The sequence below is a fragment of the Lutjanus erythropterus genome, chromosome 3 (assembly GCF_056507025.1).
Source record: "Lutjanus erythropterus isolate fLutEry1 chromosome 3, fLutEry1.hap2, whole genome shotgun sequence".
Taxonomy (NCBI): domain Eukaryota; kingdom Metazoa; phylum Chordata; class Actinopteri; order Lutjaniformes; family Lutjanidae; genus Lutjanus; species Lutjanus erythropterus.
In genome coordinates, this window is record NC_139319.1 from 3288862 (window position 1) to 3433040 (window position 144179).

Here is a 144179-nt window from a genome sequence, read left to right on the forward strand (position 1 = left end):
TTGACATTTGAAGGCAATGTACTACAATAGATTTTTGAGCTTTGAGCCCAACTTAAACTCATATTTTTGAAATAAACTTTAAAAGGTTTTGCTGAGTCGAGATAATTTACCTTTCTTCTTTAGATTAACTTAAATATTTGAGTTTTAGAAAAAACAAAAAACAAAAACAGATTTCATCCAAAGAAGAAAAGTAAAATTTCTCAACAAAAGATAGTTGGTAAAAGTCTTTTCCAAACTTAAGAATTTGAGTTGAGCTAAAAATTCAAAAATCTATTACAGTCTATTGCCTTCAATTTTTGAGTTTTCTCAACTTAATCATTTTTACAGTGTAACAACATCACGGTGACATCACTGGATGCAGGAAGAAGAACAGATTTTGCAGGAGATCTCATCCTTCTCTTTAAATATATTAACACAGACAAATTTATTGCTTTAAACTGACCACATTTTCCATCAGCGCTGACTGGATATGCACATGAAAAGTGGTGAATTTTCCCTTTAGGAGCAGAGAAAGACCTGAGAAACGTCTTGTAGCGACAGATAACGTTGTATCATCAAGTGTTACTTTATTGGACTGCATATTTATGTTTTTGCCTTGGCATCGGTGAAGTCAAAGCTGTTGAGCCTGACAGATTTTCCTCTTCTTAAAGTCGGAACCACACACACATCCCACATGTTGAACTGGTATCAGATTCATTAGAAAAAAACAAACAAACAAATAAAGACGAGAAAACATTAAAATGACTCTGCACGACACAAAACGCAAAGCCAGACGCTGCCCGGGCGTTTTTCTACAGACACTTTATGAAACCAAAACGTGAAGACATTTGAATTTTCTCTCTGTAATCATCTACTTCAATCTGTAACCAATTTTTATTCTCATTAGGTGTAATTCAGCTGTTATATACACACACAGTATTCATCAGTTTCAGTGCTGCGTTAACCATTTGTAATCCAATATGATCCTCTCCTCACCTGTGCACGTGTGCGATCATACAAAATAAATTACAAATCTGTTTCCAGGCATGCACACTCACACACCTCACTCATTAAAATCAACTTGTACTAATTTCACATCATTTGTTTTTATAATCCGTTTTCACTTTAATGAACACCAACCGTAGTTTTAAACAAAAAAAGAAAAAAAAAGAAAGAAAAAAGAAAAACAAAACAGAAAAAAAAAACCAACAACAAATGTTCCGGGGAGGGGGAGAAGAGTCTCGACAACAGGGTGGATGACTTGATCGGTATGTTTTCAAAAAACCACATCAAATTGTAAATTCTATATAGATATACTCGTTCAACAAGTCTGCATAATCTGTCACATTAGATACATTTGACGTTATGTGGAAGTCACCTATTATCACTTCAGTGTTAAATATTTACTGCAAACCAGTCGACCAATTTAAGGCTTCCGAGTTTGACAGCGGAGTCAAGTCGATCTGTCGTGTCCACAAAGTCCGGACCCGGGCCTCGCCGGACTCTCAACCCTATCAAGAGGCGTTTCCTGATGTTACTGAAGAATGAAAAGGCCCCGAAAAGTAGTGTTGTGATCTTTTTTTTTTTTCCTTCCTCTCTTTCCTCTCCTCAGAATATAAGATTATCTGAACATTTAAATAAATCACTGCATCTGATGTCTTATAAAACACGCCAATATCTTCATTTCATCGAGGGTGGCAGATAAAGAAACGGAGGCAGGGGGAGGAGTTTAAATATGTCTGCTGATGATTCAAACTATACAAACTCTGACTGGACAGAGCCTGAGGGAGTTTTCAAGAGGTGGGAGGTGGGGTGGAAACAGGTATAACCGTGAACTTTTCCATTGAATTCTTTTAAAAGGAACATTGTCCGCAAAAAAAAAAAATAAAAAAAAAAATGCTTGCATTATACAGTTTACAATGTAGTACCATGCTAGCGCTGCTCGCCTCGTCCTAACCATTTATTAGCAATGGAGAAATCAGTGCTGTTGGAAACTACAACACACACTACTGTTATTAACCCCATTCTGCCCAGGCGCCTTCTGCTTTCACCCAATCACAACGCCCGAAAGAGAAGGAGGGAGAAGGTGTGTGTGTGTGTGAACACTAACCATTTTGGAGGAGGGGGAAGAAAATGAATCAAAATAACAAATAATTTGTTTGTACAGAAAACAAACGGAAGTAAACAAAGCAGCAAATGCAGAAAATCACACTTCATGCATTCAAAATGAGTGGCAGCAGGAAAAAAAGGGGGGGAAGGGGGGATTCACAGTATTCTCAGCTACGACGCAGAGATGGATGAGGGTGTGCATACGGGGCAGGTGATGCAGAGTGCGTTAGCAGGGTTAGCGATCGTTTTCGGGGGGACTGCGACTTCACTGAGCACCGGTTCGATAACGTAACTCGTCGTCTGGCGGATGTGTCGTCTGCTCGTGGACAGAATGGGGGTAAAACTACATTCCTGGTCTGACTAAAATGGATTTGCTTTGTTAACGTAGAAAGAGTCTCTTTGTGTTTCCAACACGTTGTTAAATTCTTGGCTTTGCCTTCTTGTTTCATACAGTTTCTTTAGAGAAATGAAGCCTGCTGTAAGTACGCTCTGGTCTCCCGCTCCGGTCTGTACTGAGGGGGGGCCGAGGCAGCTATGATGCTGGGAGGTCCGCGCTGGAGGGAGGGGGGAAGGGGGCTCGGAGGAGGCGGCGTGGGCGGCGGCTCAGACGGGGGGCGCTTTGCGCTGCAGTAGATACTGGTGGATGTCGTCTGCGTCACGCTTCAGCCAGGCGGCGTTAAGGAGGATGTTCTCGCAGCACTGCTGCACCGTGCGCTCTGCCGCCGGCGCCGGGTGACTCTCAAAGAAACTCTGCAGGGACAGAAACACCCAGAGACACCAGAGTAAGACAGGCGGTCCATCCTTCACCCAGTGGTGATGAAACTGACAAAAGGTCCTTTAAAGTAGGGCTAAACGACAGATAAAATCAAATTAACAGACTATGAAAGTTGTAGCCCTGAAAGTACGGATGACTATTAGTGAGGTTTAATTATCAGTAATGTGGACATAATGACTAAATGAGTAAAGGCAAATAATAGAACGGTGACATCAGTCTGTAATGCAGCCATTAAAACCAAGAAAAGATAGCAATTAAGCCATATTACAATATCCAAAATTGAATTATTATATCACAGAATCAATATAATATAGATATATTGCCCAGCCCTAATTTAAAGTTCTCAGTAACGAAAAATTGATCTACTCCCAATTCGCTGACAGCTGGACAAACTCCAGCTGCTGATGAACAGTGTGTGCTCTGATTGGAAGCTCCAGAACAGCTGCTGCAACGGAGCTTAATGTGAAACTGTCTGTCAACTGCGGCTTCCGAGGTCAAAAGTAAACTTTCAATCTCGACAAAAAGTGTTTGGAAAAAAAAATGTCACAGAAATTATTCTTTTTCAAAGAGATGTAAGTCACCAAAGGTGCTGTATGAGGGTTGTTTTTCTAAATAAATCACAAAGAAATAATGTCACAAACTCTGCATGAAAAGTGTTTTTTTCTTCTTCTTCTTTTTTTTTCAAAAATCAGGTAATTTTTCCAGAAGAAGTCATGTACATGTGGAGATTCTGAAAGAATGATAAAACCATGATTTATTTTATCACTTAAATCTGTGTACAGCAACCCCCCAAAAAAACTCCAAAACATGGATCCACAATAAGGTTTGTAAAGATATTTTCATGTGGTGCTGCTGGTAAAATGAATCAAACTCTGCTCTGAAAGAAAAAAAATGGGTTTCATACAAATAGTTACGATAAACTTGCATTCAGTGACGTGTAAACAGAACATACAGTAATGATGTGAATAACAGCTTTCATTCTGGGGTCATGCTGCCCCCTGCTGGTGAAAATATTTGTAAATAAAGTTGTTCTTTCTAACTAAGGCTGCACAATGTGGTATGAAAGTCATACTGTGATTATTTTTGACAAAAATTGTCATTGCAATTTGCAGTATGATTAGTGGGATTGAACATTTGTGCATTAAAATTTGTATTTTTACTGAAAAATCCTCCCAAAGACTATCAAATCATAATTAACTAATGATTATTTTCATTATTGATTAACCTGTCGATTATTTTCTGGATTAATTGATTAGTTGCTTGGTCCATAAAATGTCTGAGTAAAATGTTATGTTATGTTATGATTAGCATTAGTTTCCCTTTCAAAGACAAAAGAAACTACAGAATAAGAAGTTAATTCTGTGAAGCTCTCACCTTCACTTCAGCAGCCATTTTGTCAATAGCGAATCCATCGACTGTGAGCTGCAGAGAAAAGTGAACAAGAAACAAACGTGAAAAAACAACCACCAAACCAGAAATGAATAACATTAACGCAGAATAAATGAGTCGGTTTCTGTAGTAAATAAATCCGAATTAACACATGACCTCCAGCTACGACACTTTAACTCACATCACAATCTGGAGCACTGATGAGAGCAACACATCCAGGTGCTTTTCACCCAAAAAGAGGCAGTGGCATGAAGCAGGGGCAAACAACTGCTTTAATTTAACTGGTGGTGAATAGAAATTCCCAGGTCTTTGCCAGATTTAACACATAAAAGAAGAAAAACGTATTGCTGTTTAGCTTTTAGGAGACCAGATCCTGTGGCCTGTCAGGTGAGCAGCTGTGTTGAGTCTTTGCTGCTCAACAATAGGGGTTGTTATATATTTTTTAAAAAGTTAAAGAAATAGTGGTTTTAGTACTTAACTGAATGTTTAGGTCATGTATTTCATGGTTATCTGTGACTTTTTTTACTGTTACGAAACTTTATTTTGCTGTTTTGGTGCCGCTGAACCAAACCAAGCAGGTGTTTTATGGTTGGTCCATATTTTTTGACAGTAAAACTTTAGTCCCACCATCACTGAGACTCTTTTGATTCACTTTAATCTACAGACACAATCAGCACACGTCATTTACTCAGTAACGTCACTAACTAACCTGTGATGAAGAGTCTGACACAGACACAGGCTGCTTTTACAGTGCATGTTTGGGACGTGACGTATGGCTGCTCTCTTAGAGCCAGAGAGCGTCACGCTCTGCTCTGTCTGGGTTGTAAATTAAAGACAAATATTGTTGGGAAAAAAACAGACTTGAAGTGTAAATAAATGCGTCAGATTGTGGTGATTACACCCTTGAGACACAGCAGAGGGAGCCTGAACTAATGCAGACAGCTGCATTGATTTAAATCAGAGCGCATCTGTCCGCAGGTAAAAAATGTATCTGACACATTTATGGTCTACACAAGGGGTGGGCAGAACTGCAGAAGGAGCAGGAGTTTTTTTTTACCTTGATAAGCCGTGATATGAGGAAGCCGCCCTGGTAGCGGTTGTAAAGCTCCTCCCAGTTGTCTTTAACAAACTTCCAGGCAGCTTTCCGGCCTTGTTTACTGCTTCCAGCCACACCTCCGATTACTGACACAGTGTCTTGGGGACGAACCTCTTCCTGTCGGGGGGGAAGAACCAGAGAAGTGAGCTGTGGTCAGCATCTTGCAGACTGATGGGAAATCCCTCCTGTCAAAGAACTTGGAGACTGAACCAAAAACCAACCAGCTACATCTACTGATGAGTATTTTAAAGCATTTAACTCACTGCATTCATTTTTCAGCACATTATACACCAAAACCTACAATAGTCATTAACAGCAGTGAAAAATAAATCAACTCAAGGTTCAAATGAATAAATTATCAACAGAAACTGGGTCAGACTTTCGTCTAAAACACATGATTATGAGCATGCAGGCTAACAACAGAACTGAAGGACAAATGGCACGTCTTTCATTTCCTCTGTTACCCGGAGAAACAAAACCAACTTTTGAAGACATGCGGTAAACGTGGTCATGTGTACCGAGAGGGCGAAGGTGAGGACTTTCTGGATGAGGTCGGGGGCGGAGATGGCGCCCAGCACTCGCTCGATACGGTTCTTCTCCTCCTGCATGTCCGCTTGTTTGTGGAGCTGAAAGGTTGAGGGACAAACAGATGTGCAAAAAAAGAGAGGAAAAAAGGGTGAAGAGGGAACAAAATTAAACACAAAAATGTGAGAGAACAAAAATGATATTGATGGGTCTATACTGATGGTCAATATTAATCACTGAGATTAATGTAATTTGTAAATATAATTGTCCCTGAAGATCTTTATGACACGAGCTGCAGTCTTACCTTCAGCATCGTGTCCAGTGTGGTACTGTCTCCATGCTTCAGCACTGTTAAATACACCTGGAAAAACAAAAAAACAAAATCAAAAATACACATTTAAAATTACTCAAACTTGATCCCTTTAAGAACACGTTAAAATAAAATAATAAATATAAATTGGATATTGTATGACGAGCGACTTTGATGTAACCAATATAAACACTGCAGTGGTAAAGACGTGTGCTGCTGATGTTTGTACAGAATTATTTTTTGTTAAATGACATCAGGTGTACTTCAGGTATCAGACAACTCCCCACATGCAGCTGATAACTTCTCATATATACTCCAATAAAAACCTGGCAGCACATGTTCTGAAATACAGAATTATCGCCTTGTTGTACGTCTCCACACCTGTCCATATTCATATACGTTCTTAAGACTAAATAAATTTGATAAAATAAAAGGCAAAATAGAAGTCATCACTTTATTAACCTGTATGACACGCTGCTTTCACTTAGAGACTATTTTTACAGAAGACTGAGGCCACATTCACACAGGGTTGCGCGGCAGTGTGAGGGGTGTGGAAGATGTGTGTATGTGATGGTTTACGTGGGATAAGAAACAATCAGAAAATATCGGGCCTCATGTAAGAACATTTTCATATTCTTGTCTTAAATTTCTCTCACTTTTTTCTTATGGTGGGCTCATACAAACATGACACATCAGATTCAGCAAACCCTCTTGACGGCACATGCACGAGACTTGGAAATTAGCATAATTAACACCCCAATAATGCCATATAAGGCTGCGCTTCCTGCTCCTTATGTCAGGAAGTGTTCATTCATCAAAATGGCATCAAAGTGCAAAAAGAACTTTACAAGTTTGAAGATGGAGACGTCCTGTTTTCAGAGATCCATGAAGGAAAATCTGTCATTTTATCAGTGTCAGCAGTGGAATTAAAAGAGCTGCTAAAGCAAAGAAACGGGAAGAAACAAGCACCGTTAATGCTGTGTCACCGGAGGGTTGGACTGTCACAGAGGAAAAAAAAAAAAAGACTCGCCACAGCCACAGCAAGAGGTGATCGATGACTGCAGCTGGAGGACGGGTGAAGGAGAAGTTTTCATCACAGGGACAGAGGACAGAATAAGTGAGGATGTTGCGTGAGGATGAACAGCAACTTCATAAACCTGCATGTGCAGATATACGGCCAACACCTGACAACATCATTAAATTAATGATCACCTGAACCTCGACATCGGCAAAGCCCAAGAAGCAAGACATTCTGCAGTATAAGAGTAATGCTACCACTTCAATATCTGACCAAATATGAAACATGGTCACCTTTGAACTTTGACCACAAAAATCTAATCAGTTCATCCTTCAGCCCAAGTGGATGTTTTTGCTAAATTTGAAGGAATTTCTTCAAGGCCCTCCTGAAATATCACTTTCATGAGAATGGGATGGACAGATGGATAGACACCCTGAAAATGAAATGCCTCTGGCTGTGGCTGTCGCTTTTATGGAGGCACAAAAACAGAACTACAGTTTTTGTTTTTCCATTAAAAACAAACACATTTATTGTATTTTATCTATGTCTCCTGTTTATTGCTGCTCTGCATGTATCAATAGGTAGCTGCAGGCAGTATTGCTTGGCTGCGTTTCTGACTAAATGTGCAGAATGGTGTTTGTTGTTGCCTTATTACTGTTCTGATGTTTCGCTGTCTCTTGTTGCTCTGCACGGCTTGTGATTTGTTTTGTAGAATTCTTGTTTTGTTGACGTCTCTATGGTGTCTTGTTCTCTTTGTTTCATTACTCAAAACATTTCTGGCTAACACTGGCACATTTACAGAAATGCTGATTGATGTGTTGTACTTATAAATAAATAAATGAAATGTCAGCTGTTCAGAAAATATGTGCTTCAGAAAAATGGTTGTACACCACAGCCTTTTTTTCTTTAATCACCTCACGACACAGGCTGTGTTTTATCTCGCTTACCGGGCTTCTGAGATCAGCAGGCAGGACCTGTTTGCCCTCCACGTGGTCCCTGAATCTCCGTCTGGCCTCCTCCAGCGTGGGTTTGTGTCCTGCCTTCCCGAGCTTCCCCAGAACCAGACCTCTCAACAGGGCGTCCAGGTGACCTGCGGGACAAAACCATCAAGTTATCGTCTTTGTCGCACCACAGCTTTGCAAACTTCAAGAGGATATTCAGGTCAGTCTGGAGTCCGAAACCTCATTCAGATGAATTCAGGTTACCAGGTAGAGTCACTTTGACTGCTTTAGTTAATCTAGAGATAATAGTGCATCTACTGACTGATTGGTTGAGGAATGGGTAGAATTTTAGTCAACCAAGACTTTCTTTGGTTTAATTATATATTATACTACTGAACTATTTGCACAGCCTGAAGAAAGTACATAAAATATGACAAAAAATATGACTTTTCATTTCTATGCAACTTGACAGGAAGCTGGTCAGTTTCTAGAATTTAAAATAAACATATGTACTTCAAAAATGAGGATGTGCATGGAGAGAAACATCTTAAATGTTAATAAAGAGGAAATGAATCTATTTGTGACTAAATAAGAGTCTGAGCTCCCTGACAGTTGGTTCCTGTCCAGCTCGTCCTCACCTTCCCCTGGTTTGCTGTCCCAGCCGAGCTCCAGGCCGATGGGGGTGAACAGGTCCCGGATGAACTCCTGGATCTCCTCGTGGAAGTCGGTGTGGGACAGCAGCGAGGACAACACTCCCAGGTTGCAGCTGAGGTCGCTCCACACTGTGTAGTTGGGCTCGTTGACAAACGCCTCCATCAGCTTCAGCACCTCCACCGTGCTGATCATCCCTGCACGAGACTGAAGAAGCCACGAAACAACGTTCAGAAATGCCTCGCTGATCCTGATTCTGTTAAATGAATAAAGTCCTGCAGAATAAAAGTACCGTGCTTCAAGGAAGAACAGAACAAGGGTCAAGACTGGATGTACTGAGCTGCCTCTCATGTCACATTTAAAGCCTCAAATTGCAGGTTTTATACAGCAAGAGCCGTCTTAGGGAGTGTGGCTGCATAATTATTCGACAAGCAATTCACTTGCTCCTGTTCCCCTGTGCATAAACATCATAATGCTGCATGTGTTGACTTATCTGCTTCAGAACAAACCCAGTTGCTATATCAATCTCACCTACACAACGTTAAGCAAAACATGCCATCAATTTGACATTCATAGACACAACTCAATCAGTGTTCTCTCATTTCTCCTCCTCATTCACAATGCTCCACTGTCGGTCCCTGTTACTATAGCAACCTGAAACGGCACGTGTCAAACAAAAAAAGCAGGAGGCAGTGATAAACAGATCAGCCAGCGTACTCAGAGGAGTCAGAGCCAGAATGTTTTCAAGCGATAGAGGAAAAGAAAAAAGCGCATCAGAGAGGAAAATCCCAGTGGAGTTTCATGTTTTGCAGTATTTCAGTTTTCACTTTGATGAAGTGTTCGAAAATAAGAGAGGAAAAAAGACTTAAGGGTTTTTTTTGTTACTTTTAAGGTAAAGTCCAGCAGATTAATTTATGTTATGTTGTCTGTTTACAGCTCTGTCTAAACAGCAAACATCTCAGGCGAGTTTTTTATTTGAGCGTCTAAGAATGAAATAAATGTTTTGTTGAAAAAATAAGTACTGTATGAGGGAAATTGTGATCTCTATCCTTAGAAAGCTAGATTTCACATTTTAGCAAGAATTGAGCAGCCCTGTAAGAGAGTAACTAGTTAAATGTAACTGAATTACAAAAACACACATACCTATTATGAGTAGGGCTGAACAAGTGATCAAAATTTTATCTACAAAAAAAATACCTATGCCTATATTCTCAAACTGTGGCACGTGTCCCACCGGTGGTACGTGAACTCCCTCTAGTGGTACGTGAAGGAATGTCAGAAATATTTTTTCTGCTACGGTTTCTAACTTAAATGTAAAATATAATAAGTTTTGTTACCTGTTTGTACCTGAAGAGGGTTAGGGCGAGTAGGGTTGGCATACTCTACTGTATTTTAACGATAACAATAACGACAATATTTGTTAAAGGTGAAATGTTTTAAATTAAATATTGTGGAACTGCAGAGGCGTCCTGACCAACGCGTCGTTCTCTAGACTTCAGAAAACACATTTGTTCAGTATAGATCCTGAAAAAAATAACACACTGTAATCATTTTCATGTGTTTTTCAGTGAAAATGAGAACAATGATGTAAAAATGATCCTTTCCTCGAATATTACAAGTCATATCACAATTGCAATATTAGTCAAAATAATTGCAATTCACTATTTCTTCAAAATTGTTCAGCCCTAATAATCAGTTACAGTTACTGAGAAAAAAAATGTAATCAAATTGCAGTTTCTACTGAAAATGTTGAAAATTACAACCAAATATATATATTTTTTTGTGTGTGTGTGTGTGTGTGTGCAGAATATAACATTCATTCTGTTCTGTCCGGGATGCCTGTTTTGAGATATTTACAGACAACGAGGGTCAGCAAAGCAGAGACAAAATACAGTGAAACATCACGAAGGACAGGATGGCTCACGATCGCTCTCTACACAGACCGGCTTCAGTCAAAGAGCAGGATGTGCTCAAATTATGGACATTGTTTTCGATCAGTTCTCTTATTTGAATATGTATCGCCTCTCGTCTGCCAATCAAATTAGAGTGCACTTTACTCTTGGCAACCCAAGTACACCATGCCAGCGACCAGCTGTCTTGTCGAACAAGGAAATTTAACAATAAAATGGATTTAACATTAATGTAGAGAGTAAAACTTGTTTGTTTGAAATGATCGATGTCAAACCTGAGAAACATCTGCAGGTAAATGAATCTATCAATCAGTCACATGTTGGTGGGTTTAAACTGCTTGGTTTTAATTTATGTTTTAGGACTTTAGTGACCTTATTAAAACATTTGTTGGAAGAGTAACACAAAAGTTACTATTTACATTGTTAACAGGGCATTTTCCTGCAGAGAATAATATGAATCAATTTGCCCTAAAATAAGAACAATGCCCGTATTTTGATATGATAATGAACTCCCTGTGAAGTGAGCGTGTCACTGAAAGTCTGACACACCGAGAAACATCATAATGGTGTTGGTCTTAGTTTGAGGTCAGGGTGACAAAATGTTTTCTGAGGTGGATAAAGCAAAAACTGAAGCACCAAATTTCTTACCACCCAATATCTGAGCGTTAACACTTCCCCCAAGAACATTTTAGTCTAATTTTAATATGAGCCGCTGCTCTTCATCAACCAGTAAACGTCCATTCGAGGACAGCATACAGCATCTGGTTTGAGTTTAATGTGGTGACAACAAATGAATCCTGCTGTTCTGTTTAAAACCATCAGAACGTCTGACTCAATAAAAAAAAAAAAAAGAGTTACGATGAGATGTTATCTGATCCTGCTCTTTGTCAGAGCTCACCATCTAATCTTAAACCGTCCTCAATGGGAATTCCTGTCATTTCATCTTAAACAGACACTGAATAAGAAGAAACAGAAGAGCAAAAATCCTAAAACCTCCTCACCGTGCTGACTCATGACAGCAGCTGAAGGGAGGAGGGAAGAGTCAGTCACCGTTTCATTAGCATTTAGTTTCCAAACACCCAAAACAGAAGGAGAACTTGACCTTTTCCTGCCCTTTTCAAAAACTACTTTTTATTTTTTATCCATTATCATTTCCTTTTTTGAGTCCTCACTAGAATATGTCATGATTATTTAGACATATTGTGACTGCAAAACGACTGATGATTAGTGTGATTGATTGTTTTTACATCAAAATTTTCAGTTTCAGTTTTCAGTCAACTCACAAAAAGCAACTAAATTATGATTCAACAATTTTCTGACTGAACTCTTCCAGACATCTGTGACACAGATGTGCTATAGAAATTTCAAAATGAGGGCGAATCTTAAACACAATGAGTTTTTTTCCAATCGCATTAATAATCCAGACAGATGCATCGTCACAGCCCTACATGTCTGAGTAAAGAAACCAAACAATATTCACATATAAGAAGCTGGAATTAACAGGAATCCATTTTTTCCCTGAACAGGGAACCAAACCATTAATGTCAGGAACCTTCTTCTATCATCAAAATCAGTGACGTAAGATGAATTTTCATTTGTTTTACTTTCTTCCTTTCACCACATCAGACTCCATCCCTCACTTTTGTATCTGTCTGTTGTGTCTTAGTATGTTTTTGTGATGTAATCTGTCCTCAGCTGTTCTTTTATATGAAACCTTTTTATTTTATTTTGCTGCCCATCTTGACCGGGACACTCTGACAGAGGAGATATTTTATCTCGAAGGGATCTGTCCAGTTAAATAAAGGATAAATAAAACTTTCCCTTTTCAGTCTTCCTGTCCTGTTCTGCATCATGTACTTGTTTATGCATGAATCCTTTTAATCTTGACAAGCAATTAGCCTTTTCTGAGATGCCTAAATACTTGAAGCTGATTGCATTTTGCCACAGAGAAGGAAAAAGGATGTTTGTTATTGTTTCTCTGCCCTGCAGTAGGGCTGTGTTTGCGGATGTGTGTGAGAGAGAGATTCACCAGGGAGAAGAGGTCATTCTGTAGGCCGAGTCGGTCCACAGGCTGCAGGCTGAGGTCCCGGACGCCCGGCAGCAGACTCTCCAGCATGGACGAGCTGTACTGGATGCGATAGAAGCCCACAGTGCCGGGGTTGATCTGTAAACAGCAGGGACACAACTGGGTCAGACTGTGGGAAAAAATGCATTTTTTTTGTTTTTTTACCATTTTTGCCTCTCAGACTGAGTGCTTTTATTCAGCATGGCTTAAAGTGAGTCAAACAGCATCATCCTAATGCTAATGCTCGAGGATTTAGTCAACAATGGGCTTGTTGTGGTGGAAAAATGTCTCCAAACACTGGTAATTCTGACTTCTAACTGAACAAACTTTAGGAGAGAAAGAACCTTAGTGTTTTAAAATCATTTTTCTTGCAGATCTGAAGCTCTAAACTGTAGCTGGGAGCCTCGTAAGTATGGATCATTGTTTAACTGTAAACAGGACCTTGAACAAGTCGATCCAAGAGGAGATTCAAGGCATTATTTATAGATCAGTATCAGCTGTTTAACGCCCAATCCATTCTCAGTCCTTTGTTTACACTGTTGATTTCCTTCTTCACACAGACAGCAACATCATAAACAGCTGCACTAATTTTCAAGTTACACCCCAGAGAGACTGAACAAGTCTATTCACATTCTCGCCACACTCGACAAAAGCCAAATTTACACTCCGAAATTACCAGAACAGACATGGTTCTTTAAATTTTCCGTGGCCCTCAAGAAGCTGCCTGCAAATCAGGCTGACATGTGGGTGATGTGATAAATAAAACCAAGATAAATACCTCTGAGCTACTTTGAGACATCTGAACCTGAATGATCAGAGCCAATACGGTATTGGTTACGTCTTTTAAAAGCACCTATGTGTTTTGATTGGCTGCAGCAGGATTACACCTGCTCCACACCTGCCATTCACTCAGTCAAGCCTCACGTTGCACTCTGGACTGGCAAAGCAGAAGAACAAGCTTCAAAATGTCTCTCTCAAAACTAAAGAGGCGTAAAATGACTGACAAGTATTTATTTACTTGGCCAGCTGCAACCAGTAATAAAGGTGTGTTGATTGTGCAACGGGTGCATTGCTGTGATGAAAGAATACAACACGAAGATAAATTACAGCTCATTCTCTGCCAGTTTTCCTGCAGGCTCAAGAGGAACAGAGAAGGAAAGTACAGAACCTGCTAACATCTTTTCAACAGAGTCAAACGGCCCCTGGCTATAATGACACTAGAGCTGCAACTAAGACTGATTTTTTTAATTTGTCGAGTATTTTCTTGATTAATCGATTAGTTCTTTGGTCCATAAAATGTCAGAAAATGGTGAAAAATGTTGATCAGTGTTTCCCAAAGCACAAGATGACATCCTCAAATGTCTTGTTTTGTCCACAACTAAAAGATATTCAGTCAGTTTATTGTCATGAAGGAGTAAAGAAACCAGAAAATATTCACATTTAAGAAGCTGGAATTTCAAAATAGTTGGCGATTAATTTAACAGTCATTTAATAATGAATGAATCCTTTCAGCTCCAAATTATACCACTAAAGTGAAGGACAATGGATCCCCATGACTAGTTTATTCCATGAAGTAATATGTCTAATAAATCAACCACAAGGAGTTTTTACCTGGTTATGAAACAGTCTCAATTTATTACTGCTGGCTCTATGTGACCTACATAAGTTAACGAGACCATCCGCAAGAAGATCGGCTATTTCTGTACAGTTATTCTCGACGCCTGCTGCCAGGTCGGATTCTAATAGAAATCAGATGAAACAAGCCTGTGTTTAGGCAAAGTTACAGTGTGAAGCACATCAGCCAGTTAAAAAAAGGAACCAGGAGGAGATTTTTATTTAGAGTTTTATTTTTGACTCCTGCTTTTGTCCACAGGGGCCTCCAAATTCAACAAAACAGGAAAGTTCCTAATAGCAGCTTTAATGTTATACTGTTCAAGTTATTTGTGAAGCACAAAGCCCCAGCTGAACAGCTCTGCGCCAAACTGTCCCTATGTGAGCAGACTGAGGTGAACATCTGTATAAACTGTCTGGTTGATGGAGGAAGTGTGTGTGTGTGTGTGTGTGTGTGTGTGTGTGTGTGTGTGTGTGTGTGTGTGTGAGAGAGTGAGTCTGTGATGACCACATCCTCTCCTGCTGTTCCTCCCAACTGACACCCAGGAACTCCAGTCTTAAACTCTGTTTGAACTTTGATGTTTCATGTTTTCATGAAAACAGACTGATCCATCCTTTCTTATGACTCACTCATTCAGTGCCAGACTCTCCTGTTCTGTATTTTCTCTCTATCTGAAACATGACTGTCATGATGTTTTTCACAAACACAGCCACATGTAAAGAAAGACTGTTAGATCCAGGTTATTATGGCGCAGTGACTTCATACTGCATAATGCAAAGATGTTGTATAATTAAAAGTAAGAAATACATGATCACATGAATATTACATCTAGAAAACCAACTGAGAGACAACTGAGCTACGTTACAAACCCACTCTGTGGAAATTGTTCAAAACACACTCCCACATCTAACTAGGGCTGCCCTGAAAACCATTTTTGGGCCTTCGAAACTTCAGTGAGAATTCCCAGCCAATATAATATATACTTTCCCCACACTGGAAACTTGTGGTCATTGTAGATTCATCTGTTAATTATTTTCTTGATTAATCAATTAGTTGTTTGGTCTATGAAATGTCAAAAAAAATAAAAATAAATAATGGCGACCAGTGTTTCACAAAGCTCAAGATGACGTCCTCAATTTTTTTGTTTTGCCCACAACCCAAATGTATTCAGTTTACTGTCATAAAGGAGCAAAGGAACCAGCAAATATTTACATTTCAGAAGCTGAAATTAGAGAATTTTTTTTACCTTTTTCTGATCAAGAAAATATTCAAACCAATTAATCATTGCAGCTCCACAAATATTATTTACTTATATACTTTGCTGTTATTGTAATTATGAGTGTGATGGGACTTAAAAGTCTTACAAGTTAACTGGACAAGCGGCTGTGCTCCCAGGACTGCCTTTGTGCATCTACCTGCCTGTGGATACTCTTCTGTGTGCACGTTTGATTTTTATCTGCGCAGGTTTTGAGACTAATTAAACACCACAGAAGAGGTTAATTTCTCTCTCTTTATCAGTCCTCTGACTGTTTTTCGGTGGTCGGAGGTCTCCTCCAACACTAAACAGACAAAGGATTTCATGTTTACTTGTATTAGACACTAAGGATGAGCATGAAATTACTGTCACACCATTGTTATCAGCAGATAAAGGCTTTAAAATAAAACATCTGCATCAGGTCAAAATGCCAATATTTTATGTCTGCATCTGCCAGTGGGTCATCCCAATAAGACCAGTTGTAATAATATGTAATTCCACTACAGGAGAGACTTTATGTTCTCAGACATTAACTGGACAAAAACATGCAACACGTATAAATATTGGACAAAATGAGTCGCAAAATATCAACACTGGCAACAATCCAATACATCATCATCACTCTGGATGAAGTAAAAGTAAAGTGAAACACTGTGACTCGACTGTACCTTGACCCACTGGTCAGGACTGACGCTGCTCAGGGTGATGGTCGTCTCGGGTCTGTCCAGCAGAACCTTGAGCTTGGTGCATTTGGGGTCCTCGCTGGTGCAAATACTAATGGGGACCATCCAGCTGGGGCAATCCTCACCTGTCCAACAGACAAGTCAGGGAATCAATGAGAAGCTGCTTCCACATTAACCCTGCGTCTGTGTGTGAGTCACGTAAAAACCACGGTTATTGTGCCGGGCCACTGGACTGGAAGATTTTAATGTCCTGTACAAATGGATGAAATTCCTGTCAAATAATATCACTGTTTACCGAGCTTAAAAGCAACTGATAGACTATATAAAGAATGAGACCGTCAAGGCATGTAGACAAAAGCGGGCTGCTTCAACATTATATTCCAGATAAAATAAGTCCCATCTATAGACTATAGAAAATTACCATAACTTATAGACCCTTAAAGACAATGTCAGTGACAACCTGCACAGAAGTAGCGGTCTCCTCCAGTCATCGAAATGAGAATAAGAATAAGAATCTATATTCCACCGGTTGACTTAAGTTGAAGAGAATTACGACAGGATCACGACCATTTTAGAGCAATCAGCGGCGTCTATGGCTGCAAGCTGTTAAACGCAGTGACTGGACTGAGGACGCGATCAAAACTGCTCATGTTTGCAGCGTCCACTGACAGGCTGTGGTGGTCCGCCATACTTCCGTTGTCAAACAGTGCACGCAGCTTGTTCATTGTTTACAAACTGTAAAAGGGTTTACTGCTGGTTCATATCATTTTCTTTTTGCAGCTGTCAACTTAAAATCAAAGTTGCCAAGCGTCTTTCCAGTACTTCTAATGAACAGAAGCCTTATACAGAATTATTTTGACCAAATATTACGACAAGAACTATGTCAGACTTCATTAGATTTCCTGGTTAAAAAACAACTGAATTAAAAAACACTCAATGTACATAAACACTCACCATTATGTGGTCCACTGGCACAGAACTTCTTCTGGGATATCTTGAGGATGCGGTCGTCACCTTGCTATAAATAACATCTTGGTCAGTGTGTTTACGAGAATCAACAAAACAGGGTGCAAAATTAGAAAAAGTCACCAGACAAACACTTTTTCACTTCTGCTGGTGAATTCCACTGTTGAGTCACTCTTCAGAGTATGAACCAAGTAAAGTTGTTAGGTAATATACTTCTGAACGGACTCTGTAGTCGTCTGTTAAACTTCAATGAACACAATGTCGATATCGATTTAAAGCACTTAATCTTGTGGCTGATTAAACAACAGTGAAACTCACCTGTTCCTGGTCCACTACTATAATCGGGAAGCCCATCTGCTTGGTCCACGAGCCCATCACTGCAGCGATGGGTTTTCCACTGGCCTGTTCCAGACAGTCCCATAGATCCTCTGTGAAGACAGCCGGGAGTCAGACGGTCCATGAAATCGATTTAAACGGCTCTTTCATCTCCAGGAAACTATTTCCTGCCTGCTCTTATCTTACCTGTCGAAGCATTTTTATGTTGGAACTTCAAAAGATAGGCGTTCATTCCTTTCCTAAAGTCCTGCAGTGACAGAGTTAGAGGTAAAACTTAATGAACAAAAGATAAAAATGGAAACTACGCTGCGAGCGACTCAATATGCGGCAGACAGCCAACCTCGTCTCCTATGTAGTTGTGCAACATGCGGATCACAGACGCTCCTTTGCTGTAGGAGATGGCGTCGAAGATTTCATCTACCTCTGACGGATGACCCACGTTCACCTGGAGCACATAACACACAAGCCACGTGTTAAGAGTGATAGAAACATTTATAACTTATTAAACACTGAACCAGCATTTGTCCGTTGCACACTCCATAAATAAACAAATTACTTCCAAAATAATCTGTAATGAGTGGAATTATATCTCTGAGCTTTGTGAGCAACAGCTGTAAAAATCTGACTGTGTATTCTGATGGAGTGATCATAATCACAGTGGTCACAAGTTAAAACATTCTTACCTCTATGGGATGGCTGCTGTCCAGTGCGTCCAGGTCCAGAGCGCGGGTGTAGTCTGCTGAGACAAACTGGGTCCAGATGTCGTACTCTGGGAAGCAGTGGTCCACACACAGATACTCGATCCAGGATGCGAAGCCTTCATTAAGCCACAGATGGGTCCACCATTCCTGCACGCAGACACACACACACACGCAGCTGACAAAGTGTCCTCCAAGTCCTTCAAAACTGTTGCCTTAGAAAATATGATCTCTTCTCCTTCATTACAGATACTAACTCTGATTGAATATGAGAACACAATCAAACAGATTACTACTTTCTGAAGGATAAAAAGTAAGATTAAGAAACATTTATGTTCAACAACAGATAAAAAAAGAAGCCCTTCTTGGATCAGACAATGATGTGACACAAAACAGCTGCTCCTGGTGCATCAATGTCCACAAAAAAGCTTTTTAACCTAAAAAAAAAGTGCTTTTTTGGAAGTTCAATCTCCTATTTTAAAGATATTTATGTACTACATTTTATTGCACCATTTTGGTGTGGCTCTAAAATTGGTGGCTTATTGTAATATAAATTTAATTTAAAACTAGGATATGCAAATTAAGACAACTACTCATCAGCATGCAAGGTTATTAATTAATACCATGCTGTAAAGTGTGCGAGCAGCTGAGAAAGTTGGTACATGCAGTTTTTTTTTTATCAGTTGTGAATTCTGTTACGATAAATCTAATTTTTAAATCTCCTCACAAACTGTCCACAGATGTAAGGCTGTCTGTAGTTATTTTAAGCCAGAAGAAGCTGATGGAGGGTTATGACTGGTTACCATGGTGACCAAGTTTCCGAACCACTGGTGGGCGAGTTCGTGTCCGACCACCAGCGCCACCCACTGCCTGGAGGACGAGCAGGAGTTCTTCGGGTCGATTAGCAGTGCCGTCTCCCTAGAAAACGACAGAGACTGGAAGTTAAAACGGAGAGACGCGGCTGAAGGTCGACACTTCCTCTTCCTCTCTCAACACCGGCAGGTTTTTCTCCTCCATCAACCATCCAGAGGCCACAGCAGCTGCTGGGCTTTAAGAAAACCTGCATGCAGGTGGCTGCGGATGGTAGATGAATGAAGGCTGCTGCCGTATGATAATTACACGCCATCCGAACAGCCAACAGGTGGCAGCACGTCCAAATAACAACAAAGTAATTAAAAAACCATCAACCATTTTTATTTTATACAATGACTGCTACTGACGCTGCATTTCAATTGTATATACATAATTCAAGCATTCGTTGCCAAAGATAATTCATGCCATTTTGTTGCACTTTTATTTATCGCTTTTTCTTGTTAAAGAAAGAAAGCAGGAGCCCTTTAGAAAGAAGTAAGAAAAAACAAATTTTATATGAATAAAAAATGCTGTACACATCAGATTTATTATTTAATAAAATGATATTTTTCAAGGCATATTTTTTCTTTTCTTTTTTATAATAATGTAATAAATAATAGAAATCATACTGTGGAACTTTTCTCATACTATAATTGTATCTTGAACTTTTGGTATCATTACATTCCAACAAACATTTTCAAATGGCTTGACGAGTCACTATTACATGATAATTCAAACTAAAATCACATTAAGTAATAGTAACTAAGTAATTTAAGTTCAAGAGCAGCTAAACTTACCTGTAGGTAACAAGGCCCCAGTTTTCCATGGCACCTGAATGGGAGGAAGTAGTATGTGTTTCATTTCAACATTTTCAGCAGAAAGGTCTAAAATTATTTAATGTAAAAAGTGACGACTACTCACCAGCAGCAAAATCAGCAATCGCTATGAGATCAATTTTAGGCAAAGGATAAGGAACACTGAAGTAGTCTTTGTAGAAAGGTAAGGTCTTAGTCGCAACCTGCAAAAAAAGAAAAAAAACCCATAAATCATTAGAAAATATGGAACAAGATATTTAAAATACACAGACTAAAAAGATGTCTGTTTTCTGTGCATCTGTCTTTGTCTCAAACCAAACAGTGTTTTATTGTCTGTAAATGTAAAAAAAGTGTTTCAATAACATTCTCACCTCCAGTGCAAATTTCCCTTGTTCTGCCTTCCCGACAGGTGTGTAGACCCGTACCGTTACACCGTCTGATGATTGGCTCTCCACATAGTCATATTCACCGATGACAAAAGCTACAAGGTATGTGGACATGATGGGTGTGGTCGCAAACTTCACTTCCACGAGGTTTTCATCATCTGGATATGGCTTTCGATCAATGACATTCTGGAAAAGGGAAAGATGGGAGTTGAAAATCATATGGAAGAAGGTTACAGACTGCCAAAGTGGATTCAACAACGCTGGAGCTTTTATTTATCTAAAATACAACCTTCTGTAGCAGATCAGCACTCAAGAGCAAAAGCTTCTGATTCCATTCGCTTATAATTTGTTTCTTTTGGGGCCAAGAGTGATGTTGTATAATGTAAACAGACTCAGAGCCTGAAGCCTCACCAGCAGCTGTTAAAGGACGAAATATTTATTTCACACACACGCACACACACATATACACACATACACACACACACACACATATACACACATACAACTGTGGTGTTTGGAAGAACAAACAATGTGCAGAGGATTTTGACAGTTTAAGAGCCAGTGGGGCTAAAACTTCAATTCGTCTTAAGGGTGATGTTAGAGGAAAGATCGTAGGGTCATTAAAATCATAGTTCATCCTCTCCATAGAACGAATCTGCTTTGTAAAATGAACAGCATCGTTCACATTAGCTCATGATGTTTCTTTTGTACAAGTGGAAACTTGGTGGCGCAACAACAAAGATCAGCGGGTTACAACTCGTCTCATGAAGAATCATTTTTAGGGATCTGTGATCATCAGTTAAAGGTGGGGCAACACAGTTAATCTTGAAATACCAGAATACCAGGAAAAATGTGCCAGAAAAACAGCAATATGATGAAGTATGGCAGAGATGACCTGGCCTAAAAATCTTGTTCTCAAGATGAAAGAAAACATGTTTGTTTGGAAAATACCCCAACAAATGTCACATCGTCATGATTTTATTTTTTATTTTCCTGTAAAAATGAAAATTATGATGCAAAAATTATCCTTACCTCTAATCGTACTGCATATCATAATATCAGTAGAAATAATCACAATGTGACTTTTTTTTTACCATATGGTGCAGCTCTAATTAAAGGATATTTTTCTTATTGACAACAAATCTCATGAAAAGACCAAAGCCAACAATGTGTTAGCCCCCCGTCTAAATACTGTGGGTTCGGGTTAGGATCTTCTAATCCCTTAAATTCACCTCAAGGAGGGGAGGTGAGAGGAGACTTCTGGAGGAGATAAAAGTGAGGAAACACAGGTGTATCCTTTGTGGGAATTTTCAATCAAATGGCATGATGTATAATTGCATCTAAGTAGAACCTAAGCTTAAAGCACCAAAGTAACTGTCTTCCCTTTATGACCAAAACACGACACGTCACGTCATGCAACCTAGACTCCATCTTTGCAGCATGTGGTTGTGTGCCTGCCATTGGAGATTTAAAATAGAATAGATGATGGATGATCAGCTTCACTGTATTATTGAATATTGAGTTTTGCAAAGAGATCATGTAGTTGGTTATACAGGATTTTGAAGCGCTGCTTTATTAATTGGTGTTATTCCATGTATTAAGGCTGCAAGACTGACGCTATGGAACTAAGGATTTCTCCCTTGGCGGCTTCAGCTCCTCTGTCCTCTCTTTCTCGCTAAAGATGTGAGGAAGAGACGTGAATAAGGCAAGCGAGGAGGCATGTTAACATCATGCAGCACCATGGCTCTCAGCAACAAGCGCACTGGTTTCTACTGAAGACGTAATTCTTTAAAAACACGCTACAAAAATTCAGGTTTATTTCTAAAACAGGCCTCTTTATGTTCTAAAACAGCCGGACACTTCAATAAGAGGAAATAATGTATTTGTTGGGGATTATTTTCAGTGGTGATTAATCTATATTTGGTGCTCTAGTGAGTATTTGGGGCATCAGGGCAGGGTGTGTGAAATAAACTAAACTACAGCGTGTGTTCATGGTAATGAAGGCACACATCTTTGCATTATTGATGTGTTTTTAAACGTTTCTGGGCAACAATGGAGCTTCATGACACAGAGGAAAAAGACACACCAGGCTTTAATACAAGACCTGTTGGTGGATGCATCGGTTTTGGTGTTTTATGGGATCTGTTGGCAAAAAGAAAAACTCAGAATATCATCAGACTTTAGTATCATCAGTCTGTGCAGTCGTAGTAGATATCTTTCACCATCTGTAAACACTCATGTTAACACAAGGCGTCCACTGAAAAGCATCTGTACGCATGCAGAGACCAGCTTTAATGCTGTATTGTGTTGCGCTGGACTTTAAAGGTCAGAGCAGACTTGCTGAGAAAATAAATTTCAGCAGGTATGTGGACATAAAAGGTCAAGAGCTGGACTGGCATCAATCTGTGGAGGGCTTAGTCCTGCTGGGCAAATTAATCACTTTCTTCACTCTAGCCCTGAGCATAACGGTCTGAAATAATTCTCATTTGTCTATATTAATTCATACTAGTTAATATCATTATCTAGGGTTAATTGTCCATAATATTCTTGGTCATTTGTCTTCCATAATCAAATTTTGTTGTCCCGTCTCTTGTGGAAAAAAGTCTGCTTGGATTCAACAACAGACACAACAGGACTGTACATTAAAATACACAAATTATTAGAGAGAGACTGACGGACTGCATTCAAGTCATTCATATTTAGTCAGCCATCAGAAAGACCCAAATTTAGCTTCGTCGTCACCACCCAGATGAACTGTGTTTGGCCTGGAGGGGTGTTGTTGTCGGAAATAATCTAAGCCAGATGATGTTTTCTGATGCAATTTAGCTGCAAACACCTTCAGCTGAAATCACTGAAGACAGAGTCAGTATGACAAACACAATGACAAACCTCATTCTATGTGTACAGTAGTTACATTTCACATGTGGTTAAACATAACATTAGCCAGGGGTAGAATACGCAGTGACTGTCTGCCCTCTGTTATGTAAGCCACAGAGAGAAAAGAGAGGGAAGAGAGAGGAGGGGAAACACACACACACACACACACACACACACACACACACACACACACACACACACACACACACACACACACACACACACACACACACACACACACACACACACACACACACACACACACACACAAAAGAAACTTGGCAGCTCAAAGTGACTCAGGCAGTCTCGGGGTCTGGAGGATCTTAGAGGGACGAGTGAACGTATGACACGTACCATATTTGACAAGGCTACTCGGTCCTTGGGAACTATCAGAGCGATGTCAAAGGTGGCTTTGATAGCTGGCTCGTCCCAACAGGGGAAAGCTCTGCGAGCATCCGTGGCCTTGGAGGGGGTCAGAGAGGGAAGGGGAGACAAAAAAAAAGACACAAACTGAGACCCTGTGTGTTCGATTCAGATGAGTCCAGACTGAGGTGAACTGCGTTTCACAAAGGCTCCACCTGTTGTAATCATATTTCACTTGTCTGGTCACAGTTGATTTTATCTGCGAGACACTGACTGCTAAACACACGCTGACACAGAGGGAGGCTGTTTGCATACGAGCTATAATGACACAGGAGGAAGGAAAAATGATAAAGACATGACATTTCCATGAGATTAAAATAAATGTGTAAAGTCAATGAGAGACATTTGGGTGGACACACAAAGAGTTTAGAGCTGCAATAATTAATCTATTATTAAATTAATCACCAACTATTTTGATAATCCCTGAAATTGTTTTGAGTCTTTTTTTTTTCGTTAAAAATGTCCAAATTTTTTGATTTAAGCGTCTTCGCTGTGAATATTTCCTGATTTCTTTAGTCCTCATGACAGTAAACTGAATATCAGTTTTTGGACAAAACAAGACATTTATGAACACCAACTTGAGCTTTGGAAAAATAGTGATCAATGTTTTTCACAATTTTCTGACATTTTAGAGACTAAACCACTAATCGATTAGTTGAGAAAATAATCAACAAATTAATCAATGGTGAAAATAATTCTTAGTTGCAGCCGGATCAAATTAACAGCCCATTTTTTGATAGTAGGTATGAGCAATTTTTTTATGTAAAAAAAATCTCTGATTTCAGCTTCTTAAATGTGAATATTTTCTGGTTTCTTCACTCCTCTATGACAGTAAACAAAACATCTGAAGACAACATCTTGAGCTTTTAGAAACACTGATCGACATTTTATGAACTGAACAACTAATCGATAAATCGATAAACGATCGCTGCAGACCTAAAAGAGATTCATAAAAACCTAGTATTTTCTAGTATATTTGCTTTTATTTCCACTTTCAGAAGTGACACAGTCTGTCTTTTCGCTGTGTGAGCAGCATCAGACTGCTTCCCTTTGTTTGTGGGAGCTGGCAGCACTACAATTGAGCATTTTTATCAATGCCAGGTAAGCCATTTTTCAAAGCTGACACGCTCAAAGCATCAAATTTAGCTGTGGCATTCGTAGCATTTCTTTTAAATAAATCGCCCGGAGCCGATGGGTTTACCTACTAACCAGCTTTGGAACATTTACAGTTGGGCGTCTGAGACAGCTACCATTAAAGGCTCTCTCACGACAGGTGTCTTCTGACTGGTGTTGATGGTGACCGGTCAGTACAGGCCGTTACAGCTTCTAACAGCGCTCATTTTACTTTGTCTGAGCTTACAGTCTCTTTTCAGAAACAAAGTGTCCACCAAGATGAATAATGTGAGCTGGATACTAGAGTTGATGTCATTGTCCATGATTTTAAAGCCTTCTGTATTCGAGGCAGTATGTCCCCTAAGATTTGCCATAGAATTGGTGCCAAAGTTCTTTTTTTTTTAACATGTGTGAGAGAAAATAAAAAGAATCTCTCACTGCTATGATTTTATTTTTTAAACATGATTAAGTTCAGATATGTGGTGCTCAGACGAAGATCCATTTACACCCAGCAATGAGGTCACTGTCCACTGCAATGTTTTTCTGTGTACGTCATCATGTCAGTTCAGCAGACATCGCCCAACCCTATTAGCAACTAGACAGAATTTGTGCTGCACCACCAGCCGTTCAAGTTACTTTAAAAAAAATACCATACCTGTCATCTTTACATTGTTCAGAATTTACCTCATGATAGAAATGTTTTGGCTGTCAGAGATTTTTTGTGCCTTCCATTAACCCCTTGTTTACAGCCTGTTCAAGGCAGGAATGTTGTGGAGTTACTCAGCATCACCATTCTGTATAAAAAGGGTCAAAAGCCCAATGTGGGGGCATTGGTGTCCTGCCTTTAAAGGGACAGTTCACCCAAAAATGAAAATTCAGTCATTATCTACTCACCCTCATGCCGATAGAGGGTTGGGTTTATTTTTTTAGACCATGAAACACTGCTGGAGTGTCACAGGAAAACAGTGTTGCAGAATATCTTAAACAGTAGAAGTGAACGGTGACCAGCTTTTAAACGTAAAAAACAACTGGAAGAAAAAAAAAACATAAAATAAAATGCCTCCATACTGCTCATCTGAGTCGAAGTCTCCTAAAGTCCTGACATGCCGTTTGCACACCGTCACACCCAGTTTAGACAGTGTGCATATGAATGTGGCCCCAAGTTAAGGATCTACAGTGAAGATTCAGGCTAAAAACATGGTGTAAATAAGTTTTTTAGTCAGCTTGGCATGTTGGAGCTTGAGGAGACTTGGATTACACCAGATGGTTATGTTTTTATTCTGTTGTTTGAAAACTGGTCACCATTCACTTGCACTGTTTGGGAGACTGTGCAACGCTGTTTTCCAGTATAAAAAGGCCTTTTTTCAAATAGTCTGAACCCTAACCCCACATCTTTCCAAAGTCAGAAATGGTAGGCAGAGCTACCTCAGACAATTCCTCTATCTTTTCCAAAACCAACTTCACACAACTGACGAGTGTGTAATTATGAACACTTTAAAGTAAGCTGGGTTTTACTTTCTCTCTCTTTTTCATTCTTCACACTGATACATTGCAATGATCCACATTTGACCAATTAACATGTTTGTATGACAGCAGGCTTTTCACCCCGCCATAGAGCACGGTCATGTGAAGCAGATATAAACACTTCTATCTATAGACATCACACTTCCTGCTAACTATTTTATTTCAAGCCTACCTCTGTTTATAGGCCATTGTCAGTTTTACTGCCCTGAACTGAACTGAGCTGGACGGCTTAATGGTAATTTGCATCACTAAGACGCCGTCATTTGATCTGACAGACAATTACTTCAGCCAGAAACATTTTGATTATTTTGTTTTATCTATAAACACACAAAACAGAACAATGTATTATGTAGTATAATAAATGATTGGTGGACATCCCCAACCCTTCACTGTGGCCAGGTATTTTCAGGTTTATTGACATGTGTTTTACAAGTTTTCCACTCATGACTGCATCACCAGAAATACGTTTTAGCAGCTGAAAATGACCACAGACTCGCACTGAGACAGGTTGTCAAAACTATCAGTGTCTACTGTTTAAAACGACACAATAGGTGCCAATTTTAGTACTATACCTGTACTTTTTCACTTTTATTTGAGAAAAGAATTTGAATCAATATTTCTACTTTTACCAGAGTCAGAGTATCTGTGCGTCTATGTGAGTACAGAATGTGTGTTTTTTTCTGTCTGTCTCTCAGTCATGTTCTAAGTTCGTGGTACGAAGGCACATCTGTGTGTTGGGAGGATACACAGATATCACACCTAAATCAACACTTGCATGATTCAAAACTAATGAGAGACCCTCTGTCATAAATTTTATCTTCCACACTGTGGTAGAGAACAGCGCGTGTATAGCAGTTCAGGGGTCCAGCTTCTGGTGAAAGACCCCCAGGTCAGTGTTCAGACTGGACTGACCTGGGTTTGGCTTGGCTTTCCCCGAAAAACAAACCACCACACAGTCACATTTTCAAAACTCACAAATAGAATGACATTAGATATATTGCCTCATCTTTAGGACAATTCTGGATTACTAACAAGAGTCACGTGACAATCACACCCTCCTATGTTGCAACACAGGCAAGTAGTGGGTTAAGCAATACATTCAACTTTCCCAAAAGAAAACATCCCACTTCCCTGAGGCCACCAGCTTACCTCAAACTGTGTGACAGCAGCGTAGCGGATCTCTCCAGCTGAGGTTGTATATTTACTTCTATAGAATCCTTTCATTTTGTCGTTCAGTTCCCCGACAAAGTCTATCTTCAACGTGCCGGAGCCTGGGGAGGCGTGCACAGAGAGAGTTGCACTGTTCATTCAGCCACGACCAGAAGAGGGAAATCTGTTATTCTTCAACAGCGATGATGACAGAAAAATGTTTACAAAGCAGGACAACCAACAGCAGAGCCAAGTGAAGGCCCTACTTACCTTTCTGTAGAGCGCTAGGAAACGACAGGGTGACTTTCTCATCCTCATTTTGATAGTTGAATCCTGTCGCATTAATTTCTTACAAAAAAAAAAAAGGAAAATGGAGGATTACAAGAGTATGCAATATTTTATTCTGCTGTATTAGGAATTTGAAATCAGGAGTAATATAAAACTCATGATGCAGACAGATCAAAGAGGTAAAAAAAAAAAAAAAATGAGGGGGGAAAAAAGCTGACAAAGTCTGACCCTCACCTTCACCTCCCTGTGGCGCAAAGGACGCTGTGATGATGTCGATGTCAGCACAGTTCATCACAATCTGATTTGTGGCTTGTGTAACCTGTAAATATTGACATAAAACAGTATAACTTATACGTTGATAATCTCTGCTGTGAGATACCTTCAAACACCAATCCGTTTGGGAAAGATGAGGGTTAACTCTCCAATGAAACCATCACCCGGACTTGACAATGAGTATGTAAAGAGGCCGGTGTTTTGTTTGTGCTTTGTTTGACAAGTGCAAATGCAAGTCTGATGGTAAATCCAAACCTGGACCAGACAGCTGAGACAAGAATGAATCTACTTACTGTGAGCTAAACCTTCAGACTAGAGCCTTGTCACAGATATATATTGGTATCTGCGTATATGTTTGCTGATTTGCATGGATATGAAAACTTTTTGATATATAATGCAGAAAATGATGCTTGGGGTGATTTAGATTGAACACCAATGGGAACATTTATGAGGACAAGAGGAGATTTCCAGCAGGTAAATGCTGGGGAGGTACTTCTTGTTTTACAAACTGCCCCTAATTGACTGACAGTATTAAAATATTCAGAAACTGACTGATTCTTAAAGGAGCAATATGTGGCCATTGCACATGCAAAAACGAGTATTGCAGTCCAAATAGCAAGTTGGAGACACAGGCTGTTTATCAAATAGATTGTAATCCTGTTTAATATATATGATCTATGTTTAAAGTGAGTTTTTTTACACACACACACAGCAGGGACAGGCACACTGAAGGACCACCAAAGGAGCCCCTCAGGATACGCACAATATCATAAATTGACAGTAAGGAGTGACTAAGAGTCCTTCACTGTAAGTTGACCAACTGTTTACAACTGTCAATTGTCAGTCAACATAAAGTTAAGCCCATTGTCCTGAAAACGAAAGTCTCTCTGCTCTGGAATAAAACACTCTGGATGATGAGTTAAGTGGCTGCCTGCCAAACTCCATTAACATTTTGCTCAATTTAACCGTTACAAACATCTAATCCTTCAAAAAGACTATTGATGATTTCTTACGACTCATAAACAGATACCTACTCGTTCGGCATGAATTCGAACTCTAATCAAAGTGAAATGGACATACAAAATAGTTGTTCTGGTCCAGAAATGAAATTTCAAAAAGGGAGACACTGCAACTACAGCATTCATGTCAAGTGAGGCAAGTACTTTAACTTAGCATGTTTCCTTGATCTCTGATGACACATCGTGGTCAGTTTATGATGATTAAGCCATTTATTATTCTTAATTTCTCACAATTCCTTTCTACAGTTGGTTGGCACAAATATGATTGTTAAGCATGTTAAACAAAATATGCAATAGTTCATAAAGTGAACAGCCTTCTGAGTACCTTTGCATAGTCATATCAGTGCAAAATGGATACAGGATCCACACAGAAAAGGTCGATTTTTATTCCAGCTAAAAGTATTTTTCCTTCTAAAGTCCGTATCGGCCTCAAAAATCCTGATTCAGTCGGGCTGTACTACAGAGGCTGAAGGGCAAAACTGGTCACAGACAAAGAATCAGCAGGATAAAAGAAACACTGACAAATCAAAGGAGAGAAAGACAGTCTATGGGGCCTCTGATGGTGGATGTGACCGGCCAACTTATGGCACACTTGGACGCCACGCAGTTTTCAAAGAGGGCAGTAATAGTGACATTCACGGTTTGTGGCACTGCAGGTTGGACACTGCTGTTGTCTGAGACACTTGGAGGCTGACACAGCGGCAGGGAGGCAGTAATTATGAAACATGCCAGCAAATGGCAACATGCCAGGTTGCTTGAGTTTCTTCCGGTCTATTGTGTTTTACCCAGGCTTTGTACAGAGCAGACCACAGGTGAACAGGGTATTACTAAACCAAACTGTGGTAGAGAGTTTTCAGCTCTTAGCAAACAGCATTACAAATCTTTCTCGAGGCAATTACCACCAATGAACTATTAAATCATTAACTCACTGACAGAAATTTTGAATATATTCAAAACTGGTCTCACTGTTTGATGAATACAGTTTTTCTGAATATGGCTCAAAATAATAATTAATGAAGTCCCATATACATTCCTGTACTAGGTATCATTTCAGTACTGGTGCCATTACAATACCAGAGTTTTAGTACCAACATCAAAAACAATACTTTCTCAATGTCTTTCTTTGCTGTTTCATTTAAAAAAAAAAAAAGAAGAAGAAGAAAGAAGCCAAACTCTTCAAAAGCGTCCAGTGCTAACGGTCAGTGGTTTAGTGCTGAAACAAATAATCTAACAATAAAAAAAGTAATCAAACAGTTTTGATAAGTACCCGTTTTGAGTCGTTCTTCAAGAAAAAATACCTGCTTTTCTAAAGTAAGGAATGACTGTTTGTCTTTGTATTACATGATATATAAGCAGAATATCTTTGGTGTCAGACTGTAAACTTCATTTACATCTATCTGCTTTGTATTTATATAATTTTACTTATGTCCTATGGGGTTAGGATTATCTGATTATTTGGACTTTACTAATGTATTTTATCTATTCTAAACAGTGAAGCCATTTATGTACCATTAGCAAAAGGCAGCATAAGAAAACAGTAGCTACCATCTACACCCACTTTAGCCATAGGGAACACGACTGATTCGCTGAACTATTAAGTCAACTAAAAGCTAACTAAAGTAGGCAAATGCAGTGTGAATTCCTCAAATTTACCTAAGATTGTTTACAGAATAGTTTAACCTTAACAAGAGCTGCTCTGAAAAGATGCTATCATGCTAATTCACTCATTACGTGTCATTTTAAAGGGACAGGTTGCTTCAAAATTGAAAATTATATATATATATATATATTCTGGCCTTTTGAGCGCTTCAAATGTATTGTTTTGGGACTTTGGCCGAGTGCCATCTATTTCAATTATATTAGAGAGATAGTTTAAAAAGTTTAAGCTTCTAAATGCTGAATATTTTCTGGTTTCATTAATCATTTATGAGAGTAAACAGAATATCTTCGAGTTATGGGCAAAACAAGACATTCGAGGACGTCATCTTGGGAACACCGATCAACATTTTTCACCATTTTCTGACATTTCCTGGACCAAACAACTAATCCATTAATCGAGAAAACAATCAAAAGATTAATTGACCATGAAAATAATCATTACTTGCAGCTCTAATTCACAGCTTGTCCTTGCATTATAGGATTTGTAAATAGTATATTTGAGTTTTGGACTTAAACTGTTTCTTGTTCAATTTACAGCCATTTGCGTTGCATTTGTATTATTTTTCTCATGTTCTACTATTTTATCTGTTGCTGATAGTGAAGCCATTATATCTATATACCATTAGCAAAAGCTAATATATAAAGAAATACAAACTACTATTTGCAAATTCATATATAAGTAATGACCATGATTATTACATTGTCTGGCTTGATTGTGATTCTAGAGTGTGATGAGTGAGTGTTTATAACCAGGCACAGGTGTTAGGGCTCTCAGCCGACAGGTGTCTGTGTCCACACAATGGACCACTTCACTGCAAACCCAATTTCTATCTCTGACACAAATATAAAATGAGCTGGACTGTTTGTTTTATGTTTTAGTTAAACAGTAGCTACCATCTATACCCACTTTATCAACAAGCCATAGGGAACATGACTGATTCACTGACTCATTAAAAGATAACCATTGTCAGCGAACACGGTTTAAATTCCTAAAATTTACCCAAAAGGCTATTTAAAGAATAGTTTAAGCTTAACTGAAGCTGCTCTGAAAATATGCCATCATGCAAATTCACTCACCATGTGTCATTTTAGAGGGAGGGTCCACCCCAAGAAATCTAGATTGTTTGGGTGTGAGTGTTGAAGATATCGGCTGCAAAGACGTCTGGCTTCTCTCAGATAGGAAGGAACTAGATGGAACTCTGCCTGTTGTACTCAAAGTGCCAAAATAATACATTTGAAAGAAATCAGGAGCCAATTACTCAAGATAATCTGCAGGCCTTGTGGTGAGCAGTTTCATGCAGGAACTATTTCACTTCTATAGTAGACAGAGAGTAGTTCCTACGTGACATGAGTTCCTGCCTGATGAAGTCAACTAAAAGCAAACTAATATTAGCAAACACAGTGTACATTCCTCAAATGTAGCCAAAAGACTGTTTAAAGACTAGTTTAACCTGAAGTAGAGCTGCTCTGGGAATAATCATTATGAAAACTCACACACCATGAATCATTTAAAGGGACAGTTCACCCAAAAATCAAAAATAATTATTTTTCATTTGGCCTTTAGTGTCAGTAATCCTGATTGTTTTGGTGCAAGTTGCCTCCAGCAGTGTTTTGTGGACTTAAAAACTAAACCCGACCTTCAATTTAATTAATGAATTTTCATTTTGGGGTGAACTATCTCCTTACAGTCAAGACAGCTGTAAAATGTTTATATATAATCTATAACTTAGTTGAACTCAATGAGTGAGTGAAGCAGAGAGTGGGAGGGGGCGACATGATGTTGCCATGATTTAGCAAACACTAGTTAGCGTTAGCTAGCCGCTAGTTGGGCAGTTAACAACTTCAATAATCAAAACCATATTAGTTGATTGTGATTAACAGCAATGCATTGCTGTTACAAGAGGTTAATGCTGCTGGCATACAATAATCTGCTGTCAAAGTACATTCAGCGCTGTTAGCGGGCTAATGTCCACGGTATGAGACGGCTGGCTAAGCTAACATGAGAGTGCAAGTCTGCTGGACACTGTTGTGCTAGCTAGGTTAGCTTCAATTAGCTTGCGGCTAGTCACAGAAATATCCAGCTGTTATTTTTTCATTCATGAATCTCCTTCAGCCAATGTGAGCCCGTCAGAAACGGTTAGCTAACGTCAGTTAGCAGCTGTCAGCTAACGTTAGCTAACGTTATGCAGCAGCTGTCAGCTAACGTTAGCTAACACCTGCCAACACCGTCAGCTAGGTTACGACTGCTGGGCTAGTGGCTAACAGTTTGCAGTTATCAGTTGAACACAGTAAATTAGCTAGCTACTGGTAACGTTAGCTGGTCAGATTACATAACAAGATCCCCGCCATGCACAGACAAATCCATCTGTGTATGCAGCCAGCCGCGGTGCTACACGTACCTCCACCAGCGCCTCCAGCTTGCCTTCGAAAGTGAAGTCGATCAGGTCGGGCTTCAGACACAAGCCGTAGTTGACGGGGTAAACGTCAGTCGGTAACCGTACGAAGGGCCTCCTTTCGGGCATGGTTCCTGTATTTTGGCCGGCTGCGCTAACGAAGACGGTGCTGTGTGTGACTCTAGTTATCGCTCTGAGTTTTATTAGTGCGGAGCTGACCAGAACGGGCCTCGGCAGGGAGGATGGACAGCAGGTAGTGAGTCTGTGTACGAATGACAGCGGAACCCTGCGGCCCAGGAGCAGCAACATCAACTGAAACCCTCTCAGCACTGCCAGCTACACTTCTCTCCTCGTATACAGCCCAAACAACTCAAGTTAAGCAGCGTCGACCTACAGACACACAACGTCATCACGTTTCAGCGTTACGTGCCGAACGTGTGCGTACACGGCTTCCCTCAAAAACAATTAACTGACGATTTTTCTGTTACAACACAAGTATTTAGTCATAAACCATTGTATTACAAGTAAATAATTCCCATTTGAATACTATTGGATTGCTTCAACATAAAAAATAATAACAAAAAAAAAGAGACAGACAAAGTTAGGCAGATATTCCTCTTTCTCTTTCAACATCACAAAACATGCTTTTTTGTCTTTTTTTTTTTCCCCCTCCCACTCAGTCAATGTTTTCAATTACAACAAAGTATTAATTTGAAAAACCTACTGAATACAGTTTAGGTAACTGAATACAAAAACAACACAATTTTAAAATGTACATATAATTTAAAGACATAATTAAAAATGCAGCCAAAGTAATCATTGACAATATATCTATAATCCAATTACACACAAAATATAATGGGTTGACAATAGTTTTTTATTTTTGTAATCTGATTACATAATTTTGTAATCTGCTACTACCCAATCCTGTATCTGGAATACTGGAAAACCTGAAAAGATATATATATTTGTACATGGAGCAGGAAGGGTCAGTTAAAATAGTCATTCCCAGAAACTGGGTTGAGCCTGTTAATTATATCTAGTGTCAAGTTAAGTGTAGTCGGCTGAAGTGAAATTGCTGAAAGAAGAAACTGTGGAAGAAATTTAGCAAATTTAAGATTAATATCTGCAGTACACCTCTTATAAAGCATTTAAAATGTGTATATTGTTTTACCAATGAGAGAAAAAACATGAGCCTGTTAATTCCCTCTAAATGCGTTTATTTTGACTAATTTATGGGCTAAAATATCCTATATTGTTTTCCTATTGAGAGTAACAATGAGATGGCCTGTTAACTCATTGAAATGCATATATTTCTCATTTATAAAACATGTAACGTGCATATATGTCTTCAATAACATACGTTAAAATGATATAAAGTGATGCGGAAATGGCAGTAAAAGTAGTCAGGAGTGCTCATTTATGCAAAAATTATCTCCTTTCAAGATTTATCGATAAGGCCTTTTGTGAATTGTGTTGTGATGATTTGTCAGTTTTTAAGAAGTGGGTCCCCAGAAAAAAAGGTTAAGAAACACTGAGTTAAAGGACCACTGTGTTGGATTTAGCCTTGTGGTGCATGAAGGAGAACAGAAAGTGGCTACAAAACTTGCACGGATATAAATTTTTTAGAGCCAGTGTTTGGTTTGTCCGCTCTGGGCTACTGTAGAAACATTGTGTTACAACATGATGGCCTCTGTGAAAGAGGACCCGTTAAAGGGCTCATTTCAAGGTAACAAAAACAAGATTATTATTTTCAGGCAATTATACACAAATAAAAATATAACTATGAATGTTTTGTTCTACTTCTGCCATATTCTGCCAATAAATCCCAGTAGATTTTACACACTGAACCATTACAGAGGAAATCCTGACACAAATTAGTTTATGTGTATCACAGAAGGACAATGTCAGTGTAAATGTCAGCTGAATTGTAAACACTGTGAAATCTTAAATGATCAGTTATCTTATTAGTATTGGCGATGAGAAGCAAGTAACCATTAGTTATCGGTATTGGCTGAAAAAAAGCATATTGTGCATCCCTACTTTTTTGTTTATGTACATAAATAGGCCCTGCACTTTAGGTACTTGGTGTCTGTTTCATTGAAAGTTTTATTTTGAAAGCGGAAACCGGAAGTGTTTTTTCTATGTTCCGTTACATGGAGACAAGATGGCGCTGCCCATGAGGAGGACGCTGGTGGCTCTTCATAGAGCAACGTGTAACAGTTTAAAGGTACGGGAACATTTAATAACGCGTAATCGTATAAAAGTAAACAGTCAACGTGTTGAAGAAGCAGCTTGTTTGTTTTGTTTGTTATGAACGCGTCACAGTGCACATAGCTAGTCTTTGCAGGGCTAGCTTCGCTAATGCTAGCTAACTGTCATGACATTAACCTCCGCACAGATAAGTGGATGAAATGTTAGGAATGACTGAAATGAAGATACTCGCAAATTAAAATGCCACAGCATGTCAAAATTATGAAATTGTAAGCAGGTCAAAGTTTCATATAATTCCATTGGTAACAGTCTTTTTTTTTTTTACTTATTATCTTGTCATTAAGATCTCAAGTAAGTGTTATACTGGTCTGCATTAAATTGACAAGTGTTGCTAATATTCTGTCCATACACACCATTTACATTCATGTAGGGGTTGTTGACGTATGTTGTTCATGTATACTGGCAGTAATAGACATTAAAACAGTATATAATATATACAGTAAAGGGGCGTGCCCTATTTTCCCAAACAGTAATGTACAGTAGAAGTTGTAGTAATTGTAGTAGATGTATATAAAAAAAAATTAGAAATCCGAGAATTATGTACACAATGTGAATCGTGATACAAAAAATATCTAGCATTATAACACAAGTTGAATTATTGCACTGCTCAGTTATTACACAGAATCATTGTCATTTGTCAATAGTTTATTTATTTAGCAGTTTATTTATTATTTGTATGATTACTCTGATGATCTAATGTAATGTAATGGAGTAGAAATGTAAAGTAGCATAAAGTGGAAATACTGAAGTGGAGTACCTTAAAACTGTCCTTAAGTAAACTGCTGGAGTAAATGTACTTACATTCCACTGCTCACAGTAACTATGACCTCTGTAATAAAAAGTCACACATAAAAAATTTTTTTTGAAAAAGCCATCTGATGATAAAACATATTTTTGTCCTCCTTTTCTCAGAATGGTGAAACTTCTCTGGATGTGCGGTATCCCGTCCCACTTATCCTGCCGGTCCGGACCAAGAAGCGGTACTTCATCCCTCCAGCAGTGGGTCTGAAGGGGAAGAAGGATGAGAACCCTGAGGCCAAGGCCCGAGCAGCGGGCATCGTCTTCAGACAGGAGTACCTAGAGAGGCCCATCAACATCGCCTGCACTGGTAATAATGTTACATGTTTTTCATCTTGACAGTCACACATAAAGATATTGCTGCTGTGGGACTCCTCTAGTTTTCACTTTATTGCTTTAATGTTTCATGTTGAATTAAATGTTGGTTGGACAGTGTAATAGCTATAGGATCATCTGCATTTAGATTAGTTCCCACTAAGCCTCATTTTCACTATGCATTAGAGCTGCACAGCTCGATATAATGCAATTATTTTGACTGATATTGCAACACAATTAGTGGAAATGATCAGTTAACAAACTATTTAAATCGTGATGATGTGATATTTATTGAGGTCTGAACCAAACACACGTTTTCTTTTACCTGGAGAACAAGATTTTTATGTCAGGTCATCTCTGCAGCTCTACAGTACCTCATTATAATGCTGTTTTCTCACACATTTTTCCTTTTTGAAAACAGTGTGATTTGGTTGCAGGTTGTTGGGGGGGGGGCGGGTGGGTGGAGCCTCTCCCAGCTGACATTGAGCGAGAGGTGGAGTACATTCTGGATAAGTTGCCAGTTCTTCACAGGACTGACACAAAGGGACAGACATCCAATCACGCTCACATTCATATTGTAGCCTGATAATTACACTGAAGTGCCATTTTGTGCCTCTGCTTTTTTTTTTTTTGTTAGAATCACTGAAAACGATCAGGGATGGGGGGGTGAGGGACTCGGTGGTCTGGAAGAAGGCTAATGGATTAGATGCACAACAGACGTTTTGACATGTCATACCAGAAAACTCACAGGTGTATTGATGATTGTTGCATCCCACTTTACTGACACTGTTACTGGGACACTTAGTGGAACTGAGCCATAATTATTGTTAAGTCCACCTGTGTCTTTCTTGCACTGACAAGTCAAAATGTCTGTGGTGTAACCAGTCCGTTGTGCGGCTTCTTGTGTTGAGACAAGATTCAACATTTAACAACTTTGTCTTCTTTTCTTAAATGGAAAAACAGTTTCATAGAGAAAGATGTAAATATTTCTTGCTGCTAGTTGCAGAAAAATGTCATTTGTACAGAAACTTAGATATCTGGATAAAGAAAGTGGTGCATTAATGGTGAGATAAATTCAACACCTGCGCATTTGTTCTTACATGTCAACACCAGGGCAGCTGTTGTATTTTATAATAAATGCCAGTTAGAAACCCCAAATTGTGGTAGGGTACATTCTGATTGATCAGTACTGTCTGCTGTCTTTACCAGCGGGAATCTTTGACCCCTACGTTCCCCCAGAGGGCGACGCTCGTCTCTCCAGTCTGTCTAAAGAAGGTCTGAAACAACGAACTGAACAGATACGACAGAGCGCCGCCTCACAGCTAGCGTAAGATTGTTTCTCTTACTCCTCGTGTTGGTTCGTCTGTACTGATGATTTTCTTGTGAAACGTATCTGGATCTTGCAGGGCAGGATTATTCTGGTGTGTCACTGAGAAAAACCGTCCATAACATCTTCTTACACCTGTTTCATTGAATTAGATCCAAAACATCTTAAGATTATAAACCTTACAGCAAACGTGTGAAAGCTGAATGTATCTTTTCTTTTCTGTTTTGTCTAACAGGATTCGTAAAATCAAAGAGCACGACTCTGAGTTCACAACCAAGGATTTTGCAGAACGAGCTCAAGAAATCTTCATCGAGGCTCACAACTCTCTGACAGAGTAAGAAGATGATCTCATGTCTCTCACCTCGCTCAGCCAGCTGACACAGCTCATCACAGCCTCATAGTCACGGAGGGACACTGAATATTACAGTGAGACATTTGTTACAGACGTGAGAGAGACACTCATGCTGCTTTCAGCTCTGCTGCAAAGTGGGGGAGGCATTCAAACACCTTTTTGATTGAAATCCTGCTATTGATAATGCATAAAACAATGGTAGTAGTTTTTGAGAAGAATACTTTTGCAATTTTTTTTTAACACCAGTAGTTTTACTTGTAGTTCTGTCATATACTACTACTTGAGTTCAGTTTTTTAATACTTTTTCCACCACTGGTTACAGGTCTTTTATAGTCATAACTTTTAATTTCAGCTGTTTTTTTTAAATACAAACCCTCACTGCTTGATTCCACGCAGTACGGGTGCATCGTGCTCTGGCTGTGCAGACCGCAGACATTCTAGACCATCATTGCGGCTGCACAGAGGCACTGTAGAGCGTCACAGAAAATTAATAACATTTATTTTGAATTATTTTCAAAATAAAAGACCTGCACAGATTCTGGATCATAAAAACAGACAAAAAAGCAAGCATTTAGTTAATGTAGTACATTTCTTGCATCTTCTGTCACTTTTACTACTTGTATTTCTCTACCTTTTATTAGGTCTTATTAGGGATGATAATTCATCAATGATCAATAAATCAGTTGTTAAGAATGTGATCGATTCAGTAAAATTTAATTGATCTTCTATCAAACAAAGATCTGAAATAAGATGGTGATGCTGTCAGGCTGGCAGAACGTTCTGCTTCTGAAACGCTGCAGGTGGAGTCACAGACACGATGTCTCCTGTCGAATCAAGGAGTTATGATTCAAAATTGGCTTTGCGAAAAAAGTATCTCAAATAAAATGATTTTTACAGAGGGATTACAGAGACTTCATATGAGGTGACATGATATGTAATTTGACTAAATCTTAGGTCTGTGGTTTGAGCTTTAGAGAGGAAGATTAACATCTGCTGTTTGTGTTGCAGGTTCAACAAAGAGAAACTTCACTTCCTGGTGACAGAAAGGTGTTATCCTGTAAGTTCTTCTTCAAAACTTTGCTTCTAAAGTTGTTCATTATTTAGTTTAATCAAATTCCAAACTGACTGTTTTTACCCCTCTGTCCTGTGTTCAGGAGATGACGAGGGGGAACCGTTACAAGACGATCCGCTGGAGGTTTGTGGAGTCCCTGGAGCCGCCAAAAGTGGTCCACGCCCGCTGCCCCGACATGGTCTCCAAAGGGAACCTGTACGGCCAGGTGACGGTCCGCATGCACTCCAAACAGGTACGACTCATATGTTCATAAACTGTAGTCCAGTCCAGAGCTTGAACTGTTGATGTATAGAGCTTTTTCTTGAAGAGAGCTACTGTTGTCAGAGTATCTTAGCCAAGTTACACCTCAGTTTCCAGTTTGTGCAGATGCTGGATTAATAAACATCCTAACATAGACTGTCTTAAATGTATTTAAGTCACACAGAGGTGATACAAAACAAATTCAAGAGCCATTTTGGGGGTTTTAAGCCGAGACTACAGTCCGGATTTAGATGACTGGGTGAACCTTCTGCCTGTCCTGCAGACTCTGGCCATCTACGACCGCTTCGGGAGGCTGATGCTGGGCAGCGAGGAGCAGCCGAAGGACGTCCTGGAATACCTGGTCATAGAACGACACCTTGTCAACCCTTACGGCAGATGGAGGTTACACGGAAAAATAGTACCATCCTGGGCTCCAGCCAAAGATCCCATTATCAAGGTGACCCCTCACTCTGTACTGGCTGACAACGACTTTTATATACAGTATCTGTTAGTTCGAAAAAGGCAGCGGTCCAAAACACATGAAACACATGATCGTTTAAGTAAGAGATAATCTACAGTGAGCAGAACCCCGAGAGGGTGACGCAGGACCCCGGCGTGAAGTGGAGGGTTCCTGAATCATCCTGAAGGGGTTTATTTATTTCCAAAATAGTAATAATAATAATAATTTGACACAAAATATTCATTTTAAAATGGTTTTCTTGATTTAAATAATATTTGTTGCTTCTCAAGAGACTCTGATCAGAACTGTGTCCATAGCAACAGTCTGCTAAACAGAAATAACAGACCTTAGAATTTACAAAGCTGTAATTAATAAGTTGTGTCACAGGATAAAAGTGGCAAAAGTGATGAAATAAGTTGTATTATAGATACGACTATTGTTGCTTTCACAAAATATTAACACAAGGGTTTGAAACTTTTGTTCATTTTCCTTATTTTAATAGTTGTAAATGCTAACAATTAGTTAATCATTAACAATTAATAAGATACAATCTGCACGTTTTTCTCATTTTAAGTTTCCTTATTGCCTCTGCCAGACAAAACAAAGTGTCAAATTAGGCAGAGTTATTGACATTTGTAGACTATTACTTAATTATTAATTAATAATTTTTTGATAAGTTAAATTCTTAACAGCAATTAATCATTAATCAAGGATTAATCATTAACATCTCTGATTAACAGGGTGAGATTTTTGATAAATAATCATCAGTAATGTGGATATAATGACTAAATAGGTAAAGAGAATAATAGAACAGTGTTAAGTTCTGTAAAAACAGTTGAAGACAACACTTATTACATATCAGGATATAATATATTAGATGGTAACTACTTTCATATCACGATTAGAGCTAGAAGGATTATTAGATTATTCTCTGATTTCAGCTTCTCAAATGTGAATATTCTCTTCTTCTTCTGTTTTTTTTTAACTCCTGTTATGATAGTAAACAGAATGTCTTTGTATTTTTGATATAACAAGACATTTGAGGACGTCACTGCAGGCTTTGGAGGTGATCAGCATTTTCCAAACCACTAATTGATGATGAAAATAATTGTGAATAATCGCTGCTTTGCCCGGCCCTTGTCTGAGTTTTCCTGATCAATAAGCTCTGGACTGAGTGAGACGACTCCAGCTGACCTGATTGTGTCGCTCACAGCGCGGACGCAGGAATAAACCACATTTCTCCTCAGCGACTATCACATTATCTGGCTTATCTCCATCATAGATACAGATTGTAGACATGCAGGAATGTGCTGCTGTGGTTTCTGCACATGAATCACGGTTGCCTGGAATTAAATTATCTGTTTCTTTAAGTTCCTTTAATACCAAACGTAACGGCCGCACAAAGCCCTGTATATAAATAATATGACCCGCCCTGACGAGGTCGTGTTCAGTGTCAGCTCCAGTCCTCACAATGTAAGACTGGAATAGAAGTTGACTTGCATTATACGCATCACTGCAAAACGCAGAATATAATCACCTTAAATCTGTGAGTCAGCCCCTGCTGTGTCTCAGATATACCAGACAGATGGAGCAGTAATGTTGCCTGGAAGGTGTTTCTGACTCGGCTCTGATAGAATCTAAAAAAGTGTCACCACACGGTCTCATTTTGTCTCTGCTGGAGACACCTTCTTCAATCTCAGAGTCAATTTGCATTGGTAATTAGTTAAACTATAAGGAGCTTGTTGTTGGCGTGAAAGCAGAAAGTTTACAGTTACAAAACATTTAAGTTGGAACCTTCTTACACCTGGTATTAACATGGGTCTTGGGTTTATCTGATTACAGGTGGACAGCTCTAAGTACATGTGTGAATACACTAGGGGTATCTTAATTTAAATATAAAAGAGAATATTGATTGAAACGAACCTTCAATTTCAATAATCAGTCCGAAAAAGCAGAATCTGTGATTCTCCTAGCATTTTTTTCTTTCCACTCTTACCTAATTGTGTGTTTGAAGGCAAAATAACACATAAAAAACGACACAGCGTAACTTACCAGCTGTTATATCACGCTCCATACCACACAGAAAGAATCTGAAAATGTACATAACAGTTTGAAGAGCAAAAAACAATGATCTGTTAATCTATGCACATAAAAACTAAATTGTCTAATAATGACACAGCAGTCAGACAGTCTTTCAATTTAAAATGAAAAACTGAATCAAATTATGAACTAAAATAAAGAAAATCTAATCAAATCGTGCAGAATGTATCCAGGATGCATTGAGGACACACTGAGATCTGGTTCTTCAGACCACATTTGGAGGTGGTCTGCCTTCGGAGTGTTTGGGTTCTCTGACCTGCCGAGACCAGCAGCAGATGGTTGTGAACGCACTGACTGTTCCAACTGATTTCACCCTCAAACAAGAAACCTCAGTGTCCCCAAAATCAGGCAGTTTTGAGAAACACTTAAACTATAAAACTTTGAGACACGTGGCTCATCCCTGTACTGTGACTATTCACCTGTCTGAAGTGTGTCTCACCTGCCAACAGCTGTTTGAACACACTGTTTTAATGGATATCGCTATTTGTCAAATTTTACAGTGATCAATATATGCGACTTCTTGTTACCTCTGGAGAGGGTACCCAGGCTTTCTTGAAAAAAAAAAAGTGCAATATTGTGAACTGCTGTGGAGGAGAAACTAAATAAACGTTGCTAAATGCGCTTGTAAATTTGCCATTAAATATAAAACATTAAATTATTTCTTTCTATGTAAAAAAAAAAATCCTGTCAGTCGTGGCTTCACTGTACCACTGGCTGCTTCATGTCTGAGGTGTGTCTACCTGCCAACATTTAGCAGCTGTTCAAACGCACAGTTTCAACTCATTTCACCATTTACACTAAAACGTATCAAAGAAGACAACATTTTATTGATGATAAACATGTAAAATGTTACAAATACAGTAAACTGTAAACAATATAGGTTACTTCTTTGTCGCCCTTGGATAAAGCCCCAAAACTTCCTTTAAAAATTGCGTAATTTTGTGAGTTATTGAGTGAGGAGAGACTTTATAAACTTTAATAAAGGCTGTTTATGACAAATTCTTAAATATTTGGTCCTCCTTGTAAATTCGGCAAATGTTCAATATTCAATTATTTCTTTCATTCTGTAAAAATGTCTCAGTGTGTCGGCGACTACTGTTGGGCTCCTGGGTGAAAACAACACATTCGGTCTTTGTAAATGGAAATGATGTAGCTACATGTTTATTTGCATATACAGCGGGGGGATCTGATCACAAGTGGTCACTTGAGGCGCATTGTAATAAAAGCTGCAAACAGATGTACTCAGAACTGTCTACTTGTGATGAACTCACCCAAGACGCATGTTACCAAGTGTAAACGGGCTCTTAGATCATATTAATTCATCATAAAAGAAAGATTTAGGTCTCAAATGAAGTCTGTTTCTAAAAGAGTCATAAATGATGTTTCATTGTGTATCGGTTGTGTTCATCAGAACGGTCACACGTGATTGATTTCTTTGAGATTTTCCTTTTATATTTTCCATTTTTCCTTCCTTCTAATTTACCTTGAAGCTCTCACATACATAAAGCTCCAGATTTCTCCCCAAACCTCTGAGGTTTGACTAATTGTTTGTGGTTATTTTAGGCCGCTGCCACCTGTCAATCTCAATCTGTCGAGCCAACTGACAAATGAAAAGCGAGACACCAGCTGCAGTCCGTGAAATTAAACAGAAATTCAAACCAGATTTGACACAACCAGAGCTGCTCTCATGTTTCTGGGTGTAAAAAATGGTGAAGCTACGGAAACATTGATCCAATATTTAGTTTAAAAGCAACTAAGTTCAACAGCAAATCAAGTTTTATTTCTAAGGAAATCTGTCAAAGGATTTATTATGAGATAAAACAGTCACACTTGGGTGATTGTTTTACAGTGATATTGTTGAATTAAGTTGTTTTCCAGTGCCTTTACAATCTTGAAAATATCACAAACCAGTTTTCCTTTCTTAATCCTGAAGTTTAATTCCCTTTGGAACAAAAGTATGGATCTGTTCTGTATATGTAATGTGTGTTAATTTAAATATATTTTACTGAAATGTGACACTCTTCTCTACTCTTTCAGACGGTCATGATTCCTGGTCCAGAGCTGAAGCCGTGGGAAGAGTTTGATGCTCTCAGCTATGAAGTTCCCAAACCAGAGGCAGTTCAGTGGAACAAATAGGCCACCGGGTGGCGCTGCTCTTTTCATCAAACCACTGTAGGACATCGTCTGCAGTCTCGGGCCAAACGCTGTTTAAAATTTGGCCGTGGCTGGTTAGTTTGTCCACTTTGGAGGGAAACCAGGCTTCCTTTGGAGGCTGTTATCTCTAAATACTGTTGGCTGTTGAGACGGTGGAAGCAGCAGGTGAGTTTTAGGATGAACAAACCGCTGTGTCAGCCTGCAAAACAGCTGCTTCTCTCCCCGCAGCAGACAGTCTGGAATAATAATAATAATAGCAGCTCTTTTCACGACTTCAGATTTCACCGTGACTCAAATGTGTTTCATGTTTTTTTTTTCCATCTGACTAACTTAATGTGTACATTTAAAAAAAAATAAATAAAATGCACAGATATCCACAAATCATATGGTTTATTTCTCTGATGAATATGCTGCATGTTGACCTCAGGAAATACAAAAATAAAATGTCCCATCTGCTTCTCCTCACACCAGCAAATTTCAGAGGATTTTTTTCTTTATCAGAATAATCTTTCATAGAAGATATTGCATACAAAATTGAAAACCAAAACAGGCCGTTTCTTGATGCAAACCAGGGGATGTTACAACAATATTAGATTTTTCTTTTTTTGTTTTTTTTTTCTTTACGTGACAACAAATTACAGCACGCTCATTCAAATACACACTTAACATGCAACGATGCTCACAAAACTAGGTCACTCCATTACCACTGACAAAAAAACTTGACGCAGTGTTTAACAGTGAGCTCACTGAGTGAAAAAAAAGATAGATTTACTGTAGCAGAAGTGCTGAAAAACTGACACCTGATTTCACAGACAGATTTCTGGCATAGACAATACAATACAGAAAACTGTTTTTATTAGGTTTTATTCACCATAAACCTTTGTCCAATGTAATACTGCTTTTAAAGTTGCAATGGTCTATCTGAAATGCGCTGATTATGAACTTTTGAAACCAGAAATGAAATGTTGGGCCTCTCTTGACGTAAAGAAATTATCAGCTAATAATAAAGATGTCTAGTGTCTGATGAATCCATAAGTTGATTTAATTAAAAAAATCTGTCATTGTTTCTCCGCCTCTTCATATGAATGGAGTCGTACAGAATAATCTCCTATAATCTTGCTCTTTTCAAAGAATATTCATGAATAATGTCATTATCTGCATAAAGAACCCTGACAATCATCAAACCGGCGCCTCAGCTCCACAAGTGGTCATATTTAAAATTGAGTTAATTTCAGGTGAGCTGCGGCTTAAACGTCCTGTACAATTTGATGTTCTCTGCAGCTACCAAACATTTAAAAATAATGTGTTTTTAATGTTTAATCTCGTTGTCCCATCTTAATGAAACCGGTGTTCACTGCAACCACACAAAAGGCATTAACATGACTTTCTAAATGCTCGGATATAAAATGATTATACAGCTTTTCACTCCAGTTTATAGTGATTTATGCAATTTTTGGCATTGTTTCTTTAAGTGGTGGGATGTTTCTGTATAATGACTGGATCAAAAGTGAAAGAATAATGTTAATCATTGGCTTTTAGACATGAAATCAGTCACTTAAGCAAACAGATATGCATAGTTTTATCGATCATTAATACTTGATAGAAATGTAATTTGACATCCATTGTAGTTCTGGCAGCACTGCTTTACACTTTCTTCCACTTTGAAAATATAATTTCCACAAAAGACTGAAAAAAATTAGACTGAATTTATCTGGTCTAGGCTGGTTAAGCTTCCATCTTCCATTAAAAACCATCTCTTAGGTAGGTCCTGTGCTATAATCTGTGATTGTGAGCACTCTGAAAGTTCGGCTTTTATAACATGTTCACCCCTTCCATGGGTCCAACATACTGTACGTACGTGGCAAATATGTGAATTGTCACCTAAAAACATACAAAGACACAAAAAACATTTTAATTTAAAATGGAGGGTTAGAAGCAGGAAGAAAAAGGAATTCATCTAAATGCCTTAGATGCCCTTCCATCAACCAAGAGATGTCTCTGTCTGGATAAATTGGGGACATATTGAGTGTGCAAATGTATTTTCAGTCTTTGCACAACTTATCGTGCCCAGCTCATCATGTGTCCACTTATTAGTTGGACAGCAGTATGGCCCAAATGGATTGTCCAACCTGAAATAACCACACTAAGTTCTGTCCTTCATTGGCCCGAGTAATCGTCCAACAGAAAGGGCTTATGGCTCTGCTGGCTGCGGGGGAGCTGTTTGTTAGGGGAAGTTAAAAGCAAAGTTCCCCTTGACCTTCAGCAGGCCACCACCAAAATGGTTTTATATAGCGTTCACATTCCCCTTGATTCTTGCTGTAGGGGTCAAAAGTGAAAGCTAGATTTAGGTCACAAGTCAGGTGGGAATACAAGAGCCTCAGCAGCACATTCTGCATCGTCCTCTTCGTCCTCCTCAGGAATATTCTCGGGCTCCCATGTAAATACATCTGAAGCATTGTCTGTGAAAGAGCCAGATCTGCTCCTTGCCATCTCCCAGGGACACAAAGCATCACGGCGTCCCAGGGCTAAATTTTCTTTAGATTCAACTATTTGCTCTGTGCTGATTTCTGCTGGTGTTGCTTCTACACCAAGGTTCTCTGTGACTTCATCTCTGTCACTGTTATGAATATCGACTTTGCTTTCAGTTGAGGTTTGTGGCTCCTTAGATTCCCAGGGACAAACATCTGCTGCAGAGCTGTCTTGCTTTTTGACAGCTCCTGGTTCCTCTGTCTCCCATGGACAAACATCTGCCCGAGCGCTGTCTTGCTTTGTGAGAACCTTTGGGTCTTCTGTCTCCCATGGACAAACGTCTGCTCGAACGCTGTCTTGTTTCTTGAGAACTTTTGGCTCTTCTGTCTCCCACGGACAAACGTCTGTCCGACCGCTGTCTTGCTTTGGGAGATCTTTTGGCTCCTTTGTCTCCCATGGACAAATGTCTGTCCGACCACTGTCTTGCTTTGGGAGACCTTTTGGCTCTTCTGTCTCCCATGGACAAACTTCTGTCCGTCCGCTGTCTTGCTTTGTCAGAACTTTTGGCTCATCCTGCTCCCATGGACAAACATCTGCCCGAGCACTGTCTTGCTTTTTGAGAACTTTTGGCTCCTCTGTCTCCCACGGACAAGCATCTGCCCGAGCACTGACTTGTTCTTTGAGAACTTTTGGGGCTTCTGTCTCCCATGGACAAACATCTGCCTGGCCGCTGTCTTGCTTTTTGAGAACTTTTGGCTCCTCTGTCTCCCATGGACAAGCATCTGACCGAGCACTGACTTGTTCTTTGAGAACTTTTGGTTCTTCTGTATCCCATGGACAAACATTTGCATGAGCTGTGTCTTGCCTTGCATGAGTCTGTGTTGTTTTGGGTGTCTCTGGCTTTCCTGATTCTGGTTCGCTACTATCCCATGGACAAACATCTGCCATTCTTTCCCGTCCTTGTGAAACCATCTTGGTAGCTGCAGTTTTTTCAGAGGGCTCCGTTTCCCAGGGACATACATTTACTCTTGTGCCATCTTTACCATCAGTCTGGACAGAAGGTGGCACACTTTTTTGTGAGTCCTCTGGATTGTCTAGACTTCCACTCTCCCAGGGACAAATATCTATCTTGATTGGTGAAGTTGGGTTTGTATTTGTTGGCGCTGTGTTCCCCTCTTCCCATGGACAAATGGTTTCCGTGATTGTTGGGGGATCAGGGAAATCCCATGGACAACTTTCTGAGGTCTTGGTCACTGGTCTACCAAAATGCAGGACAGGTGATTTTGCAGGGTATTGTTGCTCATTACTTAAACCTTCTTTTGATGCACCGGGGTACACTGCAGGTTTCATCACTTCTTGTCGCAGGGGCACTGTCAGCGTCCCCTTGGTCTCCACAGGATTGAGGTTCTCATATACAACTTCAGCCTTGTCCTGAACATCCCAAGGACAAACATTAGCATATTCATTATCTTGCCTTACTGAAGGTTGGGGAATTTCTGCAGTCTCCCAGGGACATACGTCTGCTGAACGTTTCAAAGACTGCTGTGTCTCTGAATCTCTGGACATTTTAGTATTGTAAATAACGGGAACCTCCTGTGATTCCCAAGGACACACATTAGTATGGGCACTTCCTTGTCTTCTCACTTGCCCTTGAGATTCCCATGGAGATATGGTAGATGGTTCAGAGACCTGCGATTCCCAAGGGCAGACGTCTGCTTTGATGCTCTGTTGCTTCTTTGGTCCCTCTCCTTCCTGGCAAGTTCCAGCCCCTTCCCATGGACACACATCTGCATGGGAAACATTACGGACTGGTGTAATACGATTACTACCTCTTCTGTGAGTTGAAGGAGTTCTACAGCTGCTGGCTGTTTCCCAAGAACTTATACTACCACGTTTGCTGTTCTGCCTTGATAAAAACACATTTTCATAAGTGCCATCTTTCTGCATATCATCTGTGTCCCAAGGGTAGACGGCAGATTTTACAATCACAAGCCTTCTTGGGCTTCTGTCAGAAGAGTCCCCAGAGGAGAGTCTGATGGCATTCTGCTTTACAAGGCATGGTTTCCCATCTGTTGTTGTCATACTTCTTTTCTGCAGTGTCCTCTTTTCCATGCTTGGACGTCTACTAGATGCCCCTGATCTTGGTGTTGTGGAAGCACTTTCCTGGCTTTTTTGTGAAACAGAATCCTCTTTATGTAAACTTCCATCTTTACTGGACTTGCTTCCTGCATCCATGGATGTCATAATTGATTTCACAGAGAGCCACTTGCTGGTAGGGGTACGGAAGGAAAAGACGCGTTGATCTTTTGTGACTTTTGGTCTTGGGGAGCCTGGTGCACTTGCGGACACAGGGGCCTGTGGTTTGGGGGACTCGGTTTCAGCTTTATCAATTGAAGGAGTATTTTGTACAGGTGGTAAATGGTCCCAGGGACAGATAAGTGCCTGTGGAGATGCTGGCCTATTTGTCCCACTATCCTCAGAGTTTGCGTAGGTGACATGCTTCTGGTTCTTGTCCCCTGATTGTTCTGGCTCCACCTCCCAAGGACAGACCTCAGCCTTGTCAAATGACTCTGATTGGAGAGCACTCCTGGTCTGGTCACCAATGGATATGCTCTGCCTGGACCTGGACAGCACTGTGCTGGCTCTGTTAACCTTAGCAACATTCTCCATGGAATGGGCCGTAGTTGAGGTTAGACTCCAGGACTTGTGAAGCCTGGTGTGATCAGGATGCAGGAGGTTGGTATCAATCGTCAGATTTTGGGCGCTGGCTGACTTACAGACCCCTGGTGGGATATCCAAGGAGTCGGTCTCAGATCGCCGGGAAGATCTCTTTGCAGTGTTGGCCTGTAACATGGAGTCACGCAAAGAAGAGTCTCTTTCCCTGACATAGTGATGATAGCTTTGGGACTTGCGCATGGATGGTGATGGCGTTTTCATTGAACTTTTGTAACTGATACTAACTGATATTGTATCTGCGGTACTCCTGAAAGATTCGGACTGATTCACACTTCTACAGCGGAAGGATCCATCTTTCTCCTCGCGGCTGCACTGCCGGCTCATAGTTTCTGGGATCTCAGCAATGCGTCTAATAATGGATCTTCCCAGTGTACATCGAGAACTCCGCTTCTTTGACAGATGAGGGTTGTTTGCCGTCATCTTCTTGGTCTTGTGGACTTCTAACTGGGCATATAACTTCTTCAGTTCATCCTGGTGCATATGAAGAAGGGTGGGAATTGATGAAGGGATTGAGGAAATGGTTGAGGAGAGGAAAAGATAAGGAGAGTAACAAGTCAGAGGAAAGGTAAAAGACATTCATTTAAGAAGTTTAGGATAAGAAAAGGATAAAGGGAGGAGAAAGGTTATACAGTACAACATGTGTTCATTCTATCGATGATTGTATTTACTGTTAATTTATGATTTAAATTATAATACATTTAGGATCTGTTTAGTTGAGTCTCTATGTGTTCATAACTGAAATTAAGGGACATTTATTTGACAGTTAAAGGTGACTTTTGGAATTTCCTCTATATTTTGTAAATTATGTCCCAATGCAAAGTGATAACATCGTTCTGAGTAGTTTACCCGAAAGTCTTCCGGGTCCACACTGTGCTCACTCCAAGCAGAGTGAAAACTGCTGTTGAGGTACGAGCCGGAGCGCCGAAGGTCCACTTCATCCTCGTACACCTCTGCTGCAATCTCCTCTCTCCCAGGTTTAGACACGTAAAGAAACTGTGGAACACATACACAGGCATGTAATTCATATGAACACATTTTGCATGTGATAACAATGCACCTTCTTTAATGTGTTTGATCCACTGGGATGTTGGTTCTCATAAAATAAGAGTCAGTAATAAAAGTCTGTCATGGTCTCCTGAATTTTCCTTGCCAACATGATAAACATGCCAAACTTTAGCTTATCGTCATCATCATCATCATCATCATCATCAATGGTATGCATGCCAACAGACTTAAAGGGAAAGTTTGGATTATTTGTTTGGTTGATGCTGGTCAGACAACCTCAGTGTGGACAGGGCCAGCAGTGAAAGGTATTTTAGCCATTTTAATAAAGGTCCACCTAAAAAAATCAGTATCCAATTATGTGTACCCTATATTCAGAATATTTTCACTGCTTTACTTTGTTGTCAAACAGGCTTTTCTGACAAGAAAACCACAGTTAAATAAGCCAAATAACGTTCTCTCCAAACCAATCAAACTTCATTGGAAAAATCAGTAATTTTATGTCTCAGAACACAGGAGTTGCAGAGCTACCGCTGCCTTGATTTGTTAGTTTATTTGTGTTATTATGTGACTTCAGTGAATCCAAACTATCCTTTTAAAACTCCAAAGTCACATCATAACACAAACAAACTAAGGGGTCAAGGCAGCGGCAGACCAGCCACTCATATGTTCTGCATGGTAAAAATACTGATTTCACCTATGGAGTTTGGTTGGTTTGGAAGGAGCGATATCTGGCTTATCCAATGACGGTTTCCTGTCAGAAAAGGCTGTCTGATAACAAGGTAAAAAGCAAAAATACTCTAAATATTGTGTACACTTAAACCGATATCGTTTTGACTTTGTGTTTCTTCCACTCAACAGTTTTGTTTTGTGGTGTGTGATGATTACAGGCCTTTGACACAGTACCTCTTGAAATTCTTAATTTTCCCTTCACTTTTCGAAACAATTGACTGTGTCCCATTACTGCATTATAAATAATAAATTATATATACATTTCTGTCAACATCCACAATCTGAATTAGTAAAAGGTGCAAAGACGTGACAGTTGTCATTTCCGGTGAGTGTAGGTGTACATTAAAGTAATTTAAATAAGATCAAATTAAGTGTTTAAAGAATTTCCCTTTAAGAGACTGAGACTACCCATCATTCTGCATTTTTTAACACTCAGCACTCGAAAATTTATTCATTTTGGCACTGTGAGTATAAAAAATGCAGAGTACCTTGGGAATGAAGAGCAGTGCGAGTGTCACAGTGATGGTCACGTGGGTGTGTGTGAAGGAGAGCAGCAGCATCCAATCAGGATGCAGAGAGGGAAATGTGAACCTGAGGGAGACAGAAGACACAACATCAGGTCATGTCAGTGGCAAGTACACAGTCACACTAAGAGGTTCAGGGAAGTACGTGCTGTTTACCTGAACAGGTGAAACATGGTGGACAGAAGCAGCTCGTTGTGGATGGCGATGCCCATGTAGCGTGGCTCGTGGAAGGCTGAGGGGACCGGCCGGACGGCGGTCCACAGGGAGCTGCCCCAGCACAGGAAGAGAAGCTCAGCTGTGGAAGATAAAGGTCAGGACAGAGGAAACGGTCATCGCTTAGATGATAGAAATATATAAATGGTTTTGCCTTTAGTTGGTTTTTCAGAAAACTCCTCAGAGTAACTTTTAATAAAACAGTCTAATAGGTATATAATTTAATTTTAAATGGAACATTTTAATAGAGTGAAAGGATCTTTCACTCACCCACAGCCATCATGTAGTCCCAGCGGTCCAGGTAACACAGGTTGAAACCCTGTCCGTCTGACGTGGTGGTTGTGATGAACACTGGGATGTTCCTGTCGCGGTTCTGCAGGACACCCACCGTCCACGCACACAGGAACCAGCTGACCGTCATCAGCATCACTCCCAGAATCCTCAGCAGGTGGAGGCTGGACATGTAGGGCACTCTCTGCGCCGTACGGGAGAGGAACACCTTCAGAACCCTGCGCAGAGGCGAGAATCGATCAGTGTTTAACCGCTGAAGACAAAATGTAGATGACTGCGAACATCACTCTCATCAATCTTTCTCCAGAATCGTATACTCCACCTTTAAAATGAGACTATTTTATTCTTTCTGAACAGAATAATTTGTTAGTGGTACATTCAATTGTATTTTTCCACAATGAGGAAACAACAAAGACAGAACAAGTAAGGCAGCACACAGCAACACTTGAGCAAGGGTGCATTTTATTTCATATGAATTTCTATGAGGGAGAATGTATGATTTCTTCTTACAAAAGCTTATTGCTTTATGATCAAAAACATGTAGTTAAACTTAGTTTGAAACTGTGGTTTCATCATCCTTCAGCAAGCTGGGACTGGCCAAAATTCTCCCGGTACATTAAAAAAAAAGTTTAGATTAGGGAAAGTTAAATAAAATACATAAGATGAAATAAAAAAAAACAAACAGCAAATGAAATAGACTATAAATACAATGACGGTGCAGTGGTAAGCTGTGAGTTGCGCCAAATACAAAAAAGGAAATAAAAGCACAGTTGAGAAACTAATCAATCAAAAGAGACACAGGAGAACAGTTTTCAATTTCAATTTAGATTTGAAAGTGTCTTGAGTTTGGGTTTTTATTTTAATGTTTTTTTTAACAGTTGTATACTACTATCCCCTGTATGATGTGAAATGATGATTGTTGATGTCCCGGCTCAGGTAGTAAAACATGCACAAATATACTGTACACAGAGAATGAATGTTATAGAGCATAACTTCACCATCCTGGGAAAAATGAAGTACAGGACGCTGCTGGGAAGTAGCAGGTTATTTGGTATCAGATCGGTGCATAGACACGTGTATTTGCTGATACAGATACCAGCATTTAAAGTAGTAACCAGACTGGGAACAACCTCAGTCTGTGTGCAGCGCTGCAGCTAAAAGCATCTTCATCCTGTTCAGTTCTGACTCTGATCAAAGACCTGGTTTATATTCTTCATGGCGATCAGGTTTAAACGCAGCCTGTGATCTGTAGTAAACATCGATGGAATTATTGTTGTGTATGTTACTGTAAAATAAAAGTAAATGCCAACCTACCTGTACATTTTCAGTGTGACGGTGCCGTAGACGATGGAGAAGCCGAGCATTCGGACCCAGCGGAGCAGAATACACCTGAACGTACTCGGCTTGAAGTACATGATGAAGACCTGCAGAGACAGAGAGACAGACAGTCAAACTACAGCAGCGTGGACGTCTGTGTCTGCTGGTGTGTATCTCAGGTATCAGATATATGTATGAAATATGCCACCTGTAAGCTCAAGTTCACTTATTAAAGAGCACAAGTGAACAAACATAACAGCAGAAATTTCAATGAAGGCAATTCTACTACTATACAACATAATACTAATACACACCATCTAAATATTAATGTATTAAAATGAGGATTTATATGTTTGTGAAGTATATGCAGAGTGTTGTGCATTAGGCATGTATCAGTCATTTTTGCAAATAGATTAAAAAATATCTCAATGTATAAATATGTTAAAATGAGGATCGAATTAATGTAAAGTGACAAGAGTGTAATTATTTGAATTGAAGTAAGAGTAATTTTACATTTATAAATGAAATAAATACAAAAACATGAATATTGCGCTCCATTTAGTTCAATGTCCAAAGTTCTATTAGAAAATAAAAACATAAACCGAAGAAATGAACACGAAATGGTTCATTTTAATCTCTGTGAACTGAACTTTGACATCTTTTAAAGTGTGAACTTGAACGACAGTCTCCACTTTTTGTGACACTTGTGACACATTAATGCATCACTGATTATAATCCAGTGATATTTTATTCTTAAATGGAGCATTGTGCATAATGAGTACTTTTAAATACATTTTGACAATAATAACTATGCACTTTTACTTGAAATCAGGACTTTTACCTGTAATAGAGTATTTTACTGCGACCTTTATGATCAAAAGAGCCATTTTTGGCCAAAAACAGAAAAAAAAAATCTGTTTGGCGCTGCAACTATTAAAATTCTCTCTTTTCCCTGAAGATACAGGCAATGACGCATATTTTAGTTGATGAAATATTAAAACTTTTTCAAAAATTTGGTGTGTAAGCTACATATTTCTTTTTACTGCTGGCAAATAAGAATCAGTTCTTGAGCCCAACTCAAACTCTTTTGTTTTGAAATAACTTTTAAAAAGTTTTGGCGACTTATAACCTTTGGTTGAGATAATTTACTCTTCTTCTTTGGATAAACTTGAATCGTGTTTTAGAAACTCAAAAAAAATAAATAAAATAAATAAAAATATAGGTGAAAGTGAGCTGTGAACCTGATTTGTCATTATTTGCCTGAAAATTAGATGGTTTTAATTTTTAACATTCACTTTCACTTGAATGAATTTAATCTTTGACTTCTGAAATTTTGAGAGGTTTCTAAAAGTCAAAGATTTAAGTTTATCTAAAGAAGAAAAGTCAATTATCTCAACAAAAGATTATTAGTTGGTTAAACTTTTTCAAAACTAAAGAATCTGAGTTGATCTCAAAACTCAGAAATCTCTTACAGTATGTTGCCTTGAAGTTTTGAGTTGTCTCAACTTTTTCATAGAACTATAACAATGATACATAAAAATTTAAATGTTAAAAAATATATTCTTTCCATATAATTTATGCCAAAGTCACAGGGAGTCGCTGTAGAGGAGCTAAAGAGCCTCAACAATATATCCAACAGAGATTTAGTAACACGTCTCATCAGCATTAACAAACACGTCCTGTTTAAACAGCGTGATGTCTGAACTCAAAGTGTTTTTCACTGTGAATCCTTTTCCGTCAGTCACGTTCAACAACAGGTTGTACCAGGTTGTCTCTGTTCAGTATGTAACAGTAAAGTGGATGACTGTAATCCAGGAATTAAAGCTCATTGTGCTCTGACAGTCGGTCTCCGTCACTCGGGATAAGAGCATCAGCTAAAGCCTAAAATGTGAATGCAAATTTACATCATCGTGTTCAGAGCACTCATAAAGGATAAACTGCTCAGAGTGAATACATATAGAATCAGAGACGGCGGGCAGTAAACATCCAGAGGGAGGCAGGTTTAATCAGTAGAAATGGCTGCACTCAAAGGGCAGATTGGGGTCTTTGTTATAGATGCAGCTGCACTGGAGGAAGAAGTAATTTGATTGGTCAGTCTAAACCTGGTGAAATAAGGCCCGATGTTTCTGTTTTCCTGAAGAGGTTAGTGTAGACGCCGCTATAGCATCAGTTCTATCAGAACATTAAAAGAAGAGTGAAGAACGACACTGAAGGCTTTTCTCCACTGAGAAGATGGAAAATGCTTTTGCTCTTCTCCTGACTGGCTGCGTCTCTTCTCCTGCATCATATGGTTCATCGATCTGATTGGTTAATGCCAATAGTAATGACATCTCGGTGTAACTTGTGAGAAGCTACGATAAACTGGCCAAATTTGCAGAAAAGTTGCAGTGATTGGACAAAAATGCAAGATCGTGCAGAATTCACTGGTTCATTGGTTGAATTTGTGTTAACTGCTGTGATCGCAGCATCATGACTTCCTGGAGGAACTGATGAAATAAAAAAACGTGTCGCCGTTCAGCTCTCAGGAGCTCAGATCATCTGGCTCGTCAGGTGTCACGTGAGCACCTGTGTTTTAGCCTTTCAATAGGAAAAAGTTAAAGAAATAGTTGTCCTTTCAGTTTCACACTGGCTGCCAACATGATGGATTTTTAACATCTACAAAATTAAATACACTAAATTAATTAAAACAGTTTGCAGAGACGTTTCGTAGAGCACCTCTTCATGTGAACACCGAACAGACCCTCCATCACATCAGGTGATGTGTTTGTAGATCAAATGGACCCCCTCCTCCTCCACCACCACAGTGACCCCTCACTGAGATGAGACGGTGAACTCTGACTTTTCATCTGGGACTCTCAGAACTACAGTCAGGGACGTGGGATGAAATTTACCTTTGAATTTATCAAACAAAACTCTTACAGCGGCGTCATTCTGTCCTGGAATGACATAAAGGTTTCACTCCTGTCCTGTCTTACATCACTTTGCAGTATATGGTTAAACAGTTTAAATTAATATATGTCCTATATATGTCTTTATCTTACAATGTGCACATTATCCTTCTCAGCCCACACATCAACCTAAATGAATCCTTTGAATCGGTTATTGTATTTAAACGTGTACAAATGCCTGCCATTACACACAATGTGCATGCACATTTTTAAAAATAAATTTAAAACTCAAAATCTTTATTTCTTTTTCACATTAGCCTTATTGAGTGTGCCACACTGTCGTTCATTACACATATCACTTCAAATCTTTAAATCGCAAAAATAAACACTGACAATAAATCAATAAATAACAATAAATGTTTTTAGACTAGAGAAAGAGTGACTGCATTATGATAGATGGAGGGCAGAAGTTTAACTAAACTGTAAAGAAAACTGAACAAACATAATAATTAGAAGAAAGTCTCCTGTTTTCTCTTATAAAAGATAAGTGCCAGTATTGATATTGCTGATCAATAATGCAGCTTGGCAAAATGCATTCATCAGTTTTTCATTCAAAGTAATAAAATAAATTCACTGAATTTCAGGGGCATTCAGTGCAGTTTGTAACTGAATGGAAGTGAATGAGGTCTGCGATGATTTGAGCTAAATGCTAATGTCAGCATGCTAACAGGCTCATGATGACAATGCTAACATTCTGACATGCTGATGCTAAGCAGGTACAATGTTTACCATGTTCGCCACATTAGTTTAGCTTGTTTTTAACTTAAATTACTTACATTACTTACTCTTAACTTTACATGCAATAATTGAATGAACATGCTAACATTAGCTAATTAGCAGATGAGGCTAATGGGAATTATATTAGTTTTGCAAATAAGCCTAAATGTTGGACAACTCTAATGTATGTAGAAATAATCTGTTATGATTAATATTTTGTTTAAGATGGTTTTACAACATAAAAAGTACATTTTTCCCTCATTGAGACATTCTGGATCTGCGTTAGGTCGACAGGTCACACTGGGCATCATGTCAGCTAGTGTTAGCATTAAAGGAAACATGGAGACGTTCATTTATGCATGTTTGAGCCTCAGTCAGATCCAAATGAGGAGTCTGCTGTGCACCAATCTAGCCAACTAACAGCCATAGAAGTATGGTGTAGTTAGCATCTTTTATTTGTTCATGTTGTTTGTAAGCTTGTTAGCTTGTAACTGACAGTGGCTGACACAGCTAATGCTAACTCAGGCTCTATGTACTGACAAGTCTGCTCTGCACTGAAAGTTTCACCAGAGGAAAAGTCAGAAGATCAGAGTCATCGGGATTCATCCTCTGAGGAACATAAATGTCTGGTTAAAAGTTTGTGACAAACTCCAGGATAAATGAAAACTTTTATTTGCTGGAAGCACTAGAAAAACAGAACACTGAATCAAATATTTTTTTCCCCTGAAGGATTTTGGCTCAAGGTGAGAACAGCTCAACAACCAGAGGAGGTAAAAATTAGCAACACATCACAGAATAACAGCAGGACAAACTGCAAAAACCTCTAAATGGCTGTAAGATTCAATCAACACGACTATAAAATGGCAACATGGCTTGTAAATAATATCTCAATCTTTGTAGGCTATTCCACGATATTGTAGGAATGACTACTGGTGCTTTCAAAAAACATTAAAATAATGAGATTTATCATAAATAATCATCAGTAATGTGGATATAATGACTAAGAGGGTAAAAGACAAATAATCAAACCACTAGAATAGTCAAAGTCGGCCTTTAAAACCAGGAAAGCACAACACTTGTGTCACTAAACTAAATATAAATGAAACCAATAAACTGTTTCAGGGCGTTTTTGCCTGATTGACAGGTGTCTCAGCCTATCACACTCAGTCCACCTCAGTTGAACCCCGTCCTGATCATAATCCTAAAAAATCCCGATTCAGACAAATGAATCAGGATTGTCTCCTGTAGCTGCCAAGATGGCAGCAAGCAGGAATAAAAAAACCCCAGGCCTTAAACTGACCCCTCAGAAATCCAACATTATACCCATGATTTTTTAAATATGTATTTTTTAAAATCTACAGCCTGTAATCTGCTCAGTCGAAAACACCCAACACTTTTAAAGGGACAGTTCACCCCAAAATCAAAAATACCTATTTTCCCCTTGGCCTGTAGTGCTGTTTATCAATCTAGACTTTTGGGGCGTATCAGTTGCAGAGTTTGTAGAGATGTCTGCGTTCTCTCTGGTAAAACATAACTAGATGGCACTCGGCCACCAAAAAATACATTTGAAAAATTCCTAACCAGCGTCTCTTGCCTAAAATCATGACCCAGTTAACCAAGATAATCTACAGACCTTGTTGTGAGCAGTTTAATATAGGAACTTTCTTTCTGCAGTAGAATCTACCAGAACTACTTTCTTTTCTATTAGAAATAAGAAAGTGGTTTTCAATTGTTTAATTGTATTTTTTGGTGTTTTGAGCACCACAAACTCAGCGCCATTTAGTCTCATTATCTTGAAAGGGGGAAGTAGGGCTGAACGATTTTGAAAAAATCTAATTGTGATTCTTTTGACTGATTTTGCAATTGTGATATTACAGTAATGATAACTAATGATGTTTTTTTTAAATAGTCTGTGTTAAGAGGTGACATCTCTGCCTCACTCATTCATTCATTTAAAAGTTTTTTTTTGCCACACATTTTGCCTTTAACAAATATTGCATCTTATGCAATTTGAAAATTGCAGAAAGCCATATTGAGATTTTGATAAAACTTCAATAACGTGCGCAGCCTTAAAGGAGAGGCAGACATCTCTGTGGCTGACATCTCCTCTGTACTCACACCAAATGAATCTAGATTCTGATTTTGGGGTGAACTGTCCCTTTAATTTATTCTAAATAGCCCAGAAAGTCATTACTGAATCAATACTATATTTAAATGAAAAATGTTGACTATTAAGATGGACATTAATTGATATGGAGATGTCATTTGATAAGAAAATATCTCTATGTTTTGCATATGATGATCATTTTTATGCACCAGTGTTCAGTTATGAGAACAGCCCATTAACTTATTCACACATCACACATTAAAGTCAATCAGTGATCAATGACCTGCAGTGCAGCACACACACACACACACACACACACACATTGAATCACTCAGAGTCAGCAGGAACGTCTCACATCGACCGACACTTTCACACAGATGGACAAAAAGTCACGGCTGACTTATGTTAACGGCTCTTTAATTGGTAAAATGAATCTGAGGATTGATTAATAATCTATCACCAGAGCAGTTATGAAAACTGTCGACGACACAAGCCAGCCCTTTTCCACTTACCCCCCCCCACACACACACACACTCACACACACACACACACTCACACACACACACCCTCAACTCATTCACCCTCCCACAAATGGTCCATTATGATATAATCCGTGCTGCTGTGCTGTGCAGTGATCTGTAAAGAGCTCTAATCTGTGACACTCTCAGCCGGCCGGCTCGCTCACACACACTCACCGGGAAGTAGAGGAGCAGAGAGCCGAACAAGATCGTCTCCAGCAGCAGGAGGCCAGACGCCCGGATCCTCTGAGGGAGGAGGAAGAAGAAGAACAGTTAGAAAGTTGTGGGTTAAAACGTTGTACCTGTACAGGCTGTCAGATTTTTTGTCAGTTTTGTTTTTAATTTTGTTACATTTTTATTTATTAATCCATTTGCTGTATAGTTTTAGTTTGTACTCCTGAGCAGCACAAAGGGGACTTGAACTAACATCTCATCATACAAACCTCTGTTGTAAAATGATCCATAAAGTAAATTAACACTTTAACACAAAATTAAAAGCAGGCTACATATGTCGTGGTTTGGGTTATTCTTAGTCACTTCCTGTTTTATTTTGGCATTTTTTTCGTTGTGTGTCTTTGTTGCTTTTACTTCCTGTCTTTGTCTGTCTTCCTGCTCTTTTTGATCAGTGATTATTTTCACTTGTTCTTGACTGTCCTCACCTGTGTCTTGTTATCCTCTCCCTCCCTTGTGTAGTTAATCCTGTGTCTTTACCTCCACAGTTGCTTGTTCGTCCTTGTCCGTTTGTCTGAGCTCTCACTGTCTTTTCTTGTGGATTTTTGCTTTGTGTTGTTCCTGTGCAGTTTTGGATTCTGGATTCTGCTTTAGTCTGTGGATTTTTGGATTCTTGACCTTGATTTTTATGTCTTTCCTACTAGTGATGTTCACTGAATGAGATCTTTAAACACTACAAACCGTGCTGCGTTCAGTGACATACTGGAGATGTCTCTACGGCTGATATCTCCATAACTCAGTGGATAAAACAGCATGGTTACCAAAGGGGAAAACGTATTTTTGATTTTTGGGAACTGTTATTTTTCAACTTGGATCCTATTTTCTCATGTTTTTGCATTTAAGAAACAAATACTGGTCCAGTATTGAGCAACACCACTGCAGCCGTGAGACGAGCTGCAATGTGATCCTTATAGGAACTTGTGCTCAGACTGTTATTCCAAGTGTCTGACAACATTACTGAAAGGATACTGACAGATATAGAGTAAGATCCTTTTTGTTTAACCCAAAACAGTTGTTAAATCGTTCTCACCAAGACCACCAAACTCCATTTACAGAAACAGTAATTTTATCACCATATAACAAATTTCATTGAAACGCAACAGAAACCAAATAAAACTCATCAAAAGAGCCTTGGTTCATCTTCCAGTGTTCCTTTAGTTTGGTCAAAATAAAACATTAATTCACTGAGTTAGAAGTGAAAATATTCTGCGTCTGCACACCGTTTCTACCCGCTGTTTCTCTGATGTCTGTCTGCCCTCCCACTCCTCTCCCGATGATTTTCACACCTAATGTGGTCGATTAAGAGTTTATTTTAACCAAACCAGAATTGGAGATTGTTGGAACAATAGAACCATTAATCCAAAACAGTTTTGGTGAGTTTTTATTCTGTTTTTGTCAAGTTTGAATGAAATGTGTCTTACAGTGATAAAATTACTGTTATTGTAAATGGAGTCTAGTGGTTTTTAACAGAGCGATATAACAGCTGTTTTTGGTTAAACAAAAAGCATCTTACTCCCTTCCATAATGTTGTGAGGCACTTAGAATAAAAAATCTGAGCACTTCTAGTGAACGTACTGTGACTTTTGTAATTGCCATTAATCTTTTAGAGACAAAAACATGGGAAAATAAGATCCAGGTTGAAGTTAGACACATAATCAGAAACATCACAACAAATTTAGATTCACATGCATTAACAACATGAAGACTGAAAGCAAGTGTGGAACATTCACACTCTACATTAACAATTACATAAGACATTTCTGCAAAATAAACACAGCAGAATCTTTGACACCATGGCTCAATGCCTAGAACAGCTCTCCTGTTCGTCCCTCTATCCAGTGCCATCTGTACGGCGGCCCTGTGCAGCCAAAAGACCTGACTCACCCGGTTTCGACGATGCCTGTAGGCCACCAGCATGCTGACGAAGATGAGGAACATGAAGACTCCCTGGACGGCCAGCACGGCGGCCCTGAGAAGCCAGGCCTCCTGCACCCAGCAGGGGGTGCCGTCCTGACAGCTCTTGCAGCCCGGCCAGCACGGGAGACAGATGGGCATGTTCGGGTAACACATACCGCCGCCGTCACTCCCGTTCACAGGGCCACCATCTGCATCGACACCCACACAAACCCATGTGAAGACTTCATATACATGTGACTTACAAAATCTCATACAGTTCATGATGCAGCAGTATACTCTGGAGACAGGAAAGCTTCACATAATGTCTCTGAAATATTTATTTTTCTGTTGTTTTATAAAATAATCACAGGCAGCTGAGGGTGAATTTCTTAACCACCAACACCAGAAAGAACCAGGGTTTGTCTTTCATCCCAAATAGGACCTTTGTGCCACAGAAAGTCTCCACCAACTCCTCCAAGAAAAGTCTTTCTGTCTTCACCAGCTTGTCTTTAACTGTCTCTGTCTTCTGTTTCCTGTTTTTTTACAGGACCAGTGTGTAGGATTTAGTGGCATCTAGTGGTGAGCTTGTAGATTGCAAACACTTTGCCTTACCCTCCCCTTCCAAGTGTGTAAGAGAAGAAAAAGTAGCTGTGAAACTTGTGCAAAATGTGAAAGGCTGCATCTAAAGCCAGTGTTTGGTTTGTCCATTCTAGGCTAAAGTAGAAATTAGCTATTAACGGCTAATTCTAAGATCATGCAAACACAACAATTCTTACTTTTGGCTGATAATACACTAATTAAAACATATGAATGAATATCATACTCAATTTTGTTCATATTCTGCCAGTAGATGCATGCTTTTGTTCATTTGTTTATTGCTTTTTTTTGGCTTATACTTAGACTAAACCTCACAGTAAATGCTGTAAAGACCAAACAATAAGCTAGAAAATGCTCAAAAAAAGTTTGGTCATGATTAATTAACTGTAGCATCCTGGTTCCACTGTCAAATCTGCAAATCTCAGCTACCAATTGAGTTAATCTTTTTTTTTTTTTTTTTAAATCAGGAGAACTTTTCCATCATTGGCTTGTCTTCTCTGTAATATATAAGAACACAGAACATACCGTAGAAAACCAACAGATATGAATCATACCCTGTGTTTAGAAAAGGCTATACAGATTTTAAAATGAGACAATAATATCTACTTGATGGACAAGCCTGGACTCATCACTTGGCTTGTAAAAAGTCTCAGTTTCTCTGCATCTTGGTTGAGTTTAAAACAGTGTGCAGGACTTTAAAGTTGAGGCAGTGACCTCTGGAGAGCCTCTCTCAGTTATTTAACCTGCTGTGTGCAGAGGTTAGTTAATTAGACTTACCCGGGTCTATCATGGGGTTGTAGTAACCCTCTTTACAGCGGCAGCAGTACTGACCCAGACGAAAACCCCGGCCTGGAATTGGTACACACTGCAAGAAACAGAAAGACTATTCTGATTATCTGTCATTGTTTTATTTACATATGACATTTGTATGTCTTTAATTAACTGTATTTAATGTGGGTTTATAAAGAATCTCAAAGAACCATGTGTGGTATTTAGTGGCATCTAGTGGTGAGGTTTTAGACTGCAACCAACTGACTACTGCTTGCCTCACCCTCCCCTTTCAGGTGTGTAGGAGAACGTACAGTGGCGGCAAAACTACTGTAATTGGCTAGTTCTTGTTACCTCAAAGGAACCATGATCTTCTCCTAAATGTACCTAGGTAGTTTTGGTGCCTAAAACTGAACCTGAAAACTGATATTAGATTTAAAAAGTAACAACATATCACTTCAGCTTGCTTACAGTATCACAATATATTGAAACATAATCTCTGTATCGTGATACATATCGTATCACCAGATCCCATGGTGTGAACACAGGGGGTCAACAGCAAAATTCTGAGGGGGGGCTCTGAAAAAATCTTTAAAAATTATTTGTCTTTTGTCACAAAAACATCTTATAAAAGCTAATTCCAGTATTCATTACTTGACTTGCAAATCTACAAATATAAATGTATAAACATATTGTTGTGGTGTTTCCTCTTATATCATCATTGAATATCAGGTAGTTTCCGTTAAGGCCTTCTCTCACTGGCTGCTGCCAAAGGACCACAATCCAAATGTTGTGTAGTTCAGAAAACACCCTGAAAAGCAGTCGATTATTTTTACTGCTTCAACGTCATCACAGACTAAAATCTTGTATATTGCCTCTGAATCTGTGTAAGACTTCAGAAAAACACTGGAGCACAGAGCAACTGCTCTGGTCTGTTTACTCCAGCAGGAAATGTGTGTCTTTTGGAGGAGGTCAGCTGTTAGAAGGACATTTTACTTGGAAAGTTTATCAAAGGTGGCCCGTTAGCTCAGTTGTTACTGAGGCTGAGTCCTCTGCAGTCCTCTCCACCTGTGGCCCTGCTGCATGTCATGCCCCGCTCTCTCTCCCCTTTTTCCTGTCATATCTGTACTATAAATTTAAAGGCATAAAAGTAAGGAATATTTAGCAAAGAGTGCAACAATACAAAAAAAAAATCCGATATAGAAAATAATGTGTTAATCCTACTGCTGAGAGGATTAAAAAAAGATAGAAAAATATGGCACAGGACACAAAGAAATAATTTCTCTCTCCATAGCCATGTTTTTTGTTGTTGCATGCTTCTGATCAGTTGGTGGCACTGATTGTTGCCATGGTAACGTGGATCTTAAACTTGAGCCAGCCTCGAGGTAAGATGTCTGATTTTTTTTTTTTGGCGTCAGTTAGTCAGTCTTTATTTTTATGAAATGGTCGAAGTAAAGGCTAGTCCAACGCTACAGACTAGTCTAAAATATGTTTGTGAAACCGGCCCACGGTCGTCGCTGGGTATTTTGCACATCGGGGATCCAAATAAACAATAAAAATAAGTTGAGCTGTGAGAACATGAAGCAGGTGCTGTGAAGCCAACAGTGCCTGAATGAAAAAGGGGTCACTTTACTCTCTCTCACTCTATTTCCCTCTGATGCTAGCTTCAATTTAGCCAGTTGGGACACACACACACACACACACACACACACACACACACACACACACACACACACACACACACACACTTGGATGGCCGGTGTGTTAATCTAAGTTAAAAGCTAAATGGATACATAATGCCTCGACTGAGAGTATTATCCTTTTCTAGAGAAATCCTGTTCCCAAGCGCACACACACACAAACACAAACACACACAGACACACACACACACACACACACACACACACACACACACACACACACACACACACACACACACACACACACAAACACACCGGCCTCACATATGTATATACAAACCCACAACCCCCTTATCAAAGCTCAAAGACCTAATGCCGCGGGCTGAACATTAATGTGATATGGATTATACAGAGCAGTCAACTTAATTCTCTTCATGTTGGCATCTGAATTCAACAGATAGTCGTAGTAAATGAGTGGATTCAGTCATCTGTCATGTTTAAGTTGGAACGCTTTACAGCTTCATGGTCGTCTCAACACCTGTTATTTACATCAGTGTTGTGCAAACTTTCATGAGGCGCTTAAACGATGTGTATGATCAAGAAACACTCGTGAATCATGTTTCATTTGAGACATAAATGAGCAAATAAGAGAATAAAAAGGTAAATATTGTACTTTTTACTCAATTACATTTATTTTTAATTTCTGATTATTTTATAAATTAAAGGTCCAGTGTGTAATATTTAGGGGGATTTACTGGCACAAATTGAATACAATAACCATAAGTACATTGTTTTGTTTTCATTACCTTAGAATGAGCTGTTTATATCTACAGAGGGCACATGTCTGCATTATTATAATATCATTATTACCTGAAGCTTAGGCAATATTGTCTATCATACATTCATGCCAATAAAGAATACGGAATTGAACTGAAATATAATATTTAACAGAGCAAGATATGACAGATCAGCGCGTCATTCTTTGACATGGCAAGACAAAGAAAAACAAAAAGATGAGACAACATGAGATAAGATGAGGTGAAAAAGACCAAGAAGAGACAAGGGGCCCTGTCGTAGACCCGGCGGATGAAACGCCTGACGCAAGTGGTATTGCTATCTTACACCGGCACAGTTGTCATTTTCCCCACATCTGCAAGACAGCAAATGAACTTGAACCAGTCTGTCCCGTGGACAGGAGGTCTACAAATGCTTCTTACAGGTGATGAGCGCTGACTTTCTGATTGGTTTATTGCATGTTACACCCAAAAGACACCCATGAATTAATCAAGGCACTTATGCACAGCTGACAGGGCGTATCCCACTGTGCACTGAGAGTGCATGACAGGACAATGCTGATAAAGACTACATAAGATGAGACAAAAAAGGATGACGCAAAAATTAGATGAAATGAGCGAGGATGACATGACGATGTGCATCAAAAAGAGACAAGACATGACAGGTCAGGACATCATATTTCAAGACATGACAGGGCAAAGCAGACAAGAAGATGAGACAAGACCTGCAAGGACATGACTATATGACAAGATGATGAGATGAGAGAAGATAGGACAGGTGAGGACAACACAAGGCCTGATAGAACAAGGCAGGAAGAGACTACATGAGATGAGAAGAGACAGGACAGGCCAGGACAGGACACGATACAACAGGACCAGAAGAGATATGGCTGATTGAACATGTCATGGTAAGTCTATATGAAATATGATAAGATGAACCTCAAGGAGAGATGATGCAAGACAAGATGATGAGACAAAATGAAAAAGGGTGTGAAAGGAAAGCAAGGACAAGGAGATGAGACAGGACAAGACAAGATGAGATGAGCTGAGATGAGATGGGATGATACGTGACAAGACTCATTGAGAAATGAGAGGGGATGGGACCAAACAGGACAGAAGAAAGTGGGTGACCCAGTACAAGTTCTGCTCAGTCGAATGGTTTGAATCCACTAAGCCAGGTAGGACATGACGGGACAAAGGGTGCCATGTGGATTTGGGGATTTTTAGGACTGTTCTTCTCTTGTGTTTCAGACCTCAGTGAGTGCGGTGCATAAAGGAGAAGTATGTCAGCGGACTGGATTATCGCCATAATCCATCAGATCATCCTGCAGCCCGCCACCCAAGCGCAACCATCTTTAAATAGACGGCTGAGATGAGAGGTAGAGGATTGGGTCTGGACAGACAGGCCGGCAGGGAAAAGGGAAACTGACGCCAAAAGAGGAGGGTTGGAGGAGGAGGAGAGGACGAGGCAGCAGACAGAAGAGTTAAAGTGTGACTGGGTGAAAGCATGAGCAAAGGATAAAAGGCAGAAACGAAGTAATGAGCACAGACAGAAAGGGCTTAAACCATTTTCAGAGGTCGCAAACAGTTTAGAGTGAATTTGTGTGATGTAACTAAAATTCATTAACATGAATTTTAACACAGTTTAAACAGCTGGGCTACAGTTTATATAGTATATACATGAAGTGGAAACAGTCTGAGTTGTGTAATGATGTCTTTAAAGGTTTTGCTTGAATTTGGAAACGAGACAATCTCATCAAAAAGTGCTACTTAAAACCAGAGGTCTGGACTTGAGTCACATGACTTAGACTTGAGTCAGATTCAAGTCACAAATTTGACTCTAGGCTCAACTTGACAAAATCAAAAAAGACTTACAGCTCGACTAGACTAGCACCAATGACTTGTGACTGGACTTGGACTTCAGCCTTTTCCCTACAAAATACTTCACACTTTACACGACGCCCAAAGATTAAAAAGACTGTTATTTTAAAAGTCCACAGTTGCCCCCGACTAAAGATTTCCCTAGTCAGTTTAAGCCCACAATCACCTAGTCATTGCATGTTTATAATATTAATTTTACTTGTTTACATAGGTATTTTTGGGTCACAAAGCAAGCCATCTGGAAAATATAAACAGCAAAAAGGTTAATGACTCTGAATGAGTCAGAACAACCAGCAACCTGCTAATGGCAGCTACAGCACAGTTAGCAACAAAGCACCGGGACAAAAAGGTCTGTATTGCAACAATCCTGCAGGCCAAGCAGCGAGATACAGCTTCTGAATGGAATTTAAGGTTTTTTTTATTGCAACTAACAAACAAATGGAAACATGGTTGACTAAGACTGTTGGCACAGAGTAATCGAGTTATGTGCATCGACTATTAGGGAAGTAACACTTAACACTTAATTCCCAAGATCCACTTTGTTTGAACCATGAAGAATTACTGAGCTCCAGCTAGAAAAAATGATGCCAAAGATCATTTTGTTTGTGTACAAAACAAGATGGTCAACCAAAAACCAAACTGCAGAATGCAAAACATGTTTGGCATTTGATAATTTGCAGATTTGTTAATATTAAAATAGATAGGGAGTTTATGCTTAGCTTGTGTTAGCATAACTGCTAACATTGTTCAGCTGTCCATATTTACATCAGATTTGGACTATGACACTGGCGGTGCCAAATCAGAAAAAGTATAAAATCTTAAAAGCTGAAAAAGTTGACTTATAACCAAAGACCAAATGTCAACAGCGTCGAAAGTCAGACACACCAGAAGACGCCTGCATCACTTCTTCAGCACCGACAGCCATCAGCGTTTGTGTTAATTAATTAATTTCCTGACACTTAAAGGTGCTAAAAACAACATTAAGCCTGATGTTAGCAAACAGCAAACAGCTATTTGCAATGTACAGATACAGTGTAGTAACGACTTCCTGAGCGGAGAATGATGTCACACTCCCTGGGGTTTTGTTGTTATTTAGTTTTCTCTGTTTATCTGGGATGGATGTGTGTGCGTGCTCGTGCAAGTTCCTCTTGGTCTTCCCTGCATCCATTTTCAACATGGCGGCCTGGTGAGTAACTTTATCATATTAGTACTATACAGTCACTAAAATATGTTTTTGGAAATGTTTTTGATGAGAAAGAGTTGATGCAGTAACAGAATATTGATCAATTTCTGATCAATGCTACTGTTGTGCAACTGTTTACGATCTGGGTAGGTTTAGAGACAGAAAACACCTGGTAATGGTTAGAGAAAGATCATAGTTTAGGCTAAAATTATCACACATTCTTTTTGATTACAAACTTTATCATTTCGCATTTGTTTCTAAAAATATTTTAAATGAGAAATACACAATGCAGTGACAGAATCTTGATCGATATTTGATCAGCACTGCCTGGTTTGACAGGTTGATCAGAGTTTTGTGAGCAGTGTGAGTTCAGATGACACTTTTCCCCAAAACTTTACTGAAAAAAAAAAGAAGAAGCGTGCATTTGTTTGGGTCTGAAATGCTGGTGCTCTACATCGACCTCTTGGCTTAATGTTGTATTGCACCTTTAACAACAAATAATCTCTGGTACGATTTGTGCCAAGACACTACAAAGCTTTGATTGGTTGATTATCTGGAGCAACACCAGACCGATCTGAATCGCCAAACAAGTCAGAAATGAGAGCATTCAATATCCAAAATTTATTCGTAACACCAAACTGCGTTTAACTCCAAATCAAACCCACCTCCATCACAGGCAGCATAAAGAGTTAAGCCAAAGATGATTATTGTCTCATCTGCATCATTAACAGATGAGGCTGATCGGCTCAAAGCTATTAAAAGTTTCACAAAAAGGGGACATCCTGATGGCTCATTAATCAAAGTCACAGTACAGTGTGTACTTCACAGTCACTGTCCTGGAGTACGACCAATGCTCACCTTTGTCACGTGTCATTTCCCTTCATTTCTCTCCTGTTTGAGCTACCTAGTAAATGCTGAACATTAGAAAATTTGCAGGTTTGAAAATATCCGCTCAATTATCGTACAACCCCAGAAAAAAATCTTCTGATATCCAAAACTTATTTGTGGGTCAGTCTAATTAATGACAATAATACCAAATATCATAATTAAACTTTTCCTCTCGCTTTTAAAAGCATCTTTTTGCTTCACAGGTGAGGTAACACCTCTGTACTGTGTGTTGGATGGTTTGTTGCTGTTTGTGGGTCAGAGTCCTTTTTGTGAGGCAAGAGGAGGGAGCTTTGAAACTGAAGAATGACTGATGCAAATTCTCAAACCAACCTGTTGACGAAATGCCATTAAATTTTGCAAGTTTGTTTGGACTTGACATAATCGAGGTTATCTACATTTGGTTGCAATTGCCTACTTACTAATGAGTAAGTAATCATTAGGTAATTAAAGTAATGAGGGACTACTTAGTAACTACTTATTAGCTGGAACACTTTAGGAAACTCAAAAAGAGTAAGTAATGTTTAAGTAATTAGTAATTAATGAGTTGTTAGTAGCTCTGAGCCCTTCACCAGCTGATCTGAGGTCAGGAATCATTCATAAAGAAAGTGATGAGTATGATTAATTCACAGATATTAATGAACTCTTGCTTAATGACTCATTGATATAGGATCTCACACTCTGTTCTCTATTAACTCATCATTATCTACTACTTCGATTCCCAACATGTGGTCTGCGCCCCCCTAACGAGGGCGGTGAAAGTCACAGGTGGTCCCCATGGCTCTGTCTGCTCCAAGGCTGTCACAATTAAATTTGGACATGCTAATCAAAATCACAATTTCTACAAAAATCTGTATACAAAACTATATACTAGTAGGCCACAACCCGACCTCTCACACTCTGTGATAATGAATTATTATTGTCCTCTGTTGGATTTTTAAAGAAAAAGTGCTAATCTGTGTTAGAAAAGTGATATTTGACAGGTAAAGGTTCTAAGCATGGAAACAATTGTAATTGATGTTACCTCCTCATTCATTCCCTGGTAACTACTCAATTTTATTTAAAAGTGTTTCTGAAAATTTTACTAGTGCACTAGCACTACCAAAGTCACCAGGATTCATTATCTGGGGACCATGGGTATTTACACCATGTGCCATCCAGCAGATGTTGAGATATTTCACTGGATGTTTGAAAACTTTGACCTGCTCGTGGTCCTCGATGAAAAGTCAAGGGATCACCGAAGTCACTATGATTCATCGTATTGGTACCTTTAACATTTACTCCAAATTTCATAGCAATCTATCCAATACTTTTTGAGATATTTCAGAGTGGACCAAAATGTTGGACGTATTGACGTTATCATCCCTAGAGCCACATTGTTAGCGTGGCTAAAAGTGTAAAGCTGTCTATAAATGGCTGTAAATGGCAATGTGGTGCTGATGGATCCATATCTGCACCAAAACAACCACTCTGTTTCTTGACCTTCTATCAGATTTATTTTAAATCTGTTGAATAGTTTTTGAGATCCTGATAACTGAGAAACAGACTGAACACATACACTCCTTGGCAGAGGTAATAAACCAGTCATTGTGACTTTTGTTAGCAATCATTAAATGAGCATTTTCTGTGAAGTAGACTAAACATGAAAGTATGAAAAAAGTAAAACTTTTCTATTGTGGTTTAGCCCAAAGAAACCGAGGAGCATATAGTTTCTCCTGGTCCTTATATCAGATTAACAAAAGTTTACCTCCATGGTGGTGCGGTTGCACTCGTGAGTATCAGCAAACCAGCTGTCTCCTTTTGCACACTGGTCCAAGTCGATGTCTTGAATGTTGACATCCACACGGATCACACCTCTGACACAGACACACACACACGGGAAGGAGGGGGACGGAGGTCACAGAGACAGATGTGAGTCAGAGCAAAGAAACAAAGAGCAGCTCCAAACATCATCAGACTCATTAGAATAATCCCCTATTTTTCTCCTTCAGTTCTGCTTTTCATCTGCAGAAACCTGCATGGATTTTAAGTGGATTCCCTTTCAAATGGCAGATTTTATCCAACTCTGTTGATTCAACACATTTTTTCTTATTCCAAATGCTTATCAAACGTGTCTGCAGAGTGCTGGAGAGAAGGTCACAGGGGCCAACACAGAACTAGAAAGGCAGGTGAAATACAAATACTGCTGCTGTCAGCTTCAAAGCTTTTATCCTTTTCAGGGACTTAGTGAAAAAAGGACGTGTTTTCAGTATTTCTGAAATGTTACCCTGGTTTTTAATATGTTTTACTGGCAGTACAGACAAGATAATTTCCTCAAGCTTCAGCGAAGAGCACGAAAATCAACAAAACTCTACAAGACACTGTTTACAAACCTCCAGTGTCTCATTCTGCACATAATGGCAGAGATGGAAGAAGTATTCGATCTTGTACTAAAGTAACAGTACAATAAAGTAGAAATACTCTGTTACAAATAAGGTAAAAGTACAAACATAGTAGTCCCAAATTATACTTAAATTACCAAATTATGCAGACTGGTGTTTCAGAATAATGTTGGAGGTGGAGCTGATTTTAACTATTTATAAGCACCAATGTTTGCCTGATTTTCACAGCTTAGCTTATACTGTATATGTAGTGCTTGAAAGAGTTACGAAAGTGACTGATTTTTTAATTACCTATTAAAATATTTAGTCAGTAACTTGATGCAATTATCACAATATTCAAGTTAGCAGTTGTTCTTCATAGCTACACTGGCGGTTGGTCTGTGAAGCTAATGTGAGCAGTTCATCTGTGTAGCTAATGGAAGCGGTTAGTGTGTGGAGCTAACATTAGCAGCTGGTCTGTGTAGCTAATGTTAGCAGTTGGTCAATGTTGCTAATGTTATCATATAATCTGTTACTCAAGCCTGCCGACCTCATTGCTGGATAGAGGCTTTAAATCGTGCCCAGATAATATCAACATAACTTAAACATTCACCATTACTGTTCCATTTACATCTGCTAGCTACCATGGACAGAGTACACAAGGACATTTACAAATTAGTCTTGATTGTTTTCAGTTTGAATCTTTCATGTATTGTTATGTTACTTTGTGTCTGGACAGTTTCGAAGACGAGCTGTCAAGGGAGCTGTCTGCTAAGTACAATGAGAAGCAGCACTGTTAGCAACGTTAGCTGGTCAGTCAGTGTAGCACCAAAGTTGACCTGATTTTCACAGCTCAGCTACGCTAGGTTGCTATGGCTCCTTTTTACACGACTTAAATATTCACCATTATTGTTCCATTAATGTTAGCTACCTCCCATAGACAGAGTACACATGAACACTGACAAATTAGTCTTAGAGGCTGTAGGTTTGAGTCTTACATGTAGTGTTTTTTGTGTCTGGACAGTTTCAAACAAAGACAAGCTGTCAAGGGAATAGGTAGCATGAGAGCTTGTTGCAAAGAACATTGAGAAGCTACACAGTTTGAGAATAAGTTGAAATATGTGGTGACTGTTGCTCTGACCTGCGAGGGGAAGTCAGATTATATCCAAGCACAGAGTGTAAGAAAGAGACATCTCAATGTTAGCCAACCTGTGAAAATCAGATTAACTTTGATGCTACACTGAGTGACTAGCTAATGTTGCTAGCAGTTATCTAGGAGACTGAGGTGAGTATAAAAAAAGATCAAAAACACCATAAAAACAAACAGTAAATTGAACTGAAAAGTGAAGTAACTAACTTAAGGATGAAAAAGCACTGTAAAGTAATCAGCAAAGTTGAAGGTGTAATGTTACCATATAGTTCACAGGAGGTAAACAGAGTTGCAGTTCATAAAAGGGATGTACATCACACTACATGGTGCAAGTAGAGAATGAAGTAGGAGAAAATAGAAATACTTAAGTAAAGTAGAAGTTAAATGTGAAAGAAAATCAATCAATCAATACACTTGAGTATCGCAATATGTAAGGGATAATGTATCAGGATGATATATTCACATCAGGATCTTGTATCACCCTGTCAGGATTTATTTCACAATAGTGAACTGCTCACTGCACATTATCCTGCTATCTTACCAAAATAAACCAATAACTTGATGCAAAATACTGCATCAAGAAACTCAGGTTCTAGGCATGTGGTGGTGTGTTCTTCATGCTATGTCAATTTTCCTAAAATTAGATTAAAAATAGAAATATATCACCTTGCTTACAGTATCACAATATATTGAATTGTAACCCCTGTATTGTGATACTTATTGTATCGCCAGATTATGGGCAATAAATACACAGCCCTACTCCTGACATTAATACACCTGTCTAAAATAAATGACATCATCAGCGTATGACAGCTGTCACTGTCTGTGAATTTTGTGTGTGTGTGTGTGTGTGTGTGTGTGCGTGTGTGTGTGTGTGTGTGTGTGTGTGTGTGTGTGTGTGTGTGTTTTGGTGTGTTTGTGTGGGCCCTAACCTGAACTCCGGCGTCAGGTCGGGCTTGAGGCCATAGAAGGACGTGGACAGGGTGAGCAACCAGCTGGGCACGAAGCGCCCGTCCTTACAGTCGAGGAAGGGGGCGCTGGCCCAGCGCACCCCACTGCGATTGGTCACGTAGCTGTCCCCCTGCCTCCATTTGGGCGTTTCCAGGGTGCTGAGGTCGTTTAGGAGTACCCGCTTGGACAGGCCTGCCATCGGCTGGGTGGATTCTGGGAATTTAAAGCTCCTGAACCAGCGGTCGTCGGGGGCCGGGGCAGGCGGGTGCAGGCTCTCCCAGGCCTTGGATAAGTCCTGGAGGATGATGGTCTGCACCTTGGCGGTCGGGTGGCGGGAGGCACAAAGCACCAGCTGCGGCACCTGGGCGGACGGGTCAGCGTCAAAGGTGAGCAGGGCGCGCTGGATGAGCAGGTCTGCCTCCAGGAGGGCGCGGACCAGAGCATGGTACCACTCCATGTCCTCCTGCACGGTGCTCTCCCGCAGGTCGCTGGCCTGGAAGATCATGTTGAGGAAGTTGGCTGTATTTGCCAGTGCATCAAGAGCCGGCCTCAGGGGGGCACTGAAACTGGAGGGCAGGAACCCGGTCTGCCCTGGTGGGCTGTACGCCCGTGAACAGCGAGCCCCCTCCAGAGTGGAACGTTCTCCAGAGTACATGAAGGTCTCAGCTGGTGTCCAGTCATCCTCCTCCTCTGTGGGAGCTTCTGAAGGCACCACTGCAAATCCAGATGGCTCTGGGGGGCTGAAGGAGGCTGAGGCGCTGGTGGGGGTGAGGATGTCTGAGGCTCCTGAGGTGTCTGTGCTGTTTGATAAAGAGTCAGTGCTATTGTCTGTCCTCACCGTGACACCTGAGGTGAAGTCTGGGGTCACCTGCGCACTGAGGAGGGCTGGGAGGAGAAGAAGAAGCCAAACTGGACCCATCCTGAAGTCACTCTGAGGAAGAGGAGGAGGAGGTGAGGGGGGGTCACACACCTACAACACCGTCTCTTTTTGACCCCTCTGTTTTTCCCTCGAGGAGAAAAAGTCACATGTTTGCGGAGGTTCGGACTTTCCGCGAGGACTTCTTCATCCTCATCTTCACATCAGCGAGGCTGCAGAGGCAGCAGCAGCAGCAGCAGGTGTCCGGGGCAGCGCTCGGTCTGCGGCGCTCACACTCACTCACACTCGGAGCGCACAGCTCCATCTGTGCGCCGCACGGTCACACACTCGCACGAAGATGTCATTAAACCTGCGTGTCCTCGGTGCTGCTGCTGCTGCTGCTGATTGGAGGCGGAGGACGCAGGGAACAAACCCCGCATCTTCGCAGTCCGTCCGGTGCCTCCTGCCTGCGGTGCCGCTCAGTCTCCGATGCTTTATGCGCAAAACTCCGCAGCGTGCGCAAGGAGGAGGAGGTGAAGGAGGAGGAGAAGGCGGGGAGGAGGAGGAGGAGGAGGGAGAAGCCTCAAAGTTGGGGGTTTCCCCGTGTCAGGTGGGAGAAGGAGGAGTGAGGAGAGTCGTGTGTTGGATGGAGAGAAGAAGAAGAACCTCCTCTTCCTCTACTTCTTCTCCTGTCTGCCGCTCTGCTATCTGTTGCTCCAAAGAGCCTCCAGCCCATCTGACGGAGGCTTGTGATGCTCGTCCATCCTCCCTCCCTCACCCTCCTCCCCCCGCACCATCATCTCTCTCCCATCACCCCCCCTGTCCTCCCTCCCCGTCATTCACCCTGAGCCTCCCTCCTCCTCCTCTTCCTCCTCCTCCGTATCGACAGGGGCGCTCAACACCAGTGATGAAAGGTGATGAGAGTGGTACATCTGGTGTGTGTGTGTGTGTGTGTGTGTGTGTGAGGATGATGCAGTCAGTCAGAGATGAGGGTTAAGCTCTGCTGCATTTTGGCGTCCATCAAGAATCACCCCTGCTGGATGGATGGATGGATGGATGGATGGATGGATTAACCCCTCCTATACAGAGAGTGGAAGGGGCAGAGGATGCTCTTTTACTACACACACACACACAAAACACACACACACAGATGCACACACACCGGATGAGATCACAGATGCCGCATGTTGACATTCAGTAGATTACAGATACAAAAACAAGAGGAGATTTGACTTTTATGATTCTTTGCAGTTTTGCAGTGTCAGGGAATTCCCTGCTTGCATTTGTGTGACTGTGTGTGTGTGTGTGTGTGTGTGTGTGTGTGTGTGTGTGTGTGTGTGTGTGTGTGTGTGTTGCATACACTGTCTTCATGTTTGTGTGTGTGTGTGTGTGTGTGCGTGCACCAAAGTCTGGATGAGCAAGAGATGCTGCATGAGAAGTGTGAGAGAAGAAAAAAAATGGAAGAAAGAGAGAGAGAGAGAGAGAGAGAGAGAGAGAGAGAGAGGGGAGAAATGAAGCATGCTCACAGGGAGGAGTGATGCAGGCAAGAATCCTTGTTTTGGTGGCCATGGCAACCAGTTTCTGAGAATCAACCCCCCCCCCCCCAACCACCACCACCAATTCCTCCCCCATAGGCACACACACTCACACACACAAACACCACTCCCACCTCCCACCTCCCACCCTGGGACTTCACTGCAGAGCAGCGAAGGTGCTGCAGTCGAGCCTGAGGAAGACAATAAGGCAAAGGGTGTGTGTGTGTGTGCGTGTATATGTGTGTGTGTGTGTGTGTGTGTGTGTGTGTGTGTGTGTGTTTGTGTGTGTGTGTAGCGTAGTTGTGTTCCTGTCTGTTCTCGTGTAGCTGTAAAAGGAAAACATACAAACGACAAGTGTGAGGATGAAAAGATGCTGTTGGTTTCCTTTTTTTCACTCAGAGTCTCGCTGTGATTGTCTGCTCAGTAGTTCTGTTTATTTATTGTGACATTAATTATACATAAAACATAAGTGTAGAGCCCACATGGACCGATAAGCAGAGGTGGTAATAGTACACACATTCTTTACTCAAGTACAGATTTTTAAAAAAAGATTGTTAAAAGTAGAAGTACCGATTCAACTTCTTTACTCAAGTAGAAGTAAAAAAGTGCAGGTTCTGAAATGTAATCAAAGCATTAAGGTAAAAAGTCGTCCTCTGAAGGACATTTCTTCTGTTTCTGAAGAAACTGAACCGTGTTACACTATTTTGTCTTGTTATGTCTTTCATGTTGTTTTAGTCTTGCTACAGCTTTTAAGTTGTTTTCTTCTTGTTACGTCTTGTTGCATTGTTTTTGTCTTTTTATGTCTTGTTACTTCATCTTTGTCGTTTTATCCTGTTGCATCTTGTTACATCGTTTTTGTTTTGTTACATTCTTTATGTTGTTTTCATCTTGTTACATATTCAACATTGTTTTTATTTTATTATGTCTTGCTGCATTTTGTCTTGTTTTGTCTTTTATGTCGCTTTCTGCTTGCTATGTCATTTTTGTCTTGTTAAGTCTTATCACATCATTTTTGTCCTGTTACATTTTGTTACGTCTTGTTACATCTTGTTAAGGTTTTATGTCATTTTCATCTTGTTATGCCTTGTTACATCGTCTTTTACATTTATTGTGCATGATATGCATTGATGGATACACCACACCTTGTTACATGTTGTTATAATCTTGTTGTCTTGTTTTATGTTGTCACATCTTTTACATTGTTTTTATCTTGTTACATAATATTTGTCTTGTTACGTCTTTATCATAGTTTTCGTCTTGTTACATCTTGTTGTATTGAGACTGTCTTGCTATGTCATTTTTTGTTATGTCTTGTTACACTGTTTTCACTTTGTTACATCTTGTTAGATTTTGTTAGATTTTGTCAAGCTGTTTTTGTCTTGTTACATCTTGTTATGTCATTTTTGTCTTTGTAGGTCATCTTCATTAAATTTAGCCTGGATCCATAGATGTTGCTTTCTGACTGCCATCTATTATGGATAAGTACCTAATATATCCCTGCTTCAAAAAAAATACTACCCCTTTAAGCTTAACAGCTGTTTCCCAGGAGCATTGTAATTTATGGTCACTTGTAGAAAGCTAACAGTGTCCCAAGAAGCTCCAGATCCTGCAGGAGGAACCACAGATCCATGTTATTTATTAATGTTTGCACAGCCTCCTGAAGCAGAAATGTAAAAACAACATTTTGTGTTTTTTGACTTACAGGATGGAACTATTTCTTGACCAACAACAGACTGTGTGAAGCTTCCTGAAGTCTTTTCGTCACAGTGAGGTTGCCAGGTTTGGTGGCAGCACAGAGACCAAAACCAAAATTTGAGGTGAATGACTGTGTCTGCCAATACTGAAGTACTGAGAGGATAAATACGCTGACGTTTGTCCTTCACTGCACCCGGAGTTGAGACAAATAAGACGGTTTCATCTGGATCCACACAGTCTGGAACTATTTTACAATAAGCATGCCTTTGTAAATGAGTTATAATTAGGTTATTAATTAGGTTATACACACTTTATAGATAATTTTTGAGGGATAGTGCACAGTGGGCAGTTCATCATTGTGAAATAAACCCAGAGGAGGGGTCTTGCATTACACTGAGGGGGTTTATTTCCCAATAATGTCCTGCTCACTGTACATTATCCTGCTTATTAAATGGTTACAAAAATGCTTAAGAATTCCAAAACAAAAACTCAAACTTTAACACAGAATGTTAATTAAATTTTTTTTTTTATTGCTCCTGCTGAGTCTATGTTCAGAACTGTGTCTATAGCAATGGTCTTGCTTCATAGCAACAGCCTGTTGGTTATAAGCTGCTACACATTAGATAACAAGGGCAGCAGTGACCTGTTGTTTACCCACATTTAGCTCTACTGTTAAGCGTCAGATCTCATTGCATACTGAGCTTTTGTCCTCTTCATCAGCAGCATTTATTCCTGTCATCTTCATCAGTCATTTCTTAATAAGTTACTACAGTTAACAACCTACAGTTAGCATGTTTTAATAGTCAAAAAGTTTTGTTTGGCATCAAATAAACATATCAGATTACCAGATTCATACACTGAGGCCTAGATTCTCAAACTTAGGTACAAGTACCTCACCTTGTCAGGCAGCAGCAGGTAGTATGTGATGGCAAAAAGTTTGAGGAGCACGGCACTAAGGCCTTTAAAATATTAAATGTACCATTTTACTCTTCACAACAAGGTTCCCTTTTGCTAGTTATAAGTGTTAGTGTTAATGAAGACTAGTAGTAAGGAGTAACTAGATGTTGTGAGCCCACGTCGAAAATTGTGCTAATAATTGTTTATTAATAATTTCTCACAATTATTTTGGATAACTTGGTGTAAATTCTGTTTTTAAGTCTATTTTTCAACACTTTTCATTAATTTTCTCTAAAAGCAAAAGTAAAACCCAACAAAATTAAATAGGATCAACTGAGAAGAAGACGAGATGCAACAATGCAAATAAAGAAACATGACAAACCAAATCAAGATGAAAGGAAAAACAAGGGAGACAAGAAAACAAAATAAAAATGTCTTCTCTTCTGCCTGTCTCTTTTCCTCGAGAGAAAAATCAAGACAGTGTGAGGTAAGATGAGCAGATGGGATAATGACACAAGATAAACAAAACGCAACACATGACAACACAAACAATAACAAACAGCAGTGTAATGTTAGTGCTGCGTGCTGCTGACCTCTGACCTGCAGGCTGCATCACATCAATATTCAACTCTGCACGGCCGGTCGTTAGTTTGATTACTCCACATAAACCTCTGATATGAACAAACACCGCCTTCACACACACACACACACACACACACACACACACACACACACACACACACACACACACACACACACACGGTAAGGATTAATGGCCCTTCATCCACTCTCCCATCATTATCTCTTTTCACCAGCAGCATCATCCATCACTGCTGGATGTCCTGCAGCACCATCTGCCTGTCACTTAGCAGTAATGCAACACTCAGCACAGGTCCGTGTTATTATTATTCAGTGTGTACAGCTCATACTGGTGACGTACAGCTCATACTGGGTGGCCTACTGGGTGTGTATGTTGTTCTCTGTGCTGAAGTGAAGTTGCTGCTTGAGGCCCTGCAGCCCTCAGGGGGCTCTCAAACGGAGAAACCAGGTCTATTTGCTTTTAGCCATGCTAGCAACACAACTCTTTGGTCAGTGAATCACTTTGGTTCAGACTGAAATATCTCAACAACTATTGGTTGCATCAGGATGACATTTTGTTCAGACATTAATAGTCTTCAGAGGATGGATCATAAGCCCCTGTCACACATGCAGTCCATCCATGGGATGTTCAGGAACCTGTTCGGGTCATGTGTGAATGTAAGCAGGGATCGATATTCAGGGAAATCTGTGCCGCCAATTTTCCCACCTCAAGACCTCACAGCATTTCAGGGGAAATTCCAGCACGGCAGTGAGACTGCAGGGACAACCACATACAGGGTTACGTTTGACTGACAGAAGACGCTTTCAAGTGGAGCAGGTGAACCAATCACAAGACTCCAACAATGACTTTTAATGCTCCTTTTAATTTATCAAATTTTGATCATGAAAAATTTGTCTCATAAATGTTTTGAATATTAAATCTCTTACAAGAGCACAGGGCAAAAAAAAGCTCTGTGGATTATCTCGAGTAAGTCGAGTTTTTCAGACGTATTTCTTTGACACTTGGTGCACCACAGCAGTTTGGATAAAATACTGATGTCATCTCTGTTTACCAGGACACAAACTACAGTGCTCCGGTGTAAATAATGTTCGTGAAACAAAATTATTTTCATCACTGGAGTTCAATCACATAAAAGCAGATGGTTAACAGAGAAATGATGAGGACTGTGTCTGAGTCAGAGGTTTGCGGCCAAGAATGAGCCTGAGAACTTTGGGTTGAAGAAGTGGCAGTCGTCTGACGGAGGACTTAATAAACTTGTTCTTACAGATACCTGGGAGAACGCCAGAGAGAACCACTTCCAACACCTCATTAAAGTGAGCTATAAAATAGTTCTGAGCCAATTAAAGTAGGTGGTGTCAAGTAGTGGTGGAGGAGGAATCCTGATCCTTTACTGAAGTACTAACACCACGATGGAAAAATACAAGTAACAGACCTGCAATGAAAATGTTACTTAAGTAAAACCATGTGAGAATAATCAAGACAGTAATCATACGCATTGCAGTGATACCATTATATATTATATCATTATTCATTATTTCACTCACGTATTGCTGTAAAATTTTAGTCAGTTGGTTCAGATGGAGCTCATTTTGTATATAACTGCAACTTATGATTATTTTAATTAGTGATCAATCTGTGGGTTATTGTCTTAATTAATTCATTGATCGTTTGATTAGTAAAATTTCTAAAACTAGTGATAAAGTGCCATCAGTTATATTTGTAATGATCACAAACACATTAAAATTATTTTAAAAAGTTTCATGGGGGGTTACAAGGACTTTTTGATTTTAAAAGGTGTAAAACCAAAAAAAGAAAAAATTTAAATGTCAAGAATACTAGATAATATTGTTTTTAAAGTTTAGATTATTATTTAAGAGACTGCAGTATAGCAGTTGGTGGCATGTGAGGCATTTTATCAAGTAAAAATACATTTGACTGTTACAGATTCATAAATGCTAAGATTATTTGCTTTTCTCGTGTTTACAGAGCTATAAAATATTTTCTAAAGATGCTCATCAGGAAGCAATCTGAAGACATTTTTACATTTTCTACACATAATTGTGTATCAGTTCATCAACAAACAGTAGATTACTTATCAAACTCCATGTTGGAGCTGATCATAGGATCGAGGTGGGAGTATGGCACCTGTTAGTGCTTAACCAGAATGTAATAATAAATAATAACTATTTAAATTAAGATAATTTCTCATGGTAATTCTATGAATGGTTATTTAAATATATGTTCAGCCTTGTGGGTGTAAACATATACAAAACAAAAAATGTTTACAGTGCAGGATTTTCCTGAAAAACAATACCAGTTTGCACAGCTATCAGCTAACGAATGCCAGTATAATTAACTCTATTTATAGAAGTAAAACAATTAGCAATGTTTATCTTACCTGACTAAATACTAGCTAACACTCCAGACACTGCCAGACCTAAGCAATGGAGTTCAGATTACAGCTTTTAAAACGTATTGTTATGATGAGGACCTTAGCTAATTAAATGTTAGCGTTATAGATTAGCTGGCAGTTAAGAGAGTATTACAGTTTGCTAATAGCTGGTTGTTGTTAACAACATGACAGGTTTATTTTTGCATTTTCCTATTTAACAGTGATGTTATGGGAACTAAGTGAGAAGGTGAACCAGAAAATGATTCTTAAATATGTGATTAAAAATATATTAGCCCTCTTTTTTTTGTCAGTTAACTTAGCTAAAGTTAGCACTGGCCACTATATGGCTTTTAGCATTGTTGCTAGACAACAGAAGTAATGCTAATGTTACACAGAAGATGTATTTCTTGTAATGTGCAAGCTCCATATCACTTATCAAAACAGTTTAATGCCAATCTAAAACATTTAACCACTGTTTTACTGCTAAACAGTTAGCAGTAGGGAGAGCGTTCATGAGTACTCTGAAATTCCAGTGTTAAATATATAGAACTTAAAAAACAAGACTAAATGTGACTTTGTATATAGATTTTGTATACAGGTGTTTCTCCTATAGTATAATAAAACAATTTCATGGTTTAAAGCTCCATAATGATTTAAAGGTTAGGATTTCCTACTACAAGTGAACATAATCACATCATTAAGAATCAACTGCTGTCCTGGCTAAATTAATTCATTAGAGAATAAACTGAGAGGCATCACTGAAGATATTAGTCGTTAGTATTAGACTAGTCCTAATTTTGGTCTGTGGCAAGTTAGATCATTTTGCAAAAATAGAGACAGACTAACTGTAAGACAAAGAAATTAGACACCTTACCCCCAGACTGACTCAGGCTTAATATCCACGTTACCATGGCAACAGTGAGTACCACCAACTGATCAGCAGCACCCAACAACAAAAAAAGAGGAAAACTGGATCATAATTTGCGGTTTGCTAACATTCTTATGGAGAGAGCAATAAGTTGTTTGGTCTTGTACCATATTTCTGTATATTTTAATTTTTTTTTTTTAAATATCTTTGATGCTCCTCAGAACACTGTTTACTGTCAGTTCACATTTTTTCCCTATCACATTTTTTGTGTTGTTACACTCCTCACTAAAATTAAAGGTCAGCAAAAATTTCTTTAGTTTATTTTAAAGTTTCAATTTGATTCCAAACTCAAAACTGTAGTCAGGGTGGTTACCTTTCCATAGGGCCTAAAAGCTGAGGACCCCTTTGAGAACACAGATGGATATTTGAGTAACCTCATCATATCTAAAGGACTTTTCTTGAAGGACCTCAAATATATTTTTGGGTGCTTAAGTACTCCATTGGATATTCAAGATACTTTTAGTTTTTCCAGTGTACATGAAAGTGCTCTTTACCGCACCAGTTTCATTAAGGAACTAAAGTAGTTTTACATGAAATTCCTGTGATTATGAGAAGTTTCATAGAGGAACTAAATCAGTTCTACATGAAACTGCTCACAAGAAAGTCAGTCCTATTATATTTGGGAGAAGGCAGACATTGTGACAGCAGGTATCTCCAAAACTGGATCTAGATGGATAAACAGCACTACAGGTAAGAGCAAACATGTATTTTTAATTTCGGGGTGAACTGTCCCTTTAAAGAAAAGGGTTGGAAACCACGGCATTATATGATTAATTTCTTTTTCATGAACAGACCTTTTTCATGGCAGCCATATTGATATCACTTTGGTCTGGTAAACACAGCTGTTACCAATGGGAATTAAGGTCCTGTCCTTTTTGACCTGAATGGAATGGAACCTTAATTAGTATCAATGTTAAGACCTTTTTACTCTTACAAGTTACAACAAGTAGTACATTAGCAAGTTAAAAAGAAGAATGGGACAATTTTTATTGCGTTAATTCTATTTTTGATGTTTTATTTTATGATTATTATGGTGGAAACTTGACTTTTGTCCACAGGGGCCTCAAAAATAAACAAAACATGAAAGTTCCTCACAGCAGCTTTAAATCATCAGACCACATCCCCTGTCTCCAAGAAATTACACAGGGTTGGAGAATAACAGATGTAATAGGATTATGTAATTAGGATACAAAAAATGTAACTGTATTCCACTACAGTTAGAAAAAAAATATGTAATCTACACTTACATTTAATAAAAATGGGGATTACTTAGCAGGATTACAATTTTAAACCAGAAAAGAGGAACAACGTCACAGTACAGTGACAGTTCTGCCTTAAATTGAGAAAATACTGTCATCATCCAAGAACTCAACATCTTAATTTAAAGAAACATTTACAGGTAAGACCAACTGGTAATGTTAGCTACACAAACCAACTGCTAACATCAGTTACATAGATCAACTGCTAACATCAGCTACACTGACCAACTGCTAACAGCTACACGGACCAACTGCTAACATTAGCTACACAGACCAACAGCTAGCATAAGCTGTGAAGACTAACTGCTAACATTATCTACACAAACCAACTGCTAACGTTAGCTACACGGACCTACTACTAACATTAGTTACACAGATCAACTGCTAACATTAGCTGCACGGACCTACTGCTAATGTTAGCTACACAGACCAACTGCTAACATTACCTATGAAGATTAACTGCTAACACAGACTAACCGCTAACATTAGCTACACTGACCTACTGCTAACATTGGCCACACAGACCAATAGCTAACATTGGCTGCACAGACAAACTGCTAACTTTAGCTACATGGACCAACCACTAATGTTAGCTACACAGACCAACAGCTAACATTAGCTAGACAGACCAACTGGTAAGTTTAGTTACACAGACAGACTGCTAACCTTAGCTACACAGACTGCTGATGTTAACTACACAGACCAACCACTAACGTTAGCTTCATAGGCCAACTGCTAACTTAACAATAGCTAAACAGACCAAATGCTAACATTAGCTACACAGACCAAAAGCTAATGTTGGCTACACAGACAGCAATCATATTATGCTCGCTTTCACAATATTGTGTATGTGGCTCGCTTTCATTTTGGGCAGCTCTTCCAGGCACGAAGTCTAAAAAACAGCCATAGCAACCTAATGTTAGCTTGTAGCTAGCAAATTTTGCTAACAGTTATCTTCATATCAGAATGATTAAAAATACTAACTAAACACTAATACACACTATATATGAAGTGTGGTAAACTATTAATAATAAATTGAACTGTGCAAAGTTATGTTTTTTTAAACTAAATAACAGATGAAAAAGCACTTGGGTGACCTTAGATGTTGCAGATTTGACACCAGAGGCTAAGTGACAGAAGTCAGTAAAGTGGATATATGTCACATGACATTGAGTAAGAGGAGAACTGATCCTTATAAATATGTGACAAATTAAAGGTAAAGTACTGGTGCAACATCCATGTTGTTTCCACATGATCATTCCAGCATCTTAAATTTGAACATTGTCTAGTTTCTTTACTTCTTCGTGACAATAAACCGAATATCTTTGGGTTTTAGGCAAAACAAAACATTTGAGGACATCATTTATGGTTTTTGGGAAGTTTTTCAACGCTTTTGGACATTTTATTGACCAAACAACGAATCGATTGATTGAGAAAATAATCGACAGATTAATTAATGATGAAAATAAGTGTTAGTTGCAGCTGTGCATAAACGCATTATTAAACCCAGTCCAAAACAACCCAGATGACATCACGGTGAAGTCATCAGGGTAATTTTCTCTCTCCATGAAAACACTTCCTCTTTAATATGTGCAGATATCATACGATATCATAATGAAAACATATTTCACTAAATACATATTCTTTGATGCATCTTTGAATAGCATTGATATAAAAGGGGTGTGTTGTTGTAATTTAGAAAACTTTCTGGTAACATTTTTTTTGTCATTTAGATGAATAAAAGATTCCCCGAACTCCTCTAGAGTAGGATTAGGATTCATAATTATTAAAATATTGCAGATAAAACATGAAATAAACGAATAACATGTGAACCTGCATTAGAGCTCTGCAGAAAACACTGCCGGCTGTTGTAGCTCTGACATGAATATTGTAATAATACGGTGTTTTATATTAGTTTTTATCCGTATAAGGACTGAAAACAGAAATCAGCTGTTCACAGCGGGGCTGAATCAGGTAACCCTGTGATATTAAAATGCCACAGACTAATTTATAGTTCTCATCATCGGCGCTCATAAAGTGGTGTTATGGGCTGAGCGGAGGAGGAGCGGGTGGGGCCTGGCTGGGAACACAGAGGCAGACTGTGGTCACTGACCGGAGACTCTACTGGCTTTTATTCGACTCTAATCAGACCGCATGTCTGACCCAGGGGTCCGCCTGCTGCCGGGAGCAAACTGCGCTCATTTCCCCGATATTTGACAGATGGATGCTGCGCTGTCGTAGGGGAGGAGGATGAAAAAATCGGCTGATATATTTTTTGGCATTTTCGCTCATCGCCTGTTTATGGGAGGCAGCGGCGGCTTGGCCCTTTCTTTATTATAGGAAGGAGATCTCCGCGGTTAGCGATGTGAAGAGCAGATCGCCCAATAATTCTCATTTCGCGATCCTGAGGAATAATTATGAACAACGCGCAAGATATGTCGCCCGATTTCGTGTTGATGCGCCTGGTTTCCGCGGCCGAGGATGACCGCTTGGACGCAGAAAACGGGAATCTGCCGCCGGGAGGAGTGGTGGCAGGGCTGGGGAAGGAGGTCCTGGCTCACAGCGGCGTCAAAGCGGGGTTGGATATCAGCCGAGATCCGACGGCGGGCCTCGAGCATCCCAGCAGCCGCCTGAACAAAGCCCAGCCGAGCGGGGAGGGCACGGCTGCACCTGACACCGGGCTGACGGAGAGCCGAGCCCCGCTGTCCGCGCCTCCTCCGCCGCAGAGCCCCATGGAGGCCCAGGGCTTCGACTTCGCTCCCAGCCCCGGCCTACGGCCTCAGCTGCTGGTCTTCTCCAACATAATGCGGAACGGAGAGGGGATTTTAGAATTAGACCGTCGGAATCAGCCGAGGGATGCTCTGGGTTTGGACCAGAGCCCGGGGTCTGGCTGCTCCGGCCCGACCGTCAACAACAACAACACCCTGTCCCTCAGTCCCGGAGCCGTCCAGCAGCAGCAGCAGAACCTGATGGACCGGGCATGGGGAGCGCATCAGCCGGTCTCCGTCACCGCGGACATGCAGGGAGCTGCGGAGCTGTGCCGCCAGCATCGACTCATCACTACCCCGCCCGACTGGCCGCTGTTGTCGGAGAGATCCAACCCGCTCACCGTGGTGGACTCTAAATGGGGCTGCGCCACCAGGGACCGAGACGGAGCCGTGTTCGAGCTGGCCCGGCGGTTCGGGGAGCTGGGGGTCGGTACGGTACCCAAGATGCTGTTCAAAGCGGGGGAGCTCCCGCAGTGTTCGTGTCAGGGTGCACACGGGCCGGGAGGAGGGGGGGTAGAGCCCGGGGATGACCCGACAGAGACCAGCGACGCTCTGTTGGTGCTGGAGGGGCTGGGGAGCGGGGACGTTACCGGCCTGGGCATGGACGAGTGCCCGGAGGGGGACACTGACGACGAGAACGGCCGCCGCGAGTTTCTGCTGAACAGGAAGAGGGAGATAGTTCAGAAAATGTCCGGAGCTTTCTCCATCAGCAGCTTCCAGGCGGAGCTGCGGAGGCAGGTGGAGGGGACCGAGGCGGCGGCGGCTGCAGCAGCGCACCTGGGCGCGCAGGTGTGCAGCCTCCACGGGAACTTATCCAGCCGCCTCTCGCAGGTAAGCTCCGGGGAGTCAGAGGTCGTCGCCCAGGTCTCCGCCATGTCACCGTCACCCACACCCGTCCAGAACTCCCCCTGGGCCACGAGCCCGAACCTGAGCCAGGCGTCGACACCCAGGAGGCGGCCGGAGCGGTGCGCCAGCGCGCCGCGGACTCCCACAGGCTGGGCCGCGGGGGGAGAAAAGACGCTCAAAGTTGCAGGGAAGTCCAAAAAGGGCTCGTTAAAGATCCGCCTGAGTAAACTGTTCCGGACTAAAAGCTGCAGCGGCTCCAATCACCTGCTGGACAAGAGGCCCTCAGTCACCTACTCTGTGTCTTCTGCTGGGAGCCTGGTGGACATGGCGAGCACCGCTGGAGCTGAGCAGGACGTAGACAGGTGAGCAGCTCCAGGGCTGGGCGATATTATTTATGAATAATATCTCCATATTTTTAGACTGTACCTCGATATACCTCTCAATATACACATTATCTCTAAAATATCATACATAAATTCCCAATTAGTACAAACTTAGGGCCTGGGCGAAATGGACAAATATAATAAATATCCATATTGCTATATTGCAGAGATGCCTATTGGTGCTTTCACAAAATATTAACACCAAGTAGATTTTCGATAAGATACACTTCATATGTTACAGCAGATCAAGAGCCAAAACAGAGCAAGTGATGAATAAAAGTTCAAATAAAATAGAAAATTAAATAAGAGAAGTTAGGCACCTAATGCACATCTCTCACTTGTACAGATATATGGATAATTGTAGGACTGCAACAAACCTTTTCTTTTCATTGTTGATTAATCTGTTGATCATTATCACGATAAATCGATTAGTTGTTTGGTCCATAATATGCCAGAAAATGGTGAAAAATGTCCACGATAACATCCTCAAATGTCTTGTTTCATCCACAACCCAAAGATATTCAGTCAGAAAAAAGAAACCGGAAAATATTCACATTTAAGAAGCTGAAATCAGAAGAACTTTGACCCTTTCACTTTAAAAAATGACACAAAATGATTAATCAGTTATCAGAATAGTTGACGATTAATTCAACAGTGTATTGATTATCAATCGATGAATTGTTGCAGCTCTAGATAACTGCATGCAATCAGCTAAAAGATACTCATGACATATCATAATATCACGATATCCAAAATCTAATGCTCCACATGGCCCAGAACAGAACAGAAGATAACAATGTGAAATTCTAATTTCTCACAGTCATTCAGAAGAAGAATTTTGCATGAGTGATGACACATGGAAAATTATTCCAGGGGAGCAATTAAGGCCAAGATCTGAGCCAGTTTCACAGTGCAGAATCAGCAGTGCTACGTCGAGCTACCAGAACCGTCTTAAAGGGAAGATTCTGCACTTTTCATGTTTGTTTTCATGTGTTTGTAGTCAGCTGAAGCAGTAAATTCAGTGTGTGATATATCGACTGAAGAAGCTGAGTTCTCCTGCTGCAAAAACTGTCGTTCTTCTTGCATCCAGTGATGTCACAGTGATGTCATTAGTGTTGAGGAAGAATTAAAGGGTGTTTCCACAGACTGATAGTAGAACTAGACCAGGACTAGAACTGCTCAGTTTTGCTTCCAATTTTTCCTGGTGGCCATTTGTGGTATTGCAGCGACAAATTCCCCACTGGCCACTGTTATAAAAGAGACGTCTGTAAAACTGTTGACAGGACACCTCGAACTGCAGACAAGATCATTTATGATTCTTCCTATTGTGATTTTTTGATCCATAGAGTTTTTATTCTTGTTAAACTTTCTTTGAGCCAAGAAAAGCTATTTAAAAATCTGTGATGTCATCACAGTGTAAAGTCTGTGGGCTGAGTGGGAACTCATGGGCTGTATAACCAGGAAGCAAACCTGGATTCAAGAAGCTAGAGAACTTTTTTGGCTTATGCACCAGGCGAATAATTCTCATTGGACTGAATGGGCACCATGCGCTATCTCAGGCTTATAATATATCTCTGCGGCTGTTTGAGCTTGAATTTCTAAGCTGCGTCCAAAATCAAACACTGTACACTCCACCGAAATGTGTGCTATCGTTCAACATACTTTTGTGTAACAGTAGTGTGTGTCTTTTCAGACGCTTTGCTCAATTGGTATCATATCGTGTCAGCTGGAGATGAGTAACCATGGCAAATTTAAAAAATATTACTATCAGGCAAAGCAAAGTGAAACGTTACTTTCATTTAAAGCATTATTGGCGCTATGCCAGAGCTGTCTTGGTTGCTGTTCACCATTGTCACCACTGCATTGCATTGTAGGATATTAATGCTGGCATAATGTCCAGTCCTTCCATACTGTAATATTTCCCTAGAAAGAGTATTAACCTCTCATATTATTGGTTTCACACCAAGGTTTTTGGACATAAAGTGACATAAAGTGACATAAAGTGGGGTCCACTGGACATCTACATGAAAAGTGGTGAATTTTCCCTTTAAGATTTGAAAATATTTCTGCTCACCAGTGTTCCTGCATGAACTTCCTCTGTTGTGTTTAGACTATTAATAAGAAGTTGCAAATGAAGTGAAAGAGTCTGATAGTTTTTCAAGACACAGTGCCCACCACAAACCACATTAAGTTTCTCTTTTAAATTTATTACTTGAGCAAAAATATTTCCCTAAACTAAGAACAAGGCTAGGCTAAGGAATATGGAAAGCACAACCACGTAATCCAAAGTGAATTCAGTTTAGCCATAATAACAAATAGATAGAAGTAGAAGATGTGGCAGGACATAAACTTTCTGACAAAATCAGTGTGAGAAATCTGCCGTGAAATAATGAAGAAATATGAAAATATTTCTGTGACAGTGTGGTGGAAAAGTTAGGTGACATATAATCCTACATTGAGTACAATAATCTCCTTTTCTAACTGTTAGTGTGATACTGTTTTCTGTAAGACACGACTAGTCTGGACTTTTAGTGAACTTGTGAACTGTAGATGAACTGCCTTTGTTAATACAGTGTCCGACCAATATATCATATACATATACTGAATTATGTCTGAATTTAGCATCTGGTTAGAACGAGGGAATTACCCGAAAATCCAGGCAGGCGGTCTTAATGACACTGAGTCATCTAACCACTTGTTCATTGTGTATAACCATAGTTTCTTTGTTCTTATGCATATAAAAACCCTAATGAAGATACACTCTGGACCGACTCCTCCGTGTTTGCTCATTGTCACTTTGGTGATTTCGGACCTCCTTTGTGGTCAGTTTTACTGTTAAAGCACCTTTTTTCCCACTCATTTTCCAAACAAAAACAAAACCACAACTTGCAGAATCACTCATAAAGTACTGAAATGTGGTATCGGATGACAGGGCATTTACTCAATAGTTTTGAACCAAGTATACGTTGGTGCCATAAAAGTACTGAAGTTTGGAACCCAGCCCAATCTCAGACAGATTATAAAAGAAGAAACACATTTTGAATCCAGCCACTGTTTGTTTCCTTGATGAACACTCATTCAGAGTCCAGACATGCTGATTCCTCTCCAAGTGTTTTTTTTTCTTCCCATCCTGCTGCAGACTTTTTAATAAGCTGGACAGTCATTGTTTTCTAATGGCTTGAATTAACTCCTTCAGCTGGCAGCTTTTTGGCCTCCTCTCAGTCATTCGAGAACTTTTTTTTTTTCCTGCTGCATGTCATTAAATGCAGAGATTTCTCAAACCTTTGTGGCTTGTCACCCTCCATCCAACTCACTGCTTAGTCATTATTCACAACAGCACACTGAAGTAAGGCTATGATTAAAAAAACATAGCTTCAGAAGTCTTGACTGCCAGAGCTAAGAGCATCAAACAGAAAAAGTAAAAAAGCTGCAGGACCCAAAACTGCAGACACACACACACACACACACACACACACACACACACACACACACACACACACACACACACACACACACACACACACACTCGTACTGAAAAGTTAATTTTCTGAACCTCTGCAGCTACTAATACTTCTCCTCTGCACTCTAACTCTCCTCTCATGTTCTTCTTCTTCTTCTTCCTCTTCTTTTTCCGCTGCTGCTGCCTGTCTTGATGTGTGTCCCGCAGCCACAGCCAGCCCAGACTGACCAGGGCCCACAGTGCCTTCTCCCCCGCCTCCCTCTCTGCCTCCCTCTCTGCTTTCACTGGTAAGGGCTGCTCGCTGCTTTGTTTCCCTCAAAAATGCTCTCTTTCCTGGGTAAAAAGCCCCCCTGACACTTCACTCAGCACACAGGACTCCAGTCAAAACTCTGCAACTAAAGATTTTCCTCATTATCGATTAATGTGCAGATTATGTTCCTATTTTTTTTTGTCTGATATAGATAGTAAACTCAGTATTTGGGGGGTTTTGGACTGTTGATTGAGGGAAAAGCCATCACCTTTGGCTTTAAAGGGATGGTTCAGATTTTTAGATGTGGGGTTATTTGAGATATTTGTCAGTATATTACCTGCAGTAGATGGCGGTCGACATGCCCCCAGTTTGGAAAAGCAGCAGGAGAAGCTAAGCAATGTACTGCTGTGGACGTGATCAGCAGCAAAAATCAGTATCAGTTTAAATGTATGGTATATTTAAAATATTTTCAGCACCTTTCCATCAGACTGCCTTTTCCAAACAGAAAATGCCAAATATCACTCTCTCCAGAGCAACCAGACTCCTTTGGCAAAAACGCTAATTTAACTTTGCAGAGTTCGGGAGCTGCAGGTCTGCAACTGCCTCAGTCAGTTAGTTTGTTTGTGATTTTGTATTTTAAAGGGTTAGTTTGGACTCACCAAAATCACACACAGACACAAACCGCTAACAGACTGAGGCAGCGGTAGACCAGAAGCTCCTGTATTCTGGAGGTAAAATTACTGTTTTTGCAAATGGAGGAATATTTGAATTGAGTAAAGTGATGAAAATAATTAATATTTCACTATTATGCACCTCCATGTAGAATAAATATAAAAAAAAAAAAGTGCAACATTTTGGGAAATACACTTATTCACTTTCACACTTGCTTAGAGTTAGATGTTCAGTCTGAAGCTGGAGCCATTGCATGGTCACAAAGACTGGAAATAAGGGAAAAAAAAGTCAGCCTGGCTCTTTCCAAACATAACTAAATCTGCCTGCCGACACCTGTAAAGTTCACTAATTACATATCCCACTGTATTTTATGTTTAATCCATACAGTTAACAAGTATTTTAGAGGTACTGATGATTTTAGTTACCTTTGGACAGATTCAGGCTACAGTAGCTGTCTATCCCAGTCTTCGTGCTAAGCTAAGCTAACCAGCTTTATATTTAACACACAGATATGAGAGTCGTATCCAAGGGCGTACGTTTGGTCTCAATGTTGGTGGGGACACAACAACCCACACCACCACCACCCCTGAATCAAATTCATTGATGTAATCATGCGAGAGCCTCAGAGAGGCTAAACAACGCTGGGATGAAGTGCTTGTAGGGTGAGAGAGAAAAATGTTATGTGGGCACAAGCCCTAAGGTTACATGTTTCAAAATCAAAGAATACATTTATTAATACATTTAGAACAAAGCACTCACAGAGCGTGAAATGTTTTTTTTCTTTTTTTAGAATTTATGAACCATTTTCTGTCAAAATCAGCAGGGGAGGCGTGTAGAAACAGCTGTTTGCAGCCTGCAGCTCTCTGTTTCTCAGCGCTGTCCGTGGTCCTGAAACAACATCTGCACACCAATCAGCTCTCACATCCTCCGTGTCTGGAAGCTGATATTTAAAATGTCATTTATTTATTTATTTACTTATCATAATTAGCAGTAGTATACCAGATCTCCCCTAAAACACTAATTTAAATCATAATGATTGCCCCATCATTATTATTATTATGACTGTTTTGCCCTTGCTTGGTTCGGTTAATATATGTACCATGTCAAATTGTGTACATTGTTTACATCACACTACTTTTTGTTTGTCTGTTTGTTGGTTTTCCAACAAAGTAAAATAATTAAAATGTAATTATTATTGCATTTATATTGAGTAAAGAAATACATTGAGAAGTTTTTAGTTTTTATATCTTTTTTTTTTTTTTTGGCGATATAGCCTCTGGAAGAACACATCAGAATAATCTAATATGAATCCACTGCAGAGATAATATGAACAAGTTCACTCAAATATTGGTGGAGACATGTCCGTGCTGTTCATATACAAACCTATGTCACTGTTTTATCAGTCTTCTAATGTAACTCAACATGTTATATGTATATATCTCAAAATGTTGAACTATTCCTTTAAAGTTTTAATAATAAAAAGTAAGAAATTTGATTGGAAAAAGAAGCAGAATTTCAGCTTCACATTTCTGAATCTGCAAAATTTAACTGCTCTGATCAGTCAGACTGTGTAACTGGTGCACCAGATAAGATAAGACAGGATTTAGCACAAAGGCCTTTGGGTAAGAAGGGTGAGGAGGTCTGCAGCTCAGCTGGCAAAAATTATTTAGCTGACTTTATGAGAATCAGTCCACAACCTCCGCGGGGCTCAGAAGTACGTTCTGGTGTCCCACATTGCTGCTAGATCTCAGATTTGCTAAATCCACTTCTTGAATATGATGATTTTTGTAGTTTCTTTTTTATAGTTTAATGAACACATGCTCTGCACAGGGATAACTAGCAATTAGACAGAAACATTAAAGCTGCAGCGTGCAGGCAACAGCTCATGTCGAGGGCCCCACAGGAGCCAGGGGTGGGTTGTTTTAAATCTTGGGGACTTCAGAACCCAGAAGTCATGCACGCACACACACACACACACACACACACACACACACACACACACACACACACACACACACACACACACACACACACACACACACACGCTCACACACAGCGTGGTGGTGTTTACCGACCCAGCCGGTCTGTGATGTCTCACAACCAAAGAGCTGATAGAAGAAGAGATCTAAAGTGGGTGAGTCCAGCTCTCTCTGCTGTTTAGGAGACGGTGGGGATTTGGCTCTTACGTTTGAATTTGTTTCTTTCGCTGCCAGTAAGCGTCCCCAACTGCAGAATTTCACTTTGGTAAACAGTGAATCTGCAGCATCTCAATTAGCGGGGATGGGATGTTCCTCTTTATTGCAGTGATTTAGGCTGATTAGCTGGGTGTAATTTTCCATAAACATCCTGCCTGGTGCAGCTTTCATGGCACGCTGCAGCACAGACACAATCACAGAAACACAGACCGGCGCCTGCTTCACTTTTTCTCTGGTGTCGGCATCTTTATTTCACTTTTCTTACCCTTTTCCTTTCTTTCTTCTTCATAATTGATTTATTTAATAATCTAAGCATGACAGAATTCACAAGGGGACAAAGAAAACAATAAACACAAACAAACACAACACCAGAATCAAACTTACACATCCAAATAAACACACATGTCATCACAACCAGTATATTAATGTGTATTTGTTTCACACACACATAAACACAAAAGGGAAACCGCATGTGTGAGGTGTGGATTGCATCTGTATAATTAGTGGAATTATAGTTAAAAATACAGAGTTATAAATACAAAGAAGCCACATTAGTTTCCATGTTTACAGTTTGAGCAACAGTTTCTGTGGTCACATTTTTCTAAATCAAATGTAGCAGAGTATTTTTTGTCTCTTTTAATACACAAACAATGAGAAACATTGTTAGTAAGAAAGTAAAAAAAATTAAATTAAATATCACTCCATTATTATATGAAGAAGAAAAAACAAAACAAAACAATATATTGAATTCTATCCTTGAAGTTCTTTCAGTTTGTATAATTCCTTACAGCCTTCTTCATTTTTAACATCTGTTTTTAAGGTCATCATTTCTTTTAGCAAGAATAAAGAATAAAGTGACGCTGAATAAACATTGCAAAATTATTATGTTTTTCATCCTCTTACGTTGTTTTCCTTTTTTTTTTTTTTTTTTTTTTTTTTTTTACTTCTTGTTCAGTTTGTTGGATCTTTTCTTCTCATTACATCTGTTGTCCACGATGGACACATCAAAGAATTGTCTTTTCTGTGTGTTATTGTTCCATCTATTTAAGTTGAAGTCAGTCTTGATGTTGGAAAAATGACACTCTGTGATGCAAAATAAAAATAATCAATAATACCCCTCAAATGCATTAAAATTAAAGTAACGAGCCCATTTTGTAAGGACTAGAAAGAACAGATATTTGTGTTAAAATGTCAGGAATACAAGTAAAAAGTTGTAAAGTACAGATACCTGAAAACTGCTTAACTTCCCATCTCTGTCGGTTAATATTTGATAATTAAATTATATTATTTGTTGCTGGATTTCAGACCAACTTTGTGGAGGATGAAACTGAAAACAGTCAGCACTGGATCACTTATTTATTTTCCTCTGCTGTTGTTCTGGTTTCAGGTGAGACCGTTTCCTTGGTGGATGTGGATATTTCACGGCGAGGGGCGAACACGCCACACCCTCCCACGCCACCCCCTCCTCCTCGCCGAAGTCTCAGTTTGTTAGGTATTTTTCTCTCCCTCCTTCCTTCCTTCCTGTGTGTCTCCCCGTCTGTTTCTCTCCTCATCTTGATATAATGAAAGCAAGAAAGCAGCTGAAGCTAAACTGTCCTCTCTGAGCTCGACACAGTACTTTACTTCAGACGCTCTAAATTTAGATGAAAAGGAAGCTCAGGCAGTTTCTCTAAATATTTCTGTCCCGCTCGCATACTTATAAATTTGTCTTTCTGTCGTGCGTCGCTGGAAATAGACACAGACAAGTTTTTGTAATCTGCTGTAATCTGATTGGAGAAGCTTTCAAAGGTCAGCTGCAAACTACAGATTTAATTTGAAATCTGAGCACAATGACTCAATCGATGAGGAAAACAGTTGCCCTCTGTCTTCACAGGAAAACAACCTGTACCAGGGTGAAAAAAACAACTTTTATTTTCTTGTTTGTTGTTTTTAGGGGTGTATTTGCCCTATTTTTTGTCTTTTTTTTAGTGAAGCAGCGATTTGTGTTGTTGACAGATGAGAGTTTCTTTGTTGAATTGAATTCAGATTAAATCTGATTCTTTTTCAGTCAATGAAACCTTTTAGAAATTCCCACTAACCATAGATACTGATAGGAACACTGATGCATGAATATTTGACAAGAGCTCAGTTGTAAACAAGGTGAAATGTAAAAATTATACTCTTAATAAAGGGATAGTTAAAATTTAGTCATTATTCACCCACCCTCATGCCGATTGAAGGTTGTTAGTCCACAAAACTCTGCTGGAGTTTCACAGGAAAACGGCGTTACAGAATCTCTCAAACAAATGAAGTGAATGGTGACCAGTTTTCAAAGTCTCCTAAAGCCCCAACATGCCAAGCTGACTTTAAAAAATGTTTTGTACACCATGTTTTTAGCCTGAAGCTTCACCGTAGATCCTTAGCTTAGAGCCACGTTCACATGCACACTGTCTGAACTGGGTGTGTGTGGTATGACGATGTGCAAACAGCATGTTGGGACTTTAGGAGACTTGGATTACACCAGGCGAGCAGCATGGAGGCATTTTATGTTTTTTTTCCAGTTGTTTTTTGTGCAACAGTTTTCCTGTGAAACTCCAGCTGCTAAAAATCTTATCCCTTTCCCCTTATCCCTTTAGCCATGTGTCTCAGAAAACTTTATTTTGAAAGTCTAACCCGACATTGCATATTTATTATTGCTGACGTGACCGCTGAGGCCTGCACATGCAAACTGCTGCTGGTGGGGTACAGAGAGCATCATAGTCTGAAGCACAGACTCAGACTGGTTATATTCTGACCCACATGGTCAGAAGACTTAAGAAACACTGACAAATTTACTGACCGCCAAGTGTCAATATTTGCCGACTTCTCTGCCCCGTCTGTGGCTCTCAGCTCAGGGGTTCCTACTTAAGTCTAGTTTAAAAGAAAAAAACAGTTGGCCTTTGTGGTTTTTAAGAAATGTTATTCCAACAGGAGGAAATGTTGCATTCGTGGGGGACTATTTTCAGCGGTGGATTAATGCACATTTGGTGCTCTAGTGAGTATTTGGGGCAGAAGGACGGTGTGTGTAGGACTGAGTCAAAATAAAACTACAGAGTGTGTGTTTGTGTTGATGAAAGAACCTGTCAGCTGGTGCAACAGCGTGTCTCACTGATGTGTTTTAATTAGTTTTTGGACAACAACGTACGTCTGCAGCACAGAGGAAGAGAAAACTTCAGACAATAAGTGTCGTAGATACGTTCAGTGTTGGTTTATTTGACAGTAAGATGCTGAGTAAACTGACGGAGGAATCTCATTGGTCAATATTAAAAGACGAGGTAAGGACTTTTATTTTGGTGGACTGAGGCTCTCTGTCTGATGGTGTTAAAAAAAACCTTCCTTCCTCTATCTGTCGTTTCTTTTGCCTCTTTCCCTCACCCTTTTTCTTCCCGTCTCGACACTTTCTTTTTGTTTTCTCCCCCCTCCTCCCTCCCTCCCTGTCTTTGCACCTCCTTCCTCCCATCCCTCTCTTCTCCTTGTTTCCTCTCCTTCCTTCCCTCCTTGCTCTGTCCTGTCCTTCCTCCAGATGACATAGCCGGGCCTCAGCCTGGGCCTTTCCTAGTGAGTGTTATGGGCGCCTCCCTGCAGTCCCTCCCCCTGCCTCTCCCTCCTCCTCCTCCTCCCTCCCACGTCACCATCCAGCACAGTCTCAGCCTCAATGGTAAGACGAGTTGGTGAATCTGCTGGTTTGCTTCTGACACTAAACAGGAAGTGGAGCGAACGATGCAAGCACAGTGTCTGGTGTGGAAGAAGAAAACAATCAATGGAAATTTATTTCCAATATTTTTATCAATAAGTAATGAGTTAAGCAACCTGTCATCTTCTCCATACTGTCATTTAAATACACTAAATTATTTATATTCATATAAGCTGCTGTCAAAGTCCAAGTAAAATAAATTAAAATGTATTTTCTTCAGGAAAGAAATACATCAGTGGTCACGAGAAGAATTTTATTTTATTTTGCTGAATACTCTATTCTGATTGGTTAATTACAATGTTCAAAGTTCTGTTATTTCTGTATAACAGACTGTTGCTATGGACACAGTTCTGATCATAGAGTCTGGAGGAGTAATATAATCATTGTTAAATCACTAAAATCATTTTAAAACGAATATTTTGTGTTGAATTATTGATATTTTTTGTTACAAGCAGGATAATCTACAGTGAGCAGGTCACTATTGTGAAATAAAGCCATAAAACAATTTTAAAATGACTTTTTGTATCATATAAATGTATGCCAAATATTTTTTCTTTAGGGGGAAAGTAACCATATAATAAGCGGGATAATGTACAGTGAGCAGGTCGTTGTGAGATAAACCCCTTCAGGATGACTCAAGACATCCTGTCGGGATTTTGTTTCACAATAACGACCTGCTCACTGTACATTATCCCTATTGTCTGTTTCACAAGACACAGCAGGGAGGTAGTAAATCAGAACTGGTGGAAGCAAATGACGGCAGCCATGTTGTCCGTTACTCGACTCAACGTTCTCAGCTTCTGTGAAAAAAAAAAGCTTCATGATGCACCTTTAATTTCTTCTCCTTAATTTCTTTCCCTGATTCAGACGCCTTCCTCCGGGCACTTCCTCATTCAACCCCATCGCCGGCTGATGCCCCACCCCCTTCCAGACAGGCCCCGCCCCCCATGCTGTGCGCCCTGCGGCGGTCTGAAGCCAGCAACTTCACCGCCAGTCTGAGAGAGCTGGAGAAGGTGAGACTCACACTGAAGATTTCCTCGTTTATTAGCATCTTGTGTCTTTCATTTCAGCGTAGAGCAGGTTGCTTTCACTCTGCCCTGCTGAACCGCTGATTATTATTATCATACCTGTTGATTATTTTCTTTATCATTGAATCTGGTAATCATTTTTCAATTAACTCCCTCATCCTTTAGTCTATAAAACGATAGAAAAAAGTGGAAAGTATTTTTTAGCCTTGCTTAGCACAAAATTCATCAAAGTGCTTTCTAATAAATCTTAAGTTTGTTTCCATGTTGTATCTTGTGCATTTAATACAAACATATTAAGAAAACAAGATATTTAGGTTTAATAAGCCGTTTTTTAAGCATTTGTGCAAAATCAAACTTTGTTTTCCACAAACTTTTAGAGTTGAAGGTTGATAGGAGCATCTTGGTTTGTCTGTTAGCTTGAACTGTGATTGACAGGAGTTCAATCTTCATGTAACTGATGAGAACATCCAGGATGTGTAGCTGCATCCCCTGAGATGAGCATGCTGAAGGAAGTGGATGTTTCTGGGCAAAGTTTAGGTTTCTGGGGCCACTTGAGGGTTTCCATCCTTGCACGTACACGCAATATGACAGTTTGCTTGTTTGGGTGAAAATTTAAGAGGAAAAGAAAAAAAACGGAGAAACGAGAGCAGCGGCGAGGCTGATTCTCGCAGGGTCACTGAAGGTTTTGCCGGTCTCTCCTCCTCAGTGCGGCTGGTACTGGGGTCCGATGAACTGGGAGGACGCGGAGATGAAGCTGAAGGGGAAACCGGATGGATCGTTCCTGGTCCGGGACAGTTCAGACCCCCGGTACATCCTGAGCCTCAGCTTCAGGTCGCAGGGAGTCACACACCACACACGCATGGAGCACTACAGAGGTGAGACACACAAACACACACACGCATTTGTACGCTTGTGACTGTACTCATGGAAATAATACAGTCTTCTAAGATTAAAGTGGTAATTGTATGAGAATTTACATTTTCCTGCATATCTTGCATTAGGCTTGCATATGTGTGCAAGTATGCAAGCGTAATGCATGCTCACAGCAACACACACACACACACCCACACACACACACACACACACACACACACACACACACACACACACACACACACACACACACACACACACACACACACAATGCCTGCAGAACCATACACTGGTCATTCTACACTTCGGGCATGTACAGTTGTAATATGGACACAAACCACATGTATGATGGAGGCACATCAGCCTGATGAGTCACAGAAGACATTTACAAACACAAATGTAGGTTGACTGTATACCGACATACAGATGGAGAAGATGCACATAAAACATGACATTTTAGTCAAGTCAAGTCAATTTTATTTATATAAGCTGAATATCAAAAATTTGCCTCAAAGGGCTCACTGTTCACTTCATCTTAAATGTAATCAGTTAAACAGAACTTTGACAAGTTTTCTCAAGTTTTTGCTAAACAATATCTGAAAAATCTGATATTGTCAAATTGTTTCCATTGTAATTTTGTTCCTTAACTGACAGATGAATACAGAGAAATATCTTAAGATCTGTTGTCTTTTAAACAACAACTTAAGGCCCATTTATTGTCTTCTCCCAGAGCTTTCAAATGTTTCTCACAGTCCTCCTCGGTGAATGGAGTACACTCTATCTGAACGTGTAAAGAAATTATCTTTTCTATCAACTAACTAATGACTAATTAGTCAAGGCAAGTCAACACAAAATGAAAATGTTTGATTGTGACCTGACTGCTCGCTGCTGGTGCTCGATAGCCCCACCCAAGTGAGAGAAACTGATGAGACTCCAAAGTAACTTAACCGAAGCTTCAAAATAAAAGCACTGGTACTTCAGCTAATTAGAAGAATGTTTAAAGGAAAAATGCAACTTAAGTTAGTTCTCAAAATTATACTGTTCATAGAAAAAGTAAAGAAATCATACAAATTATATACACTATAATGTCAACAGTCACAAACAAACGTGGACGAGTCTCAAACTGTAAGTTAATCAGCTGTTTGTGACTGTCAGTCATCTGTTAATGGGAAGTTAAGCCTGTGACCCTGAAAACAAAAGCTCACTGCTCTGAAAATACACACTCTGTATTGGACTGCCCATCCTTAATCATAAATGACTTTATTTTAAAGGAGAAACATTTAAATATTTACTGTAATTAATCAGAAAATTACTATGATGTGTCATCAGAGAGGAAGGAAACATTTTAAGTATTCACTTCTCTGACAACAACGCTACACTCTGGGCTGTAATAACTGTTTTTTTTTGCTCATTTGATGGTAATTTTAGTTAAAATTAATGCTGAATGTTTGCTGAATGAGTAAGAATCTGTTTATGAGTTGTAAGAAATCATTTATAATCCTTTAGAAGGAGTAGATGTTTGTTACGGTTAAATTGAGAAAAATCTTAATGGGGTTTGGTGGGCAGGGAGACAAGCAGTCACTAAACTCCAACTCCTGAGTGTGTATTTTCAGATCAGTGGGCTTTTGTTTTCACGATAACAGGCTAAACTTTACATCAGCAGAAAACTGACAGTTACAAACAGCTGATCACCTTACAGTGGAGGACTTGTCCTCGCTTGTTATCGTCAATTTACAACTTTGTGCTCATCTTGCATTCCTGCAGCGTTCCTGCAGCCTGCCTGAGCTTCTTCACGTCTGGGTAGGAAGGGACAGAGGGAAACAACTCTCTTCCACAATTCATCACATATTAAATATGGATTCATTTGTTTAACATACAATCTATGGCTCTATTTGGCCTCATTTTTGGGCATGCGCTTGCACATATTTCTCCCTTAATTCTTCTGACATGACACCTCCAGCTCCCCTGTCCTGAATTTCACCCATTTTCATCTGGTCACCCTAATTCTGCCTTTGTTACACCGTGACTGACGCTAGAATAAATGTTAACTTTCAACAAATCAACAAAACATACTGATGATGATGATATGAAATGATGCTACACAAACACTACAGCACAGCCACCTCCAAGCCAGCAGGATTTCATTATTCATGGGAGTGGCTCTGCGGTGTGTGTGCGTGAGACGGTGCATCTCACTTTATAGGACATGGACTGACCCTGTGACACGCCCTAATAGAAATCCAATAAGATCACACTACAATACTGAAGCCTGAATAACTCACATAACACCGCATGCATATTTGCACACACGCCACATGTGACAAACTAACAAGGTGACTCATGGAGGATACATGTGTAACCAGGCAGACACACACACACACACACACACACACACACACACACACTGACACACTCACACACACGCTCACACACAGAGACAGACACGCACACACAGACATGCATACATAAATGGGGCTCTACATTAATGAGTCACCATTATAAAGCTATGGAGTCATGCCTGGAAACACATTCATTATTCAGATGCGCAGCCCCGACTGACACAACACATTCACATCAACACGATCGTGTGTGCATGAACGCATCGTGGCCTGACATGAATCGAGGGCAGAGAGGCTTTCAGACATAAACAACCGCGGAGTCAACAGGAAGTCAACACACACCAACATATTCAGACGCGTCTGTTCACTCTGCTTGTGTGTGCCGTGACAGATCGGCTGGTCGCAGATAAATAATGGGATTTCTGAGCTAATAAGAAGCTTTTATTCTGAAATGTTATACTAAACATCATATTTTGCTTTTTTTTAGCCACATTAGATTTGTTTATTTATTTACTGGTTTATTAAAGAGGAACAATGCACACACAAAAGATTCCAATTCCAATTTTTTGGTGAAAATTTCTTTTTTAATGATTTATATATATGAAATATACTGTATGTAATTTATGAATTGTTTTTTTGTTTGTTTTTTTTTAATAAACAACTTCAGACAATTTAAAAATGTGTTAAAAGCCCCCAAAATCTAAAACTAACAATACTTACTATTACAATCATCTTTATTATTATTTTTTTTTCTGAAGAAGTTTTGTCCCAGATTTCCATCAGCTCCATCAGAGTTTTACAAAAACATGATTCTCAAGAATGAGTGCACATTACTTAGTTAGCCAAGAGGCTACTATTCATTCATTCATGTCATCCCTTAACTGATCTTACAAAGTCACCCTAAAAAGCAGAATATAGTATTAAAATGACAAAGTTATTCATCATTTATAAGATATAAACATGCAGAACAATAATAAAAAGAAAATAGGATAGTAATGTTAATTGAAAAGTCATTCAGAACGCCTTTATATTACAATGTCAAGTACTAGTTAAAATAGACTCATAAAGCCACACACACAAAACAAATACATTTGGGATACTGAAGCAACACAGATGGGAATGTTTGATGGATTTCTGTCCAACAGACACCGACTGACATAGTCTACTTTTGGGAACAGTGGTTAGGGTTAAGGTTAGGATCTCCAGGAAATGAAAGTAAGGCGATGTGACCTAAGTAACTCTGTGTGTGTGTGTGTGTGTGTGTGTGTGTGTGTGTGTGTGTGTGTGTGTGTGTGTGTGCATTTGTTATTTTTAAGTTTCTGAGGATTAATGTTGTCCTACTTCTTAATAAAATCCTTAAAAAACACTATTATCTTCAAAACCATTGTCACGAAGCTGAGAACAAAAGTGTTTATCTGAGCTCATGAAAAAATAACATGTTGGAGAAACACAACAGTGCTGTGGTCGTCTTCCTGTGTTTTAAAATGGTTGAGAGATAAAATGCCCATTTCAGCTGCTTTAGTACTTTGTCTGTCATAAAAAGTGCTTTTTCTGTGTGTGCGTGTGTGTGTGTGTGTGTGTGTGTGTGTGTGTGTGTGTGTGTGTGCGTGCGTGTGTGTGTGCACAAAAACAGCCCAGAGAGCTGCAGACGTGATTCAGACTGAAGTCACAAGACTGAGGACTCCTCTAAGACGCAGTTACATATGTCAGGACACGACTTGACTTGAGTGACTTGTGACTTGCAGTTTAATTTGACAGGAATATCATCCAGCTAATGTCGATATTTGAGAGTTTAAACATTTTTGAGGAGGATTCTCTCTCAGTTTGGTTACTAGAGAATATTTTACAGTTGGGAAAAAATCATAGATACTCTTGATCAAAGATTCATTGTTTTCTCAGAAGTGCTTATTTCCAGGAAGTTAATGATGCTCCAACTTTAAAGTGTAACTTTGGTAATTTTCAACTTGGACCCTATTTTCTCATGTTTTTGTGTCTAAGTGAGATTTGAATTAAATAGGTCCAGTATTGAGCGGGATCACTGCAGCCGTCAGCCAAGCTGCAGTGTAATTCTTACCCCGTCTGGACTGCAAATGTCATGTCAGCATCACGCTCATGTGACGACAGCATTCACGTCACACTGAAACGTCTGTCTATATACATTTCAAAGCAGCAAATAAGCAGCCAAACTTTCTGTGCAATATGCAGTTTTCCTTTAATATGTGGGAGTACTCCTGATCTTTTTTCCATCAGCGTGATGCATAAACAGTGCATGTGTGTGTGGATGAGCAAAAAAAGAAAAAAGAGAGTGCTTGTGACTGCACTCAGAGAAGAAGGATTAAAGTTTATCAGTGAGGTTATCTAGTGGCAGTAAATGTACAGTTACTGTGGCAGTAAATGTACAGTAACTGCAGAAAAAGTTCAAGACGTTCCGGTGTCTTGTTGACCAGCTGCTGGGTGAAGTAAAGGGAGAGTCTGTGGGATTAAACCAGAGCAGAATGAGCTGATCTCTGACTGTGGAGCTCACTCTGCTTTGTCTCGCTTGCAAAATGTGGATTAAATACATTTTCAATGCCTTTTTGTTACTGGGCACCAGCCTCACGTTTATGTGCAGGTTGTCAAAAAAATAGACTTAAAGTCTAAATAAAATCTTTGAGTTATTTTTACACCTGTCAGACACAGCTGGGGCATGAGACGCACAGAGCTGGTGCAGATAACTGCACTGATAAAAAGACTAGCAAGTGAAAAATGTGTCTGACTGCAGTCGAGACAGGGAGCTATCGGCAGCTCTGAGCCGTCAAAGCACATCCACCAAAAGTGTTTGTTTTTGCCGCTGACAGGCTCAGATCGTTATTCTAAGTGTCTGACAACATTATGGAAAAGATCCCTACAGAGATGGACCTTTTTGTTGAAGAGTAACATCATTTTTATTTAACTGGATCTGTTTTATTGCTCTGTTAAAAGCCACCAGCCCCCATTTACAAAAACAGCAATTTTATCATCATAAACTCAACAGAAACAAAATAAAACTCACCAAAACCATCTTGGTTCAACTTTCCACTGTTCCAACAATCACCAGCTCTGGTTTGGCCAAAATAAACCCTTAACTCACTGAGTTAGATGTGAAAATATTCTGGCTCGACACGCCATTTCACCCGACTTCTTCTCTGATGTTCAACCTCTGTCTTGCTCTTCCCAATATCTTCACATCTACGTCTGTGAATTAAGGGTTTATTTCAAACCAGAGTTGCTGATTGTTGGAACAGTGGAAAGACGAACCATGACAGTTTTGGTGAGTTTTATTTTTTTTCTGTCGAGTCTGAATGAAATGTGTTTAACGATGATAAAATCACTGTTTCTGTAAATGGAGTCTGGTGGCCCTTTCACCTGTTTCTGGTGAAACAAAAAGGCGTCTCTCTCTGTAGGGATCCTTCCATAATGTTATCAGACACTTATAATAACTATCTGAGCCTGTCAGCGGCAAAAAAACAAGCACTTTTAGTGGACGTACTGTGACGTCTGGCTGCCGGCTGCAGCGCTCTCCCTCAGTATCGGACCAGTTTCAAGAATTGTTAGTCACATTAGTCACTTAGAAACATAAACATGGGAAAATAAGGTCCAAGCTGAAAAATACTAAAGTTAAAGCTGCACAGGTAGAGCTGTTTTCACCACCCAGCCAATCAGAATTAACTTCCTCATCAGGTCATGCATGCAAGAGTAGAACGTAATTTGTTACAGCTGGGGAACTTGAGGACTTTGAAACATTAACAATGAAATAAATATATAAAGAAAGGGTCAGTATGTTAAATGTAATGGCTGAGAGAGGCAGTTATACTGTGCATCTGTGCAGGGTGGTTGTATGTGTTTACTGTAATTATAAAGACGTTTCATAATTAATGTAGATATGATTTATAGATGATTAAATGCTATGTGTGATATATAAAGAAAAACCTCTCTCTCTTCCTCCAGGGACGTTCAGTTTGTGGTGTCACCCGAAGTTTGAGGACCGTTGCCACTCGGTGGTGGAGTTCATCGAGCGAGCCATCATGCACTCCAAGAACGGCAAATTCCTCTACTTCCTGCGCTCCAGAGTCCCAGGTAAAATATAGGTCATATATCCGCACGCAGCCCGGCCCGATCAAAAATGGATGCGAGCTGCCACTTAGTGAGAAGTGCCTGAGAAGACGGAGGAGAGCAGGAACGTATATGACTGTCTGTGTGTCTGCATTCAGCCTGTGCATCATTTATGGTTGTGAGAATACATCTGTGTGAGAGGTTTGTCCACAACAGGAAGTTTGACTATAGATACAATACTGCATGTGTCTCTGTTCATATCAACATTATTTAGCATTACTAAACTATGTGATCATGCTCGAGGTGAGATACATTAGAATTACTGCTAAAACAACATCAGTCCAATGTAATCATCACTGCCTCCCTGCACTTTGCATTTATTATTCAAATTTCAACAATTTTAGACAATTACTGAGACTTTTAAAAAGTGAAAGTGTTAATTTATGTTTCAGTTTTTTAAAGATTTCCTAACAGACTAACATCTTTTCACATCTTTCCGTGGGATTTTTTGACAACAACAAATATATAAAGAAGCACCAACCTTATCATTTAACAGGAGATGATGCAGTAACACTAGACTAAGTGTGTGTCTGTGTGTGTGCATGCATTGCAGGGCTTCCTCCCACCCCGGTCCAGCTGCTGTATCCTGTATCTCGCTTCAGCAACGTGAAGTCACTACAACATCTCTGTCGCTTCTGCATCCGACAGATAGTCCGCATCGACCACATCCAGGAGCTTCCACTGCCCAGGTACTCAGCTCCTGCAGGGTCATGTGATCATTGAAACATAAACCTGCTGAAATAAACTGTAACACAATAAACACACAAAACCGAAGCATTTTGAAAAGTTGTGGCAAATTGTCTCAGGGTTTCCAAGATATCATCTGACGACGATCAAACACTAAGCTTTTTGCTCACAATTAACCATACAAAATAATTTTTAAAAAACATTTTAGTGTGCATCTTGTTGGGTTTTAATGTGTCACACAGATCTGGACAAATTCAAGCACATAAACCAGTTAGAGGGACAGAGACACAGGGGGGTTTTTCAAGAGAAATTTGTTTGTATCCAACCAAAAACTGAACACAAGAGCGAGTTTTTGTCTGTCAGGAAGCTGCCTGAGGATTTCAAACGCTTGCTGAGATTTTGTTCAGACCTCCATGGTTTTAATATGGTGCAGAATTAGCCCCAAGCTAACACTTAAGCAAATTTTATGCTGAGTGCATACTTACCAACCCTCCTGATTTCCCCAGTAGACTCCTGTTTTCCATCGCTATCTCTGTCATTCCTCCAAGGATTACAATTCTCCTGTATTTCTCACGCTTTCTGACATATTTTCAGATCTTTTTTCCCCTTTTTTCATGATCACAGTCTGTTTCTGACACTCTGCAGCCTGCATAAGCCCTACATAGCTCTAAAAGTTTGCTTTTTTCCACTCAGCCAACAATTCAGCTACACCAAACCAGACTGCCGAAGAAGAATTCCTGCTTCTTACGGAAGGTTTTAAAGGAAAGGGGGATGCATTTTGTAAAACCTGCCACATCAATTTTCTGTTAGGGGCTGTTGCTTAAAAGAAATTAATGAAAAAAAAACCCTGATGATTATAGTTTATGCTGGAGATTCAGACAGGTTCATGCTCAGAAGGATGAATTATTCTGCATTCTTTCCTGAGAATTAAAAGTGACATTAATCAACATTTTATTCAACATTAAAATGCTTTTGCAGTGTACTTATTATTTTGTTATTTCGATGCTTTAAAAGTCACCAGAATTCAGGAAACAAATTCTCTGGAACTCTGAAAACCTCAAAAAACACAGAAGAACAAACACAGGGCTGATTGCTGTTCTTTTATTTTCCAGACCACTAATATCCTACCTGAGTAAGTTTTATTACTACGACCCCGAGGAGGAGATGTACCTGTCAATCAAGAGCATCCGGAGGGTGGTGGGAGCAGAGCAAGAGGCCGAGTCGCAGACGTAGCAGCAGACATCTTCTCAGCTCAAGTGAGTGTGGGACCAGTCTGTGCGTTGTGTTTTCTGATCTCATGGGAAAGGCAGAAGTTTTCACCCCAGGGCTGCACTGTGGTGACAACCTGGTTGTCATAAGTCATGTTTCCATATAATTGTCAAGCAAATTAAAAAAAAAAGGCAACACAAAGTGTAGTTTTGCAACTGAAGAGCTTCTTCTTCTTCTTCTTCTTCTTCTTCTTCTTCTTCTTCTTCTTCTTCTTCTTCTTCTTCTTCTTCTTCTTCTTCTTTCCGGAGCAGAACAAGCTGATCCCTCATGTGACTTAAATGTTCGCGAAGTCAGAACTTATTCTGTCAAACTGTTTTTGTCTCCCATTAAGCGCATTAACCGTGTCAAGCAGGCGTAAAATCTTTCCTAATTTGATACTTAGAAATGCACAGAAAAATATGTTGACAGACAAAACAGTTACAGAGATTCAAAAAAAAAAACTTTAATCCTTTATTTGCCTGTAAAAACTCAAAGAGAATCATCCCTAAAGCGTTTTCTTCAGTCAAAACAAAAAACAGTGCTGGTTTCGAAAACATTTTTTTAAATTATAAATATAAAAATGGGCTGTAGTGTGGTGTACTGTGTAGCCTCTGGACCTAAAATGCTCAGTGAGTTAAGGCTTAAATTTCCTGGAGTTATTTTAAATATTCATTGGTCTTCATTTGTAGTTTTTTTTTTTTGTTTTTTTTACTATTGATTTGTTTCTTAGTTTGACTATATTTCCTGAATTTGTAGTATACATCCAGTTGCTTACTAATTTGTTTTAGTGCCTCAGAGATGAAAACGTCTGTTATTGTAAAAGTGTGAATCCATGAATCAATTCCTGAATTAGTCAGCATTAACACTATTCATTCCCAGCAAGTCTGGACAGATCCAGTTTGTCTGAAGCAGTCAGCCAGCATCCATTCAAGCTGCAGGAGAGACGAACCATGAAGCATCAACGTAACGTTACTGAGCTCCACCTATAAAAAGAAAAAAACATCGGTGGCCCATCAATCAGTGATTGGTGACTCTTCAGACCATTTCATCAGCAAAATAAAATGACAAATATCGGCCCAATAATTGGCCAAAAAATCCCAACCAGTGATGGAGTCAGTCTATCGCCGATGGCCAATATCAATCGCCCCACCATAAAAAACTACAAGGTGGTCAACAAAATTGCAGTGTACAAAACATGCAGGTTGAAAATTACAGACAGAGATGCAACAACTCACAACTGACGTTTAAAGTTGCACAAAGAACTGTGAGTCGAGGCTCTGTTGTTGAAACGGTGTTTCATTTGGTCAAAAGTACATAATGACTCGCTGAGGACTCAAAACTCACATTGGAGGTCTGCGAAGACTTGAGTCTTACTTGTGACTTGCAAAACAATATATTTATCATGGAGGAAAGTTGCCTAAAAGTGTCTTTTATGCATGTTGAGGAGGTGAAAAGGTGTTAAAATGTGTGTCAATCATGTAACTATAACCATTCATATTCAATTTAAAGATATTTTCTAATATATTTGATAACATGTGAGTGAATCTTTATGCTAACTTTGCTGTAAACCTGTACCTCTCTACAGGTTTCTGTATGGAGGACTGATCTGTTCTGGTCTGCCAGCATCAGCCAGTCAGAGTCCCTGGAAACCTCTGTGTCCAGTTGGACTTGGATGGACTCGCCTCTCTCTTGATTTGGACTAAAGAAAAAGAGGGACGAGTGTTTGCAGTTGGACGGAGGGGAAAACTGTCAAAGAGACGTTCAGACACGGAGGACTCAGCCTCGTCTTCAGAGGGACTGTAGAGACGTCCTCAGAGCGTGTTGGTTCGAAACAAAGAGGAGGATTATGAATTATGAACTCGATTTGCAAAATTTCCTGAACGTGCTGAACTGGACTTTTAAAAACACAATGCACTGGTCAATTTGTACAACTGTTGTTTGCTGCCGTTTCCTTGTTTTTCCTTCCAAGTCTGTCAAAATGAGGGTTTTTTTGGATTAAAAGTCGCCCTCGGGACAGATACACACACAGAGGCAGGGCGGCAGAGGCCCATCACATCAGCGTTGAGGTGTTTAAGAGAAACAGGCCGCCATTTTGGAGGACCTTTAATCTTAAAGTGGGTAACCTGGTGGGTTTCTGTCTGAAAAAAAAAACAGAAATTCAATATTAGCCATGGTGCTAATTTGATGCTAATGATAATAAGGCATAAAATTAGTTCAAGACTTCATTAGAGGTGCTTATTATGAGGACAGATCTGATGAAACCTTCACAGCTTCTCAGTTTCAACTTCATACATGTTTTTATAGTGACTGCAGCATCAAACTCTCAACCTTTGAGTGTTTTGATTGTGTTTGTGAGCCTGATAATCACAAGAAATTGCCGGTTTGTTTGACTTAAATCATTTAATTTGACATTGTGTCGGTCCTGTGATGACTGGTGACCTGCCCTCAGGGTTTACCCCGCCTCTTGTCCAGTTTCAGCTGCAATCGGCTCCACGCCCTCCGTGATCCGCTAAAGGATAAGAGAGTGTAGCTAATGGCAGAGATGTACCAAGCCACTTTTTCTTCAGTTCTGATCCAATACCTGAACATAGATATCTGCTGATACCCCAGCACATTACAAGTCTTGCTTTTCTGTGTTTTATTACATATTCCCATATATTATTCATAAAAAAGCTCAGACTGAGATCTGGATCAGTATGTGGATCAATGATGTAAGCAAGTCCGTTTTGTCACCCAATATCGGATCAGTCCCAAGTCAGCCTAACAGATGGATGGGTTGTGTTAACAGAGAGGGGGTTATTTTGTTTTGGCGAACCAAAGCTACACTTTTAAAAATGTTAAGTTGCGAGAACTCAAACGTTGAAGGAGACAGACTGCAACAGATTTTTAAGCAACTCAACTTCTTAAATTTTGAAAAAGTTTACTAACTACTGATCTTTTGTTGAGATATTTACTTCTTTAAATAAACTTAAAGTTTGAATTTTATAAACTCAAAATATTGTATTAAAATATATTGAGTAAATTCATTGAAGTGAAAGTAAATGTTAAAAATTCTATATTTTCAATCAAAACTATTTAATTTTTCAGGCACTAAAAAAAAAAGACAATTCAGGTTCACAGCTCACTGTGACCATTTTTTTAGTTTCTAAATCTCAAAGATTCTAATTTATCTAAAGAAGATAAATAAATGATCTCAACTAAAGATTACAGGTCAGCAAAACTTTTTTAAGTTTATTTCAAAACCTTTGTTGTTTTGAGTTTGAGTTGGACTCAAAACTCAAGAATCTCTTGCAGACCGTTGCCTTGAAATTTTGAGTCGTCTCAATTAATTAATTAATTTATTTATTGTTTTATCTGTTCCACAGTTGTCATTTTAAGTTAACATTGAAGGTACAATGGCAGTTGAAAGTTATACTTAAAGTTGCTGTGCAACAACTTCTGCCTCTTTTGCAGACAGTCGATAGGAACGTTCCTCTGAAATTTACTTGTTTTTATTTATTTTACCTTTATTTAACCAGGCAAGTCATTATTTTATAATGGCAGCCTGGTAAAAGGCAAGAGCCTCTTGAGGAAAAGGGGGCAGGGAAATTACCTGTGATTGGCCAAAGTCTCCCGTCAAGACTAGAGTTTCTTATATTAAAGCTACCACAAGGAGTTTTAACCAGTTATAAAACCATCTCAAGACCTCCCATAAGAAGATCATCTATTTCTATATAGTTAATCTTAATGCCTGCCACTGGGTCAGAGGCTCTAAAACAAACATGTCTTTACATTTTTCCCAACCAAAGTTACAGTGACCAGTTAGAAAGAAAATAAAACAGATACTTTTATTTTTGACATTATATTTTGTGGTTTTTACGGTGGAAACACTTCCACCTTTGTCCACAGGGGGCTCCAAAATCAGCACAATATGAAAGCTCCTTGTAGCAGCTTTAAATGAACAAATAGGCAGAACTAAGAGTTGTTATACCTGTTGCCATTTTTCTGTCATTATTTTTCATAGATGTTGCTATTTAGCCATTTAAAAAGACGACTTCTCTGTTCTTAATCTCCGCGGCAAACCTCTGATTCTTGAGTTGTTTCTCCAGCTGCAACCACCATCTGTGAGTGTTGATTTAGATGTGTGAAAACAGGCTGCATTTTGGGTTGACACCTGTAAACATGCAGCACTTTGTGCCACGCCCCATGTCAGTGATGTCACAGCAGGTGTTTCTCGTTACCCTCAAATCGACCCTTTTATAGCCGACATCATCAAAAAGCTGCGCTGCATTTCGGTAACAGAGATAGCGGTCTACCGCAGTCATTCAGACATGTTGTCAAGCTGTAAACATTGAATTAGATGGTTTTTCAGCACCAAAAACACCAAAATGCCTGTTTGTTGCGTATATGATACGTCAGAATCACTATCCCACTGGTGGACTGAAGTTGTGCAGAATTACGACAGGATCACGACTGTTTCAGAGCAATCAGTGGCGTCTATGGCTGCAAGCTATTAAACATTTTGACTTGACGGAGGATGTGATTAAACTTGCTCACGTTTGCAGCGCCCACTGACAAGATGCTATGGTCCATCATAACTGCAAAACTGTGCGCACTGCTTGCTCATTGTTTGCAAACTGTAAAAGTCTCTGTAGTCCGACTCATAAGAAGAAGGCCGTTGACTGTGACCGACTATTTCAGTCCTTTTCCACACTACTTTGCAGGGGCACCATGACGGCATCTTGCGTTTTGTGTTGCCTAAGATGATTGTGATTGGTTTAGAGAAATACAAACAAACCAGATTCCAGGGTGATGATGGGTTCAGTCAGTTCTTTCTCCAGCACTGGCCCGGTGCTAAAACAAAGCGCATCCAAGCCGTAGCCAGAAGTGCAAAAGTTTCAGCCCATGTTTCACAGTTTCCCTCTGTGATTTCATGTTGAATGAATGACAATCACAGCCTCTATCATCCCCTTGTTTCACAGGATGTTCTTTAACTCAACCCCTGATCAGGTCACAGATATCTGGCCCTGTGTTCATGAGGAAGACATACCGCTACTTTCTTCTGTTATGTCGTTCTCCTCTGAAATGGTGGATTGTACCTTTGCTTTACATTCAGTGGCCAAAAAACTCAGCTTCAATGGGTAAATATTACAGGTCATGCTCATTCTTGGTGTTATAGTGTAACAGTGTCCTGTAAGATCCTGTTAGATATCAGTTTCAGGTGTCCTTTTCATTGCAGGAAGTAGTGATAGTGTTTTCCTACACTTCCCAGAATGCCTTTTGAGAACCTTTAGATACAAGCCAGCTTGACACCAGCTGGAGTTGCATTGCATTCTGGTCTATTAAGGTTCCTTATGGTGGATCATTTGGTATCTGTTGCTCTTACATGACGCGATTTATTACATATAGTTGCTGTTAACAGGTTTCACAGGGAGAGGGAGGAAAAAAACAGTTTTATTCTAAACAGCTTATTGGAATTGAAGGCAAAGGAATGCAAAAAGGAGCCATGCTACTTCTCTTTCATTTTCTTTCAGTGAGTCCATGATTTGATTCAGCATCAGGTATCTTTATGATTAATGCACTTATGCTGATGGGTCTCAGAATTTTTTTTAAAAAATACAGAAAGAGTTTTGAAAATAAAGACAAATCCAATGTGGAGTTTGCTGCATTAGCGTAACAATTTTGTGAATTAGGCGTTACCGTACTGGAAGTTCATGAGTTGGGTCTGAGGTTTTACCCAACTTATGCCTCATTTTTGTTCCCCGCGGCGCCCTGCCTCAGAGTGTGTATATCTGCCGTGACTCGTCTCTCTACCTGTCAGTTTTATTTGTTGAAATGCCCAGGTGTATTTTGCTCATTCTATTTCTCAGAACCCTGAAGCTGGCTACTGGCTCAGCTTTTTCAGTAAAAAAGAAGAAAAATAAACATTGGTGTGTGGCATCATTCTTCTTTTTATTATCATTATTATTATTGGTGTGTGATTGTTGAAAAAATGAGTCTGAAAGTCTGAAAATGTTTCAAGTTTCATTGTTATAAGAAACTTCATTGCTTCATTGCAATAATGTCATTATCATTGGAAAAAAATGTTTTGGGTGAGTCCCACCTGAGCTTTAGAGAGGACTTTAGAGGGATGTTGAGGTCTTCTGTCCAAACCAAAAGCTAAAAAACCACAAGGAGTTTTTAGAATGACCCCCTATAAGAACAGCCATTCCTTAAGGAGGGCTTTCCACATGATTTTGGAGAGTGTCTGTGGGAATTTGTGCCCACTCAGCCAAAAGATCAGTCGTGAGGTCAGACACTGATGTTACACAAGAAGACCTGCCCTTCTAATTCCTCCCAAAGGTGTTGAGTGCGGTTGAGGTCAGGGCTCTGTGCAGGCCAATCGAGTTCCTCCACACCAAACTCATCTAACCAGGTCTCTAAGGACCTCGCTTTGTGCACAGGGTCACGGTCATGCAGGAACAGCAACAGCCTTCCTGAAGAGTTGTCACAAAGCTGAAAGCATCTAATTGGCTAAAATGTTTCTGTATCCTGCAGGATTAAGAGGAGACACCTCACTGGAACTGAGGGGCAAATCCCAACCCCTGATAAACACCCTGAGACCATTAACCCTCCTCTACCAAACTTAACAGGAGGCGCTGTGCATTACAGTAGGCAGCGTTCTCCTGGAATCCACCAAACCCAGATTCGTCACTCAGACTGCCAGAGAAAGGAGCGTGATTCATCACTCCTTAGAACACATTTCCACCGCTCCAGAGTCCAGTTGTGATGTGCTTTACACCACTGCAGCTGTTGCTTGGCGTTGCACATGGTGATGAGAGGCTTGCATGCAGCTGCTCAGCCATGGAAACCCATTTCATGAAGCTCCTGACGCAGTTTGTGTGCTGGTGTTGCCTCCAGAAGCAGGTTGGATATGAGCTCTTCATGGCTCGCTTCTAATGTCTGTCTATGGAGATTTCATGGCTATGTGTTGGATGTTATGCACCTGTTAGCAGTGGGTGTGGCGGAAACACCTGAACTCAAGAATTAGTAAGGTGTTCACTAACCTTTGGCCATATAGTGTTGCTTAAAATGGGAATATCCAAGTGCGAGTACCTTAAAATTGCACTTAAAGCTGGGGTAGGTGATTCTGGAGAAAGATAGTGATAAATTGTTGAGGCCCTATCTTAGGCGTGGTCAGACGCACAAACTTAGTCTAAAGTCTGTAGTGTAGTGTTTTCCTGCTATTTAAAAGGCAAATTTTTCAGATGGTAACCGATGGGTTGCATGTGGGTGAAAACAGGGTGAAGTGTCTCCTAATTAAAGCTGTATCATGCTGTTCGCATCCTACAGTGTGTGAGGGTCCGCTGGGATCAGTGTGACATAAATTTTGTCATCAGAGGGTGTAAGCGTGAGCTCTGTGCGGACATCGGCATACCTGGCAATTTGTGGTAACTGTATGGTCTCGTCCAGGGACCTCTCCATGCAACTACTGCAGATGGTGATCTACTGCACACGTGTGGAGCGCTTCCTCCAAGTGGACTCCAGAGAGAAGTATAACCAGAACTGGCAGGTGTCCGTGGGGCCTGCAGCTGCCCATGCAAGTGTCTGTTCAGGACTATGATAGAGACCTCAGGGAGACGCTGTGCGCATTTACACTTGAGGAGGAGCAGCTGTAAGTTCACTTATCGTTTAAAACTGTCAGGATCTGTGAGGATGTTCTGTGTTCTTCTGCACATCCAAGAGGTCTCCCACACAGTCCAGGAGTAAAGCAGCAATATAAATCCTGACTTCCATCAAATTATTTCCTCTGTTTAAAATACATTTTGAGTTTTGCTGCTTAAATATTAACAATATTTGCTGCAGTGACATTACTGTGCTCATGGAAATGTTTAAAAGGAGTGGAAGCAGCCTCTCTCATCATTAAATCATCTTTTCAATTATGTTAAGCAGTGCAAGCTTTCCAGGTGATTTCTTTATTGTGGGTTGTGTTGATGTATGAGTGTTTCCTTTCATGATTCACTTAATTGATTAGAGAGGCTGCTTTCAGTCGTGTTAAAAGTTTCCAAGCATACAGTACCAAGTTATGCTGCTGTGCCTCGTGTGTGAATTCTCACAGCGTCTCTCTTAACAGGGAGAAGCCAAGAAGGGGAGCAGAAGTTTAGTTTTCTCCCAGAAGCTGAAAACAGAATTGTAGCTGATTATTTTTCTGCAAATGGATACATTAATTTCAGCTCAGGTACAAAATACAAAATACAAAACAGGCAAAATCAAGTGAATACAACAATATTTAGGAGCCAACATGGAGTTGGTTGTATGAAATTACAGATGCAGCTATGGCAGTGAACACTGTGAATATTCAAGATTCAAGGAACAGAAGTCTAGTTTTCTTTCACACCACTACAACATTTTTAAACTTTTGTCCAGTTACTCCAAAAATATATGAGGCAAAGAATTGTAAATAATGTGAATATAAATATAATTTCTCTAAATATAACTACATTTAAGAAGCTAAAGAAGCAGATTATTTCAGCTCTAGTATTTCCAGGCATAAACAAGTGAATGCAACACTGTGTAGCAGCCAACATGGAGACAGATGTGTGACATTATGGATGCAGCTGGTAGTTAACACTGTAAAGATGCTTCACAGTTTCCGGTGGAGGTTTCACAGCATAGAAAGTGTTTCATTTTTTAACGCCAGCTATTCGCTTTGAAATGTTTAAAACTCTCCAGCTAATGCTTTGGCTCGCTCATGAAGCCTGTTAAGTGAAAAAAGTGAGATATCCCAGTTAAATTATGCAGCTCTTTCTCTCTGAGGCTCTCCACAGAGGTGCCTGGGGAGAAGGTGATAGACAGTATCTGCATCCTCCACCGCCAACTACAGCACACTTGAGGTGGAGAGGGAGACAGTGCTTTAGCTAAAAGCAGGACTCTCGTTTCCCAAGCACTTTAAAAGCCCCTCGCAGTGATGCAGGGAGAGGATGCACTGGGGAGAAACAGAGACGGCGGTATGTGAATAAGGTCAAGTGCACTCTTTGGGAAAAGCCTATATGAAAAGGGCCACATGCATTGTGGATGTGAAAGGAGTCACAGGGAGTGATCCAATGAGAAAGAGGGACAGCGCATCGTAGCCTACATGTTGGCTCAAAGTGCTGCGGGCCAGTTCAGCGGATGTCGAGACGGATGGGACTGACAGCCACGACTGGAACATTTCCTCTACAGGGTTGAAGGCCTGCAGTGGCAGAGCCGGGATAATGTCAGCCTCTCGAGCTGGGTTGTGGCCAAACACCAAAACCAAACAGACAAGTAGCAAGTTTTCAGTGTTCAGATCTGGTCTGAGGCCAAGTAACCAGTCTGAGTCTGTCTGATCTGTGTGACGAAGAACAACAAAACATGCTGTTTTTAGTTTATTCAAATTTTAATACCAGTTCTTTGGATTATGTTGTGACCAAAAATTAGTTTCATCATCCTTTTACGGGACATGTTGAAATATAAATTTTGTCTCTGCACAACCAATTAAGTGATCAGCTCATCAATCATCAGTAAAAAAAAAAGACGAATTAGGGTTTTTTAAAAGATGTGAATGCAGAATTATGCAGTGCAGTGGATCCCAAAGTGTATGCAACGTGGCAAGTGCAGGTGGGTCTCAGGGTTTTGTGCCAACTTTGCATCATTAATGCAAAATACAACTATATAATCAATCTATCAAAATCAAATTCTATACCCTAAAAAATTAATTTAAACAGGGATTCTGCAGGTTTCAACAAGTTAAATTTAAGACTGTTTTTTAAAACCATTATGAATGCAATTTAACACCTATTTCACACCCATGCTGGAGAAAAAGTACATGCACATTTTACATTGTAGGGTTTGTTTTTTCCCCCAAAACATATTTAAAAGCAAGACGGAAGTTAAATCCAACCTCCATTGTTTAGGTTGGTTATTGAAGCTAGTTTGCACGGCTTGTCTTGAGATTTTGGCATGCAGCTTGGGCACAAAAATTTGAAAGCAGCTGATCTGGTAGATCTACACTATGCAAGAATTGGTATTTTTGCAATTTGGCACAACTCCAGTTTCTTATTGAAATTCCCCATTTTCATCACTGTTGTAAATATTGACGGCTGTTCACATTAATTTGTTAAGATTCAGTTACTTACGTTAAAAAACTAGTAAGTCTGCAACTTTTATAACACAGCCAAACATCAAGTGAGTGCAACAACACAAGACATAACAAGCCAGTCCAACAGCAAGAAGCGTCTGTCTGTCAGCCTTTTATGTCACTAAGCTCTTGCTAACTACCTAAAGGTAATCTGACATTTACTATTGTCAGGCGTCCTCTTGCATTCTCTTCTTAGCGTCCTCCATCATTGTCCTCTCCGGTCTCTTTGCCTTCACCATGATGAGTCTGTTAAGCCTGTTTCTGAGTTTGTTGCCTGACTCGTCCCACTCCACCGCTCCCCGACTCCATTCCCTGCTGCCTTTGTATTTAGGATTTATTATGTGAGGCGTGCAAAGTGACAAACCAGGAGTGGTTGCTGATGATTTTGGAGGTCAGGACTGAGCAGCTAGACAGTTAATGTTAGCTTTGTGAAACATCAAAATGAGCCCAGCCAAGACAATGTTGAACGAAGAATGTGAGGCTCGAATGAAAACATGAATCCATGAACACATCTTGACTGTAAATACACAACTGACAGGCTCCTTGAATATGAATTGTACATTTGTTTGCTATGATAGGATAAACAATGCTTCACACTCAAGCCAATCAGAGGCAGAGTAGGTCATGCCCTCACCATCCTGGGAAAAAAAAACTGCATCTGGTCCAGACAAAGTCAGATAGCTGCACGGTTAACTGAGCTAACTGGAGCTACAGTTAGCATCAAGTAAAGCTAACTGTCCATTAGGAAACTTTAAGCATTGGAGGGAAAACCAGAAAACATTTTCTCTTTAAAATATGATCAAAAGGATTTTAAACTGTTGTTTAAATGCTGCATTGATTTTTTTTTGTCCACATTTGGGCAGAAGAACTCTAAAACAAGCTAAAAACACATAACTGCCTGTTGCAGATCCAGCAGACACAGAGCAACTGATGTTTTGGGAATGAGACTCAACAATCAACGATCTGACCAACCGGTCACCCATCATGGGCTGGACTTTTCTCTTTCTATTTTCTCTCAGGCCACCTGAATTACACTCTGCTTATATTTAATTATTGTTGTTATTATGGAACTTTTCCTCAATGACACCCAAAATAAAGTTGCTACCCCAGCTTTAAGTGCAGAATCTGAGTATTGAATTTGTGAACCATTAAACCAAAGCAAATCGCTTAAAGGAGCTAAAAAGGTAAATAAAAGTTGCTGCTAGTTGACTCATACCCCATTAGGGGTCACCAAAGCTTCACAGGAAGTTGCGAGACCTTCATGATTTTATGGGGTGTTAGAACACTTTTCACAAATATACAGTAGGCCCAGAACTCATCATTTCATACATTTCTAAAAAAAAAATAAAATTGTCTAAGATATAAACCAACCCTAATATAAACATGACATAATAAATGAATTTAAAACAACCCAGATAAATAACAAAGAGAAGTGTGTGGGTAACTTGATATCATCTATTTATTCCAGGACATGACCACAGAAACCTTTCTTAACTGTCTTATTTTTTTCAATTCAAATATTTTCTTTGTCCTCATCTTACCAATATATGTAAAGCTTTAAGCTTTGTAAGGGTAACTTGGTTCTGAGAATGAAAAAAAAAAAAAAAAAAAATTAATACCATCAAAGCACTGTAATTAAGTAGTTTTTTTGGGGGTACTTGTACTTTTATTTATTTATTTTTTTGGTTTGTTTGTTTGTTTGTTCACAGTATAAAATGATTCTTACATTTGCCAACTCTAAAAATACATTGCCCAGCTACCCCCCCCCCCCCCCCCCTTTTAACCAAAAATGTCTCTTTTGATTGTAAAGTTTACAGACCCCTGCTCTAAACTAAAGACTGGAACTGTATCCACCACTGGATTAGCTGTTATTACATAAGGATGGAGCCAAATACTGGGTCAAAGAGCCTTTCAGGTCAAACTACAGCCTTTTGTGCAGCTTGTATTGAACAACAATAGCATTCAATAGACAACAGTCTGCATGCCGAACATGTTTGAGCCAGGTGCCCCTAACAACCAGGTGAGTCTATGTTTAACTACACAGTCATTAACACGTGAAGAACCATAACGCCCATATTGTATTATGATGTGTTCACGGTCGGAGCTCTAAAATAAATAAATAATCCGTTTACACGGACTTAGCGCGGTCTGTGTCATCACACACAACAGACTGCTCCTCATACCGAAACATGGGACAATTTAAACAGGTCACACACCAGTGACTCAAAGCTCATTGATCAACACGGTTGTCATTCTACTTTTGACCGAACTGCCCCTCAATTCTCACATTGGTCGTTAGGGACGTCAGTGAAACCGTATTCCTGCTGTTATAGGGCCCGAGCTACTTCGAGGTTTACCCTTCGGAAACGCCCCCTCCGAGCGCAATCTCGACACCCCATTGGACGAACCGTCATCCATCGACCGACGTACAAAAACCTCACACCGCGATTGGCTCAGTTGAGTTTCAATCACATAGACACCTCGAGATGATTGGTCGGCGCGGCTGCCGCTCAACCGTCCATTGTTCGTGGATTGGTGCAGCAGCGCGGGCGGATTCCTCCATGGGCTCGGTCTTCAAGGCTCGCGGAGAGCGAATGTCGTCATGAGCGGTGGGTAGGAATTAAAACATTGGTGTTTATATTACATTCTACTTTGTAAAACATTATATTTGTATTGAACAGAAAAGCACTGGACATTATGTGGTACGAATAAGTCTGTTTTAGCGAGACTCGCGCAGTTGTGTGAATCAAAATAAGCAATGCACTTCCGGAAAGGGCTGCCTTTTTCTGTAACGTTATCAAAGAGAGTTTGACTTGCTAGCTACGCGTCAGCTAGCCAGATATGCTAGTGTAAGCTATGTCGCTGCTCCTTTACTTGTTTTTTTTCCAAATTGTGGCTGTGCATTTCCCACACCCATCCTTACCACACTAAAATACAGACTTATTTAGATGGTGCAAGTAACGGTCCTATCGTAATTGGTGTTATTTGTAAGAACTAAGCTGCACACGGAGCAAATCAGCTTAAGCTAGCTGCTAGCCACTTCACTCTGCCCCGGTTATTCGGTGTTGCTAGTTAGCTAGCTTGTTAGCTAGCTGGTTGCCCAAATCAATCCGTACAGTATGTGTTTGATGGCGGCGCTATTTTGAGGCCGCACTGTTTTTTTCCCCCTGTGTGTGTATTACTGGCAGGGCTTAAAGACACACTCCTATAACTTGTGGTGGTAGTGAAATTTCTACAGCAGTGTTCATTGTTGTGAAGCTCTCTGCTTAGTTGGTGCAGCAGCTCTGCAATCACTCATCCACGTTGGTATATCCAAAATGCATCTTGGCCAGGAGAGATTAGTGGTTGAGCAGGCTGGGATATCCCCGTATGAAAGTTTCTTTGGTTTGACAGTGAAGTTAACACACCATGATCCTCAGCTGAATTTATAATACTTTACAGTGGTGGAAGAAGTATTAAGATCCTCTGGTGAGAATACTTTTACTAAAAGTAAAAGTCCTACATTCAATACCTGACTTAAATAAAAGCATGCAAGTATTATTGGCAAAATGTACTCAAAGTATAAGTAAAACACACATTGTGCAGTACAGTGGTTCCTGTCAGTGTTTTACTATTGTATCTGAATTTCTTGGATTAATTAAACTGCTGCATTAAAGGTCCAGTGTGTAAGACTTATGGAGATTTATTAGCAGAATATCACAGAAATGGAATATGATATTAATTAATATGTAGGGCTGCAACTAATGTTTATTTTCATAGTTGTTTAATCAATCGATTATTTTCTTGATTGTTTGTTTTGAAATGTCAAACTGGTGAAAACGTTTGATCTGAAATGTCTTGTTTTATCTGAAACCCAAAGATATTGAGTTTACTGCCAGAGAGGAGTTAATAAACCAAAAATAGTCAAATTTAAGAAGCTGAAATCAGAGAATTTAGATTTTTTCCCCCCTAAAAAATTGCTCAAACCAATTAATCAGTTATCAAAATAGTTGGCGATTAATTTAGTAATCCATTAATCTTTGCATCCCTATTAATATGTTTTCATAAGTCTATAATTATATGAAAATAAAAATTGTGTTTTTGTTGCCTTAGAATGAGCCCTTCATATCTACAGAGGGGGTGTGTAGCACCACTGTGTTTTTACCAAAGGGATAAACCAAACATTAGCTCTAGATATGGTCTTTTGTGAATTTCGCAGTCACTGTAGGTTCTCCAAAGGGTTCTCAAAGTCCAGACTATGGTTCGGATGCTGACTGAACGACAATCCAGCCCATACCTCCTGTTATAAATCTAATAGGTTATGAATTTTGCTATCTTAATTTTCTTTTGACCATAAACTGTTAGTGACAAATAACATGGTTAAGGCTCTCTGTGAGCCTTAAATACCCATTGTAGCTGGACATTGTTTACAGCGATCCTGTCTACAGATACATGTTAATGTTAATGTGACTTATTTCCCTATTGCTGACATCATTGTCATGGCAACATAAACTGCCAGACAGAATATTTTGTGTCGTTGCTACCAAGTTCATGTGTTAACTTTACTCTGGAGAATTTTACCATCAGCTACTAAGTTGCCTTTTCACCCACGTGTGTTGACTATTTGGCTGTCTTGAACTTGAATGTATGCTGCTTAAAAGTTATACGTGAATTGATTAAATGTTATAGCCAATCGTTTTGGACCTCTCACCTTGAATAAAAATCAGATGGGGACCTTTGAGTGATAAGTTTGAGAGCCCCTGTAAAATACACCAGGAAGAGGAGAGTGAGATGACATGTCTGCAATCTGCAAATTCGCTGTTTGACAACACTAAATCCTACACACTGGTCCGTTGATGTGTATGTTGCACTTCACTGCTGTAGATATTTAAGGTAGAGCTAATTTTAATTGCTTTATATTCTGTTGGGTAGTTTAATCTACAGCGTTGCATCAGCTTTGTACGATCCCTGTCCTGTGAAAACCACAGAACTTTTCAGCTGTGTGATGATTCATTTTACACCTGATCTAAGATTTTTTTTGAATAGTGTATTAAGCTTGCATGATAAGTAATAATACTGGACAGGAAGATAGTAATAATAAAAAAAGCAATAAAAAACAATTAATTAGACTAAAAAGTAGCTAGAAGTGGCTAAAATATTTGCCTCTGAGATGTATTGGAGTAGAAGTATAAAATTGCATAAATTGGAACTACTCAAGTACAAGTACTTTGAAATAGTACTTAAGTACAGCACTTGAGTAAATGTACCTAGTTACATTCTGCTGCTGATACTTTTCACATGATGAGGCAGGCAGCTCTCACAGAGGAAACAGTTCCTGTTTGCTGTTCAGCAGCTACAACACAGAGTTTGAGTTTATTTTCTGTCAGGCTAAAGTTCAGTGTTGACAAAGTAGGCGGCCGAATGAGGCAGTAATTGTTGTGGGTCAGAGTCTTTTGTGTTTTGGACAACTTCCTCATAACAAACAACAACATGTCTGTTGAATGACCCTCTGTATATTGCTCAGTCTTACTAAAAAAACATCATATGTTTGCACTATTTAAGAATTTATGATATGTTATATGGAGGAAAATGATGATGTTGCTTTTTATTATTTTATGTATTAATTCAAAATAACACTTATGGTCCGAAATATGTTATTTTCAGGTAAATCTTTTTTATTCCTGTAGTAGACAGCATTTTTTCGTTCAGATTGTCAAAAGAGCCTTTGAGGTAGAGCTGCAACAATAATTCGATTAATAGATTAGTTGTCAGTTATTGAATTATTCAGCTACTTTTATTTTTTCTAAGCGAGAAATCATTTTGAGTCTTTTTTTAAGGAAAAAAGCCCAAATTCTCCGATTTCAACTTCTTAAATATGAATATTTCCTGATTTGATATGGTTAGCTTGTGGACAAAACAAAACATTTGAGGACGTCACGTTTGGCTTTTGGAGACAGTGATCAGCATTTTAAAACTTTTGAGGATTCTGGAAATCCACTCAGAACAGCTTGAAAGTGTTGCTCTTGCATCTTATTTTTCAGAAAACAACAGCAGTGGCAAATGCTTGCAGTGTGACTCAGATTTAGTTTTAATACTTTACTTTGGAGGCATGAACTGGCTTACTTTAGCAGTACACTCATGAAAACAGCATCTCTTGCAGTTATGAGCAGCTCTATGGTGAATCAGTTCTTTCCCAGCAGCCTGTGCACTTCTCAGTACTATTGCTGCTGGCCAGAACAGCACTCTGTGGCTGTCATGTGGTTACGTGTCACCTGCTGTTTGATTTTAAGTGTGTGCCTGCTGACGTTCCTTGAGCTCAACTGATACACTCAAATACTGCAAATATTAATAATTCTGTTGGTTTTACACCTTTATGAATGGTGACAGATGTTGATTCGAATACCCTCCAAGCACTACTGCAGCATGAAACCACAAATTAAAGCAGACGCAGGCTGTCTACCTTTAAATGGTTGTATTCTGTCTACAAACTGTATTGCAGTTTAGACAATAATGACCAGTGGGAGAGGTCGCTCAATACAAATCAGGAGTGTACCACTTTACCCAGAGCAATTCAGTTTGACAATAACAGCCTCAACCTATTTTGGCAATTAGGCAGCAGCATTGCCTGGTGGTACACAAGATTTACCCTGCTCTTAAACTACTGGGCAGCCTGCCCTAAATGTACTTATGCTGACTGTCTTAACATAAATATAATATAATCTGCTCGATAAATTTAGCCTTTTCCTCATGCAGTGTTTTAGACCGCAGTCCAACAATGAATTTCTTTGCTTCGAGAACGTCTGAATCATCGCCAGTGGCTCGATATTTGTTTGTCCAATATGTTTGTGTTTGCACTTTTCAACGGCCAAACATAACAGCTGCCATGGCCAGTTAGCTAACATCATGAAAACCACCTTACTTTATTATGTCAATCATTTTACATGAGTTATTGCAGAAGATCCAAGATCCTGCACATGAGATTGTACACAAAATAGTTTTTATTATAACCAGAAAGACATACATGAAGTCAATAGATTTATTACATTTAAATAGCGTGTAACACACCCCACACAACTATCAGTTATAGCATGAAAATTAACTTGTAAAAAGTAGAGATATTTGCAGTAGATTATCCTTCACAGTGGTTGTTAGTTACTGCCCTTTTATTTTTAGCAGTTACTGTTGAATTATAATGCAGCTGAAACTAGAGGTACAACAAAATTATTAAACTAATTGCTGACTATTTGATAATTGTATTTAAATAAAACATTCTCTGAATTCAGCTTCTCAGATGTGAATATTTTCTGGTTTCTTTACTCCTCTGACAGTAAATTGAATGTGTTTGTGTTGTGGTAAAAATAAGACATTTTTGGATGCTTCCTTGGGCTGATTAACATTTTCACATTTTTTTTTACATTTTATGGACCAAACAAGGAATCGATTAATCAAGAAATTAACCGACAGAATAATGGAAATAATTGTTAGCTAAACTGCAACTTCATAATGTTTACATTAGCTTAATAAAGAAGAAAAGAAATAAAACATTAAAGTAGTGAAACAGAAAACCTGTTTTAAACAACTTTCAGGTGTCTTTAAGTTGATTTTCCCTGTTTAATTATAATGAATATGTGCCACTCACTGGGAAAATACATTTAAAAATATTAAAATAACATGGTAAGCTGTTGACAATGGTTAGCAGTAGGGCTGCAACAAAAAAAAATCATTTACTCTACAAGAGGTCAGAAAATTGTGAAAAAATGCTCGTCACAGTTTTGAAGAGCCAAAAGTGAGCAATTAATTTTCTTTCATTTGACTAATCGAAAGCTAATCAATTAATCAACTAATTGTTGCAGCTGTGGCTATCTGTGACTTGTAAATAGGATTAAAACTTAAGTATGATCCTTTAATGGTCCTACTGTAAGATTTACTGACACTCCACATGTGATGAAGATTAATATGTTGACATGTAAATATTTGCAACTGAATACACTACTTAGTGTAATCAAGGACCTAATTTGTTTGACTGATGGTGTTAAGTGATCATGTGGTGATTACTTTGCTTGTCTTTCTGAGATTTGTGTCCGTTTTGCAGGAATATCCCGTGATGTCCTTGAACAACGTACCCACTGAAAATAGATGCCTCAGTCAGCCTGAGTCTGACTCTGCTGTGTCTGTGTGTTTTCCAGAACAACAGGACAGTATGGCCACCACTGTTGCTGTCAGTCCCAGTGAATACCTTCAGCCTTCCACCGCTTCCACACAAGTGAGTAACGGCCAGATGTCGTGTCCCGCTGATGCCTGCTCTCTGGTTGCACTGTTGCTCTCTGCTGAGGTCTCATTACCTCTATTAACCCATGATGCATTCATGTGGCTGCACACTGGAGGCACATTTATGCACCGAGCGACTCCTTAATGAACCACTATTTGTTTAAGCATTTTATGCATCGAGTGTGATCTGATATAGTGAGGCAGCCCTATAACAAGCTTAGTTTTTTAACAGCTCACTGCTGTGAGACTAAATATCTGAGAATTGAAGTGCAGTTTTAATAATCCAAGGTCTCAGGGCTATGTTTAGCTTTCACTGAAGATGCAGATGAAAACTACAAAAGCCAGTAGACAGCTCTTTGAGCTTAGAATAAATTGTTTCACAAGACTAAATATCATCTGGCATTTTGTTTAATGGAATATTGTGTTTGAAATTTGTGTTTTCATCTTAAAGGGCCAATGTGTAAGATTAATTGGGATTTATTGACAGAATATGGCAGAGATGGAATATAACATTCATAAGCACATTTTCATTATTGTATAATCATGTGGAAATAAGAATTGTTGTGTTTTTGCTATCTTAGAATGAGTGATTTATATCTACAGAGGACGTGGGTCCTCTTCAGCGTCCTCCATGTTGTACCGCCATATTTCTTCAGTGGTCCACAACAGACAAATCAAACACCGTTTTGCGTTGTGCACAAGTTTTGCAACCATTGTAGGTTCTCAGACACGCTCGGAAGGGGAGCGTTAGACAAGGTGTTTGTAGATGCCACTAAATCCTACACACTGGTCCTTAAATGCCAATTTAAAATAAATATCAATTTGTCAAGATTATTCGGTTTTTCCTAGCAGGGTTCAATGCTAATGTTTTTTTGTTGTTGTTGTTTCAGAAAACTACTTGCCCAGAGTTAACTTTTACTTGCCCCTGTACACATTGGCTTATTTATTAGCATTTATCAAATAACAACAATGACTAAAGTTAATTGTCTATGGCTCCAGCATCTATACAATATCCCAGGATGTCTCTGGATGCTTGGTCATTATATCCACTTAGGAAATTCTCCACTTACAGTCCAATAGTCATTAAATATCGACACATTTTTGCATTGTGAGATACATCAACATCAGAGGTTTCGGTCTAAAGTATTGTGATTCTTGATGCACTATGTCAGTATCATCCAGTTGTAAACATGATCAGTAGGGGGATGAAAATTTGCACATCTTAGTAGTGTGATATTTTGTGTAATATGGGAGGTAGTTTAGAAAATATGTCCACAGCTTATCAAAAACCCTGTCATTGCTCTTCAAAATAGAGCTCAGACGCTCCATCTGCAAAACATCTGCTTATAGTTGGATTTCTCTGCATAATCCATTGAAATAAAATGCATGTCTTTGCTGACAGAAGCAGCTCATTCAGTAGTTTTCTTCAGGACACTTGTCAAAGAGATGATTTATTAACAATTTATAGAGGATCGTTTTAAATGCAACGTATGTACGACCCAAGCTCTGTCTTGCACTTGACACAGGGGAGAGAAATCCTACACCACGTGCTCGACACTGTTTATAATTCTCGGTTTGTAGTTGAAGCCTTACGTGTTTGTCTACACCTCGTTGTTTATTTTAGCCTCTTATCTCTCCCTGTCCGACCTCTGTCACGCCTCGGTCACACCACTTGACTTTCATATTCATCTGATTGCTGTATCATGCACACAAGACAACTTTCTGTCTTGTAATCAGGAATGTTTGGTGATGATGTACTGGTTTGCACACTACATGACTAATCAGCGACAGGGAGGTCACACATTACAAGATCGTTCATCTGAGTAGTCCCTGTCTGGTCTCCAGTTTTTGTCATGAAAACAAACGCAGGAAGTCGAGTTATTGATTCTGAAACGTCAGTGTGTTTCTGGTCGAGTTAGTTTGAATTACTTTATAATAGACTTAGCACAATACCAGAAATTTTAACCTTGATACAATACTAGTATAAAAAAAACACTTGTTACTGGCACAAAAAATATGTTTTTTGTTTTTTAAATGAATCTGCAGACAGTGCTGGAACAGAAAAAAAAACAATGAACACTATCTGGTTTTGCTGCAAGACAAATTTCAGGCAGGACAATAAAAACTGAACTGAACTGAGGTCTTGAATCAGCACTTAAATATTTTTTTAATAGCTCTGGTACTTCTGATTCCATAATTATATTGATGTATTGCTATTTCTGACAGGCATAATTTATAACTTCTACTACTATAACTAGCCCTATACCTACTTTTTGCTCATTTTTTGTGTCTGGTCTTTTCTGGCCTTTTCTGGCTGACTCCTCTCCTCCCTCTGCCAGTGTCTGCTCCTATGATTGGCTTTCATTGGCTGTAGCTTGTTGCATGGCTCCCCAACACATCCCACGACCAGATATTTCACATGTAGCCACTGAGTGCTTTTGTCAGTGAGCTCCAAAGACCGTTGGCGAGTGGAAATTGGGGCTATAATCCTGTACTTTGAACTAGGGAATTCACGATTACTGTATTTTAGTAATCATTAACTACTCTGAAAAGTTGTTGACTAGTTTGCAGGAGTTGCATCATATCATTTTCACCTATTAACAATGATCAATGCTTATCAGAAGGTTTTCAAATACCATTAGTAAAGCTTTAACTAATATACATAGGATCAACCTTGGGGTAGGTGAAATAGAGCTCTTGATTGGCTCTAAGAGGCTGTTTGCAAATGATTGGACTAAACCCCAGCAAGCTTGTCTCAGCTGGAGAAGCTGTTTGACTGCAGTAACAACATGACTCTTTGCTTCTCTAAATACCTTTAATTCTCATTATTTAACATGGCTGACTACAGCTGAATGATTGGTCTACATACAGCAACCACTTGTGGTTTTGATAGCTGACCATTCGACCGGTCTGTGAAACCCAGAGTGTGAACTGGGCACTAATGGATATGGATGTTTCTCCTCAGACTGTTTTTATTGCAGACTGTGCGTGTGTTGTATCTGAGCTGTAACTGTGTTTCTCTCTCCAGGACACCCAGCCCTCTCCTCTGGCCCTCCTGGCTGCCACCTGTAGTAAAATCGGCCCTCCTGCTGCTCAGGCTCCTGTCACCTCTCCTCCAGCGCAGCCTCAGCCTCGCAGGCTCCTCCCAATAAAGCCGGCTCCAATCGCCCCCGCTCCGCCCAAAAACCTGGGTTTCCTTTCAGCCAAGGGCAATGTGCTTCTCCCTGCTGGCCTGGGCTCCACGACGCCTGGCAGTCCCATCGTGCTCACCATCCAGCAGAGCCCGGCCCGCACCAACACCTCGGCCCCGGCCAACATCCAGTACCAGGTGGTGCCGCAGATCCAGGGTGCCCAGACTATCCAGGTGATGCCACAGGGAGGTCAGATTCAGCTCATACCGGGCACTAACCAGGCCATCATCACCACTCCCATGACCGTACCGGCCCCCGCGGCCGCCGCCACTCCGGTCACGCCGCAGAAGACTGTAGCCATCAAACCCTCCCCCAAGTTACGCAAGCCAAATAACTCTGCTGCGAACGTGGTGCAGCTACCCAGCGGGCTCACGCTGCCGCTCAATGTGGCGACCGGAGAGGTGGGCGGGACTCAGATCATCACAGAGACGGCAGCTGCCCCTCCCACTCCAGGAAAGGGACGACGAGGGAGGAAGAAGAAAGCGGTTCTGGCTGCTCAGCCTCCGCCTCCTGCTCCACCACAGGCTGCCTCCCCTCCCCCAGAGCAGATGGAGACCATCCTGATAGAAGCTGGCGACAACATCATTCAGGTACATCTGGCTGCTGCTGCTGCTGCTTTAACATGTTTGCAGTGAACTCTGCGAGGTTTCTGGAGCTGCAGTGACAGGTGACTGCTGTTTTAAGATACAGCAGATAACTTGTGTGGTTATACAAACACAAGTTTCATTCCTGACCTTGGGAACACATACAGTCTCTGTGACAAAAGCATCTCAACTCAAGGTTCACTTACTTGCAAGAGAATGTGAATTCAGCAGGGATTGAAGCTGTGTTTTGTTCAGGGACGATATGGAGTATTAACAATCGAGGAGACTGAAAACTGATATTTGGAACTGATAGACATTTGCGGTAAAAATTTAAATCTAAGTCTCAAAATAACCCTTTTCTGCTATTTTATCCTCCTACCCCACTACATTTTAGGGACATTCGTCTCCACTCACCTACATTATTTGATTACTTTAGTTAGTTACTTTGCAGTTTCAGATTGTACAATATACAAATCAGCTGTTATGAATGAATTCTGAATAGATTGAGCTACCTGGCAATATATAAATTAGCCTAATCAACAATCAAATAGTGCTGTGGGTGAGACGCTGCGCAGGACTATAGAGAAGATTACAGACAGGAAGCTGCGTCAGAGCCTCATTTTCCATTTGATTTATTTTATTAGGCGTCATATAAAAAACTCTGATTCTGATTATTGTCGAAGTGCTGTATATCTGATAATTGGCAGACCCACAGAACGGTAAAATGTTGATGGAGCTAATCTGCTACAGTTTGACTTAACAAATCTGTGAGATTTAGTTAAAAATGCAGGAAAAAGCTATTAATTGAACCCTGAATTTAGAATTTTTGCTCTCGCTAACTTTTAGACTTTAGATTGTTATACTTGTCAGTTAATATGTTTTCACTTGGGAAATTAATTAATTATTTGACTAAATCAGACTATTTAATTGTCTGAATTCACATCCTGAGTCAAGTTGACTTGATTCTGTCATCACAGAGTAAGTAACATAATTTTACATTAATAAAGAATAAATGATAAAAGGTGTTGCTTCTAAACACAACTTTGTGACTTTGGTTCACTCTCACTGCTTCATCAGTGTTGTTTCCAGCTGCATGGTTCAATGTTATGAGTTTTTTTCCCCACTTCTTCAGAAACCTACCCGCCAAAAGTCATTTTTTCAGTTGCCCCTATAAGAATTGTTTTATTTATAGTGTGCCATCAAAATGATGAAGAATAGATGAAACACAAGACAAAGTTCTGGGCTAAAACAGCAAAGCACCCTGGCTCGTATCAGTGAGTGTGACAGTTGATAAGGTGGCAAAAAGTTCTTTGATGGAGAATTTTCTAACTCCAAAAATTCTGAAAATTGGCAACAATATAAGTCTAAGGTGTTTGGTTTAAAAAATATTAGGGGTGGACAATACCACAAAATTTGGTTTAACTCTGACACCAGCTCAAGATTTAATGTCTTTTCTTTTTTTTTACTTACTTACTGGTCGGGCAAGTCGGTCAAAAATGTATTTGCCAAAGTCAATTTTTACTTGACCCTATATTTTTTTTTAAATTAGCAGTTATCAAATAACAACAAGGACTAAAGTCATCATTGTGTTTAATCGAGGGCTGCAATGTCTATAAAATGTCACAAAATTGTGAAAAATGTCCATGCGAGTATCTCAGAGTCCACAGTCTTGTCTTTAAATGTCTTGTTTTGTTGTTGCTGCAGCTGTAATGTAAAAAAAGCTCTAAAAAAATCACTATGCATCCTGCCCAGAACCAAACAGCAAACTGAACATAGTGAAGCATTCAGCAGCCAAAGAGAAAAATACTTTTCCTCAGGAGTTGAGCAAAACGGAGCTAAAAGGGGAGTGAATAAAGGACATGCATCATGTATGATATCTATATGTTATTACTGTTTTGTCGTGTTGTATTTACAGTTTGTTCTGCTGCCCTCAAGTGGCCAAAACATCCATTATTGTTGGTTTCATGAAAAGTGAGCTTACTAATTTGTGGTGTTTTAGTGCCCCGGTGTTGATGGTCCCATAACAGAACTATTACAGGGTTCAGTGCATCCTTACAGACCTCCTGTACATCAGCAGCCTCGAGCCCAACACACTGACTTCCTTTCTCCCTTGTTTGTGGTCACTCCACTCCAGATGTGGTCGCTGATTCATACCTGAACACCACAGAATAACACCTCTCGTCTCTGCATTTGCAGGCAGGCAACAACCTACTGATCGTACAGAGTCCCGGGCAGCCAGCTGTGGTGCAGCAGGTCCAGCTGGTCCAGCCCAAACAGGAGTCTCAGGTGGTTCAGATCCCTCAGCAGGCATTGAAGGTGGTGCAGGCCGCCTCCGCCACGTTACCGCCCGTCCCACAGAGACAGTCAGCTCCCTCGAGCCTGCAGGTCACTCAGACAGAACCAACACCAACGCAGGTACCCATTTAGACATACTGTCATTTCCACACTACTGTTCACGACTTGATTTTCTTATCTGTCAATGTTTAATGCGTACAAAATATTTCCTTTAGTTTTATTTTGCATTTTCTATCTGCAGGATAACGGTTAGAATTTTCAGGGAATGCAGGGTCAGAAATGAGCCTTTCATCACACTGTGCAGCCCAGTTTAAATGAAACTTCAGACATCCATTTGGCATTTTCTTCCCTCAGATCCTCTTCAAAACAGCGCTGGGCGAGTGGCAGTCCATTCACCTCCAGGATTCGGTCTCCACGACAACGACCCCCACCACTTCAGTCGCCACCACCACCACCTCGCCAGCGGCCGGCACCAAGAGGACGCTGGCGGGGGGACGGAAGGAACGGACGCTGGCAAAAATTGCCCCGGCGGGTGGGATGATAGCGTTGAATACGTCGCAGCTCTCGTCGGCAGCTCAGGCGGTGCAGACGATCAGCATCAACGGGGTCCAAGTTCAGGGAGTTCCTGTCACCATCACCAACGCAGGGGGTGAGTCCATGTCAGCTGTCGACAGCAAGAGAGACGCAGGATTGCAAAGCACAAAGTTAAGAAGCAAAGTCACAGAATCACTTGATTTTCTGTGGAAAAATTAATCAAACAAACTATATTCATAGTCCCTTTCAAGTGGTTTACAAGCAATTCAGAAAATATAAGATGTTAGAAATAAAGAGATTAATGCACACCAAAACATCCCAAAAAACATAAAAAATGGCTGATATATAAATTCTGTCACTAAGCGTCTCTCTGTGGAAATGAGTCGTAGTTGTGTTTGGCACTGGAGACAAAGGAGCGAGAACAGTGCTCATTTTTTAAAAGATTTTGAGATGTAATTGTATATACTTACTGTTTTTTTAATCATTTAAATTTGGCATGGTGGTTAATAACACGTTTCTGTGGTGTCAGAAGCTCTGAACACACATTTATTGTTGCTTTATGTGATTTTTAATAACTCATTTTGTGCTCCTGTGATCAGTATATAGAACTGAAAGTTCAAAAAAGGATAATATTGAGTTACTGCCCGGCCTGATGGCAAAGTCAGCAGAAAATATCCACCGTGAAGATTAGATGATTAAAGATATTTTGAACAGTCAACAGTTTAAAAATGGAAAAGCAGATTCTCCCTCTTAATCAGCTCTCAGAGATAAAATCTCCTTCTGTTTTAGAGCATCAACTCTTTGCTTTCATGTGTCTATTGCATTATGTTAATGTTTCCATTAATCACTCATTAGAATTTCACCCCACTTTGACTCATGGCAGTCAGCTGGCACTCTAATTAGATTTTCAGAGGAACTTGGCCGCCCCGGCAGGAGCCCTGCTGTGTCGCTGACGGTGTGTCTGTCTCTGTTTATCAGGCCAGCAGCACCTCACGGTCCAGACGATGCAGGGCGGAGGGCTCCAGCTGGCGGCGACGCAGGGCCAGCCGGCCATCCAGGTAGACCAGACCCTCACCCTGGAGCTGCCCGGCCAGCCGGGAGAGAAGAAACGACGTATGGCCTGCACCTGTCCCAACTGTAAAGACGCAGACAAGAGGTGAGTGTCTCAAGAGGTGGACAAATTTGTGCCAGTATTACCCAGGATTCACTGGCGACTGTGCAGGGTGAAAAGAGACTGGAACAGATTTTGAATTGTAAGAGTGTAAGGGATTATTACCAACTGGTAATGGGTTTCAGGGACAGATTATCACTCTGTTGCTGAAATCACAAATTAGTTACCTGCTCTTAGAGATTTTAAGAACTTTTTGTAATAAATAAAAGCCTTTTTTCAGTGTCAGATAGAAACATACGGCTGTTAGCGCTGACAGAATAAATGGCAAGTCTTTGTAGATACAGTAGGTACTTTAAAAAAAAAGTTTCTGCCTCTGAAAATCAATTTTATTTGAGCAAACAACATTTTGACACGGGACAATTTCACACAGGGCAGGAATTTCACTGGGGCCATAAAAACCATGGCTGCTGTGAACCCTCAGTGTGGCCTTATGTCCCTCAAAAAATTAGATGCCCTAAGGCCATGGTGGCCTTGATGCCCCGCCCTCACTGCCCCAGATGATTTTGATGTTTTCTCTTCCCTTTTTTCCTGCCTCTTTCCTGGCAACATGTTTTTTAAGACACAAGTTTTTTTTGTTGAGATCCTGGTTGGGAAATATCAAGTGAAACACCGCACAAATAACAAGCAGTGAGTTTGACTTCTAGCCTGTGATAAACTGCTGGAAAACCATCTGGTTATTTATCGATACAGTTTGATAGATTAGCGAATGAATAAGACAAGAAATTCAACATGTAATGCCACACATTGCTTGTATGTTGCTGCATTAACATAGCTGACCCAGTTGCATAAAAAGTGTAATGTGCTTAATGAGTATTATAGGTTAGTCCCTCTGACTCTCCACCTTCAAATGAGTCCAGTGACTCTCCCGAGTCCCAGGCTAAGTGTCTATGAACATCTGACTCAGGAGTTTGTATAAATATTGGTAATCTGTAAATAATAATGGATAATTTTCTTAAAATAAACTATTTTTTAAATATATTTAGACCTGATTCAGATAAAATTAATTCTTTTCATTCATTTCAAATAAAACCATCCTTAACCATTAAGTTAAATTGACTCCTTCTGTGGACTTAAAAGTCATTGTTTTATTTTATGGCCCTGCTTCCCCTGCATTTGGCCTTCATGCTCTCAAAAACACAAAAAACCCAAGTGGCCTTGCCCCTAAAGTGATGAAACTCCAGGCCTTGGTTCATACCTGTAATATTGATGCAACATGAAATGCTGTCAGCTGCTTTACTTTTGAATACTCAGTTCTCTAATGAAAACTGTTCATCTCACTCTATATGTTTGCGTGTGCACGCGCTGCAGGCCCGGTGAGGTTGGGAAGAGGAAGCACATCTGCCACGTCCCCGGCTGCGAGAAGACGTTCAGGAAAACGTCGCTGCTCAGAGCACACGTCCGGCTGCACACTGGCGAACGGCCCTTCGTCTGCAACTGGGTCTTCTGTGGGAAACGTTTCACACGCAGTGACGAGCTGCAGAGGCACGCCAGGACGCACACAGGTCTGTCTGCTCAACACATACATGAACACACACACACACACACACACACACACACACACACACACACACACACACACACACACACACACACACACACACACACACACACAATGGTGTGCATGTGGAGTTTCATTCCAAAACGCTCAACCTAAAGCAAGATGGGTAGGTAGGTAGGTAATAAGACTAGGTAAGGTAGAAACTACAAATTGACAGAATCAGGAAAAAATATGAAGGATCAGGAAATAAAGTCGGATCGGTGATGAGAAATACAGCATTATTAATGTTTGACTTTCTACTCTGTGTGTTTGTATGGGCACATTTGTTGCAGGGCTTGACAATGTGGTTGGAATTATGATAATATTAAGGATTTTTTCAGTATTGAGACGTATCAGGAAGTGGCAAAAAGTCAAGTTCACATGTCCATAACCTAAATTTCAACCAGAAAATTTCAATTAGAGTCGAATCGATTAATCAGCCCATGTTATTGAGGCTATACCAAAATATCTAGGTGTTATATTTTGGCCGTTAATGAAGTAACTTTGGGAGACAAATGCCAAAGACATGCTTTAGTTTTAAAAAAAAACAGACACTAAGAACTGTTAGTGATGTCCACAAATGAGTTGTGAAGTAGCACTAACATTAAGATGCTGGTTGTAATGTTAGCTCCTTGTTTAGTTAGCATAAGAGTAGCAGCAGTCAGATGTCAAACGTTATGTTTGTAGCCCTGACATGATGCTGCTTGACAACTGGATGTGGATGTACAGACGATACGATACGATACGATACGATACGATACGATACGATATGATATGATACAATACGAAGCCCCAGCATCACCAAACAGTCGTGGGGCTTCAGGAAGTTGTAAAAGTGAGTATTATTTTATTGATAACATGTTTTAGATGGTGTGGGTGATGGCCAAGTAATGTAATCAGTACATGCCTGATCACTGTGTAACATTGGTACCTTGAGTCACGCTGCAAGCCTAGCAGAGTTCTCACAATACCAAAATTTTAAACTTCAGTACAGTAATTGTATAAAAAACAATGCACAATGTCTCTTTCTATACCAGTACAAAAGAAAAAAGCCCTAGTCAGAAAAAATAGGATCAATTGTCTCTTTTTCAAATGAACAACCTGCTCATTGTGTTGATTCAGAAAAAGTCACTGAACACTCTGATTTTGCTGCATTCCAAATCTCAAGCAGGACTGAACTGAACCGGGGTTTTGAACGGGCACTCAGATCATTTTTTCAATAGCTTTGGTAGTTTCAAAACTATAAATAATGGAGACAATAGCGTGTGCATTACAGTGTGCCTTTGTGTGTTTTTGAAGGAGCCTTGCGTTTTTGATTTTTTTTTTACTGAGACTGTTTGACCCATGCAATGAGCCCCTCACCTCTTCAAGAATGACTATAAATAATGGACTTTCTAACTTTTTAAAGATGTGGTATTGAACAAGTATTGAATTATCTGTACTTTTGAAAACCCTAAAGACTAGTGTTGACTTTAAAAAAAAACTGTATTGGTCGTGCTTTTTTTGTTTAAAGGTTGAAGAAAAACACACGGTGCTTAAATAAAGACAAAAAAGAGAGCTGGGGTGTGTGTGTGCAACTGCAGTCAAAGTCCAGCAAGTACAAGAACAGTTTGAACACCCAGATCACTTCAGAACGCTCTTTTAAATTTATTTTCAGAGTGCAATTAACAAGGCGGCACGCTGAAAAAAGCACAGTCAGAACCTCTGAGCATTTACTCCTCTGAGGTGAATACACAAACTGAGGGAATGAAATAAAAATAGTATTCTGGTCTGCTTGTACTTGCAAACAACTGGCTTGAAATTATTCCGTTAAAGTACAGAAATTTGTAAAACTTGAAAGCGTAATTATGATAATACTGATTTATTGCCCAGCACTCAGTCAAAGCCTTAGTAAATATTTATAGTTTTTGAAAAAAAAATTATTGTTTGCCCGTTTGGAATATTCTCCCCCATTATATTTGGCATTAAAAACTTAACCCCGTCACTTTCTTTTTGTGTCCCCACACAGGAGACAAGCGCTTCGAGTGCAGCCAGTGTCAGAAACGCTTCATGAGGAGTGACCACCTGACGAAGCATTACAAGACTCACATAAACACCAAGAACCTGTGAGCTGCCTGTATACCGAGCGTATACACGGACTGAAACTCTCTTAAACTGAAGACTGTATTAGAGGAAGGAGGGGCAGAGGAGACGACACTGAGGGAGTGTCTGTGACTTATCCCACCGTGGGAAATACTCCAAAAAAAAAAACAAACGTCCCCCCGCATCCCCTCTCACTCCTCTAGGACACTGTAGCGTGGTGTACAAAGAAATCCTTCCTGGTGGACTTCAAACTGATCCAGCAGATTTATTAATAATAGTTTATCATTGTTTTTTTTTCTCCCTGGTCTGAGCAGAGGCCAGAACCAGCTCCAACTGAACGTGTAAGATGACGAGATGGCGAGGCTTCAGACGCTTAACTCTGCTAGCTTATTTATGACTCGCTCCGGGGGAAGAACGTACGCAGAATTATTCAGACGCCGATACCAAGACCACAGGACTCCAGTCACAGTTTTATTTTTTGTTTTTCTTTCCCCAGAATCCTGCTTGTTTTCTTTTTATTTTTGCTTGTGGAGCTCCCACAAATTGGCTGCCAGAAAAGCAAAAAAACATTCAACACCATGTTTTGTAAATTTAACAGAAATTTGTTTTACCTCACTGGAATGGTAATTTAGTTTAAGCTGTTTGTGTTTCAGCAGGAGTTTCTGCTGATTTAAATCCTGTTTTCCCCTAAAAGTTGGGAACCATTACATCAAAACTTTGAAAACCTGTAGAAGTTTACATTGGCTATTTTTAAAGTGTGGATATGCATACTATTATAATATTAATAATGATAATAAACTATTTATAACATTTTTCCATACAATTGTTACAAATTGATTTACAGAGTAGGTATGTAGAAAAACAGACCAAATGAGACTCAAAGTTAAAAAACAGGAGGCCTAAAAATTTATATCAGAAATACAAAGAGGATGTTTAAAAAAAAAAAAGAACATTTTAGTTTGCTTTGAGGGAACTGATCAGGCTGGCCTGAGCTCTTTCAGCAGAGCGGTCCAAGTCCTGGCACCTCTGATGGCAAAGTCTTCGACGCGGCCACTCGGCTGCCAAGACGTCAGAACAAAACGGCAGCACATCAGGCCCGGAAGGAGCTTAATGTGCGGTTCAGGGCCAGAAGTCACTGTGCCTTACAAGTTGTCATTGAAATCAATGTCCAAACAAACGGCCAAAAAGTGAGAAGCTGCTGAAATTTCTTGGTGAAGATCCTGACTCCCGCTGGAAAACAGACATAAAGTCATCTAAATAAAGCAACATGACGGTATGGACAAATTACAGGGTCAGGAAACGTTTGCCAAAACTGAGAGAAGCAAGACTGAACATCTTTTATAGTTAAAACACATTTGAATTGTGTGACACTCAAAATTAAAGCTTAATAAAGTTTCAGATCAGGGTGGAAAAATTAACTTTTTTTGTCCAGTGAACAAATGGCTAACAAATGTTCACCAGCCATTCATCAAACCACTGTTGTCTGTGTTGTTTGGCTGGTGAGTGAAACAAATCTACCAGCCACCTGCACCTGGTCTGTGGCTGGTGCTGATTTTGTTCTCCAATTCAAATATTGTGTCTGGTTGATGGAGTTTTGTGGGCAGCAACAACATTATCAAGAGTTGTTATCAAGGAAATTTGGACTTTCTGAAACACCATTAACGAGACTCGTTTTAAGTGGTTCATCAAATCCTCAAGCTTATTGTCTGTTACTCATACTTTCTGTCAAATTGGAGAATAATAGAGGACCCGGGTGTGAGCCTTGTGGAACACCAGGTCTGAGTTCAGCTTCGACAAAACACTTAATTAAGCGGAAATGATCATGCGGTGACCACTTTGTTGCGTTATGCACTCCGCACTGCCTTTTTAAAATGCCACGTCGCTGCTGACCTCTGACACGCCCACCACATGAGAGAAAATGTACCTCAAAAACATTTTGAGCAGCCTTGTTGCATGGCAAAAAAGGGGCACACCGTTTCCGAATTGAACGGGCCCCAGATGAGAGCATTTAAATTCGATCCACCCCACCAAAGTGATGAAGCAGTAAGTTGTGATCAGTCATGTCAAAGGCTGTGAACTGGTGAATGTTGCATCTATCAGCTGCAGGGACGACGTCGTTAATGACTTCTCAGATGATCGGAGGATTTAAATACATGACTGAAATTCTTCAGAAATGTTCATTAAAGATGTGTTAAATAACTCAAAAATCAAAAACAGAAGTAATTCATGGGAGTAAGTATTCATAGTTTCATTTGTTTATCACTGAGTTTCATAGATGTTTGTGTCTGACTGTAACAAAAACCTGTTCAAGCAGTTTGGTCGCACATGAACCCGTGTATACTACCTAAAAAAAAAAAATCCTCTGCCTTTACAGAAACGGCTGCAAAAACTTTCTGGAGAATGTCTCTATTTCCTGTGTTGTCAAGGGCGACGGGGCTGATTTGATCACCCTGAAACAAATCCGAGTTTTTGAAAGAAAAAAGGTCACAGAGGTCTCTTGAGTCTCCAAGGATTTAATTCCGTGATAAAAGAGTCGATAAACCCGCTCACACCCCTCTTTTCCCTCTGAGAACCAAACCAGGTCGCTACAATAGTTGGTTATCCATGTTGGGTACCACGACAGGTACGCTTACGTCCAGGGCTGGGTATCGAACATAAATGCTTTTTTTTTTTGGTCCTGACTGGTACTGAAATATGTGTTTAGCACAGAAGCTGTCAAGAGTTTGCATTGAATGTTTGGCCGCCTTCATACTCTTTACTCATTTCTTCATCCTGATTTTTAGATTTTCTAGTTTTTGATACGTTTTCTGTTAAAGTAAAGTTCTAATAATATCATTATAATTTAATTTTAACACCAACTTCTCCTTTTTACTGAAAAAGTTTCAATAAAAATATGTTTATAGTTCTGAAAGTAGGGTGTTAAAAAAAAAAGTGAATGTTTGGTACTTGTACCAAACGATACCCAGCCCTAATTACACTTTGTGTACTAATAAATAATAACTAAATTCCAGGGTAACTCTGCTGTTCTGCTTTACTTACAGTATCATTTTGATTTGATGATTTGTAGCCTATGCATTGCTGTATATATATATGTGATCAGATTTACAATTATTTGGCCTGACTTGACAATCATGTCTCGAGAGGAAAAAAGAAAAACTTTCTCAGGCCTTTGATCTGTTACTTTCTACATGATTTTTTTTCCAGCTATGTGATAGCTTTAATTCTGAATTAACACTTGAGAGCTTTTGTTGATATACAGATGACCAGCAGTAGGCTTACTGTACAGTATTCACACAAGTTACTTTTAATATCTTTTGCTTTACAGGAAACATACTGTTGCTCATGATCGTTTTTTGATATAATGAAGATGTTTATCTCACAGGTCATCAGTCAGTTTGAAGTCTGACCTTGTACGGGAGTTCCTTTCGTTTTAAAGAAATACACCGACTTATTGTCAAATGAGCTTTTTGGTCAAGTTTGCGCGGTGCCATCGGACGGCAGGCAGCTGCTTCACCTCCGTGTTGAGTTTTGATACTGTGACAAACACGTTTAAAGGACGGCGCTGCCTCGCTAAAAATCATCCAACAGCAACTTCTTCTCTGTACGCAGCAGAGAAATTTGACCAAAAAGCTTGAGTCAGATTTTTTTTTTTTTTAAAGCACTTTGAACCAGTTTTCCTCACAGTGCTTCACAGGGGCGACAGATAACGTAAAGCTTTGGTGGCCAATATTTGGTGTATTTTTTCGAGAATGTGTCTGAAGACATGCGATGCCATTGGGATGGATAAGACAGAGCCTGCTCATATTTATGTTTGTATTTCATGTCTGAATATGTAAATACAGTGTGTGTCTAGTAGACACAGTAAATGTAGGATATTAGCAAACAGAAGTTAAGCTGCCTAGTGTTGTGGCTGGCGTGGCCCGCCCTGAAGGAAGTGGACTTTGTACAGTGTGTAAGGAATAAAATATAATGTGACATTGTATAGCTTCATTCCTGCTTTGTATAAGACTTCTAGATCTTTTTTCTATTGAATTAAAGATGCCTTAGACAGCTGCACCCAGTATTTAAAGATGTTTTTCTGTCTAATTCCAGGTAACAACATTTGTAAAAAAAATCCTTTTGTGTTTTTAACTTATGTTACATGCTAATGTAATGTGCACTGATTTAAAATCCCAGGTTCCAAAATTTGTAAATTTAATCTTGATTGTAATTAAATATAATGAGATTTTCCAAATTAAGACATTTCTATTGCTTGGTTTCTGTGACTTACATGCTTCTCCTTCTCCAAGCCCTATATGTCCTATAATGTTCTGCAGCCAGTTGTTGTGTTTATCAGGAGAACCCAGAGAACCAGCAGTTTATTTTATAACTTGTGTAAAGGTGCTAAAACATAAAGTTTGCTCCTTTTCTACAGTCACCCCCGTCAATAAAGAACTTAAACTGACTGCTGTTTCATTTATTTTTTCCAGCTCCCATCTTTGTAATTAAGTAATTTAGTCCCATTTTGTGTTTTTTGTAAATATTTTTGTAAACATCAGGGAGAGATCTAGTTGGCCAGTTTAAGTTATTAAAAAAGAGCAGTTCACACTACTTTGTAAAGAAATAAATTGACAATGTTATGAAATTATAGCAAAATATGATACCAAAAAAAGTCACATGTCAGTAAAAAATGCCTCTCAATTTAGTTTACTGTAAAAAGTGGCCACTTGTCCACAGGTCATATATAAACTAAAAGAATAAGACGACAAACTGCATCACCAGGAATGTCAGCTTTACTTTAGTATACATGTCCATCAATCAGTAGAGACGTCATGGTAAATGTTATGGTCAAGTATTGTTTGTAGTTTTAGTAGCTAACTACACAAGTAATTTAACTACTTGAATCATGCAAATATGAGTGTAGTTAAACAACAAGTAATCTAGTGCAAAATGTGGTTAAACTAATAATTTTCTTATCTCTCCATTCCCCAACACCAAATGTAGAAAATTTAATTATTTATTTCAGTCAGTTTGCAAGGTAAGAATTATCAGTAGCCCAAAAAGAAATCACATCATAAAAGACCACGTTTTTATGAAGTTAATATTGATGATTTTTTAAACCTGTCAGCCTTCTGGGGTAAATTATGGCAATTACAGGTCAACAGAAATATAATTTCTGTTTTTGCAGTACAGTAACATTAACATTTAAAAGAGTTTTGATGAAACAATGCAATACAAACCATATTTTCAAACATAAGTGCTCATTTTAAATGTTAATCCAAACTTCTCAACTGTTGAAAATCACTTTAAATCAAACTGGATATTACTTTAAATAAAACTATTACTTCTTCTTTGTTCATAAAAATATTCTGAATGGGACATTTATTTTGAAAAGCTTGCGGCGTGCGTCATCAGGAAGCGACGGGAGTATTTCCTGCTAGCCAGATGAAAGCCGGTAATATTTGAATATTTCTTATCTAAATTATATGGCATTAATGATGTTTGGAGTTATATTTATCAGTCGTCAGCGTTGTATTTACATGATATCTATGTTAGCATGACAGAACCGTTTAAACAGGCCAAACAGTTTGATGTT

At 39.7% G+C, this 144179-nt stretch overlaps 5 protein-coding genes across 9 annotated transcripts; 3 read left to right on the forward strand and 2 right to left on the reverse strand.

The window, feature by feature from the left end:
- Nucleotides 1-541: 541 nt before the first annotated feature.
- npepps (aminopeptidase puromycin sensitive) lies at nt 542-33520 on the reverse strand. Of its 2 annotated transcripts, XM_084714692.1 has the most exons (24): nt 33096-33214; nt 31774-31899; nt 27980-28064; nt 27728-27805; nt 27458-27579; nt 23603-23710; nt 20357-20557; nt 20092-20188; nt 19968-20001; nt 19122-19236; nt 18304-18468; nt 17961-18065; nt 17807-17867; nt 17603-17712; nt 17273-17336; nt 16304-16443; nt 12733-12867; nt 8781-9000; nt 8149-8291; nt 6178-6234; nt 5867-5974; nt 5310-5465; nt 4238-4285; nt 542-2838 (listed from the first exon to the last, which is right to left on the reverse strand). In XM_084714692.1, the coding sequence occupies exons 2-24, from the start codon at nt 31774-31776 to the stop codon at nt 2692-2694; spliced, it is 2502 nt and encodes an 833-aa protein (XP_084570818.1). In that variant the 5' UTR covers nt 31777-31899; nt 33096-33214; the 3' UTR covers nt 542-2691. The 2 variants fall into 2 exon arrangements, with proteins under 2 accessions (XP_084570818.1, XP_084570816.1); XM_084714690.1 differs by lacking the exon at nt 31774-31899 and having other exon boundaries at nt 33096-33520.
- A 1736-nt stretch (nt 33521-35256) lies between these two features.
- mrpl45 (mitochondrial ribosomal protein L45) lies at nt 35257-44565 on the forward strand. Its single transcript, XM_084714426.1, has 8 exons — nt 35257-35319; nt 36258-36471; nt 37686-37803; nt 38039-38137; nt 39164-39212; nt 39310-39459; nt 39751-39924; nt 44065-44565. The coding sequence occupies exons 1-8, from the start codon at nt 35257-35259 to the stop codon at nt 44161-44163; spliced, it is 966 nt and encodes a 321-aa protein (XP_084570552.1). The 3' UTR covers nt 44164-44565.
- gpr179 (G protein-coupled receptor 179) lies at nt 44555-75673 on the reverse strand. Its single transcript, XM_084714693.1, has 11 exons — nt 74073-75673; nt 71378-71486; nt 63257-63344; nt 61871-62091; nt 59933-60001; nt 53463-53572; nt 52128-52366; nt 51801-51939; nt 51609-51711; nt 50233-50379; nt 44555-49857 (listed from the first exon to the last, which is right to left on the reverse strand). Exons 1-11 carry the CDS (start codon nt 75008-75010, stop codon nt 46531-46533), a joined length of 5490 nt encoding a protein of 1829 aa, XP_084570819.1. The 5' UTR covers nt 75011-75673; the 3' UTR covers nt 44555-46530.
- Nucleotides 75674-86331: 10658 nt separating this feature from the next.
- Nucleotides 86332-111556, forward strand: socs7 (suppressor of cytokine signaling 7). Of its 2 annotated transcripts, XM_084714694.1 has the most exons (10): nt 86332-88230; nt 91919-91998; nt 96216-96320; nt 98370-98504; nt 99408-99553; nt 100275-100443; nt 106747-106875; nt 107465-107600; nt 108711-108854; nt 110432-111556. In XM_084714694.1, the coding sequence occupies exons 1-9, from the start codon at nt 86672-86674 to the stop codon at nt 108829-108831; spliced, it is 2580 nt and encodes an 859-aa protein (XP_084570820.1). In that variant the 5' UTR covers nt 86332-86671; the 3' UTR covers nt 108832-108854; nt 110432-111556. The 2 variants fall into 2 exon arrangements, with proteins under 2 accessions (XP_084570820.1, XP_084570821.1); XM_084714695.1 differs by lacking the exon at nt 98370-98504.
- A 9893-nt stretch (nt 111557-121449) lies between these two features.
- Nucleotides 121450-143048, forward strand: sp2 (sp2 transcription factor). Of its 3 annotated transcripts, none has more exons than XM_084714697.1 (8): nt 121450-121572; nt 127129-127205; nt 130239-130991; nt 133182-133400; nt 133635-133929; nt 134793-134970; nt 136294-136487; nt 138531-143048. In XM_084714697.1, exons 1-8 carry the CDS (start codon nt 121566-121568, stop codon nt 138629-138631), a joined length of 1824 nt encoding a protein of 607 aa, XP_084570823.1. In that variant the 5' UTR covers nt 121450-121565; the 3' UTR covers nt 138632-143048. The 3 variants fall into 3 exon arrangements, with proteins under 3 accessions (XP_084570823.1, XP_084570822.1, XP_084570824.1); XM_084714696.1 differs by having other exon boundaries at nt 121500-121572; nt 127035-127205; XM_084714698.1 differs by lacking the exon at nt 121450-121572 and adding an exon at nt 121582-121665.
- The last annotated feature ends 1131 nt before the right edge of the window (nt 143049-144179 follow it).

Excerpts from the sequence above, each read along its gene's own strand:
- gpr179 (XM_084714693.1), bottom strand. The coding sequence starts at position 75,010 with ATGGGTCCAGTTTGGCTTCTTCTTCTCCTCCCAGCCCTCCTCAGTGCG. Across the intron at positions 71,487-74,072 it reads GACCTGACGCCGGAGTTCAG|AGGTGTGATCCGTGTGGATG; the intron begins GTTAGGGCCCAC and ends TGTCTGTGTCAG. Across the intron at positions 62,092-63,256 it reads CAACCCCATGATAGACCCGG|ATGGTGGCCCTGTGAACGGG; the intron begins GTAAGTCTAATT and ends GTGTCGATGCAG.
- sp2 (XM_084714696.1), top strand. The coding sequence starts at position 127,047 with ATGTCCTTGAACAACGTACCCACTGAAAATAGATGCCTCAGTCAGCCT. Across the intron at positions 130,992-133,181 it reads CTGGCGACAACATCATTCAG|GCAGGCAACAACCTACTGAT; the intron begins GTACATCTGGCT and ends CTGCATTTGCAG. Across the intron at positions 133,930-134,792 it reads CACCATCACCAACGCAGGGG|GCCAGCAGCACCTCACGGTC; the intron begins GTGAGTCCATGT and ends TCTGTTTATCAG.
- mrpl45 (XM_084714426.1), top strand. The coding sequence starts at position 35,257 with ATGGCGCTGCCCATGAGGAGGACGCTGGTGGCTCTTCATAGAGCAACG. Across the intron at positions 39,213-39,309 it reads TGACAGAAAGGTGTTATCCT|GAGATGACGAGGGGGAACCG; the intron begins GTAAGTTCTTCT and ends TCCTGTGTTCAG. Across the intron at positions 39,925-44,064 it reads CCAAAGATCCCATTATCAAG|ACGGTCATGATTCCTGGTCC; the intron begins GTGACCCCTCAC and ends CTACTCTTTCAG.
- npepps (XM_084714690.1), bottom strand. The coding sequence starts at position 33,398 with ATGTTGCTGCTCCTGGGCCGCAGGGTTCCGCTGTCATTCGTACACAGA. Across the intron at positions 8,292-8,780 it reads GGACAGCAAACCAGGGGAAG|GTCACCTGGACGCCCTGTTG; the intron begins GTGAGGACGAGC and ends TTTGTCCCGCAG. Across the intron at positions 4,286-5,309 it reads TCATATCACGGCTTATCAAG|CTCACAGTCGATGGATTCGC; the intron begins GTAAAAAAAAAC and ends TTTTCTCTGCAG.
- socs7 (XM_084714694.1), top strand. The coding sequence starts at position 86,672 with ATGAACAACGCGCAAGATATGTCGCCCGATTTCGTGTTGATGCGCCTG. Across the intron at positions 99,554-100,274 it reads GTCTGAGAGAGCTGGAGAAG|TGCGGCTGGTACTGGGGTCC; the intron begins GTGAGACTCACA and ends TCTCCTCCTCAG. Across the intron at positions 107,601-108,710 it reads CAGGAGCTTCCACTGCCCAG|ACCACTAATATCCTACCTGA; the intron begins GTACTCAGCTCC and ends TTTATTTTCCAG.